The 144,179-nt window shown below is 41.4% G+C and overlaps 2 protein-coding genes across 2 annotated transcripts in view; one reads left to right on the top strand and one right to left on the bottom strand.

The window, feature by feature from the left end:
• Positions 1 to 31,079: 31,079 nt before the first annotated feature.
• Positions 31,080 to 128,537, top strand: LOC122815002 (nuclear factor 7, brain-like). Its single transcript, XM_044087258.1, has 3 exons — positions 31,080 to 31,344; positions 91,557 to 91,642; positions 127,395 to 128,537. Exons 1-3 carry the CDS (start codon positions 31,080 to 31,082, stop codon positions 128,394 to 128,396), a joined length of 1,353 nt encoding a protein of 450 aa, XP_043943193.1. The 3' UTR covers positions 128,397 to 128,537.
• Positions 128,538 to 135,974: 7,437 nt separating this feature from the next.
• The window catches only part of KIF24 (kinesin family member 24), a 2,255,161-nt gene continuing 2,246,956 nt past the window's right edge, over positions 135,975 to 144,179 (bottom strand). Inside the window, exons 11-12 of the mRNA XM_044087249.1 lie at positions 136,063 to 138,395; positions 135,975 to 135,979 (exon numbers count right to left, since the gene is read on the bottom strand). Coding sequence (XP_043943184.1) covers positions 135,975 to 135,979; positions 136,063 to 138,395 — 2,338 coding nt within the window. The remainder of the gene's footprint in view (positions 135,980 to 136,062; positions 138,396 to 144,179) is intronic.

The raw sequence follows: 144,179 nt of genomic DNA, 5'->3' as shown, positions 1-144,179 counted from the left end.
TGTAAAACTTCAGATAAACATACAGTTTTTGACCTATGGACATGTATTTTTTATTTTTGTGGTTTGTATTACTATTACTTTTAACCAAACTCAAGCAAGAGTTTTTAAGTTAGGGGTATTTCTTTTTTAAATGCATTGTCAATTAACTGTAATTAAATGGTATTTAATCAATTATGTAAATTAAAACAACCCATATAAAGGGTTTGGTTTCAACCAACATTTCACTGCAACTTGAAAAAGCCTGACACACAGTCAGGCGAAAGCGCTTGTTTTTAAATAAAGTTCTTTTTCGCTAATATTTTGGATCCTCGAGTTTCCTTATTTTGGAACATTTACTGTCTTGGTTCTGCCTGGGACTCCATTTGGAATTATTGGTTGGTTTACGAACATTCTTTGATTTTTTACAGCATAAAGGACCATTATTATGAAGACACAGTCTCATGTGTATGTCTGCGTGTGTATTTTTGCACCAATGACTCTCTTTGCCCATCATGCCTCCTTCCTGTTACTCAACTGTACCATTTGTCTCTCCTGAGATTCTCAAGAATATGAGAGTTGAGCCAGCTGGGAGTGGTGCAATCATCCATACAGTGACCACTTTTTTTCCCTTTGGACCCTAGTATTTCCCTACACATGCCCTAAAGCATTCAAGGGGTTGTTGTGCAATGGGCTATAGTGATGTATTACCCACCTCTGCACATACATAATCAAGGACCCAGCTCCCCTTGTGAACAGCACATCTTCTTCTTTATGATCCCATTTACATCACAGATTCCACAGTGCAAGTATGCAGAGGTACATGCTCCCTTCCCTGAAGAGAGACAGGACAGATCACTCACATCTTTCCCCTCCTCCACCAGCTCCAATACGTGCTCAATGAGCTAACCAAACTCATGATGGCTCAGTCTTTCATATTTAGATTTGCAGAATACAAAGAAAGAGGCCAAGCCAAAACCAATATCTGAGGGTCTGGGGGAACACTTTTTAAGTATGCTGCAAAAAGTCAAGATGAAATTACCAAACATAATTTCAGTTTCTGTGTGTTCTCAAAATGGATTTCAAGCATTTTGCCTTTCCTGCTCCAATCTCAAGAAAAATTTCTTGAGATGTACTTTTTGAACACACACAAATCTAGTTATGATCAGAGACCCAACCATAACTGTCCAATACTAAGTGAGTAACAGGCTTAAAATATACATGTTTTATACTTAGTAATATACTGGTTCTAGAAAAAGGGGTAATGTGTTTTTCTGTGTATTTTACTGTATATAAAAACATTCTAACAAAGAGGTAACAAGGCAACATTTTGAAATAGCTAGATAACAGACAGGTATTATTGCTCCATATTACTGCATAACAGGAAGCAGCATGAACGGCTAGGATCAGGAAGCTAGTTCCTCATTTGAAGGGGCATCAGTCTTCTGAAGAAAACCTTGGAAGCATGGAGCTAATCTATGCTATGTATCCTGCTGAAGTACATGTTTACAGAGCTGGAAGCTGGGCCTGAGAGGGGATTGCAGCCTTGGACTTTTCATTCTTGAAAAGACAGCCTACATCCACAGGCGCAGGAACCATAGGGCGAGGGTGAGGAAGCACCCCCCCACACACACACTTTTACAGCTGCAAGACCTGCAACAACACAGAAGACGCACGCATGGGTTGAATTTAAACACAAAATTGCACCTGATTGCTGCCAGACTTAAGGCAACATCCACAGGTAAGCTTGTATTTACTGAAGCTGCTGGTGCTGGCTTGTACTTTACTGAACCTAAGCTGCTCCGTTTGTATTTTACTGAAGCTAAGAAGTTATGCTGCTCCGTTTGCATTTTACTGAAGCTAAGTAGCTAAGCTGCTCCGTTCGTATTTTACTGAAGCTAAGAAGCTAGGCTGCTCTGTTTGTATTTTACTGAAGCTAAGCTGGTGTGTTACTGAAGCTCCATTTGAATTTTACTGAAGCTAAGCTGGTGTGTTACTGAAGCTCCATTTGAATTTTACTGAAGCTAAGCTTGCTGGTGAGTTACTGAAGCTCCATTTGTATTTTACTGAAGCTAAGCTTGCTGGTGCGTTACTGAAGCTCCGTTTGTATTTTACTAAAGCTAAGAAGCTAAGCTGCTCCGTTTGTATTTTACTGAATCTCTGTTTGTATTTTACTGAAGCAAAGAAGCTCTGTTTGTATTTTACTGAAGCTAAGCTGGTGTGCTACTGAATCTCCGTTTGTATTTTTACTGAAGCTAAGAAGTTCCGTTTGTATTTTACTGAAGCTAAGCTGGTGTGTTACTGAAGCTCCGTTTTAATGTTACTGAAGCTAAGAAGCTCTGTTTGCATTTTTACTGAAGTTAAGAAGCTCTGTTTGCATTTTTACTGAAGCTAAGATGCTTTGTTTGTATTTTACTGAAGAAACTTGTGTGTTTGTATGTTTACTGAATGTAAGAAACCTATGTGTTTGTATTTTTTACTTAAGCTAAGAAGCTTTTGTGTTTGTATTTTTTACTGAAGCTAAGAAGCGTGTGCGTCTGTATTTTTACTGAAGCTAAGAAGCTTGTGTGTTTGTATTTTTTTTACTGAAGGTGTGTGTGTGTGTGTGTGTGTGTGTGTGTGTGTGTGTGTGTGTGTGTGTGTGTGTGTGTGTGTGTAAAATGACCTAGTTACTTATAACTGGTGGTTAGGATTGCCTAGGCTGAGCTTTAGGTACAACTGCCTGCATTCTCTACCTACACCACCACTTGTGATTTAGGGAGTTAAGTCCATAGCTTTCAACTGTCTACATTTTCACAGAATATTTGGTCATAGTTTGGTCTGTTCCTCTTAAAATATGTGGTTTTGTGGCAAATCAGTGATAATGGAATTCACTAAATAATGATAGCCCTTTAAGTCTCAATCTTCCTATCTTTTTTGGAAACACATGGTAACACAAAACACTATTTCAGCAACTTTCTAAGATTATACAAGCAATATTTAAAATGTGTTACTGGTTTTGGGCCTTTGCCCCCCCCCCCAATAAATTTTGGCTTTTTCCAGATTTCTTCTGCTGTGAAATTGAGAGATTTACTTTTGTCAAGTGGATGGTGCAGTGGTAGTGTTGTTGTCTCAAAGCAAGATGTTCTCTGGTTTTATTCTTGGCTGGGGTGCCTGCTGTGCAGAGTCTGCATGTCCTCCCTGTGTCTGTGTGGGTTTCTAATCATCTGGGTGTTCTGATTTCCTCCCATGTTACAAAGACATGCACCTAGTGCATTTATCCATGGGTCTCTGCTGAAAATTGGCTTTGTTCCACGTCAGACTTTCCTGGTAAACAAATGTTAAGTAAAAAAAAATTTCAAGGAGCTGACAGCTTCAGGGGAAGAGAAGTTTAGTGCTGCTTATTCCAAGTCTGTTTGCGTTGTTAGTAGCCTTACTTTTGATGCAGAAGGCTATGGGTTCCACTCTGAGTATGTACATGGATTGCTGACACTATACTGTATTGTACTTTAAAGGGAGTGGATGCTGCAAGTCCTGTGAATGCCCTCCTTTGGAGGAGTTACCTAGTAACTGTGAATCTGTCATCAGTTTGCCATCCATTCCCTATTGCAATATTACTAGCTTCTCATTTTCAATGTAATATAGGCAATTTATTCGTCAAGGGCAACAGGCACTTTTATTTATAGATGAAACAATGAACTATAAAGTTGTTTCCTAGCAGCAACCTGTTAGTTAGAAATCCCTTTAATGTGGAATTATTTAGATGACTTACTTCTGCAGAGATTTTGTATATTTACTGATATTGGTGGATTGTAATGACAGAAGTTTGAGTGGCCTTTTATGGTTGAAATTTTCGGTACTTACGTATTATCGCAACCAGATTTTAGCGGTTGCGAATTTAGAATACTTCAGTACAAACGAAGCCACAAACCACTGTAAGGTGGTATTTAGGGTCTGTTTTTATTTGTTGTGGACTAGCTTTGCATTATAGGGTCTGTGAAGGGGAAGACAAACATTTGAGGAAACCCGCTTCCTGTTTTCAGAGTGCCTTACATGCCTGAATTAGAATGCCTGCTGTTGTTCTGATGAATGGATTCTTTTGACTGTGTGGAAGGAAGCCTTCAGAGAAGGCAAAGGCAGACAGACCCTGTAATGATGGTTTTGGTCAATTTTTTTTTTTTGGGGGGGGGGGGGGCACTATTTGTAAAGACATCTTCAGGTCAAAATTAAAAAAAAAAAACTGCTAACAGCCACAAAGTACAGGAAGAAGCGCATTGTCCAGCAATAAGATGTTTTGGGAAGTGTTCTTACTATGTGTGTAATCATGAAAGTGAGTTTGAGTTTATCTGTATTTGTAAAGTATGGCCATGGGGACACTTTGGTAGAACCTTAACTGAAATTATTGACTGGAGTTTGTGTAACTCAGCACTTTACCTAACCTAAGAAAAGCATCAATCCTTGCCCTTGACATATTTACAATCTCCCATTGTTGCAGGGTGTATTTGGTGACTCGCTTTTCCAGTAGCTCACATCGTCTTGACAAATGCAGGCACTACAAAGCGGAGCACCACTGTGTAGTTTCAGGAGCAAAGAGGTACAAACTCACACCCTTTCTCCTCTTCGTAGCTCATCCCCACATTGACAGAGTAATGTTTTCTTCTTCACAGTCCCCTTTATAGATTAAGCAACCTGTTTCCGCACACACATACCAAATTATGGCAGTGCAGAAATCTGGTTGCGATAATACGTAAGCACCAAATTTTCTGAAATGGGTAGCTTTGTCATTGGTTCATACATTTTGTTTCATTGCTTACTAGAAGAGTTAAAAACTAGAAATTTAAAACACATTCTAACAACTGGTGCTGTATTATACAAGTAATATAATTTAATACAATCTGAAGACAGCCCAGAGGAAAGTGTGAAAGGCTCAAAAATCATGGGCAAATTTTAAGCTTTACTCTTGTTACCACAGCAATGGATGAAGGTAAAAGAGTTCACACCACATTATCTTGACCTGGCCAAGCCTTTTGACACAACCCCCTACTCGGGTGTAGTACAAAAGATGAATAATGTAGGAGAAAACACTTGCATCACTAGCTGGATTGCCAGCTTGCTCACAGGATGCTGGAGATCAAAACAGGGGAAGAGACCAGTCACCAATGGAGTCCCCCAGGGTTCAGTGCTGAGACTTTTTATGTTTGGCATATACATCTAAGTCTGAGATGACTGCAAACTAGGAGCAGTTATTGAATCCCCAAATGACCTAACCATAAAACTGGAAGATTTGTCCCAAATAATAACTGGTGTCAAAATCATGACAATGGCCTCTGAGAACTAACCCAATTGTTTGGCATTTGGAAACTTGTGTGTACAGTGACCTAACTTTTGACCAACATGTGCCCAGAGTTATAAGAAAGCCTTTCTATATTGCACAGCTTATAAATAAATTGTGACTAGATCTAGAGATGTTGTTGTCCCCCTTTACAAAGCTCTGATTAGGTCAATCATTTTGTATAATGCCCACTTTGGCATTATCTGTCCAGCCCCATGAAACAACTGGAATACCTTCAGAGATACCTTACTAAAAGGATACAAGTCCTAAACAATAAGTCTTACATGGACCACCTCAAAGATTTATTACTATACTCAATATCCTACAGAGTGCTTAGAGGTGACATGTCTGGCTTACAAGGCATCCTCTGACCTAATACAGATGGACCTACTGAACATCAGCAAGTCAAATGGCATCAGAAATACTCAGTCCAGCTATCTAAACTGAATGTTGTGGAGAGATGGATATATATCATAGAGGCTACCACTGTTTCAGAACAGACTATCCATAAAAAATAAAACAAAGCTCATCCGTCCATATTCAAATGCAACTTGGATCTAAGGATGAGTAATTTATTGTGTTTAATTTAACTGTGGAGGCTGCCCACTAAAGTGTGCTAGCCTGTGTAACTAATTTATCACTGTTTCTGCATTTTCTGTGTGTTTCTTCCAAAAAACAAAAAAATAATCCTTGTTTTCCCGCCTTCCTCGACTAGTTTAGACCAGTTTACAGGCATTGCTGTATTCTGGGCTGTGGTGTAGTTCCTGTGTTGTCCATTACCTTACTTGGATAGAAGGAAGTTTCTTTGCTCACCAGTGGGAGTGGGGAGCCTTGAGCAGCCTACCTGTCCTTGGGGGAAGTGACCTCAGTACAAGAAGCTGTAGTAATTGGTTGTTTGGGACCATTTCCAGCTCTTTTGTAGTTCACTGTTTAAAATCCGCCTCTGGGCGTTTTTTTCTGGCTATACTGCTCAGACAAGCTCCACGTGGGTTTACAGAGTGGTCCTAGCAGCATGGAACTCAGAAAAGCGACTACCTTCTGGATTTAAGTATCTTTGTTTTTTTTTTTTCACTTGAAATAGCTACTGTAGCTTACCTTCAACTAGCCTGAACTGTTTTTTAACTGATTGCTGCATTATTTTAAAATCTGTACTTAAAGTTACATTTTAGTCGAATTTGATCGAAGGTTTGCTTGTTTGTTTGTTTAATTTAACTGTGGAGGCTGCCCACTAAAGTGTGCTAGCCTGTGTAACTAATTTATCACTGTTTCTGCATTTTCTGTGTGTTTCTACCAAAAAAACAAAAAAAATCCTTGTTTTCCTGCCTTCCTCGACTAGTTTAGACCAGTTTACAGGCATTCCTGTATTCTGGGCTGTGGTGTAGTTCCTGTGTTGTCCATTACCTTACTTGGATAGAAGGAAGTTTCTTTGCTCACCAGTGGGAGTGGGGAGCCTTGAGCAGCCTACCTGTCCTTGGGGGAAGTGACCTCAGCACAAGAAGCTGTAGTAATTGGTTGTTTGGGACCATTTTCAGCTCTTTTGTAGTTCACTGTTTAAAAGCCGCGTTTGCACGGCTTTGCGCGGTGGTACGCATAGTGCAGCGCCGGTTAAACTTTTTCTGGCTCCGCCAAGTCTGTTCTTCAAATTTTCCCTTAAGGAAGCTCTACTCTTAGTATAACCAGACTACTCACTGTATTATAAGCCTAGCACTTGTTCTCAATACTTCTCTACTAAGTAAGCACTCTCGTACTAAGTAAAGCACTACATCTACTTACCACCCCTGTGAATACCCACTTCCCTTAAAGGTATACCACTCCCATATACTGTTCTAGCATGTCGAGTGGTAGATTACTGGCGTCGTCTCTAGTTCAGCTGGTCAATCTGGGCATCTTGAGACAATGCTACAATTTTCTCATGTACACAGACAACCCTCTCCTCCTCCCAACAAACACAAATACATGTGAGAGATGCAACTATATAGCCAAAGTGGAGGCTGAACTCTCTCAACTCAGGGCTGGCATGACCAGACAGAAGGAGATGGCAACCACACACACAACAATCCCAGTCCCACATAGACCTACCACAACTGCAAACCAAACACATAAAAACACAAAGACATACTCTGAGGCTCTAATAAAAAACTTACCAAAACAACAGAGGCTCCCAAAGCAGACATCCAAAAATCCACCACCTCAAAACAAAACACATGCAACACATACTCCAATAAATCAGTGTGTCGACCAATCGCAGCCCTTAAGGCCAAACACCTTGCCTGATACACTAGTAATAGGTGACTCCATAGTCAGACACACTGATGTCCCACTGACCAGGCTGAACAAGGAGAAGGTGACTGTGAGCTGTCTATCGAGCTAGGATCCGCCACATAACACACGCACTCAGGTCACTCCAAAGCAAGTACAAATATGACTCCGTCATTGTCCATGCTGGTGTGAATGACCTGAGACGTACCTCCCTGGACTACATGAAAAGAGACATAGAGGAGCTCTCCGATTATGTAGCCCAGGCTGGTATTACCCTGACCCTGAGCAGCATCTTGCCCTCACCAAGAATGATACCACAATACAAAGACAAGATGATCAGCTTTAACAATTGGCTCAAGTACTGGTGTCATTCTAAGGGGATCCAATGTCTGTCTGCCTGGGATGATATGTTGGACAAGCCACGCTGCTTCGCAAGGGATGGCTTACACCTTTCATCACTGGGCTTCCGGATATTGGCTAAGGCTCTTGCCACCCCCATAGTGCCTTTTTTAGGCAAGGCTCAAAAGACAAACCCACCTCCTTAGAAAACAAAAATGGAAACAAACTAAGGGTAATGCTGCTCAACGCCAGAAATCTAAATCTCAAGATGCAGGCACTTGATGCACTCCTCAGCATGGAGAACATCGACTTCTGTGCAGTAACTGAAACCTGGTTCAAGGCTCCTGAGAGCACCCCAGTGCTACCAGGCTATACCTCGTATCATGCTTTTCGACCCCAAAACCTGGGCCGAACCACAAAGGGAGGGGGAGTGTCCATATTCATAAAGGACACCCCCACCTCCAGGTTAGTAGCAACACATGAAGCATCAGAGACCATACAGGTGCAATTAACCATAGGCAAAACTGCTATACAACTGGTAGCATGTTACAGACCACCCTCCCAATCTCAAGAACCCCACTCAGTCTTCCTGAAGACATTGGAGGATATGAATGTATCACAAAATACCATCATACTGGGAGACTTCAACTACCCAAACATAGATTGGGTACATTATTCTAGCCCTAATACCCTAGCCCAAAGGTTCCTGGAATTCATAAATTCAAATGCACTGGAACAACTAGTCACCTCTCCCACTATGGGAGATAATATACTAGACCTGATCATCACAAACATGGGGACAAAATGCTCCACACCAGAAGTATACCCCTCACTAGTGAGATCTGACCACAAACTAATCACCCTGGATATACATACCCCCACCTCCACCCCCAGCACAAAAGACCACAGTGAAAAACTTCTCAAAAGCAGACTTCACTCTTCTTAAGACTGAGATGGTATCCTTTAAGCCCACTGTGCCAGTGGATACCACATCCCACAATGCCAAATCCTTCACAAATGTTTTCTATGGACATCTCCAAGAATGCATGGATCATGCAATCCCAAACAAATCCAAGTCCCTCTCCACCAAATGTAAGCGTCTTGTCTGGTGGACCTCAGCCATAAACAAATTGTATAACAAAAGAAGGAAGCTACTGCACGTCAGAGCGAAATCCCATGAAGGGAAGACATCTCTGATCAACATTAGCAGAAAACTACGTTCTCTCATAAAAACATCCAAGGCAAACTTTGAGAGAAAAATCGCTAAGGACACTAAAGATAACCACAAAGCCTTCTTCAGCTATGTTAGAAACCTGGGCGGAAACCCTCAGATATGCTCAGAGTTGGTTCACAACAACAAAAAATACACTGAACCCACAGATATTGCTAACATTCTGGCTGACAGGTTCAGTGCAAATTCTCGCCTCCTTCACCCCAAAAGAAGAAATACTTATCCCAGCTGAATGTAATCTCCTGTCATCTCAGATGTCCAAGTGAGAACCGCCTAAACAAAGCAAAAACACAGCATCAATGGGACCTGACGGTATCCCGGGTGCGTGTTACGTGAACTCAAGAGGAGCTAAACCCACACATAAAAATGCTATTTAACCTTAGCCTTACTGGGATATGTACCTGAACACTGGCGTACAGCAACAGTGGTCCCACTCCACAAGGGGTGCCTCTACAGACCCTGGAAACTACCGCTCCATAAGCTTGACTAGCCTGGTCTGCAAAGCTATGGAAAGAATCATTATGGAACTCATAAACGGAGACATAGGGGACCTACAGACGCTTGACCCCACCCAGTTCGGCTTTGTAAAGGGCAGATCCTGCCTTTTAAACCTGGTTGACTTTTGAAACAGTCACTAGAGCCATTGATGAGGGCAAAGCAGTCCATACAGCATACCTGGACTTGGCTAAGGCCTTGACACAATACCCCACTCAGGCATCATAGATAAGCTAAACAGCTTAAAAGTAAACCCTTATGTCACTAGATGGGTTGCAAACTGGCTAAAGGACAGAACCCATAAAGTTAAAATCGCTGGAGCAATGTCAGACTCAAAGCCAGTCACAAGTGGTGTCCCACAGTGCCCTGTCCTGGGACCCCTCTTGTTCGGCATTTATTTCTCAGATGTTAAAGCAAACATGGGAGGGCTGTGGCTGACAAAGTTCGCAGATGACTGCAAACTAGGCGCCATAGTCGATACACCAGCAGATACACACATCCTACAAAAAGGCCTCACTGAAACGGACAACTGGTGCCGTAGTCACGGCCTTAAACTAAATGCCAAAAAATGTATAGTCATCCCTTTTGGAAAAAACAAAGTAACCACAAATTATCACATAGACAGCAACCCACTGAGTACGGAAAAAGTAAACAGAGACCTAGGGACCCAAGTAGACAGTGACCTCTCATTTGACACCCACGTTGCCAAAGTGGTTAGAAAAACATTCTACCTTGCACACCTCATCATGAAGGGTTTCACATCCAGATCCAAGGATGTCATTGTACCCCTATATTCCTCCCTCATCAGACCCATGATTGAGTACAATGCCCCATTTGGTATGTACCTCACCTGGCACTTGCAACAGCTGGAGAGACCACAAAAGTACCTCACCAAAAGGATCAAGGGTCTCCAACATATGTCTTATTCTGCCAGACTAAAGAAACTTCAGCTCTATTCAGTAGCATACCGCCTGCTCAGAGGTGATCTCTGCCTGACGTACAAGGCCATGTCCAATCAGGATCTGATGGACATGCTCCACCTCAAAAAATCCAAATCCATCAGGACCATGAGAGCTAAAGACTTAAACCTCGGCACAAGTATGAATAGGACATGCTGGAGGGATAGATTCATAACCCAGAGGCTTCCCATGCTTTGGAACAGGATCCCAGTTCGTATTAGGCAGAGCCCCTCACTGACTCTCTTCAAGAGAAATCTTGATGAGTGGATGGGAGATTGTAAGTTTACCCCGGGGGTCACATCTGTGCCACTGCTAGACAGGGGCACAGTAAACTAATTCTATTATATAAGGGGACCTTCACTGTGTCACTACTAGACAGAGGCACAGTATTCTAGATTTATTCTGTACATTTTTGTACCATTTCATGGGGTGGCAAAAGCCACATCACTATGGCTAGGCTTACAAATGCCCCAGGGCAGATAGCCTAGTACTATACTATGAAACTATGAATAGAAAATGTACTCCAGGATTGCCCCTCATGCCACTAATGGATAGAGGCAGTTCCTAAATGCTGCATCCCTTACATGGGTCCCTTCAAATTATCTATGGTATGATCACAGTTACTCACTTGGGCTAATATACAATTATCAGCCATGGGATAGATAAGAGCAATCAGAAAATGTTAATTCAAGCACCAAAAGGGAATTTGCTAAACTTAAAATGTTCTCCAAGTGAACATATGTCATGGTAGTAAATAGTTATAAAAAAATGCCCTTTTTAGATTACTAAGTGCCCCTCTCACCCCCCCCCCCCAGTCTTCAACAGCTTCCGGCACCTATGCCTACATCCTGGGAGGGGGGCTGTGTGGACTGAAAACTGCTGGTAAGAAATAATTAAAGGCACTGTGTTTGCTTTGTTTTGAAAGTGCTTCCTTCAACCTTAGAATGGTAGAGAATACAACAGTTGTCCAGAGAGTTGCTGATTTTTCCAATCATCACAGTACCTCTGCTGCCAGGTGCAAACATAATTTGAACTACTAAATTCCATACAGCACTAGAACAGTGTTCCTGATTGCCTCAACCGTGGAGGAATTACTACAAGGACTCTTGGAGTCATAGGGTGGGGACTCACTAAAAGCTGGTGCAACTACATCAAAAGCCATTTGTGCTGGCCAAAGCAGTTGTCAACTATAAGACTGTGCTTAACCAGGAAGGAGATTGTGTTGCCTATGAAAACACTAACCAAGGAAGATGACCTGGAGTATTATTGGCTGGTATATAAGCATAATATCACCACAAAGGTGGGAGGTTGGCATAATGGTTAAGGTGTTTACCTTACAAATATAAGGTGCAGGGTTTGATTCTTACATGGGGTAACTGGCTAGGCTGAAAATGGCCCACAATGGCAGTTAGCCTAGTACTAATCTATGAACCTATGAACTAACTGGAGCTGAACAGACTGTGCAGAAAACTTACCATCCTAGCTGACAGAAATGTTACTGAAAATGCACATGGACATAGAAAACACAGATTACATGAACAATGACAAACTTAAGAAAAAGCATTCATTTGGACAGTGCCAGTATGACTCCTGAAGTACAAGCAATAACATTTTTAACTGGACTTTTAATGTGGTAAGTATACAAATGCATGAATTAAAGTATACAAATGCATGAATTAAAGCATAGTTAAAGCTTTGGCTTGATCCTGATTGCAACAGTAGACTGACAACACCAGAATCTTTTAGCAACAGACATGTTTAAAACAGCTCTGCCTAGTGAAACCAGATAGCAGGTGTTACAAACTGATCCCAAGAATTTTGATAAGCTAATAATGTTAGTAGAATGCTTAACAATTGAAGACACAGACTTCCAAGATGGCTGCACATTGAGTAACAGCTTAACTCTGGCTCTCACAGTGTGAAAAAAGAAACTTAACAGAGAAGGCCAGTAAATTTTGTGTTTATGGGTAAAATTCAGTAACTGGCTAGTACGTGTATTGCCTGGATGCCAGGGAAAAAGAAATACAGAGCACCTGGAAAAAATCAGCTACAAAAAGTGAGTAAGAAACACTGAATGAGGAAAGTTCTGTAGCTGTTCAGTAAAAGCAATGCAACTTCCAGACCTGACTTTCAGTAATCTAAAAGGAAGATATGAGAACTGCACAACAGATCTGGTTAAAATGAACAAAACACTGATGGAGTATATTAACACAAACAACAAAAGGCTGGAAAATGGAAGAAGCTTTAAACAGATATTCAGATGAAGTGATAAAGCTGCAAAAACCAGAGGCTGAAATGAAGAAAAGGCTGGCTGAATATGAGACTGCTCAGGAAGAGATGGCTCGAAAAATAATACAATTAAGGATAGAGCATGTAGGGAATACCTGAGATTTTCTTCTGTACCAGAGAAGCTGGAAGGAACAGACTGCATTTTATGGAAGCACAAATAAGCAACTGGACTGGTATTCCTCAGCAGGAGTTGTTAGCTGAAAGGGCACATCATGTGTATGCTCCAAACCTGGTTATATAAGAAAGCAACTTAAACCTTTAATAGTAAAGATGCAATCCTACCAGTAGAAAGAGGTGTTTCTGACAAAACTGTGGCAGAAGGACAAAATAATAAATGTATGAGACAAAAGAGTGTTTGTGGAGAACGATTCCTCATTGTACACCAGGCAGAAGAGGAGTAGATTCATTCCACTACTTAGGGAATGTCAAGACACAGGTGTGAGATTCAAACTGCTGTACTCGGCTGTCTTCAAGGTATTCTTCCCTGGGGGACAACATCATTTTCTGATTAAATACATGCTAAGGAGGAAATACAAGTTTGTCCAACAAAAAGTGAGCTGTGCAACAGAAGGAGATTCTGTTTCTTGTTCTTCTGGTAATAAATACCACAGAGAGACTGTATCTATGAAATATTTTCCACTGTTTCAACAGAAAATGTTGGAGAGTAGGAAGGGAGCACGAGAGTTGACTAGAAGAATTGAGAGTACGTTGGAAATGAAGCAGAGACAGGATTTGGAAGATGGAGATGAACAGTCATAAAACCAGTAACTTCATGTGGGATTACAATGCAGTAATTACATTTGTGAAATAGAACAAGAAAATCTGGAAATATTGGACTTTTTCAGAATCTGTTATAGGGGAATTTAAAGTATATGCCCTACTTCATGTCATTAATGTCTGGAAAAATGCTTTGGGAAGGGGGGTTAACTGTAAGTAAAGAAAACATTTGTTTTCTTCATAGTACTATTTTGTGGTGTATGGTTTTCTTTGCATGCCATGAAGTAAAGTTTTATAAGATATTTTTAAGTGTAATGGGGATTGTAAATAGGTGGTGCTGCTGTTCCTTTCCCCCTTTTTTTCTTCCGTCTCTCTTTCTTTTCTTCTTGTTCAGTTTTAAGAAATATAGGCACTGCAATATAAAAACATCCTGCTTAAAACAGCATGACAAAAGAAAATTTGATGTGCTTTTGCTAATTCTTGCATGGGGGAATGACAGGACCTTCATCTTGATTTAGTAACAAGTTTTAAGAGAAAGCAAGTAAATGTAAAAAGAATACTGAATATTATGAGGCTTTTTTCTACCAAATGAATTAATGCTTAGTAGCAATTTTGTATCTGGCCCTCATGCCTCCATGGAAACAATCTGATAAAAAGAAATTGGCTGTCTGGTTCTCATGTCTCCATGGAGACAATCTGATAAATATTGGATAAAGTCTAGTGGAGGGTGATTGGCTGGGATAAAAAAGAGAAGAGAAACTGGCTAGGAGACAATGTTCTCTGAAAGCATTCAGGGGTTTTCCCAGCTGGGAGAGCTATAAAGATAAGACAAACCCAGTTAGCACTTGGTAGAAGCATAGGCTGCACCATGCATCTTGGCATGGATAGCCTTTTGTTTAGGTTAACATACATTTGTGAGTGTAGCTGTCAGCTTGGGACATTTGTTCCTATTAGGAGTGTAAAACTTCAATATTTGAAGATGTACATAGTTGTGTGTGTGTGTGTGTGTGTGTGTGTCTTTCGGCTTTTCCCGGTTAGGGGTCGCCACAGCGGAACTCCGGTCCGCTAATGATTGGCAGTAGAGTTTTACATGCTGGCTTGCCGGGCCTAACGCACAACCTTCAACGGCGAACGCCCATTCACGCATGTCGTCACACAGTAGACGCTTTAACTGAGAATCGAACGGGCAACGTCTAACTGTGAGGCGACAACGTACATAGTTGTGTGTATTAGTATTAAATGAATCAGTTTTAGGGGGATATTGGGGGATTGTTTATTTTTCTGTTTGAAGGCTTTCAATAAAACAAAAGGTTTTGTAAGGTGTGACATAGGCACAAATGGATATGACAAGAAGCAACTATATAAAGTACAAACTGCCAAACAGTGTGTGCATGTAACACAAAAGCTGGAAGTAGACATTTAACAAAAAAAGGTCTTATACATAAAAGTTGGGAATAATAATGTTTTAACACAATGATGCTTCCTGTAATGTCTTTAAATGTCAGTGGTCTCACAGATATATACAAAAAGAAAGAATAGTGAACTACATTAAAATAATGTAGAGTACAAATAGCTCTGTTACAGGAGACACACTTGGAAAGAACTGTACATAGTTGTGTGTGTGTGTGTGTGTGTGTGTCTTCGGCTTGCGGGCCTAACAACCAACCTTCAACGACGAGCTGTTTCGACAGCATCGCGTCACACACACAGCTTTAACTGAGAATCGAGCGGAACAACAGCGTAACTGTGGGGCTACAACGCATAGCTTTCAATAAAACAAAAGGTTTTGTAAGGTGTGACATAGGCACAAATGGATATGACAAGAAGCAACTATATAAAGTACAAACTGCCAAACAGTGTGTGCATGTAACACAAAAGCTGGAAGTAGACATTTAACAAAAAAAGGTCTTATACATAAAAGTTGGGAATAATAATGTTTTAACACAATGATGCTTCCTGTAATGTCTTTAAATGTCAGTGGTCTCACAGATATATACAAAAAGAAAGAATAGTGAACTACATTAAAATAATGTAGAGTACAAATAGCTCTGTTACAGGAGACACACTTGGAAAGAACTGAACATGTGAATTTGATAAATAAAGGTTTTCAGGGTGGTTATTCAGTGGAATATCTGGGACAATTGAAAAAAGGAGTACTTACATTAACTGGATGAGGAGCTTCAATAGTGATAGAAGAGGATCAAAAATATAATGGCATAGTTGTAGTATTAAGGGACTACTTGTAAGGGAGGAGGAGGATTACACTGGCATGTGTTTATATTCCACCTAAAACTACTACAATGGAGCTTAAGAAAATTCTAGGAGAAATAATCAGCTTTCAGCAAGGAATATTACCTGTAGGTGGGGACTGGAGTTTGATTTGCAGAAGTGAAGATGTGTCTGGGGTGCCCAGAAGAGAAAGAATAACAAAGGAGGGTAGAATTTTGAAGAAACGTATGAAAATATTTGGCATGGAATATGTGAATTCAGTAATAGGAGTTCAGAGTGAATTTACATATTATGCTCCAAGATGTAAAAAATGGGGTGGCCCTTGGGAGACCAGGTTAGAGTATGGAGAGGTATACTGGCAGCTGGTGTTGGAAGCAAATAGATGGCCAAGTCTAAATGAAATGGTCTCCCTGGCCCCAATATTAAAATTAAGATCAGCTAAATTATAATGTAGTGGCATTTGAATAATTATTACAGTATGTTGTGTTATTTTAATTCTTTTCACCATTTTTACCTCATTGCATGACAATTGTCTTATTTTAAACATTTTAAAACACTTTTTTAAAATATTTTTTATACCTATGAACCCTTCATTCTATGAGCCGTTTAGTTTTTACAGTGCAATATTTCTTTTGAACACTAGAGGTAAGCATTCTTAATACACATTTTAACTTGTATTAATTTTTTAACATTTTTATATACATTTTTTAGTATGGAATATTCTTATTGAACATATAATATTGTTTTAATATGTTTTGTATGTGTTTTAAAAAAATTATGGTCATAATGTTTAGGAATTTTAAATAAGAATGATTTTAGAACATGTTCAGTGTGAGTTTAAGCCAGCAGAATGTGTATTTTAACTATACATCTATTAGGTCAATCAACCAAGGTTTAATTGCACTAATTAGGTTATTGGTAAGGTTATATATGGGTAGCAGTGCAACATTAATAGTTATCTGATGAATTTTTTTGACGAAAACGTACTGGTTGTATGTCAGCATTAAATCTTACATTGTAGTTGCTGGTGCTGTGTCTATGTGAATAAGTTTGGGAAGATAACATGATGGAATTGGGACGGGTTTAAGACAGATTTTAAATACCTTACAGGAAAAACAAGTTGAGGTCAAGCACAAGTTTCATGTGTTGTGGAATGAAATGACAAGCCTTCAGAGCAAAACCAGCTTGGCACCTGAGGAGAATGAAAGGTTGATGGGAGCTGTAAGATAAGAAGTAGGAGCTGATGTGTGATGCCCATGGTCTATCCCAGCAATCAAGGAGCCTCAACCTCACCACTAACACCAGAGAGGCCATCTCATATGAGAGGAAAGGATAACAGGTACACACAGTAAAGTGCAATTTCCCTTAAGAGCACACAGTGATCACAGTCAGTCTGGGGCTGGTCGCTCCCTTGCTCCCCAGGTCCCCAATAAGACTACCCACTGGCACAGCTATAGGGTCCAGATCTGAGCCTAGATGGCAAACTAAAACCTCCAGTACCCTCTCTGTCCAACCAGTGCTTCATGTCCCTGCCCAAGTAGCTGACACACACACACACACACACACACACACACACACACACACACACACACACACACACACACACACACACACTTTGAGATAAGTATTTATACAACTTCACAGACATTCCTGGGAAAGGTTGACACAGATTCTCCAGCTGTGCCCCTATACCCAGACTATACGGTAGTAATTCCTGCCACCAACAGCTAATAATTATCAGCTACCCAAAGGCCTTTAAAAGGGTGTCCAATTATTACTGTGCAATATTATTATCCAATAGTAGTGTAACTTAAGCAATCAAGGCTTATTGGAAGGGCTTAGTACAAGATCACGTATAAGCATGCAATGTACTCTAGAGCTTAAATTATCTCTACATAAACAAGCCACAGTTGAAAAAGGTTTAAAAATATTTAATAATAAATACTAAAAACACAAGACAATACTAGTACACCACAGTGCTATTCAAGATTTCAGAGATCACACAGAAACTTAAAATAATTCCATAGTACAGTTCTGACATAACAGAAAAACACTTAGTCTAATGTTTTCTAATTTCCTAGCTATTGCTACAAGAAAACACACTTCTAAGATAACTTACATAAGAGCATAGGCAGTGCTGTAGGTTGGATATCAGGACAAGAATGCTCAATAATCTCTGGTTCTCACTGTTTTAAATTGAAACTGCAGTTCTGCTAAGCATTACATCATCTTTTACACCTTCCTGGTTCCCAGGCCACACAGCAACTGCATTTACATTCTTTTATACTTAGAGCAATAAAGGACATTCCACATGTAAATTCTGGTCATTAACTTTAGCCTTAAAACAATAGGCAGGAAGCCTTCATCTGGCTGGACTGGAGCCGACTTGTAAAACATCAAAGGCAGTGATGAAATAATTTTAATTTCAAAGGAAAAATATGAAATGCTTGACTTAGTTTTCCTTACAGCAGATGGTAATGTTGCCACATTGTTGAAACAGCATTTCTTTACATTTAAGACACAAGCCTGCATTTTACATTTATATTTACAAATGCCAGAATTATGTATCAAATTCTATTTGACTAGGCTGGCAGCCTTCACCCATCTCTACTAGTCTTCACCCCCCCCAGAGAACTCAAGCTAGTTTTTCAAGTGACCCTTGATAAATGCCGCTTCAAATGGTTAGGTCTATCTGAGTGTACCTCACCCCATTCCCTGTCTTGAGAGCCCATCTGCATTGGCATTGCTAATCCCACTGTGGTGCTGCACTGACATATCATATGCTTGCAACTCCAGGCTCCATCTTAGCAACTTGGCATTTTGCTGACTGGCTCTGTTTAACCATGTTAGAGGGTTGTGATCTATCATTACAGTGAATTTTCTTCCATACAGATAAGGTTGAAGTTTCTGCAGTGCCCACACTATGGCTAGACATTCCTTTTCTACAGCGGCATAGCATTCCTCCCTGGGTTAGAGCCTACGACTGAGATAAACCACTGGGTGCTCTTCCCCCTCTGAAGAAATCTGGCTAAGTACAGCCCCCACCCCATAGTTCAAAGCATCCACTTGTACAACAAATTATTTGCTGTAATCTGAACTGGCTAACACAGGGGGTCCTTCCAAAGCTTCTTTAAGCTTCTGGAATGCCTGCTCACATGCTGGGGTCCACACTACTTTATCCAGCCTGTTCTTCCTTGTCAGGTCTGTGAGGGGAGCAGCTATGGTACTGTAACTGGGGATGAACTTTCTATAGTACCCTGCTATCCCTAAAAATGCCATCACCTGCTTTTTAGTAACAGGTGCAGGCCATGCCTGAATAGCTTCCACCTTGGCAGGTTCTGGCCTTATCTTACCACTCCCCACTCTATGTCCTAGGTAGAAGACCTCCACCATACCCACCTGACACTTGCTCGGCTTAATGGTCAACCCTGCCCTCTGACATGCTGAAGGTGCTCTGGCCAGGAATGGCTGTAGATGGCAATATCATCTAGGTAACAAGGGCAAACCCTCCTGCTAGGATATTATCTACCAGCCTCTGGAAAGTCGCTGGGGCATTATTCATCCCAAAGGGCATCTTTGTGAACTCATACATGCCAAAAGGAGTTACAAAGGCTGACTTCTCTCTAGCACTGGGAGTCAAGGGCACCTGCCTGTAACCCTTGGTAAGATCAATGGTTGTAAGATACTTAGCCTCACCCAGCTGCTCGAGGGCCTCATCTGTCCTAGGCATGGGGTAAGCATCGGTCTTGGTGTGACTATTTAATTTCCTGTAATCCATACAGAACCTGGTGCTGCCATGCTTCTTTGGCACCAGCACCACTGGGGAAGCCCAGGGACTGTTGGACTCTTGAATCACCCCTAGTTCCAACATCTCCTGTGCCTCCTCCCTCAGAGTCTGTTTGACTCTCTCTGGCATCCTATAAGGGGCCTGCCTAATAGGCCTTTGGGGTCATGTATCCAACTGGTGCTGCACCAGGTGGGTGCACCCTGGTCTCCCAGTGAACATGTCCCCAAATTTCTGCACACTCTTGGAATTCTTGAACCAGGGTAGGAAATAGCTGCTGGGACATTGCTACCCCTTCCACTGAGGTGTCAGCCTGAGCCTCACTGAGGAGATCAGTCCCCAGATCTCCCTCAGACTCCTCCTGCAATCCACTGCAAATGCTCAGCCCAAAGGCCTCCCTATCATGGTAAGGTTTCATCATGTTAACATGGTACAATTTGTGTCCCTGCTGTCTGCCTACCACTTCCACCATGTAATTAACATCACTTACCTTTCTTACCATTTTGTAGGGTCCCTCCCAAGCTGCTTGCAGTTAGTTGTGTCTGACAGGAATGAGAACCATTACCTGCTGCCCCACAGCATACTCTCTAGCTCGAGCATTCCTGTCATACCACACCTTTTTCTGTTGTTGGGCTTCTGCCAGGTTCTCCTGGGTCAAGCCCATGATTTCCCTGAGCCTTGTCCCCAGGTTTATGATGTATGCCACAGCAGACTCCTTGTGAGACTCACACTCGCCATCCCACTCATCTCAAATTAAATCTAGAGGTCCCCTCACCCTATGCCCATACAGCAACTCAAAGGGTGAAAAACCTGTGGATTCCTGGGGAACCTCTCTGTAAGCAGACAACAGATGGGGCAAATATTTGTCCCACTCCCTCTTAAACTGATCTGCAAATGCCCATAGCATGGACTTGATTGTAGAGTTTAACCTCTCAACATGACCATTAGTCTGGGGATGGTAGGGGGTGGTCTTCATGTGCTTCACCCCACATGACTTCCACAGACAAGCCAGCAGGTCTGACATGAAAACTGCACCTATGTCAGACAGTATTTCTTTTGGGAAACCCACCCTGCTGAAAATCTCTAAAAAAGCATTTGCCACCTTCTCTGCCTCAGTGGAGGACAAAGCCACTGCCTCAGGGTATCGTGTAGCTTAATCCACTACCACTAGGATATATTTTTCCCTGTGGAACTTGGGGTACTCAGAGGACCCACAATATCCATAGCTACCCTCTGAAATGGCTCCTCAATCACAGGCAAAGGCATCAAAGGAGCTCTCACCTTGTCTCCTGCCTTGCCTACCTTTTGGCACTGCTCACAGGTCCTGCAGTACCCTGTTGCATCTCTAGAAATTCCAGACCAATAGAAGTTCTGCATAATATGCCTCTTTGTACATTTTATGCCCATAAGACCTGCAAAGAGAATATCATGGGCTATGGCTAGAAGCACCAGACGGTAGGCTCTAGGCACTACCAACTGCTGTACTCTCTCACCTTCTAGCCCTCCCTCAGGGGTCCACTCTCTGTATAGTAACCCTTTGTCCCAGTATACAGATTCCCCCTTCCCTTGAGAATCATGCGTCTCCCTAGCTACCTGCTTCAGGCCTTGCAGTGTAGGGTCTGAGAGCTGAGCCTGTCTCTACTATCTCCTTGTAACCCTTCCCAGCTCCCCTTCTGCAGGAAGTCTGGCATGCTCTAACAGCGGTGCCTCACTGTCAGCCTGGATACTACTACTCACCTCTACCTTTGCAGTTGCCCTGTTCAAGGGAACATCAGTACCCACAAGCAGCTGTGGCTCACCTTCAGTCTCACTGCTACATGTAGCTCACTCCCTGAAGTAACCACCTCACCAGTCCTGGCTGCAAGTATGCAGTCTGTCTGGGTCTCCCCCAGGCTACCAGACCCACATACTTGTCTCCTAGCCTGACTGCGTGTAACTGCATAAGCACATGATACTGCCTCATCCAAATACTTCCCTCTCAGGACATCTGCAGGATGGTAGTTTAGTACCCTTGTTGTCTCAAGACAACCTACTATTGGCATTTTGTCTTTCCCACATACTGGCTCCCTTACCTTTGGTTCCCCACCTTGCCTCCGTGGACACCTGTAATATCACACGGCCCCACTGGTTGCATTCAAAACATTTAACCCTAGCTCCTGGATGTGTATCTGGACTAGTGGCTTCCCCTGCTACTGGCAGATTCTGTTGTGGCATTCTGTGCTGCCCACCATGGGTTCTTTAGACCCATGAGCAGTACTGGGGTCCCCTTCTTGTGCAGGGTTGCCCTACTAGCCAGGTATAGGTCTCCTTTTCCCCAACTCATCTGAAGTAGCACATTTACTTTGGGAACTACCTATGGGCACTGATAGTGCTGTTAGGTAATGGCAACAAGTTGCAGAGAGAGAGATTTAAGTTAGGTAAATGACTGTAGAGCAGAGAGATTTTGGAGGAGTTTAGAGGATATGAATCTTTATAAGTCTAGGAGATGACTTTATGAGAATGGCAGAGGCAGATGGGTTCCTATATGAAACTGAACTCCCAAGACTACCACTGGGGAAGATGGGTGGGTTTAGTTAAACCAATATCTAGGGAAAAGTTTGAAAGTTGCTTTAAAGAACACAAAATTAGGAAAATCCCTAGACTCACACAGTTTCCCCATGGAAATATAGAAGCTAGGAGAAGAGCTGATAACTCATTCATTGCATACAATTAACTGGATCTTAGAGGGGGCAGATATAACCACAGTCATGTAGAGAGGCAGTGATTACAGTTGTTTAGAAAGAAGGGAAATATCCTTGTCAGCTGTCATTCTACAGGCCAGTTTTAGTCTTAAATCGTGATTATATAATTTTTATTATAATATTGGTCAAAAGGCTTGCTGCCCTTTTCTCAAAGTTAATTCATGGAGATCAATGTGAATTTTGGGAAGGGTAAAGGACAGCTGACATAATAGCACTGATGATTATGCAGGATGCTCAAAGAAAGGCCAGCAAGTACTAATAGTAAGTTTGGATGATGGAAAGGAAATTGACAGAGCTGCTTTTGGACACTCGTTAAAGTTACTTAGGTGGTGGTGTTTTCCAAAGAAGTTTGTAGGCCTGGTAAAATCTTTATGTACAGGGACAACTGTGAGAGTAAAAACTCAAGCCAGGCTTTCAGAAGTGTTTGGGCTGTTTAGATGGACTAGGCAAGATATAGAACAACTGGCGAGGTGATTGGCATAAAATGGTATGGCTTGTTGGGGGAGGGGGGTGCACTTGAAAATTAAGTTATTTGTGGACAATATTCTGATTACACTGGGGAACCCTGGCAGAGATTTATTGAGATTGTGGGAACTACTAACTACTAAAGAAATTTAAGAAATCTTCTAGGTATAAAATGAATGCAGAGTAGTCAAAAGGACTAGCGATAAATTTTCTGATTGCAATGGAACTGCAGAGTGAATATCCTGAGATGTCCAAGCAGGAGTTGATTAAATACTTGGGGTACGGCCAGAGGGAAGTGTACAGTCCTCATTGCATGTCACATCTGGGAATGCTTTGAAGGTGGTAAAGGGAATTTAAGAGGGAAATAGAAAGTATTAGGTTTAGAGTTGGACCAAAGAGTACAAGCTTCATAAACATTTTTGTTCTCACAGTTTTGTAAGTTGGTCAAGCCTTCTGGTAGCTGTCGGAGGACTATTTAAAAAGAGTTAAGCAGGAAACTAGTACATTTTTATGGATGTCTAACAAATCCCAAGTTGCATGGGAAGTCATAGTGATGCCTAAAGGGTGGGGGCGGGTTTGGGTTACAAGACCTTAAAAAATATTTAAGAGCAATGCATCCCTCATTGTTGATGAGTTGCTTAAATAACTACTCAGCTATATAGAAAGGCATCATTTGGTAAAGATCTGTGTTAAGAGAGAGGGACAAAACAATACAGATTTTAATAGGACAAGATGGAAGAAGATATATAGGACAAGATGGAAGGAGATATCAGCAGCAGATATTAGAGGGTACACAGAAGTTGCTGGGTCATTAGTTTATTCAGTAATGTTTACGAAGTTGGAAGACTGAGGTAATCCGGGGGTGGGGGGGTGGGCAAAAGATGATAAGACGTACACAATATATCTTGGACTGAGTTGTAAGAGGATGAAACTACGGCACTGGCATCAACTAACTGATAACAAGAAGATAGTTAAATGGGAAAGAGGAAAATGAAGGTGGAATCTTGAAGACTGTATGCAACAGCATATCTGTTGGTCAGATGGCTGAAGGTTTTGTGATGACACAAAGTTTTGGAAGAGGAGATTTCAGATTTACTCAAATGGGGTAGAATGCCAAGGGAAACAAGGGGAGGTAAATCAATAAATAAATGTAACTATATTGAAATAAAATGTAAAAAATAAGATGGAAAAGGGGTAAGATTCTTAGTAAGGTGTATAATGCTTGGCATACAGTAACAACACAGATGTCACACTGTAGTAAACAGCTGTCAGGCTGCAGTAAACAGCCATCTACTATGGAATGATTCCTTTACTGCATCTTCATCTTCACAGATGCCCACATTATCCCAAATTATTTCTTTTCAGTGCTAATACCTTGAGGTACAGCATACAAGCTTTCTGTACAGTAGGACTGTCATTGAGGTGATTCACACATTTGTAGTTTTCTCCTTAATTATCCATCGGCAGACAATGATTTATTAGTTTTACATCTGTTTTATTACATTGCACGCCAAGCACTATACACCTTAATAAGAATCTTATCCTGTTCCATCTCACTTTACTTGGGTTTCACTTGAAAATAGCTCTGTTCATTTGTTGATTTATTGTCTAAGTTACTGATTGTATTGTATTCTGGTTACTTTGTAATAAAATCTGCTACAGAATACAGAAAACATGCCAACCTACTACAAACTGTTTCTCCCCTCTTAAGACAACATTAGGCGTCAGGACTGGATGACATGGAATCAGGATATAACTGGAAAGTTGCTCATTATACAGTAAACAGAAACACCACTTTATTAAATTAATAAATATAGGTCCATTGAAATAACTAAAGTAAAAACTAAATAGTCTAGAATAAGAAAGGTCAATAAGAAAGATTTGAACTTGATCTTTAATGTTTGCTTAAATTTACCTCACTTAGATTTTATATCATGTTTAATTTATCTCTTGATCTCCCCTAAACAGAGAGCCAGTTGTGACACAACATTAAAATAATGTTAAATTGTACAATCAATTTATAAAAGTCATACCGACAAAATATAAACTGAAGGACTCAAACTATCAAGGGAGAAGGAGGGTAGGATTAAACACCCACTAAGCTGGCTACTGAAAAGATCATATGATATGACGAGTATTTATTTGCCAGTAAAATCTTACTTTGAGGGGCCCTTTCCAGATGATAACGTGGCACAATTTTGCTCTGCTGCCTGCCAATCATCAGCCCCCTCCCAGGCAACTGGATCATTTGTTCCTCATCACTGAGGTGAGGATACATTATTAAGGCGGACATCAGGGGTGATTCAGCTTCAATACCTTTAAACTCTACCCCCTTTGTACCCACCCAGCGACAGTCTGTAGATAAGATGTGAAATGCGCATCAGTGCTTCACGGTCCTCACATCTGAGGATACTGTGAACAAACACTGTGGGACTCACCACGAGCAAGTAGAATGTTCATTCAAAAATCATGAGGCATAATTTCCAACCAAAACGATTTATTGAGAATGAAATACAGGAGTGCAGGATAAGCGCTTTCGCGTACTGCAACGTACGCTTCTTCAGATCAATTTTAGAGTAAAGTCTGTTCATTTAAATACAACTATAATAAAGCCAATTATTCAATTAATCTATTAATCAATATAACTGGCGCTCTATCTATCTTAAACCTGCTTTAAAGATATATGCAAACTATAAAACAGCACTTAAAACATTTAATAACATATATATTGATATGTAGGTTAAAATACAGGCTAAAAAATATATATATAAAGCCCATAAAACATAGCTAATCCATGACTTAAAGCATAATCTAAATGATCCTGAAATAAAAAATAAAAAATAAAAATGACTTCTACTACCTATTGAATACTCTAACATCACTTAGTATTCATAATATAAACAATCATAAGTAATGATAAAGTAAAAGGAAACGTTAAAGCTGTTCCTATCTAATTTGCATTCATATTAAAATCAATAACTATCGGTCCCTGTATTTAATACACAAAGCATATTCTTATTTAATAGAATGTAATAAATATGAAATAAAATCTAATGTGTTAAATTTTAATAAAGCAGCAATATTCCAATATGCAATCTATTAAAATACATAGTATAATAATTAAATAAATAAATAAGCTATAAATAATTTTATATACACAAAAATCCATCAATATTTACAAATATTTAATTATATACTTGTATAAATTACAATTTGATCTTGACCATGGATCTAACCAAGATGTTCACTTTCTAGATTTTAGTACAGGTTTAAGTGAAACATATAAATTCAGACCTGGAGGCATATGTGCTCTTAGTTTGAAAATCCACTCCAGTTCGACCTTCTCTAAGGTATTCACATGGTCCCCTCCTCTCTCACTCTTTGTCACTAGCTGAAGGACTCTAAAACTAAAAGTATGATCTTGAAAGGCTATAATATGCTTAGCTAAAGCATTCTGTTCCTTCTTCTGTCGAATATCATATATATGGTTATACACCCTCTTCTTAAATGGTCTCTTAGTTAACCCTACATAGAACGCTGGACATAGATCACAAGTGGCAAGATATATCAAATTTTGTATCTCACAGGTGGCATAAAACCTCGGTGCAAATGTGAAATTGAGTGTGGGATGAATAAACTCTTGATCCTTACTTATGTACTTACATGTACTACAGTGTGTACATGGATAGGTACCTTGTAGGCCCACTCTACCTGAAGCCATCTCTTTTTCAGGTTTAAAACTATCACATAGCAGTCTTTTCAAATTCCTGTGGTTGTGATAGGCAAAACTTGGTTTGTTGCCTACTAATTGTAGGGTACTCTGGTCAACTATTAGTACTTTCTAATTGTTCTGTATGATATTCCTTACGGCTATATAGTCATTAGTATAAGTAATGGTTAGCCTAACTCTATCACTAGATAAATGGCTGGGATGAGCAGTCTTAGGTCTCTGCCCATTTAAAGGTAGACTTACTTTAAACTGATGGAATACATCTGATCTTATTTCCTTAACCATTTTTCTATCATAGCCCCTTTCCACAAATAATTCTTCCATGAGGTCAATCTGTTCTGATCTAGTGGCTTCATCTTTGCACATCCTACCAATTCGAATGAATTGACTCCTAACAATGCCAGGGAAGACATGCCTGGGATGCATGCTGTCAAAACTCAGGAGCGTGTTTTTCCAATAAGGTTTCCTGTATAACGTGGAAACTAGCTCACCTGCTCGAATACTCAAATTCACATCCAAGAAGTTGATCTCAGTATGGGAGGCTTCCATGGTGAAGCTCAGGAAGTTACTGGTGGTTTCTAAATAGTCAAGGAAACTTTCAAACTCAACCCTAGTTCCTTCCCACACAATCAGTATATCGTCTACAAACCTCTTGTAGGCGATGATCTTCTTATACATCTCATGGGGGAACAAATGTTCTTTCTCCCAGTGATAAACCATCAGGTTAGCATACGTGTTGGCACACGAAGTGCCCATGGCTACTCCCCACTTCTGATGGTATAACTGAGTCCCAAATGGGAACACATTGTACGATAGAACCAAATCCAGCAACTGACAGACAAGAATCTGTCTGTCATTGCTGAAATCAGTATCCGTCAACATGAGCTCCCTGATCGCCTGTACTCCCACTTCATTGGGGATAGATGTAAATAAATTTTTAACATCTAGGGTGATTAACACATGAATATCTCTCTCCAAACTGACCTCTAACTGCTCAAGTGAATCAAGCAAATGGTACGTGTCTTTCAAAATATGTGGTACCTTATCTACAATTGGGCGTAAAACTTTTTCTAAATAGACAGAGATGTTTTCTGTCGCCCAACCATCGCCTGAGACAATGGGCCTCATAGGTGGTGGGGTCAGGCCTTTGTGCATTTTGGGAAGCCCTTTTATCAAGGGAATCCATATAAAATCTTTATGGAAGAAGGTATATAGATCTTTAGTGATTTGTTGGCACATAAGCATGTCAAACAAGGATTCTTCAACAATATTATGAATATCATTTACCTTGTTCATAGTAATAGGTACATAGGTTTTAGTATCATTAAGCATAACATGCATAGTAGCAACATAGTCTTCAGTATCAAAAAGCACAATCCCTCCCCCTTTATCCACTGGTCTGACAGTCAAAGCACTGGTTCTGGATAAAAAGTCCAGATATTCTTTCTCTTTCTTAGTCATGTTGAAGTATTTACATTTCCTATTAGTATTGTTATAAAAATATTCGTATAAATCATCCTCACATAATTTGATAAAGCACTCAACATGCATAGGCAGTGGGGGGGAGAAAACACTTTTCAGTTTACATTCATCTAATATGCCAATATTACTAAGGTTAGAGCCATTCTTGTCCTTAAAGTGTAATTTCAAAGCTAAATTTCTCCCAAACATCCTGAGGTCTACCAAAAGTTCTTTTAAATTACTTCCCTGTGAGGGAATAAAGGTAAGCCCTCTATTTGACAAACTAACGACTGAATCAGATAAAACAGTGTTAGACAAATTAAAACATAAAGTCTTTACTGTTTTCTTCGGCGTCTCTGCTGTGGACTGTCTTCCGAAAACTTCCTTTTCTTCCTGTCCCAACTGTTGAATCGACCCCTCTGGTGATTCTGTGTTTTCACAGGGAGAGGAAAAAAAGGGCGACCGACATCTTTATCCAAATGTACTTCTTTGGGTTTAGCTCCCTTTAGTTGGTAACCCATCTGAATCAAGTTAGCCTCTTGATTAGGTAGAGGAGTCTGTATTAACAAGTCCGTTACCAAAGCTGGTAACTCATTAGGAGGGGTAACAAAAGCTCCGTCGGAGCTGCTGCTAAATGTATCCGTCTCCGTTGTCTGCTCTGAGGGTGTGCACACTTCTGTGGTAGTAAGTGTGCGTTCTGTAGACGTTGAGTGATGGTGCAACCGATCTTCTCCCTCATTTGGATTGGAGCGTCTCGGCCAGACGAAGACGTTGCCCAATAAGAAATCCTTATGGTCTCTAAGGAGTTTACGGTGCTTGGTTAATTGTAACCTATCACTGTATGACTGTATCTGCCCATACAAGTGATCCAGTTTGTTCAAACAAAGTTCAGTGTTAAAGCGATCACGTAGCTCACGATTTAACTGTTCAATTTTGACCAACAACTGTTCTTCTAGTGGGGAGAAATAATCAATGATCAATTTAATGTATTTGTAGCTTAAGTCCAGGTTTAATTCTTGCCATTGTTTGAGTAAGTCCGGATGACTGTCCCCATAGGTGGGCATACAAAGCACCCTCAGACCCCTGGGGACAATCTTAAAGTGGAGGCAGGCTTCCATGTGTTTACGCTGCCAAACTAATCTTTGGTATTTAAATAGATCATTCTCAAGTTCTTTCATCAAAGTAAAAAACTCTTCAATATGGTCAACAGTACCTCTGTCGCTCTCAGTGACTTGGAGCTGTAAATCCAGGGTCAATAAAGGATTGCTGGTGTGTCTGATGATATGGTTCCACTTATCACCAAGTGTCCTCGGCTCCGGATTAAAGGGTAATTCTATAGATGAATTCGCCATATCGTGGGGTGGTGCGGCAAATGATAAAAACAGTTACAGAACAGATACCGCAGCACACAAAGAGTCCCCAAGTGAAAAAACGTGGATACTGTGAACAAACACTGTGGGACTCACCACGAGCAAGTAGAATGTTCATTCAAAAATCATGAGGCATAATTTCCAACCAAAACGATTTATTGAGAATGAAATACAGGAGTGCAGGATAAGCGCTTTCGCGTACTGCAACGTACGCTTCTTCAGATCAATTTTAGAGTAAAATCTGTTCATTTAAATACAACTATAATAAAGCCAATTATTCAATTAATCTATTAATCAATATAACTGGCACTCTATCTATCTTAAACCTGCTTTAAAGATATATGCAAACTATAAAACAGCACTTAAAATATTTAATAACATATATATTGATATATAGGTTAAAATACAGGCTAAAAAATATATATAAAGCCCATAAAACATAGCTAATCCATGACTTAAAGCATAATCTAAATGATCCTGAAATAAAAAATAAAAAAATAAAAATGACTTCTACTACCTATTGAATACTCTAACATCACTTAGTATTCATAATATAAACAATCATAAGTAATGATAAAGTAAAAGGAAACGTTAAAGCTGTTCCTATCTAATTTGCATTCATATTAAAATCAATAACTATCGGTCCCTGTATTTAATACACAAAGCATATTCTTATTTAATAGAATGTAATAAATATGAAATAAAATCTAATGTGTTAAATTTTAATAAAGCAGCAATATTCTAATATGCAATCTATTAAAATACATAGTATAATAATTAAATAAATAAATAAGCTATAAATAATTTTATATACACAAAATCCATCAATATTTACAAATATTTAATTATATACTTGTATAAATTACAATTTGATCTTGACCATGGATCTAACCAAGAGGTTCACTTTCTTTTCTCTCCCCCACTGCCTATGCATGTTGAGTGTTTCATTAAACTATGTGAGGATGATTTATACGAATATTTCTATAACAATACTAATAGGAAATGTAAATACTTCAACATGACTAAGAAAGAGAAAGAATCTCTGGATTTTTTATCCAGAACCAGTGCTTTGACTGTCAGACCAGCGGATAAAGGGGGAGGGATTGTGCTTTTTGATACTGAAGACTATGTTGCTAGTATGCATGTTATGCTTAATGATACTAAAACCTATGTACCTATTACTATGAGCAAGGTAAATGATATTCATAATATTGTTGAAGAATCCTTGTTTGACATGCTTATGTGCCAACAAATCACTAAAGATCTATATACCTTCTTCCATAAATATTTTATATGGATTCCCTTGATAAAAGGGCTTCCCAAAATGCACAAAGGCCTGACCCCACCACCTATGAGGCCCATTGTCTCAGGCGATGGTTGGGCGACAGAAAACATCTCTGTCTATTTAGAAAAAGTTTTACGCCCAATTGTAGATAAGGTACCACATATTTTGAAAGACACGTACCATTTGCTTGATTCACTTGAGCAGTTAGAGGTCAGTTTGGAGAGAGATATTCATGTGTTAATCACCCTAGATGTTAAAAATGTATTTACATCTATCCCCAATGAAGTGTGAGTACAGGCGATCAGGGAGCTCATGTTGACGGATACTGATTTCAGCAATGACAGACAGATTCTTGTCTGTCAGTTGCTGGATTTGGTTCTATCGTACAATGTGTTCCCATTTGGGACTCAGTTATACCATCAGTAGTGGGGAGTAGCCATGGGCACTTCGTGTGCCAACACGTATGCTAACCTGATGGTTTATCACTGGGAGAAAGAACATTTGTTCCCCCATGAGATGTATAAGAAGATCATCGCCTACAAGAGGTTTGTAGACGATATACTGATTGTGTGGGAAGGAACTAGGGTTGAGTTTGAAAGTTTCCTTGACTATTTAGAAACCACCAGTAACTTCCTGAGCTTCACCATGGAAGCCTCCCATACTGAGATCAACTTCTTGGATGTGAATTTGAGTATTCGAGCAGGTGAGCTAGTTTCCACGTTATACAGGAAACCTTATTGGAAAAACACGCTCCTGAGTTTTGACAGCATGCATCCCAGGCATGTCTTCCCTGGCATTGTTAGGAGGCAATTCATTCAAATTGGTAGGATGTGCAAAGATGAAGCCACTAGATCAGAACAGATTTACCTCATGGAAGAATTATTTGTGGAAAGGGGCTATGATAGAAAAATGGTTAAGGAAATAAGATCAGATGTATTCCATCAGTTGAAAGTAAGTCTACCTTTAAATGGGCAGAGACCTAAGACTGCTCATCCCAGCCATTTATCTAGTGATAGAGTTAGGCTAACCATTACTTATACTAATGACTATATAGCCATAAGGAATATCATACAGAACAATTAGAAAGTACTAATAGTTGACCAGAGTACCCTACAATTAGTAGGCAACAAACCAAGTTTTGCCTATCACAACCACAGGAATTTGAAAAGACTGCTATATGATAGTTTTAAACCTGGAAAAGAGATGGCTTCAGGTAGAGTGGGCCTACAAGGTACCTATCCATGTACACACTGTAGTACATGTAAGTACATAAGTAAGGATCAAGAGTTTATTCATCCCACACTCAATTTCACATTTGCACCGAGGTTTTATGCCACCTGTGAGACACAAAATTTGATATATCTTGCCACTTGTGATCTATGTCCAGCGTTCTATGTAGGGTTAACTAAGAGACCATTTAAGAAGAGGGTGTATAACCATATATATGATATTCGACAGAAGAAGGAACAGAATGCTTTAGCTAAGCATATTATAGCCTTTCAAGATCATACTTTTAGTTTTAGAGTCCTTCAGCTACTGACAAAGAGTGAGAGAGGAGGGGACCATGTGAATACCTTAGAGAAGGTCGAACTGGAGTGGATTTTCAAACTAAGAGCACATATGCCTCCAGGTCTGAATTTATATGTTTCACTTAAACCTGTACTAAAATCTAGAAAGTGAACATCTTGGTTAGATCCATGGTCAAGATCAAATTGTAATTTATACAAGTATATAATTAAATATTTGTAAATATTGATGGATTTTTGTGTATATAAAATTATTTATAGCTTATTTATTTATTTAATTATTATACTATGTATTTTAATAGATTGCATATTAGAATATTGCTGCTTTATTAAAATTTAACACATTAGATTTTATTTCATATTTATTACATTCTATTAAATAAGAATATGCTTTGTGTATTAAATACAGGGACCGATAGTTATTGATTTTAATATGAATGCAAATTAGATAGGAACAGCTTTAACGTTTCCTTTTACTTTATCATTACTTATGATTGTTTATATTATGAATACTAAGTGATGTTAGAGTATTCAATAGGTAGTAGAAGTCATTTTTATTTTTTATTTTTTATTTCAGGAGCATTTAGATTATGCTTTAAGTCATGGATTAGCTATGTTTTATGGGCTTTATATATATTTTTTAGCCTGTATTTTAACCTATATATCAATATATATGTTATTAAATGTTTTAAGTGCTGTTTTATAGTTTGCATATATCTTTAAAGCAGGTTTAAGATAGATAGAGCGCCAGTTATATTGATTAATAGATTAATTGAATAATTGGCTTTATTATAGTTGTATTTAAATGAACAGATTTTACTCTAAAATTGATCTGAAGAAGCGTACGTTGCAGTACGCGAAAGCGCTTATCCTGCACTCCTGTATTTCATTCTCAATAAATCGTTTTGGTTGGAAATTATGCCTCATGATTTTTGAATGAACATTCTACTTGCTCGTGGTGAGTCCCACAGTGTTTGTTCACAGTATCCACGTTTTTTTCACTTGGGGACTCTTTGTGTGCTGCGGTATCTGTTCTGTAACATCTGAGGATACACATCCAAAGTGTGGAAAATACCTTCTATCCTGTTTGGATCCTTAATGAAGAAGACTGGTAGATGAACAGACTGTTTCAGGGTCACCTCTAAATCAGCTTTCAGATCCTCATGAAAAAAGAAAGTCTAAATGCACACAACAGCTGACAATTCCAACATTTTCTGAAAAAAATTGATAGCTACTATACACAGCATAATAAAACAAGTTTTGATGACAGATAAACAGCCTTGTTCTACCAAATCAACTTGTTGCACCAGCTACTGGATAAGCCGCAAACCCTATTAAACCAAAGGCCTATTCCTTCTGTCTTTTAGCGCACACACATGATGTCCAAAGTAATGGCTAGTTAAAAACTGTTTTTTTACTCATTACTGCATTTATTTTAAATTCTGCACTTAAAGTTACATTTAGTCGAATTTAGTCGAAAGTTTGCCTGTTTGTTTGTTTAATTGAACTGTGGAGGCTGCCCACTAAAGTGGGCTAGCCTGTGTAACTAAGTTATCACTGTCTCTGCATTTTCTGTGTATTTCTGCAAAAAAAAACCAAAAAAACAAAAAAATAATCCTTGTTTTCCCGCCTTTCTCGACTAGTTTAGACCAGTATACAGGCATTGCTGTATTCTGGGCTGTGGTGTAGTTCCTGTGTTGTCCATTACCTTACTTGGATAGAAGGAAGTTTCTTTGCTCACCAGTGGGATTGGGGAGCCTTGAGCAGCCTACCTGTCCTTGGGGGAAGTGACCTCAGCACAAGAAGCTGTTAGTAATTGGTTGTTTGGGACCATTCCTAGCTCTTTTGTAGTTCACTGCTTAAAATCCGCGTTTGCATGGCTTTAGCGCCGGTTAAACAAGGTTAAACTTTTTCTGGCTCCGCCAAGTCTGCTGTTCAATTTTCCCTTAGAACTGTTCTACTTGCAGTCTAAACAGCCTAAACTCTATCTGAAAAGCTCAGCACTTGCTCCTAAAGCATTTTGTATACAGGTAAAGCACTCAAACAAACGAAAGTACTTCATTCACCTAAATTCTGTTGAGTACCCATTTCCCTATAGGTCCTTTCTGACTCAGTTACACAGCAATCTTTTTCACTATTTATAGCATGTCGAAGGGTCAGTTGCTGGCGTCCTCTCCTGTTCAGCTGGTGAATCTGGGAATCTTGAGGCAATGTTACAATTGCCTCATGTACACAGACAACCCTCTCCTCCTCCCAACAAATACAAATATATGCGAGAGATGCAACTATATAGCCAAACTGGAGGCTGAGCTCTGTCAATTCAGTACTGGCAAGACCAGTCAGGAGGAGAAGGTAACCACGCACACCACAAACCCAGTCTCACATAGAACTATCACAACTGCAAACCAAACACATAAACACACAAAAACATACTTGGAGGCGCTGATTAAAAATCTACCAAAACAACAGAGGCCTCCAAAGCAGACACCCAAGCAACCACCGCCTCAAGACATAGCACATGCAACACATAGTTCACAAAGTCAGTGTGCTAAACAGTCACAGCCCTTAAGGCCAAACAACATGCCAGACACACTTGTAATAGGTGACTCCATAGTCAGGCACACTGACGTCCCGCTCAACAGACTGAACAAGGAGAGGGTCACAGTAAGCTGCCTGTCGGGAGCTAGAATCCGCCACATAACACAAGCACTCAGTTCACTCCACAGCAAGTACAAATATGACTCAGTCATTGTACATGCCGGTGTGAACGACCTGAGATGTACCTCCCTGGACTACATGAAAAGAGACATAGAGGAGCTCTCTGATTATGTAGCCCAGGCCGGTATGACCCTGACACTGAGCAACATCTTACCCTCACCAAGAATGATGCCACAGTACAAAGACAAAATGATCAGTTTTAACAACTGGCTTAATTACTGGTGTCATTCTAAGGGGATCCAGTGTCTGTCTGCTTGGGATGACATGCTTGACAAGCCACGCTGCTTCGCAAGGGATGGCTTGCACCTGTCACCCCTGGGCTTCCGGATTTTGGCCAAGGCTCTTGCCACCCCCATAGTGCCTTTTTTAGGCAAGGCTCAAATGACAAACCTACCTCCTAGAAAACACAAGTGGAAAAAACTAAGGGTAATGCTGCTCAATGCCAGAAGTCTAAACCTCAAGATGCACCTCGAAGCCCTCCTCAGTATGGAGAACATCGATGTCTGTGCAGTGACTGAAACCTGGTTCAAGGCTCCTGAGAGCACCCCAGCACTATCAGGTTTTACCTCATATCATGCTTTCCGGCCCCAAAACTTGGACCGAACCACAAAAGGAGGGAGTATCCATTTTCATCAAAGATACCCACACCTCCAGGTTAGTGGCAACGCACGAAGCATCGGAGACTATCCAGGTGCAACTAACCATAGGCAAAACTGCCTTACAGTTTGTAGCATGCTACAGACCACCCTCTCAAACTCAGGAACCCCACACAGCCTTCCTGAAGACACTGGAGAGTATGAATGTCTCTCCAAATACCATCATTTTGGGAGACTTCAACTACCCAAACATAGACTGGGAACATTACTCAAGCCCCAACACCCTAGCCCAAAGGTTCCTAGAATTCATAAACTCAAATGCAATGGAACAACTAGTCACCATTCCCACAAGAGGAGACAATATACTAGACCTGATCATTACAAACATGGGGACAAAATGCTCCACACCGAAAGTACATCCCTCTTTGGTAAGATCAGACCATAAATTAATCTCACTGGAAATCCACATCCCGCCCCCACCCCTGCACAAAGACCACAGTGAAGAACTTCTCAAAAGCAAACTTCACACTTCTTAAGACTGAAGTGGTATCTTTCAAGGCCCCTGGGCCAGTGGAAACCACAACCCACACTGCTGAATCTTTTGCAAATGCCTTCTATGGGCACCTTCAAGAATGCATGGATCATGCAATCCCAAATAAAACCAAGACCTATTCCCCAAAGGCAGGCCGGTCTGGTGGACCCCAGCCATAAACAAACTTTACAACAGGAGGAGGAAGCTACTACATGACAGAGCAAAATCCCTAAAAGGGAAGGCATCTCTGATCAGTACTAGCAAAAAACTACGATCACTCATAAAATCATCCAAGGCCAACTTTGAGAGAAAAATCGCAAAAGACAATCACAAGGCCTTCTTTAGCTATGTTAGAAACCTGGGTGGAAATTCCCAGATATGCTCAGAGTTAGTCCAAAATGACACAAAATACACTGAACCCACTGACATTGCCAACATTCTGGCAGACAGGTTCAGTGCAAATTTCTCCTCCCCTCCCCCAAAAGGAGAAATAACTATCCCAGCAGAGTGTAGCCTCCCTAACATCTCAGATGTCCAGGTGAGAGCCGCCCTCTCTAAAGCTAAAAATACAGCATCAATGGGACCGGATGGTGTCCCGGGCTGTGTGCTACATGAACTCCAAGAGGAACTAAACCCACACATACGGCTGCTGTTTAATCTTAGCCTTACTGCAGGATACATACCCAAAGAGTGGCGTATAGCAACAGTAGTCCCACTTCACAAAGGCGGTGCTTCTACGGACCCTGGAAATTACCGCCCCATAAGCTTGACGAGCCTGGTCTGCAAAGCTATGGACAGGATCATTATGGAACTCATAAACAAAGACATTGGGGACCTACAGACGTTGGATCCTACCCAATTTGGCTTTGTCAAGGGCAGAACCTGCCTTTTGAACTTGGTCGACTTTTTTGAAACAGTCACTAAGGCCATTGATGAGGGCAAGGCAGTTCACACAGCCTACCTTGACCTTGCAAAAGCCTTTGACACAATACCCCACTCGGGCATCATAGACAAACTCACCAGCTTAAATGTAAACCCATATGTCACAAGATGGGTTGCAAACTGGCTCAAGGACAGAACCCACAGGGTCAGAGTTGCTGGAGCTATGTCAGACTCTAAGCCAGTCACAAGCGGTGTCCCACAGGGCTCAGTCCTGGGACCCCTCTTGTTCGGCATTTATTTTTCTGAGGTACAGGCAAACATAGGAGGATTGTGGCTGACAAAGTTCGCAGATGACTGCAAACTGGGCCATAATTGATACTCCAGCGGACACAAACATCCTTCAGAGAGGCCTCATAGAAACGGATAATTGGTGCCAGAGCCATGGCCTTAAGCTGAACGCCAAGAAATGTATAGTCATACCCTTTGGGAAAAACAAGGTACAGACAAATTACCACATAGGCGGTAATCCATTAAGTACGGAAGAGGTAATCAGGGACCTAGGGACCCAGGTTGACAGTAACCTCTCATTTGACACTCACATTGCCAAAGTGGTTAGGAAGGCCTTCTATATTGCCCACCTTATCATGAAGGGTTTCACATCTAGATCAAGAGAGGTCATTGTGCCCCTGTACTCTTCTCTTATCAGGCCAATGATTGAGTACAATGCCCCATTTGGGATGTATCTCACCCGACACCTGCAGCAGTTGGAAAGACCCCAAAAGTTCCTCACCAAGAGGATAAAGGGTCTTAAACATATGTCATATGCTGCCCGACTGAAAAAACTCCAGGTCTATTCAGTCGCATACCGCCTACTCAGAGGTGATCTGTGCCTGACGTACAAGGCCATGTCCAATCCTGAATTAATGGACATGCTCCACCTCAGAAAATCCAAATCCATCAGAGCCACGAGAACAAGTGACTTAAACCTCAACACAGAAATAAATAGAACATGCTGGAGGGACAGATTCATAACCCAGAGGCTCCCTATACTCTGGAACAGAATCCCAGTCCATGTTAGGCAGAGCTCCTCACTGACTCTATTCAAGAGAAATCTCGACGAGTGGATGGGAGATCATAAGTTTACCCCGGGGGTCATCTCTGTGTCACTACTAGACAGAGGCATAGTAAACTAAACCCTAAAAGGGCATAGTATTCTCATCCTAAGGGGTGGTGTAAGCCACATACACTCTGGCTAGGCTTATAAATGCCCTAGGGCAGATAGCCTAGTACGAACCTATGAACCTATGAACCTAAAAGAAAAATAATGGTAAAGTCTACTAGTTATAGCATTTACTTTCCAGAGCAGTAAGAGATTTCTTACAGAGGTCTAAGAAGAATACTTTCTTTCAGGAAATGCATAACTGAGTGGTGCTGGCCTATAACATACCTTCTGCCAGGTCATGAAAAACTGAAAGGATTAAATGTATAGCTGTGGACCTTAATGGCACAGTAACAGAAAGCCATATCAAAGATGCACTTGAAATAAAGAAAGCATGACAGGATGAGATGAAGAATGTAGCTTCAGAGCTAAAAAATAACTCGCCTGTCTCTGTTCACAATTATGTGCAAAAACTTTCAGGGAACATAGAACATCTATAAAATACCAGATGTTTAATCCTGCAGCTTTTGAGATACAACAGCCTTCATTCTATGGTATTTTGCACATACTGTAATTAGGTTCTGCACAGAAAAGGAATTTTTATCACTGACAGAGTACTCTGTAGGGAATTTTTAGTCTGTTGGCTCATTATAATTCCAGAACATATGTTCCCAATTATGTCTTCCTTCCCCATCCCACATCCAACATTTGCCATCTACCTGAGGAAACATTATTTGGAGTCTGCTTGGGGTATAAAAATACCTATGCAAACAGTTCCAAACAAAAATCCTAAATCTTCTAGACTTTGTTGCATATTTGGGAGCCATACATATGTCGTCCCATTATTTCCTTGCGAATTGTTTATACAATCTCTCTTCCCAATCTTTTCTAACCTCCTCTGATTGCTTCCTATAGCTATCATGTAATATTTTATATGCCCTACTAATTATTCCTTTTTTTAAACAGTAGCTACTGTTCTAGATTCGCCTTAAAACTTTACCAGAGCAGGTATTTCACCCAGTACTCCTTTATCCCTTTCCCTTTGCCTATACTCTGATATCAAGCCCCGATAGTGAAGGCAGTGTCTAATCTGCAGTCCAAATGTGTTCTTAGCCTCTTCCCATTATATTACATTCCCTCTCCAGTTATGTTCTCCCAGTATCTTGGTTCCTTTGTCAGTCTTCTCCAGTAAATTCCAGCTCCCTCGTACCTATTCTCTGTACCTCTAATTACAGTCATCCCTACTGGCAGAATTTCCTTTCCAAAATTTTCTAACAAAAATAAATGACAAAAAAAAATACTAATACTAGGAGTAACAATCATACAGAACGTAAGTATATTCTTACATATGATCAAAATACAAACATAATTAAAGATATCATTAAGAAATGTTGGCCCCTTTTATCGCAAGTTCCCGAAATTATAAGAAGTTCATTTAAGTAGTCCTGTTTCTACTTGTAGAAGAAGCACTACCCTTAAAAATGGATCATGTCATAAAGAGTAAAAGAAACATAACTTACAAAACATAAGAAAAATAGGTACTTTTAAATGTCATCAATGTACTTGCTGTAAATATATCTTTACGGATACCAGTTTTATCGATCCTATTTCCTATTAGAAAAACTGTTTAATGTTCAAGCATATGAAAATTGTTATACTAAGAATTTAGTATACATGCAAGGTGCACAAAATGTGATTCATTTTATGTGGGAAAAACTAATCAATGGTTTAAGGATCGCATTAGCACCCAAATTTCAGAAAAAGAGAGAGGTTTTAACTAATTCTTTGTATAAATACATACATGACACTGCATTTCTTTAACTCTCTTCAATGGCTTGAACTTCCCCAATTTCTATCTTATCAATTTCATATGCTACACTCTATTCTTTATAAAACCTCCTTCTGTCCATCTCTATCTTCCTTAGTCTCCCTCTACATCCCATCCCGGACCCTCCGTACTTCTAACCAACAATTACTTGATGTCTACCACCCAAAAAGGTCAGTAGGCAAACTACTCTACAAACACTCCCTTGCCCATGCTTGGAACAAACTTCCCCTTGACTTACGTTCAATCTCCCACACCTCACACTTTAAAAATGAACTAAAAGCTTATTTTCTCAATTCCAAGACCTGACCTTGCCATAACCTCACCTAATCTTCCTTCCCTTTATGTACCCTCAAAAGGTCCATACTTTGTACCTCATTACACCTCTCTCTCCAATGTGTCTACTATGCATTTGCATAATTTTATACAAACAAAAAAAAATTATTGTTGACCTATTGAACTATATCAATGTAAAATTATGTTACTAAGCTTCTTTTTAATGCAACTTTAACTTTATGCATATGTGAATCTTTTTGCTATAACTGCTATTTTATCAATATTGTTTAAAATTGTACTTGATTAAAAATGTACTGCTGGAGCTTTTCTCCTCAGGTCTCCACTGAAAATGGGCCACAAGCCCAGTTGGACAAACTCAGTTAACAAATGTCAATAAATAAATAAATGACACTGATGATACACATAGTTTTAAGTTTTTAATTTTAGAAAACATTTATACTTCACTAAGAGGGGGTGATACAATAAATACCAACGAAAGAAGTGAAAATAGATGGATTTTATATTTTAGAGCATCTTACCCTCTGGGTCTCAATGAAGTTTTTTGTTTGAAACCCGAATTAAAGTTTCTACATAACTGTATTAAGTGATTTATATTGTGTTTTTTTATGACTATACATATTTCTTTAAATTTTAAATTGATTTTATCAGTCTTCTAATTAGACGTGTATTTAAAGCCTGGTATTAATATGTTTGAGTCTTTTGCCTCATGAAGCAGTGTTATCTGTGAAAAGTACTCAGTACTTGCAATAAACAGTGTTACAGTGGTACGTGATGCTTTGTGGTTCTGGTACAGTTCCTTTCTTTTTTGTTGAGCAACTGCAATTTGTTGTTGTAACAGTATGCTGGCCAGGTTTTCTTTCTTATTACTTATTTTACTGTCCGTCTGAACTGCAACAGTCCCACGAGGGAGAAGGTCCTGGAAAGCTTGCAATGATAGTAGGACCGCTCTTATCTCAAGGACAATGATGTGCAACCTGGTCTCCGAGGGGGACCATGTGCCTTGGACCATCCTTCCCTGAAAATGCCCCACCCCTACCCCAACAGGGAGGCATCCTTGGTCAATGTGGCTTGGGGTTGCGGTAGACAAAAAGGTCTCTCTAGCAAAAGATCCTCGGACCAGAGCCACCAATTCAAGTGACGCCGGCAGACTCGAGATATTCGGATTGGCATGGAAATAGGTGAGCTGACCACTGTACGGTCAGGGTCCATTGAAGCACTCACATGTGATACCTGATGAGAAGAACCAACTGAACAGCCGCTGCCATCGACCTGAGGGCTTGAAAAACTAGATGGGCAGGGACACTGTCCCGATCCAAGAGGAGGAGAACTTACTCCTGGATCATGTCTACCCTGGGCAGGGAAAGAGCTGTAGTCTCCAACACCATGTCCAGAAGAACACCTATGAATTCCAGTCTCTGATACGGAGGAAGATGAGACTTGGGAAGGTTGACAGTAATCCCCTGATTGTGAAATAAGATTTAGATGAAGTCTGTGGCTAGGAAGAGAAGATGCTTTCTGGGAGCCATGAGGAGCCCATCCTCTAGGTACGGGAAAACCTGAAACCCCTGCAGCCGGAGATGGGCTGCTACCACTGCCATACGTTTGGTGAACACCCGGGAGGCAGAGGTGAGACCGAAGGGCAGGGCTCTGAATTGATAATGACTGGCCCCCAGCTGGAAGTGCAGGAATCTCCTGGAGTGCATGTCTATTTTTATGTAATAGTATGCATCCTTGAGATCTATCGAGCACATCCAATCGTCCTTGTGCAGAAGCGGAAGGATGGACTGCACAGTGAACATCCAGAACTTTGACTTCTTGACCAATAAATTCAACTGTTGAGGTCCAGAATGGGACGCAGGTTCACTGTTTTTCTGGGCACTAAAAAGAAGCCAGAGTAAGTGCCGGATCCTTGCTGTCCTGTTCGGACCTTCTGGGTGGCCCTTTTTTGTAGGAGGTCTTGCACCTCTATGTGAGCCAACTCCCTTTGGCAGGGTGTGACATCCAGGAGTGACCTTTGCATTGGAGGGGGGTGACTGAAGGATATAATGTATTCATCGGACACAATGCTTAGCACCCACTGGTCTGAGGTAACAGCAGCCCAAGCCAGGTGGTGCAAGGCGATAAGACCCCTGACTGCTTCCAGGGCTGGACAGTCAGGCATCACTTCAGGAGCGCTGTGGCGGCTTTTACGAGAAGGGTTCTCAGAAGCCCTGATTTTGCAGACCTCCTCTGCCTCTAGGGTGCCGTCTGCCATCAAATCCCCTTACCTGGCCAGAAGAAGGGGATTCCTGAGGAGCACACTAGAAGGAAAACTGCGTCCTGTGGAACCAGACCTTTTTACTACCCCTCTGAGTCTTAGAGAAGGAATGTTGGGGAGTAGAAAACCTGATCCCCACTTCGGACGAAATCTTTCCCTCCTGATCATTGCAGGTCAATGTTTCCTTGACCAAAGGACCAAAGAGAGTTGATCCATCGAACGGGGCCTTGAGGTTGTCTGCAAATCTGCAAAGGTGAAGCCAAGCATGATGCCTAACAGCAATGCCTGTACCCGTCACTTGTGAGGGTGGCCTCGACTGCGTTCGAGATCAATCTCATTGAGGCATTAGCAAGGGAAGTGAGAGTGGAGAGCTTAGTGCCACTCAACCACAGCCAATAAGGCAATACAATGTACCCAACACACTAGTCATAGGTGATTCTATAGTCAGGCACACCGATGTCCCCACTCACCAGGCTAAACAAGGAGAAGGTTACTGTTAGCTGCCTGTTGGGTGCCAGTATCCGGCACATAACCCACGCACTCAGGTCACTCCACAACAATTATAAATATGACTCTGTCATTGTCCATGTTGGTGTGAATGACCTGAGACGTACCTCCCTGGACTACATGAAAAGAGACATGGAAGAGCCCTCCGATCTTGTAGTCCAGGCAGGTATGACCGTAGCCCTGAGTAGCATTCTGCCATCACCCAGGATGATACTGCAGTACAAGGACAAAATGATTGACCTCAACAATTGGCTAAGCTTAGTGTCATTCTAAGGGGATCCACTATCTATCTGCTTGGGATGACATGGTCAACAGACCACGATGCTTTGCCACAGATAGCCTGCATCTGTCGCCCCTGAGATTCCAGATACTGGCTAAGGCTCTTGCAGCCCCTATAGTGCCTTTTTTAGGCAAGGTTTAAATGACAAATTCACCACCGTAAAAGGAACAGGCAAGCAAAAACTGATGGTAATGCTACTCAATGCTAGAAGTATAAATCTCAAAATGCACTCACTCGAGGCACTCCTTAAAATGGAGAACATAAGATATCTGTGCAGTGACTGACACCTGGTTCAAGGCTCCAGAGAGCAGCCCTAACTACCAGGCTATAATTCATACCACACTTTTCGGCCATGTAACCTGGACCGAAACACCAAAGGTGGAGGTGTGTCCATATTCATTAAGGATATCCACACCTCCAGGCTAGTTGCTCAGCATAATGCATCCCAGGTTATCCAAGTGCAACTAACTCTGGGCAAAACTGCAATCCAAACTGTAGCTTGCTACAGATCCCCCACCATGCCCCAGGATTCCCACTCCTCTTTTCTTGATGTACTGGAAAATATTAGGGTTCAACCAAACACCCTAATAATGGGCGACTTTAACTACCCCACCATTAACTGGGAAAACTACTTGTGTACCAACTCCTTAGCTCAATGCTTTCTGGAATTCATAAACTCCAATGCCCTGGATCAACTTATCCACACCACCACCAGGGGCAACAATATCCTAGACCTAGTCATTACCAACATGAGTGACCAGTGTTCCACACCTGAAGTCAACTCCTCGTTGGTCCGATCCGACCATAAGCTAATCACCCTTGATATCCACATCTCACCCCACCCCACCCCCCATTAAGGAAACCACGGTAAAAAATTTCTCCAAAGCCAACTTCATGCTTCTTAAGACAGTGGTGAACTTCATGACACCCATGCAGATGGGCAATACAGTTACAACTGCTGAATCCTACACAGATGCACTCTATAACCACTTACATGAGTGCATGAATCGTGCTATCCCAAACAGAACCAAAAAGCTATTCTCCAAAAAAAGGAAGCCAATCTGGTGGTCCCCTGCCATAAACAAACTGTACAACAGAAGGAAGAAACTGTTGCAAAAGAGAGTAAAATCCCATGAGTGGAGGAGCTCCCTGGTCAGCCTCAGTAAGAAGCTGAGATCCCTTATATGATCCTCCAAAGCTAGCTATGAAAACAAAATCGCCACTAATTCTAAGGACAACCACAGAGCATTCTATAGCTATGTCAAGAATCTCGATGGCAACACTCAGATCTGCTCTGAGTTACAGCACAACGGCAAGAAAATTACAGAACCAACTGATATTGCCAACATCCTGGCAGATAGGTTCAGTGCTAACTTTACCCCCCACCCCCCACCCCCTAAAAGGCCCATATCTATACAGGAAGAATGCAGAGTCCCTGTAATCACAACTACGCAGGTAAAAGCTGCACTCTCTAAAGCCAAAAACACAGCATCCATGGGACCGGACAACATCCCAGGGTGTGTTTTACCTGAACTTCAGAACAAATTGTATCCCCACTTAAGCACCATGTTCAATAATAGCCTCGCATCAGGCTTTGTGCCCACTGAATGGCACACAGCAACAGTTATCCCACTCCACAAAGGGGGAGCCACCACTGATCCCAGGAACTATCGACCTATTATCCTGATGAGCCTGGTCTGCAAGGCCATCGAACGTATCATCATAGAACTCATAAACAAAGACATTGGTAACCTCCAAACTCTGGATCCCACCCATTTCGGGTTGGTGAAAGGCAGATCATGCCTCCTGAACCTGATCGACTTCTTTGAGGCAGTCACCAAAGCCGTAGATGAGGGTAAGGTGGTTTACACAGCCTATCTTGACCTCACCAAGGCTTTAGACACCATCCCCCATTCTGGAATTATAGCTAAACTCACTAAACTAGGTATAAATCCCTACGTCATAAGATGGGTAGCTAACTGGTTCACTGACAGAACTCACACTGTAAAAGTTGCAGACTCCAAATCTGACCTCAAAGCACTGACAAGTGCAGTACCACTGGGTTCCATCCTGAGACCTCTCCTGTTTGGTATCTACTTCTCTGAAGTACAGGCTAACACAGAAGGCCTCTGGCTAACGAAGTTCGCAGATGACTGCAAACGAGGAGCCATAGTCAAGTCCCCAAATGATGTGGACATCCTGCAGAAGGGCCTCGCTGAGACAGATGCCTGGTGTCAGAGCCATGGCCTCAAGCTCAATGCCAAAAAGTGTAGTGTCATCCCCTTTGGTAAAAACTCTGTACCCATGAACTACCACATAGGCAGCAATCTACTTGACACCGAATGTGTGATAAGAGACCTTGGGACCCACGTGGACAGTATCTCTCCTTTGATAGTCACATCACCACAGTAGTCAGGAAGTTCTTCTACATGGCACACCTCATCATAAAAGGGTTCTCATCCAGGAAAAAAGAGGTCATTGTTACCCTCTACTCGACACTAATTAGGCCCATTATAGAGTACAACGCCCCATTTGGAATGTACCTCACAAGACATCTGCAGCAGCTGGAAAGGCCACAGAAGTACCTCACAAAGAGGATTACTGGCCTCAAACAAATGCCTTACACTGACCGTCGCAAAAAACTCCAGCTTTACTCCGTTGCATATCGCCTACTCCGAGGTGATCTCTGCCTAACATATAAAGCTATGTCAAACCCAGAGCTGTTGGACATGCTACACCTAAAGAAATCCCAATCCCTCCGAGCTACATGCTCTTGGGACCTAAACCTTGTCACCACAATAAACAGGACATGCTAGAGGGATAGATTCCTGTCCCAGAGACTTCCCATACTCTGGAACAGGCTACCCATCTATGTCAATCAAAGTTCTTCATTAGCACTCTTCAAGAAAAATCTTGATGAGTGAATGGGAAATGGGAACTACACCCCGGGGATCACTTTTGTGTCTCTGTTTGACAGTGGCACAGGAAAATAACTTTCTTGGGTGGCGTAAACCAGGGAACCTTGTTGGCTAGGCTTATGTAGGCCCTTGGGCCAATAGCCTAGTACCTACCTATGAACCTACCTTTGGAGAAACCAGTTTAAGGTTCTCTGGAGGCAACAACTCCAAAAGGGAAGAAGAAAGTTCCAATACCAAATCCCTTTGCAGCCATGTGAAATGTGCCATAAAATTTGTAGTTATCAGTCCAAAAGCAGTTGAGTCGTACATGCACTTCCCAAAATGGTTAATTGCCCGTGACTCTCTATTAGGGGGATGGACTACAGAGCTCTGTTCCACAAGGTTTTTCTTGGTGGTTGCAGCAACCACAATAGCATCTACCGGGACACCCTTATTCCAGGACGGTTTGTCTTTGGGAGGACTAAGAAACTTATCTGCCCTCTTGGGGACTGGCTCGATTGTGTCTGGCTCATTCCATGCCCTGTTGGCAATGAGCTGGACTAACTTGTCTGCAGGAGGAGACACGCAGGAGGAAGATGGGCCCACCCTGAATGCCTTCAGGAACACTGATTCCTCAGAGGGTGGGGTGAGGGAAGACCAACCGCCCCTCTCTTTCAGGATCTGAAGTATGTCTCCAAAGGACACCTCCTCAGCCAGTAGTCTGGGGGACCCTTACTCTTCTTCGAAATCCGTGTCCTCTGTGAGGGACTCTCAAGGGGAGTATAGGTGCCTCCTCTTGCATGTCCTCTTCTGAGAAGGCTCTTCCACCATGAGCTCTGTGGAGGACTCAGAGAAGGAGGGTACCCCTATGGGGTAATGCCCTTCTGAAGTCGATCATGGGGGTGGGGGCTGACCCCAGACCGATGATGAAAGCTCACTACCCAAGACGGAAACAGGCAGGGGTGGGTCCAGAGCCAAGGAAGAGGCTGCCGAATAACCGGAGATGGTCCTCTCTATCACCTGGAAGGCAGAAAGACTGGACGAAGTCCCACCCTCCTCCTCGCCGGTATTGACCGACTGGGGAGGGAGGGGAGACCCCGGCACAGTACCAACATCAAAAACCAAGATTGACCAGCAAAAAGATACCAGGTTACACACAAAAGAACCATGTAGTAAAATCCTTCTCCTTTATTACTTGTTTTTTTTGTCTTGGATGCAAAGAGTTCATTTTGGCAAGTAATGCTTGATCGCAAACCTTCACTATTGACTAAATTCAGTATCCCATTTGGTAGGGGGTTCCTATTAGCAGAGCGAAAGACTGTAATCGCGAATACGGAAAGAGCGACATGTATTGCGCGAAATACGGAAACTCCGAACATCTGAAACAGCAAAAATGGAAATGTCGAAGTGCAATGGTTGGTCCGTCTGCGGTATAGCTGTGTAAGGTAAGTGTGTGATAGATAGGACTTTAGGGTTAGGATGTGGGTTAAGGTAAGTTAATAGATAGCTAATGTATGTAAGATTTAGTATAGTGTTAGAAGTAGGGTTTTATTTAGCTGTATGTATGTGTATTATTTATTTGTTTTGGGTGTATGCCTGTAGGGGAAATGTGCGGTAGCTACGGTCCTTAGGGTTAGGGAGGGGTTAAGGATAGTGCATAGATAGTTGTGTATGTGGGGTCTAGTGCAGTGTTGGAAGTAGGGTTTTGTTATATGTATGTGTATTTATTTTTTTGGGTGTATGTCTGTATGGGACTTGTGTGGTAGTTACGGACCTTAGGGTTAGGGAGGGGTTAAGGATAGTGCATAGTTAAGTTGTGTTTGTGGGTTTAGTGTAGGGTTAGAAGTAGGGTTTTGGTGCTTTACTTTAGATTAGAAGTAGGGTTTGGTTAGTGTATGTATGTGATTTATTTATTTTGTTTGGGTAGGTAGTATGTAGCGGGTGGTGGGGTTGGCCGACTATGACAGTTCGTTATTTTATTTTTCGCTGTTTAGTACGTTCGAGATTTTTGCGGTTCGTGTTACAGGTGTCGAAGTTTAGGTATTCGGTTAAAGGGTTTTTCGATTTGCTAATATAGACCCTTTGGTAGATACAGATTCCTCAGGATGCCTTCTGGAAAAAAATCTGCCAGTGAAGTCTTTCAGCGTGCAACGGAGCAAATTTTTTCAGGCTACCCGTGTTCTATAATTGTTGATGATTTACTGGTTGGAGGTAATGGTGAAGCAGAGCATGATGGAAACCTCAGGAAAGTTCTGGACAGAGTGCATGAAGTGAATTTAAAGCTCAGTTCTTTGAAATGTAAGTTCCGACTACCACAAGTTACTTATGTAGGTCATTTATTTACCAGCACAGGCTTATGACCAGACCCATCTAAACAAGCAGCCATTTTTGAGGTGCCAGCCCCAGACAATTTCCAAGCTCTACACCATTTTCTAGGTATGGTTAAATATATGGACAAATTTATTCCTGACTTTAGTGAGTTATCAGTGCCTTTGAGAGAGCTGACATGGAAAAAATGTTACCTGGTCATGATTAGAACACCAGAGAGCATTTGATAACCTCAAATAGCAAATTGCCAACCCACTTACACTGAGATACTATGATGTCAATAAAACAGTAGTTCTTTCCTGTGATGCTTCAAAGTTAGGTCTTGGTGCAGTTATTTTTCAAGAGGGCAGACCTGTTGCCTATGCGTCTAGAACTCTTACCCAAACTGAGATGCAGTATGCTCAAACTGAGAAGGAACTTTTTGGCAACTGTGTCTGTATGTTTGAAGCTCCATAATTGTATTTATGGCCGAGCTAGCCAAACTGAAACCGATCATCAACCTCTAGTCACCATTTTAAAGAAACCTATGTATTCAGCTCCATCCAGCAAGACTACAAAGAATGATGCTCAGATTACAAAAGTACAATTTCAAAATGGCCTATACAAAAGGTAAACTTTATCTGGCTGATACCTTATCCAGATCACCCAGAAATACCATGGAACAGCTTGATGAAGAGAATTCTGACTTTGAAGTCATGGAAGTGTGTAATTTTTATACCACAAGACTTGATGAGCTGAGAGATCATACAAAGACTGATCCATAGAGTTATTATCAAAAACAGTTGCTTAACAGCAATCATTCTAACCTCATGCATATTTATCTAGATGCTCCCTTTTTTTTCTCTTTAGCACTGTGCAGTTGGGGTTATCAAAAGCCAATAATGTTGAATGCAACAATGTCGAACACTATGCATCGAACACTAAAATTAGCGAAGCTGCAGAACATCGAATTCTTTCCTAGGGAAAGAATTCGGTTGTCCGTTTCTGTGGCTTCGCTATTTTTAGCACTGTGGTGGAAAGTTACGGGGGTTCAGGTAAGTGTGTAATTGTGTGGATGTTAGGTTTAGGGTGCAGGTTACGTGAGTTAGGGTTAGGGCGCTGGTGAGGTGAGTGTGTGATAGTGACAGAGTTTAGGGTTGGGGCGGGTTAAGCGAGTTAGGGTTAGGGCACGGGTAAGGTGAGTGTGCGATAGTGACAGACGTTAGGGTTAGGGTTGGGTTAAGGTAAGTGGATAGATAGTAGTGTTTGTATAGTTTAGTGTAGGGTTAGATGTATTATTTTAAGTGTAAGTGTGTGGATTGCTGTTTTTTTGGTGTGCCTATGTTGTGTGAATGTGTTTTGGAATAGCGAACTTTTTCCCTGGGAAAAAATTTGCTGTTCTGAATGTTCTATGTTGTGTTTTCGGCTTTCGATAACGTGATATAAATGCTGCAGTTGCACCCCTTCTTGTTCTGTGAGATCCCCTTATTCTGAAAAACTTTAACCACTGTCAACGCTCTAAATAATTCTTGTTACTTCTTAACCATATCTTTTTTCTTTTATTTCTATCCTAGTTTAAATTACACTTTCATTTCATCTCACTCACTAGTTATAGCTTCTGAGAAATTTCTGTCTTCCCTAATAATAATACCTCTCAAATAATTCCACTAGCCATGCCTTAAATTCCTCTCTTTTTAACAGGTACGTGGGGAAGTATCATTGTCTCATGCTTACTTTATTACCATGCATTTTTATCTTAGCTGTTATTGGCACATAATCTGAAATAGTTATTGGATGTGTGTCAAAGTTATCAATTAAGAGCATGTGTTCCTATGAAACATAATTTCTGTCTTGTCTAGCCCACTTATTATACCTTGGGGAATAATATGTAAATTCTCTCAGAATTCCTACTACTGGACTCATGTCTCCTACATCAAACATTTTCAGAAATGTCTTCAGAAATCTACCCTCTTTTGTTATATTTTCCCTTCTAGGTCTCCTGGATAAACCTTCACTGTTGCAAATCAAGTTCTAGTCTCCAACTATAAGTCATATTTCCTGCTAAAAGCAGATTATTTCTCCCCAAATTTTCTTGAATTTCATAATAGCAGTTTTAGGTGGAATACAAATACCTGTGAGTACAATTCTCTTTCCTTGCCAGTAGCCCCTTACTACCACACATCTACCATTATTATTGTTTCCCCTCTTTTATCACTACTGGAGCTCCTCTAGTAATTAGTATAGGCACACCCTTTTCCTTTGTCCCTGATATAGTTCTGGATATCCATACTGAAATGCTTTCTTTATCAAATTCACACGCTGAGTTCTTTCCAAGTGTGTCTCCTCTCCTACAGCATTGCTAAATGCACTCTGCATTTCTTAATATAATTCAATACTCTTACATTTTTGTCCATACCTGTGAGGCCATTCCCATTCCAAAATATGTTTAGTTTAGCCAACATAATAAGAAGGTATTATTCCTAACTATTAAATATGACAGTTATTTAAATGTCTATTTACATTTTCCATGTTGCATGCACCCATTAATGTTTGGTAGGCTGATCTTTTATATCATTGTTTCTTGTTACCTCCCTTTCAACATATGTCACATTTTACAAGATTTTTGTTTTAATGAAACCCTCAAAACAAAAAAAAAAAACAAAAAACAAAAAAAAAAACAAACAAAAAAAAACAAAAAAAACAAACAAAAAAAAAGCAAATGCACCCCCAAAACACTCTCATAACCTATTAACTTAAATAAGCACACACAAAACTATGTACATCTTCAAATAATGAAGTTCAACTCTACTGATAGGTACAATTGTTCCAAATCAACAGCTGCATCTACAGGCATTAACTAACCTAAAATTACGGTTATCCACGTTAAGCACATGATACAGCCTAAGCTCCTACTTACACTAATTGCTGTCTGTTCTTGTCTTATCTTTATTCCTCTCCAAGATGTGAAAATTATTAGCCTTAAAAAGTGCACTGGCGATCTTTAAATAGGACTAAATTATACACTGTTCTAGTAAATGAATTAAAGTATTTAGTTACCAGAAAAGCTGTTATCTCTTATTCACTTCCAATAGTTTCAAACTTTATCTTTGACTGAGCTTCTTAACCTTGTACCTTTTAATTTTACATTTCTCAGCTACAAAGTTCTCAACTAACACTAAAAATTTATTTGCTTAAAGAAAACTATTTATTACATTGTGGTCTGTTATCTTTAAAACCCACTCATTCACATAAATAACTTGTCATTAGAGTAAGTCAAAAGCATTAATCCAGACATTTAGTTTTGCAAAAGTAAAAGAAAACATTTCAGTTCTACACATGTTATAATCAATGCACTTTTACATCTCATTCACCACCTCAAAAGCCCAAGATTACAACCTGTTAACGTAAACATCCTTTTAACCAGCCTTTTTTCTTTGTTTACACTGTAATGTCTACATTTCGTATAACTAAAAAAGAAGAAAAAAAGTGCTTGTTTATTTTGGTATCGCTATCACATACATGAATTATTGAAGGTGTGTTACTATTTACATGCAATTTATATCATATTTTATATAAATACTGTTTAGAACAAAAATTGTTTTACTTACAGTTACTTCCCCACTTTTCTTTCCTTTTATTGTCCTTCCAAAAGTGAATGACATGACATGGGATATATGTCTTTTAGGGCCCAACAAGTTTAACAAAAAATGTTCTTGTAAATCCATGTTTCACAAATGTGACCAACACCTTATAGACTCACATTTACTCATTAATTTTAGTGTTCTCTGGTACAGCAGAAAACCTCAGGTACTCTCTGCTTGCTTTGTCCTCTAACTCTACCATTCTTTGAAATGGCTCTTATTGAGCAGTCTCATATTCAGCCAGCCTTTTCTTCATTTTGACCTCTGATTTTTGCAGTTTTATCGGTTCATCTGAATAGCTGTTTAAAACTTCTTCCATTTTCCAGCCTTTTGTTATTTGCGTTGATATAATCCTTCAGTGTTTTATTTAATTTAATAAATTCTGTGAACATTTGACTTATTTTTTGCCGATAAATTACTGGAAAGCATCCCTTGTACCAAATATAGAGCATGAACAGTTTTTTGCTGAACAGCTGGAGGATTCTTCCAAATCAGTGTTTTCTCTTCATCTTTTCTAGTTCATTTTCTTTCATGTTCTCTAAGTTCCTTCTTTGCTGGCATCCAGGCAGTGTACATTCTAACCAGTAACTGACTTATCTATATGTTTCTTTTTTCACAATGGAAGAGATGAAATCAAACTATTAATCAGTATGCAGCCATCTTGGAAAGCTCCTCACCGATGTCAGTATTAAACTTTGGGAAGCTGTACATATGAATAATTAAAAACTGAGACCAAAGAGTGTACACACTGTGCAAGTTTTAGAACTCTGGTTTACAAACTTAAACACCAAAAATGCATTTGCTGTGTACAGAATGCATTGATACTACACTAAACGGTTTTACTGTTATATGTAATAACATCATACTCCAGAGAAGCAAAACCAACTTGTAAGTTTCCTTCTTTCTGGTTATATACTAAATATAACATATCACATAAAACCTTAAATAATAACACACCCAACATAATTCATAGTTAGATATGATTGCCTCCCATCTCACCAACTAGTTTGAAAGCTTTTTCATGTTAAACATTTACAGAGCTCAGCAACTGCTTCATGTCATATTAATTCTGCTGCTGCAAACCATACTAGGTTACCGATACCCAAATGTTTTTCAGTAACAGGTGCAATATAAATGGGTGCTATAAAGAAAACTTTGTGGGTGCTCATTGAAGAAGTGCTGCATTTATCTATACATGGAGTAACTGCACTTTGTTCTTTCCAGTTTGATAGTTATTCTTGACTGAGGTTTCTTCTGTGTGGTTCTGTGACCTCTAAATGAGAACTACTGACTATATAGCAGTCAGTAAGCTACAGCAACTGCACCATACAAGAGAAGAAATGGTATTAAGAAACAAGTCAGCTAATAAATATATTTGTTGACTGTAATTCAAAAAGGTCAATACCAGAGGTAAGCTCTTTTTACCACTGGTGGTAACCATTTCCAATTCAGAGAAAGGCCTACCAAAGTGGTTTACCTCAAAGAGGTGCAGCACTATAGTGTGCTGTCTTTATGGCACGCTGCAAATACTAATAAGGCATTCCAGGGGAGTGGCCTTTGTCAATTAGCCATGTGCTCCCCCTGAAAATGCCTGCAGTAAAGCATTTATGTAACCCAGCGATTTAGCTTGGCTGGCAAAGTAAATTAATCACCATCAACGAGATCCCCAAGTAGTTTACAGCCCACAAGCAAAGATTTCATGACAAATGCTCACTGCAAACCATAAAATTTATTTTCCATACCACAACATGCATAATTCATTTGAGCACAATTTGAAATTAATTAATGAGTGTTCATCCTAAACAAAGAACAGGACCTTATCAGAACTAAAACATCCCTTGCCATTAGAACCTTTTACAATGTTTACTTTTCTGCCTTCTTCGGGTGTTATCAGCCATATTGCAAGTCATTGTGCTGTTTGCTCCATTCACTGCAATGACAATCCAGGATCACTACATTACTCAGTCCCTCCCACATCCTCAAGTAATCAATAGCATCACAGCAGTGTTTAAATAAGCAAGTCACATTCGTTGAGCAATAACTTTCAGTCATACAATACAAGTGGATTTCATCAGAAGCTTGAGGATGTGTGAGGAACTGACTAATACACTGATCCTGGATGGAAAATGCACAGCTATAGCTTTACAGAATGCTGATACAATGGCCCACCAGATAATCATGCCACCTCAGTCTGCAGCACTGATGCCATATGAGAGCCTTGTCACTGCAGCAAATGAAGCAAACAGTACAAATACTTGCCATATGGCCGATACAAGAGAAGAAGCAGAAGAAGGTAGGAAAGTAAGCACTGTAAAAGGTTCTAATGGCAAGGATGTTTTAGTTCTGATGAGGTCCTGTTCTTTGTTTACGACGAAAGCACATTAATTGATTTTAAATTGTGCTCAACTGAATTGTACATGTTGTAGTGGGAAAATAAACTTTGTGGTTTGCAGAGGACATTTGTCATGAAGTTATTACTTCTGTGGGCTGTACACTTTTTGGGGATGTTCTTCGTGTTTCACTGTTGCAGTCATTACATTTGGGTAATCTGCTGGCAGGTTGCCCTCAGTCGGCCTGAATAACAAAGTCTTGGCTCCTGCGTCGGTTACTGTCTCTTCTTCCATGACGTCAGGTCATCAGGGGTATAAAACATGCAGCTGATGCCATTTTAATCAGTCTTTCTTGCTGCGCGGTGCCCAAAGCAGAAGCAGTTCGCAAGTGCCTGTCGGCCGACTCCTGAAATTTTCGTTTTCGAGTTTCAGAACCGAAGTCTTCAACTTAAAGCTAAGTACCCCGTTGGGGAAACTTTTTCTTGCTCCTTACCGATGTCAGTAAAAGTTAATAATTGTATTACTTTTGGGAAGCAAAAACCTCATAAGGATTTTCATTTGTACTGTATTCCATGCCTAGGCCCTGACCACAACGTGCCTTGCTGTTGGTTTTGTGCTAAATTTAACCAACACACTATTAAGCATCAGTATATTTTTGCTTCTAAATATTTTGGCTCAAGATTTAACTATCTAGAAATGTCGTCGGTTAGCAATCAGACTACCGGAATCCAGAAAAAACGCAAAGAAAAAGGCAGAGACAGACTGTAGAGGTCCAAAACCGACGACGAAGCTTCTCCTAAGCCAGTCGCCAGTTCGCCTGTACTCAGTGAGGTGCTTTTGCAGCCCCTGATGCCCGCTACTTTTGATTCGCAGGCCTCTACCGAGACCCATTCGGAGTCCGGTATGCCGCGAGACACTTCAAGTATTGAACCCACGGATGTCTCTGCCTTAGATGGGTCCGGAGCCGCTGAGCAGGCACTAGCTTCTGAGGGTGTTTTTAGGCCTAAAGATTTGTATATTAAACTGACGCCATCATCAAAAACAAGGCCAAAACAAAAATGTCTAAAAAATGACGCATGGGCCACATGTTCAGGCCCCTATGCCTAAAAAACAAATTATCAAAATGGCTGAGGATTTAATTACCTTGATCAGGGGTTCCCAACTCCCTCCTGCTAAGAGGCCTAGGCAAGGCACTGATTATGAATCTTCAGATCAGGTTTTCATTTCTTCTGATTCCTCTTCTGATCAGGAATTTTCTATTCCACCTTATGAGGACTCTGATGCAGAAGAATCCTTCCCTTCTGCTTCTCCTCCTGAGGATTTTTCTTTTGGAGAAACTTTGCAAATATTAAGGGAACATTTTCATTGGGAGAGTCAGGATTTCTCAGAATCCAAAAAGAGGCTTAGGGATTTCCTTCTTCTTCCTCAGCATAGGCCTTTGGCTATACCTCCTGTTTTAGACATTGTTGATGTTTTCTCAGAATTCAGCATGGCTCCTGATTCCCTGCCTATGGCTCCTAGTAAGCCAGACAGATATTACAGGGTTCCTGACTCCCACAAGTTTCTTTTTAAAAACCCTACTGCTGACCCTGAAACAATTTTTCGGGGTCCCAAGGGTGTTAAAGCTTCTACCGCTAAAAATCCTAGCCCTTCTGATAGAGACTCCAGGGCGCTGGATAGATGGGGTAAGAAGGTTTACACGTCTGTAACCCTGGCAATCAGGGCTTTAAACTGTCAATTTCATATGCTTAAATATCAACAGCATGTCATGGGCTTACTGAAACAGAAAATGATGCTGATTTCTGACTGTTTGGAAAATAAAGAATTACAGGATTTATTGCATTCAGCTGAACAAGTTGGAAAGCATACTTTGCAATGTGGTTTTGATTCCTTGGAGGCCTCTTGCAGGGCTGCCGTAACTGGAACTGTGATAAAAAGGCATGCTTGGCTCAAGGAGCAAAATCTGCCTGATCATGTTAAAGCAAAATTGTTGGATGCTCCTTTACAACAAGACAGTTTATTTGGTAATAAGGCAGAAGAAGTTTTGAAAAAGATGGAAGACAAAGTTAAATCTATGCAAACTGTAAAAGATTTCCTACAAGTGCAGCCACCCAGGTTCAGTAGGCAATGGCCTAAGAATTGGTCCTTTCCATTACCAACAGAGCCGCTCAGGTCAAACCCAGACACTCCAAAGGCTCCAGATTTCAGTCACAAGGAACTTACAGAACAAAACAATGGGGTGCCTCTACCTCCAAATCTGGAAGTAGCAAGGCACCCCCCTACGGTAAACAGTCTCAATGACTTTCCTCTGCCATTTCCAAGCACTTATCATTTGGCAGCCCCTTTGGGGGAAAACTAGCACTTCATGCACAAAATTGGCATCTAATTATCCAGGACAAGTGGGTTTTAAATATAGTATCCCTGGGATACACATTCAATTTCCACACATTGCCAATTCCAAAAGGATGGCCAGATCTGCCTCCAAATCAGTGGGCAGAGGCCCAGAAACAAGTAATGTCCCTCATGGATATGGGGACTATTCAACCAGTACCAGAAAAGGAAAAAGGACAAGGTTTTTATTCAAGACTTTTCCTGGTACCCAGAAAAGACAAATCATGATGTCCAATTCTGGACTTATCCATTCCAAATACTTTCCTGGACATTCCAAAATTCAAGATGCTGACTCTACAACAGTTACTGCCTATGCTGGGCAAGGATGCCTGGTTGGTAACTCTAGACTTAAAAGAGGCTTACCTGCATATCCCAATCAGGGAATCTTGCAGAAGATACCTCCACTTCAAAGCAGACTATATGCATTACCAGTTCTCTGCACTGCCCTTTGGCTTATCTACTGCGCCCAGGGTCTTCACAAAGTGCCTGGCACCAGTAATTGCATTTTGCAGACACAGAAACATTCAAATTTATCCTTATCTGGACGATTGTCTAATTCAGGCAGAAAACAAGGACACTCTTCTACAGCATCTGGCGTTTGTAAAAACACTTCTAACATGCCTAGGGTACACCATAAACAAAAAGAAATCACAACTGGTACCCTCTCAAATAATTACATTCCTGGGTGCAAGCTTGAATACAACTGCCCAGATGGTTTACCTCATGTCAGACAAACAAATTCAGTTGATGACATACTTCAAACAAGTGGCCACAAAAACTCAGCTATCTACAAGACAAATTCTGCAGGCCTTGGGGTTCATGGCTTCCTGCATTCTACTAATTCCATATGCAAGACTGCATATGAAGAAACTTCAATGGTACCTAAAAAACTTATGGAGTCAACATTGTCACAGCCTGGAAACAATGATTCCTATCATTCCTTGCCTGCAACAGGAGTTCCTATGGTGGGCATAGGCCTATCACCAAAACAAGGGACTGTCATTCATTCCACGTCCTGCCACCAAAAACCCTGACTACAGACGCATCAGATGATGCTTGGGGGCCCATCTGGAAGGGAGATACATTCAGGGCAAATGGAGCCCAAATCAAATGCACCTACATATCAAACAGAAAGAAATGCTAGCTGTACAGAATGCTCTGACAGCATTCAAGGACTTTCTTCATCCAGGACAACTACTGATAAAGACAGACAACACCACAGTTATGTGGTACATAAACAAGCAGGGGGGTACCCACTCCTACCCCCTTTGCAGACTAGCCATGGCCTTGTGGAACACAGCCTTGACATACCAAATACATCTTCAAGCTCAATTCCTGCCAGGAAAGCAAAATACTCTAGCAGACGAACTAAGCAGAAATCTTATGGACCCATACGAATGGAAACTGGATCCACAAATCTTCAGCATGTTGACACAAAAATGGGGGAGCCCAGACATAGATCTTTTTGCCTCTCTCCAAAACTATCAGTTGGACAAATTCTGCACAAGAATTCATCACAAAAGAGCTTGGAAAGTGGATGCTCTATCCTTCAGCTGGAAAAATGTATGCCTTTCCCCCTCTGCCTCTGCTCTCCAAGGTTTTACTAAAAGTCAGACAGGAAAAACCGAAAATTATTCTGATTGCTCCAGACTGGCCTCGCCAACACTGGTACCCGCTCCTATCTTTTTCTTCTAAAAAATCCATGCCTCTGCCATTTCGGCTAATTACAACACAGAGCCTCCCCTCTTTTCTCATCCCCTGCTAAAGCAGTACCTCAGAGGGGCCAAAAATTTGAGACCTCCCAGGAGAGCACAAACTCCTGCATGGGACCTCAACTTTGCGCTGGAAAAACTCACCCTACCGCCTTTTGAACCAGCTGCTACTGCAGACATAAAATTTCTCTCTTGGAAGACAGCTTTTCTTTTAGCAGTCACTTCAGCTAGAAGGATTTCAGAACTACAGGCCCTCATGGCAGTGGAACCTTTCATTATCTTTTATCCGGACAGGGTGGCCCTCAGGACCAAACCATCCTTTATGCCTACGGTGGTATCCAGTGTGGCTCTTAATCAGACCATTCATCTGCCAACTTTTTTCACAAATCCACAGAACAAGGGGGAGCGGATTCTGCATTCATTGGATGTACATAGACAACTAAGAGTCTACTTAAACAGGACAACATCTCTAAGAAAATCTGAGCAATTACTGGTGACATTTGCTGCAGGAGCAGAGGGAAAGGCTATTTCAAAGCAGACTATTTCAAAATGGATAAGCTATTATATTCGTTTCTGCTGCATGCACCATGGTAAACCTGTCCCCAAGGGGATCAGATCCCATTCCACCAGGGCTGCATCTACTTCTGCAGCCTTTCTCAGAGGAGTTCCTACCAGAGACATTCTAGAAGCTGCTACTTGGAGCTCAGTTCATACGTTCACCAAACATTACCATTTACCTCTCTTCTCTAAAGCCAGAGCAGGCTTTGCCACTGCTGTCCTGCAGGGCCTTATAGATGCTCCTAATGCTGTATAATTCCATCCTCCCAACCATAGTTTTGGGATTCTATCCAAATGTAATGACTGCAACAATGAAACATGAAGAACATAGTACAGTTGTGTACACTTACCATAAATGTAGATGTTCGAGTTTATTCACTGTTGCAGTCCGGGTTACCTACCCGCCAGCCCCCTATTTCTCTTATTATACCTCTTCTTTCTTTTACTATGCCCAAAAGCCTTTTTGGTGTATTTGCTTTTAGTTGGAGGTATATATATATATATATATTTTGCTCCCCATTTGTGGGGCCACCTGACATCTGGGCAAGAAAACCTGATTAAAATGGCGTCTGCTGCATATTTTATACCCCTGATGACCTGACGTCATGGAAGAAGAGACAGCAACCGATGCAGGACCCAAGACTTTGTTATTCAGGCCAACTGAGGGCAACCTGCTAGCAGATTACCCAAATGTAATGACTGCAACAGTGAATAACACTCTAACATCTACATTTATGTTAAGTGTACACAACTGTACTTTCTCGTTAGCAGCTATTGGTGTTCCTGGAATCCCTCAGGCCATTTTTTTGTTCTTTGGCCAAGTAAATTAACTTGACCGAAAGTTTGCATTCAGCCATTACTGTCAATGGGTGAGACTGTGTTAGAGGTAAGAGCTGCTGAAATTAGCAGACATGTAGTGGTGCAGTGTGAATGTGTGTGAGTGTATGCAAAAGGATGAGTGGTCATGTGTGAAAGTGTGTGTGTCTGGCTCTTTGTGTGGCTGTGTTGTCCTCGATGGTCGCAGTACAGGTGTTAGTTAGGGGATAGGTAGGGTAGGTGTGTGTGCATGGGTGAATGGGTGAGTGAGTCCATGAGTTCGATCAGGTGGGGAAAGAGGGCCGTCCTACTGCTAAACATCTATAAAGTGAATACCAGAAAAAACTTAAATAAAAACCTCCTCCCTGAAGTCCACCAACCACAAGGTCAGTCCATGTAGAAATGAATAAATGCTTTCGTTCTTTAACTTTACGGAAATTCATCAGATTCACAAACATTAAAAATTTATATCCTTTTAACTGTTATTACAGCTAATCAGAAAACCAATACATATTTGTAATTAAAGGAACAAGTAATTTAAATTCATCTTAATCCAGAAATTGTTTGCATGCATTTAAAACTATAACAATAATAATATCAAAATGTCAAAGTACATAAATAAATAAAATATTCAATTATAATTTTAACTTAAATCAATAGTTAAAATAAAATTGTAAATAAAGCTCATCTGCTTTAAGAGGGAGAACACTGGACAAGGAGATTCTATAGTTTAAACCAGGGACTTGTGCTGGATTTAATACTTGCCAATGTACTTCCCTGGTCTCTAAAAAAGCAGACCAGCTGTCTCCTCCTGAATTTTGACAGACCTTTTCTAAAACACAAAAAATAAATGTATTAAAATGTTTACATTCCTTAGAATATTTTGCCAACCTGTTAGTAATACTGTTAGTTTTAATAGAATAATTATGCTGGTACATCCTCACTCCTAAACATTTTTCAGTTTTGCTGATGTAAAATGCCAGACAACCCTGCTAAACACCCCTAAACTAATGAGAAAATCCTGCAGTACCAGAAGGACAGTAGGCACAAGGGAAATAAATATTACACTAATGTCACTTAAAAAGTTAATAAATCAGCAGTTTTTCAGCCTGAAGGGCATACAGGTGGGGAGATCACTGGACACCAGGGGAGTTGGGGGGTTGCATAATGGTTAAGGTGTTTTTTTTTTAGGGATCTAACTGCAGTGAAGTGCCTTTTTTTGCTCTTCACTTGAAGAGCTGAGGGTTTGAGGTGCTGGCTCATAGCACAGGCCCCATAAAATAAAGAAAGGGGAAACAGCTTTGGGCACTGCATCTCTTGAATAAGAAGCAACACATTATTATGTATTTTATTTACATTTGTTTACTGGGATAGTCCGACTAAGTGGATAGCCCATTTTCAGCAGAGGCCCAGAGGAAAAGCCCCACAAGTTACAGAGAATACATAGTATGAGAAACCCAAATATATATTAAAACAAACATTCTTAGCTATTATAGTTAATAATAACATTTTTACCTATGATAGTTAATAACTGCAGTTGTGATAAAAAAAATCATAATATTAGAGAAACATGGTTAAATGTAGGATTAAGACATATAAAGTTAACTTAGTCTAGATATGTTGTAGGAATTGCACTAGAAAGTATTGAGCAGTGACAGTGGTCAGCCAGGATTTAGACAAGAGCAGAGCGGGGACTTAGCTAGGTGGGACTTGAGAAGTGTTTTAAATTGTTGGGGGTTAGCAGTGGTTAGTTTAGGTTGGCGGGGGTCAGATGCCATGTCCTGGAGATACAACTGGAACAGAGTGAATCTCCATAGAAGTTGTTAGCCTTTATGACTTGTAGCAGAATATTGTCAGAAGATCTGAATTGCCTTATATTGGATTGAGGTTTAAGTAGCTTTTGAAGTGGACATTTTTCATGTTGATATACTATGCTGTGGGCTATTGTAAGATGGGTGAATGTAAGGAGTTTGGGTAATTCCAGCTAGTTTAGTTGTTGTACGGCAATACAGTGATGTGATCTATATGGGGAGTTGTTAGCAAATCTAGCGATCTTGTTATAGCATGCATCTAGTTTAGCTAGATCGGCTTTCTTCAGGTTAGTAAAGATGGCAGAGGCATAAAGGAGGGGACACAGTAAATGAGTCCTGGCAATGGATTGTCTAGTGAAGTCAGTCAGATATGGTTTAGATCTGTAGAGAGAACCTATTTTTATGTGGGCTTTATAGCAGTTGACAGATGCTTGTCAAATTTCATTATAATCAATTGCGATGCCAAGTAGCTTGCTATGTGGTACTGGTTCAATCTTGGTGTTATTACATGAATTAATTAGGAAGACAGAGTAGTGTTCAGAGGGCTTATTATTTGAGAGGATCATACTAGGATTCAGGATTAATTGAGAGGTCCCAAGCCAGGGCTCTACTGCAGAGAATGAAAGCTGTTTTTTTTTTTCTTGAAGTTTAGAGGGGGAGGGGGCTGCACAGATGTGTGGGGAGTCATCAGCATATTGTATGACTGTAGCTAGGGCAGTAGCAGAGTGGTGCTTGTTAGTAAAGATATTGAATAAGAGCTGACCTAAGATTGAGCCCTGTAGTACACCTAGTATAACAGGTAATGTAGGGGAGAATTCATTTTGCCATTTTATGGTTTGATATTGGTATGATAAGTAGTCATGAAACCACTGAAGGGTGGAATGGCTTAGTTTAAGAGACAGGAGTTAATGTAGAAGTTTTTGGTGGGAGAGTGTATCAAAGGCTTTGGACATGTCTAGGAATACTGAAGAGACTAGTTGTCCATTATTTCTGAGATGGGTAATGGTGTTTGTAAAGTTTAGTAGAGCTGTAGTAGTGTTAAGGTTGGATTGGAAGCCATGATGGGTATTAGAAGATTATGGGAGAGTATGTGATTCATGAGTTGGGAATGAATGCATTTTACTAAAATTTTGGATAGGGGTGACAAATTTGCAAGTGGTCTGAAGTTAGAAAGGTCTGTACAGGTTTCCCCTTTGTGGAGGGGAATTATGTAGGAAGTTTTCCAGATTTTGAGAATTTGGAGCTCAGTTATATCAATGAGAATGGGTAGGCTATAATGTCAGCAGCTAACTTAAGATATTCCGTGGGTACTTTGCTGGCAGCAAGGGTGGTAGGTTTAAATTTGTGAAGCATTCTTTTTACAGTACTAGTTTGAAAGGGCTTAAAAGAAAGGTTGTTGGATGTATCATTAGATTCAATTGGGATTTTTAGTGGTGTAGTGCTATTTGTTTAGGTTAAGTTTAGTATGGAGTTTGTGAAGTAAGTATGAATTAAGTGGCTATACTGTCCAGTGTATCTGTGGTGGAGAGAGAGTTGGGGTTGCAGATTGGCCTGGCTGTAAGAGCTGATTTATAGTTGCCCAGAATTTTTTTGGGCTATTTAGCTATTTTTGTTGTGTTGCTTTACAGTAGGATTTTATTTGTCATGTTTTGCCTGTTTTTCAATTTGTTTCTTAGTTGCCATTGATTAGGTTCATGCGTGAGTAACAGGCAAACAGTATGCAAACCACTGCAAGCTTAGGCAAAAAAAAAAAAAAAAAAAAAAAAAATTCAAAAGTTCCCCAAAGCCTCGTGGAGTGTAAGACAAGACAGGCCAGGGGAGAATTTAAGGCTGCCCATCCAGTGGCGAGGGTGCTATTCTGTTTGACATGTAGTGGAAGTTTGTTCTAATGGTAAGGGATACATTGTGTTATGAAATTATCATATGAACATAACTTCTTTTTCATCAACAGATAAATAAGTTATGTACTTATATAGTGTTCCATCTGTGTTGTCAATCTTCATTTATCCTTGACATGTGGGTTTGGTTCCTAGCATCGGAACTAACTCAGCCATTACTACAGCCCGCGAGAACCAAAAACTCTCAAGCTTAAGTCCTACCAAGAATTCTCCTCTCCAATTTACTTTAGATAGTTTTGCAGATAATTTATTTATTCATTTAAATTTGTTGACCGGGCTAGTCTAGCTGGACACATGTCCATTTTCAGTAGAGACCCGGGGAGAAAAGCTCCACTACAGTTAAAGTCATAGTACATAATTACAAGTAGAAAAACAAGATTGTTACATAATATAATAGTACTAATATGGTTTACAATTGTGTACAAGCAATAATTCTAAAAAGAAGCTAGGATAGAGTTTGCTAAGCAAGTTTACGCTCTTTGGCAGATTAAAACTAAGGAATAGTTCTGTTTCTAAAGAAGAGCACATGCTAATTGAGTTTAAGCTCAATAGCAGATTAAGGAAAGGCAGTGTTAGTAGTAACTTTAGTAGGCTGAAAAATCACATCTTCACAGCAGTTAGTAGGAGACAGGATGAGAGTATTAAAAAAAACTAGGCATAAAAAAGAAATGGAGGAGAATTTTAGTCAGGATTTGTGCAAGGGCATAGCCAGTGAGTTGGAAGATATTCTTTAAGTTGCTTTTTGAATAGAGATGTAGAGGAGAGAGATGAGAGTTCCCTGGGGAGCAGGTTCCAAGATTTCCCTACAGTGTTTGAGAACAGTGTGCCTCCAGCCTTAATTTTGGATTTATGTATAGTTACTAGTAACCTATTGGCTGAGTGAAGGGTAGAGAGATTTTTGTAGGGGGTGATAAGACTATTTGTATTGGAGTATTAGTAGGATGATATAAAATCTTGTGTGTGATAGTAAGTTGTTGAAATAATAGTTAATTTTGGAGTTCTAGCCATCCAAGTTGTTTTAGATTCTGACAATGGTAGGCTCTAAATGGGGAGTTTGTGGCAAATCTAGCTATGTTGTTATAGGTGAGTGCAAGTTTGTTGAGATTGCTTTTTGAAAGATTTGTATAAATGGGAGAGGCACAGAGTAGTGTGGACATGAGATGGGTGTGGGCAACAGTAGTTCTGCCAGTGGGGATAAGGTAGGGTTTAATTCTGTAAAGGGTGCCTAGCTTTCTATTAACTGATTTTATGGTAGTATTGATGTCTATGGCGAAGGTCCGATTATGGTCAATTATCACTCCCAAGAGTTTGGTGGCTGGTTCTGGAGATATTATAGTACCATTTTTGGATGTCACTGTAAGGTCTAATTGAGAGGACTTTACTGAAGGATTGAAGAGCAATAATTTTGTTTTTTTGGCGTTCATGAGAAGGCAGCATTTTAGGAACCAATTTTCAACTTTATTGAATACATTCTGGGTAAGCGATTGGAGTTCGGTAAGGAAGTAGCAGAGCAAATTAGCATAGAGTCATCTGCATATTGTATGCAGGTGGCTTGAGGAATTGTAAGATTTAGATCGTTAATGAAAACGGAGAATAGGAGAGGGCCTAAGATAGAGCCCTGAGGTACACACCAAGGGGAACAGGGAGGTGTGTAGAGAGTTCCTTGTCCCAGATCACAGTTAGTTGTCTGTTTTCTAGGTAGGACTTAAACCAGTGTAGTGCCTGTGTATCAAGTGAGAGAGATTTAAGTATATCCAAAAGACGATGATGGTTAACTATATCAAAGGCTTTTGAGAGGTCAATAAAGAGTAGAGATGTCAGGGAGTTGTTATTACGATTTTTGCTGATACAATCAGAAAAGGATAGAAGGGCAGAAGTTGTGCTGTGAAATTTTTATTTTATTTTTATTTTACATTTGTTAACTGGGGGTGTATGACTGAGCCGAAAAGGCCCTTTTTCAGCAGAGGCCCGGAGAGAATTACAGATACATTTAGTTATTTAGACATGATCAGTATACACACAAATTACAAAAGACATGTTTTTACAGTGGTATGCAGCACATCAAAAGTTACAGTGGAGAGAACAAACAAAAAAATATTAATTTAAAAATAAAGGTATTTAATAGATTTGTGGTGTACAGCTGAAATTTGGAACGTAGGTAGAATACATACATAGTAAACAGGTCTAAAGCCATGTTGACAGGTGACAAGTAAATTGTTATGGAGAAGGTGGTCAAGTTGTTGTTCTGTTTATAAGTATGGAGATGGGACAAGGCTATGACTTTAGCTGATTTCTGTAGATATTCAGCTGGTAGGAGGTCAGCTGAAGGGGTTCCTGGTTTAAGTCTTTGGAGAAGGGTGCAGATAAGAGATGTAGGCACAGGTTGTAAATGAAATGAGGGAGACAAGTTAGTTAAAGTGGGTGACAGGTTAGTAGTAACAGGGGGTAAAGAATTGCCTAGGGATTGGATTGCATCAGTAAAGAAGGTATTGAATGCATTGGTAATAAGTTTAGGATTGTCATGAGTGGAGCCTGTTGGGGTTGGTGTTTTGGAGTGGCCTGGATGTAAGAGCTTATTTATGCCTGACCAGAACTTTTGTGGTTTGTGCTGGTGGGTTTGTTAAGAGTTGAAAGTAGAAGTTTTTCTTGTCAAGGAGTACAGAAGTTTTAGTAGAGTTCCTCAGTTGCTTAAAGTGTAGGTGGTCTATTGGATTTTTAGTAGTTCTCCATTTGGCCCAAATTTTATTTCGTAATATGATTTTTTTGTCTGGTTTCATTTGTAAGCCATGGAGCAGTTTTTCTGTCGTTTCTGATGGATCGAACAGGGGCATGATAGTCTAAGATTTGTAGGAATTTAGTGTTGAAATATAACACTGCCTCCTCTAGTGGTAGGTATTTTAGAGGTGACCAGTCCCATGCCTTAAGTTCGGTTTGGAAGCTTTCTTGGTTAAAATTGTTGTTAAACCGAGTAGTTCTAAATAAGTTAGAGTTAGGAATGCTGATCTTTTCTCTACATACAAAGGTTAGAGAGTGGTCACTAATGTCATCTGGAAGGGTGCCTGCTTTGTAAGACAAGGGATGGTTGTTAACAAGGATCCAATCTAAGGTGCTTTCTTTGTTATTAGATTTATGGATTCTAGTAGGGGAGGTAATTATTTGGGAAAAGCCATATAGGTTTATATGGGTTGTTGGGTTAGGTGAGATACAGGTAGTCCAGTCAATGTTAGTCACCCCAGTACTATGGTTTCTTGGGGTAAGTAGGTAGGGAGCCAGCTAAAGATGTTTTCTAGGGTACTGATATTATTTTTCCAGGAGGAAGGTAGGAGCATATTAAATAAATGGCTTTGAAGGTATTGATTTGTAGTTTTGTTGTAAGGGTTTCAGCATTACTACTAATAGGAAGCATAAAAATAGGAATAAACATGTCAGGATGTAAACCTAGTATCACATTAGTGGAGACCATACCTAATGTCATATATGAAAAAACGTATAACTAGGAACAGATTTCGTTCCACCACGAGATCAGAATGGAAGGAGGATGGAGGGTTGGAAGTTAAGGATAAATGAAGATCGACAACACAGATGGAACGTTATGCTAAGTGCATATCTTCTTTATCTGATGTCAATTTTTATTTATTCCTTGACATATGGGACAGAGTCCCCAGCTACCTTACATCTTGGGAGGACTCATGGAAGGATATTCCTGAGCAGCATAGAGCCAAAAGATGCTCCTCCCCTAGAGACTAAATCCAATTTGTAATGAGTAATAAAGGTATGTCGGGGAGCCCATGTTGCAGCTGCACAAATATCATCCAAGGAAGCCTTAGAATGAAAAACTGCTGAAGTAGCTATGGCTCTAACAGAGTGAGCCCTGACAGGCCTAGGAAATTCAACTTTCCTCTTGTATTTGAAAGATATATACAATCTTTTAGCCACCAAGATGAGGTAACTTTGGGTACTGGTTTATCCATTCTGGTATTGGAAAAGGAAACAAACAGTTGGTCATATTTCGCAATGTTGTTCGTTTTGTGGAGATAAAAATGCAATTGACTATGGACATCCAATAAATGGAAAGAGTATTCACCTTTGAGAAATTAGGAAAAAAGATTGGCAAATTGTCTGATTGATATTTGTTTCTGACACTACTTTTGGAAGAAAGGTAGAGTTTGTTCTCAAGGAAACTCTGTCTTTGTGAAATATCAAGTATGGTGGTTTACAAGATAGAACTTGAAACTCTGAAATTCTTCTGGCAGAAGTAATTGCTACCAGAAAAAATAGTTTTCCAAGATAGAAATTTTAGGTGCAGTTGGCAGCAGGCTCGAACAGGGAATGTACTATTGTCTGTAACACTACGGAAAGATCCCAAGGTACAATTGGATCTTTATAAAGAGGTTTTAACAACAATGTTCCTCTTAAGAATCCTTTGCAAAGTTTATGAAAAATTAATTAATACCTCTTGAACCCATTATGAAAGTCTGAAATAGCTGCTAGCTGAACCCTAATAGTAGAGGAAGAGGCTTCTTCTTCAAACAGTAAAGCTAAAAATTCTAAGACTTTGTCAATAGGAGCGGAGAAAGGATCAATGTTATTATCACAAGCCCAGTAGGAAAATCTCTGCCATTTACTCTTGTAGAGCTTCCTAGTGGAGGGTTTGTGTGAAGCCAAAATAACCTTACAAACTGGGGAAGATAAAGAATTACACCTGGCAATTAGTTGAACTGGAGAACCCAAGCTGGAACTGATCCATCTGGATGGGATAGGAGATCTGGATCCAAAGTCTATGGTTGCTGAATCAGATAAAGCCAAAGAAGGGGGAACCAAATCTGTTGATCCCAGAAAGGAGCAATGACAATTACTTTACTCTTCAACCTGACTGCTTTCTTTAGGAATTGAGGGATTAAAGGAAAGGGAGGAAAGGCACACATAAGTCCGGAGGGCCAATCATGCAGGACAGCATCTCTCAGGGACTTCCCTGGAGGGGGGAACAAGGGCTGGTGCACTTGTTGTTCAGGGGTGATGCAAATAGGTCACAGCAAGGCTGGCCTAAGGGAAGAACATTTTTCCTCGCCACTTTGGGATTCAGAGACCAGTTCTGAGGCAGGAGAATGCATCTGCTCAGTTTGCCTGCTACCACACTAGAACTTCCCACAATGTTCGTTGCTATCAGAAAGCGGTTGGAAGAGATTGCTCACTGCCAGACTCTGAGAGCTTCATAACAAAGGGGGTACAACATGGTTCCTCCCTGCATGCTGATGTACCAAACTACTGACATATTGTCTGTTTAAATCACAATCGTTCCCAAGGGGAGAGCAGTTTAAAAGGCCTGCAACACTAAAAGCCCTACCAAAAGATCTAGAACACTGACATGCAAGTTAGCCTTCATGGGGAACCAAGTACCTTGGACAGTCTCACCCAGATAATGCCCCTCTCACCCCATCTGGGAGGTGTCCGTGGTCACTATGGCTTGGGGTTGAGATGGAACAAAGGGACAGCCCAAGAGAATTTCATCTGACTGGATCCACCAAGCTAGGTCTTTCTTGCAATGATTTGTAATCAAAATTTGATCTGACATTGGCTGATACAGAATGGACCACTGAAAAGCTAGAAACCACTGAAAAATTCTCATGTCAAATCTTGCTAGAAGAACTAACATAATGGTTGTCACCATTGAGCCTAAGGCCTGTAAGACTAATTGTGCAGCTACTCTCTCATTCCTGACAATCTTTTTTACTTCAGCCTTGATCTTTTGCAGTTTTGAAAAGGGAAGGGAAGCTATGCAAGTATTGGTATTCAGCACTGCTCCTATGAACTCTAAAGTCTGTGTTGGAGTCAGTTGCAACTTTTCATAATTTATGGTAATGCCCAGGTTGGCACAAATCTGGAGAATGTAGTCTCTTGCTTGTTCTTGTAGATGCCTGGTGGCAGCAGTAATGAGCCAGTCATCCAAGTAAGGAAATACCTGGAATCCTTGAAGTCTCAAATGAGCTGCCTGCTATTGCTGCCATGCATTTGGTGAACACCCTGGGGGCTGTGTCAAGACCAAAGAGCAGCACTCTGAACTGATAATGACTGGCCCCCAGCCAGAAGCGGAGAAATCTCCTGGAGTGCTTTTCCATTTGTATGTGGTAATATGCATCCTGGAGATCTAGAAAGAACATCCAGTTGTCTTTCCTTAAAAACAAGAGAATAGACTGAACTGTGACCATCCAGAATTTTGTTTGTCAAATGGACTTGTTCAAAACACTGTTTGTGTCTTTCGGCTTTTCCCGGTTAGTCGCCACAGCGGAACTCCGGTCCGCTAATGATTGGCAGTTGATTTTTACGTACCGGCTTGCCAAGCCTAACGCACAACCTTCAATGAAGGTACGCCCATTCACGCATGTCTCCACGTAGAAGACGCTCTAGCTGGGAATCGAACCGGACAGTGTCTTACTGTGAGGCGACAACGCTACCGCAGCACCAGCACCACGGGATGGGGACTTGTTCAAAACACTAAGATCCGAAATTGGTCTCCAGTCCCCTGTCTTTTTTGGCATTAAAAAGAATCCTGAGTAAATACTGGATCCTATCTGGGCTGGTGGGACATCTTGGATGACTCTTTTTTGAAGCAGTTTTTGAATTTCTAGTACTGCTGGTTCCCTCTGACTGGGTGGAACATTGGAGAATTTGTTAGAACTGTTTGGAAAAGGGAGAAAGAGTATGTTGTATCCTCTGGTTATAATCCTCTGCACCCAAACATCTGAATTTATTTGAAGCCAGGCATGATGATGCAAGGATAGATACCCCCCTACTGCTTCCAAAGGAAAGCAATCAGGACTCCTTTCAGAAGTGCTGGTAGGGTTTGCCAGGAAAGGAGTCCCTGAAACCCTGCTTTTTTGGCCCATCTCTGTTGCATGGATGGCATCTTCTGTTAAAGCTCCCCCTTCTGCCCCTGGGAGAGCCTCTGCCACATGTGTCCTGAAAAGGCCCTTGGGACTTTCTGAACCACATTTTCCCACTCCTCTGGTTCCTGGAGGACCATTGAGGAGTAGAAAAATGTACGCCCACTGCAGAAAGGGTCTTTCCATCTTTCCCGCACCTGGACAAAGTTTCTTGAACTTTAGGGTCAAAAAGGGATGATCTGTCAAAAGGCATATTGATGAATGAAGACTTGAATGGCTCCACAAATTTGCATAAGCGCATCCAGGCATGTCTGTTAATGGCTACTCCTGATCCTGTTGCTCTAGTCGTCCCTTTGGCTGCATGTGCTATGAGCTTCATGGAAAAATTTGAAATGGACTCTAGGGAGGGCAACTGAGAAGTAACCTTATCTTGGACCTCTTCAGATATGGCTCCTGCTAGGGTATCTGACAGCTCTTTAATCAGATCTCTCTGAAGTCCGGTGAAATGTGCCATAAAGTTCAAAGACAGCAATGCAAAGATCTATGAAGTGTAAAGCTGCTTTCCAAACCTATCCATCATCTGAGACTCTATTGTGAGGATGGATAGTGGAGCTTTCCTCTGCCAGATCCTTTTTTGTGGCCGCTGCTACCACCATGGCATCTACTGGTAATCCCTTTGCCCAAAATTGATGGTCCTCAGGTGCAGAAAGGATTCTGTCTGACCTCTTGGGAATAGGTTCTATGGTGTCAGGAGTCTTCCACACCTGCTGAAATCAACTTAATGAGCTCATCAGCAGGCAGAGTAATCCAAGAGGTAGATGGTTGAGTGCCAAAGCCTGCAGGTATACTGATTCCTCTTAAGAGGGCTTTTGGGATGTCCAGCCACTCCTCTAAGAATCTCAAGGATGTCTTCAAAGGAGATGTCTTCTGGGGTGACCATGGGGAACCCTCCCTCATCAAAAGTAGTATCTTCTGTGATGGATTCCTCTGGGGATTCTCAGTGTTTCATCTTACACTTCCTATTCTGAGGAACCTCCTCAGTGGGATGATCTGGGGAGGTATCAGAAGAGGACAATACCTGAATAGGTGTCTCCTGTGGCTTTAGCTGTCCCTGTCCAGGCGTTGAGATTGGAGGAAGCTCTGGTCAACAGGGAGGATCTGGAATCTGCTCCAGCAAGGAAGAAACTGACTGTCCACAGTAGACAAGGCCCTCTCCACAGGCTGGGAGGCTGGCACCCCCAAAGAGAGAAGGGAGGCTGGAAGTGAGAAGGACTGCCTCGGAACTGTGGTCACTCAAAGCTCCAAAAAAGCCGCTCCCGAAGATGAAGCTGGGGTAGGACTAACACATGCCGAATCCCCGAGGTGCAGAGACTGTTCTGAAAAAAACAGAGTGGAGTCCTGCCCCTTGGAGCTGGCAACATAGCCATGACCCTCAGAGTTCTCTGGATCCGACAGAGCAGGGGACCTCAGGGTAGAAATTGGTACTGGAGATGCAGATCTCGTCAGAACCGAAAGTCAGTGATGGAAAACTCGAAGCCAGAATCTCCAAGGCCTTAGAGGAGGTTAGAGGAGAAAGAGGATGAGGGGTCACAGAAGGAGAGAAGAATTCTGGGTAGGACTTAAGCTTGAAAGTTTTTGTTTCTTGTGGGCTGTAGTAATGGCCGGGTCATTTCTGATGCTCAGAACTGAACCCATATGTCAAGGAATAAATGAAGATTGACAACATCAGATGGTTTATTTCCTTTAATCAGGTACTTGAGGTACCATTTGTTCTGTGAAGGAATAAGTCAAAGAGAGCTGGGTCTCTCATGACTCAAAAGGCTACACACAGATCCCCAAGCTTGAGTCCATACAAAACTAAGTAAAGAGAGAGGGCTTGCCACTGTATCCTGATAAAGTACAGTTGAGTAATTAAACTTTCCATAACAGCAGATGTTCAAATGATGACTGTTACGATAGTCTAAGCTGTATGGATTATATTCTGCCAAGGATATAACAGCCAGTCAGCTTCTAAAGCTTCAAGGCACCTTCTGTGAGCCCATATCATTAGGCAATTTGAGCTAAGCTGTCTAAAACGACAGGTTTAAGCTCCAAGTCCTTCAGAGCAGCTTTCATGCCAACCGAGATGGGGAAGCTGAGCCCTGAAAGGACATAGCTAGGAATAAAAATAAATATGCAAATAAATAATATATATATATATATATATATATATATATATATATATATATATATACACACACACACACACACATATATATATATATATATATATATATATATATGTATGTGTATATATATATATATATATATATATATATATATATATATATATGTATGTATGTATGTATGTATATCTCCACACCTTGGTAAAACTAAGGGGGATGGAGGGAAGGAGCGGCTACTGCAGCAGTGATAACTCAAACATCTACTCCTATGGTAAGTTTACTTACACAACTGTACCATGTCATCATACTGATCACTGTTGCAGTAGCCTAAGCTATATGGGTAGATTATCCTAGCTTATAACATTTGGGAGGTGTAAGGGGAAGGGTCCAAGAATCTGGAGAAAGATACCAGCAAAGCCTGATCTAGACCTACAGAAAGAATCAGGTTTGTAGTGCTTTGTAAAAGTATGTACAGAGGGTCAAATTATTGCTTATACAATACAAACCTTTCTAAAAAGTCAAAGATGAAGCCAAGGCCCTAGGAGAGTGAGCCTTGACCCTGCCTGGAATAGTTTTGTTATGGTGTAAATAATAAAAGGCATTAGCCTGAGACAATCATTTGGAAATAGTCTGTTTTGACACAGGTTGTCCCTTCTTCTAACCTTCATCAGAAGTGAACAACTGATCTGAATGTCTGAAAGATTTTGTTCTGTCGGGATAGTAACTGAACTGCAGAGATCCATTATATGGAGTATCCTTTTCCCTTCATTTTTGTGTTCAGAAAAGAAAACTGGGAGACAGCTTGGCTTAAAGGAAATTGGATATCACTTTTTGCATATAAAGAAGGATTAGCTATCAATGAAACTATTCCTCTGCATAAAATCTGATACACGTCTTGCAGGGGTTAAAGCAATCAGTAAAACAGTTTTCCATTTTAAGAACATCAAGTCAGTCAGATGAGATGGTTCATGTGGAGCAAGTGTTAGCTCCTCTAACACAAAATTAAGATCCTAAGGAGGATCCACTAATTTTCTTGGAAGTCTCTTTGCAAAACCCATTTCAAAAGCATATTCTCATAAGAATGCGTTGAAAGAAGGGGATCCATGGGCAGACATGCTGAAAAGCCAAGCCCAAGGATAGTAATTCACACAAATATTGTAAAACCAGAGAAATACTAGCTCTGAATGGATTCTGGTTATGTTGTTGGTACCAACAAGGAAACCTTTTCCATTTGCTAATGTATGAGTTTCTAGTAACATGCCTTCTTGTCTCCATTAGTACTTGCTGCAGGTCCTCAGTAAACAAGTGCCTATAAAGAATTAAGACCCTATAATCCAGGCAGTCAGTTGAAATTACTTGCAGCTGGGATGTATCAAACATTCCTGTTTGAGTACATCCACTTAGTGAGGGAGCTTGTGGTAATTGCCCCTGGCCATTTCCAAAAGAAGGCAGAACCACTGTTGCCTAGGCCAGAAGGGAGTCACCACAATGATTCTGGGGGATTCCTTCTGAATCTTGATAAGTACCTTGGATATTTAGTGGAAAGGGTGGAAAAGCACACAGGAGCATGTTGATGTACCACATGGCTGGTATTATCTGTAACAACTTGAAGAGGTCCAGGGAGCTAAAGTTGATTCAGAGAGTTGAAGGTCTTGATTAGAGCAAGCATCTCTTTTTACAATTATGTGCATGTGACTGTCCTTGGTTTCACAGATACCATGCACTTTTATCCCTCAGCACTACTCCCCAAGCAAAAACTGAAGCATCTGTGGCAAATGACTGCACTGGAGTCCAGGAGATGAGAGGGTGCAGGGGAGATCTGGATTTGAGGATATTTGCTGTCTCCACCAAGGGATTTCTCTTCTAACAACTAGAACTGGAATTTAAAAAGATAAAGGATGTTAGACTGGGAACAAACAGACGTCAGATATCACTGTATCTTACTCATACGGAGTCTTGCCAGGGGTATCATGAGAATCATGGATGACATGAGAACCAAAATCCTGAGGTATTCCCTTACAGAAACCAAAGTATGAGCAAAAAAACATTAAAATAGCTCTAGATACAGGTCTATTTTTTTCCTGTGAAAGAAAAGCTCTTTGAACTGAGGTAAGAGCCTAAGAACACAATCCTATGAGCCAGAGCAAAAAAGACTTTTGAATGTTCTCTTGGAATTCTAGCTTGTGTAAGAAATCTCTCACCCAAGAGACTCCTGACACTTTGAAAAAGACTCTGCAAAGATAAGCAAGTCATCTAAATATGGAAAAATGTGGATACCCTATAGCATGCAATGAGCTATAACTGGAGATAGACACTTTGTGAACACTCTTGGTGTAGTGGATAGTCCAAAGGGTAAGGCATAGAACTGATACAGCTGTACCTTACAAGGCAAACAACAGAAACAAACCCACATGGTAGAAGGAAGAGGATTTTGACCAAAAGTAAGAAGTTTAATTCCCAGAATGATATAGCCATCATCACTGAAATAAACAAAAAAAAATTTCAAGAGCTTAATAAAATCCATCCAATCCAAGTTTAAGGTTAAAATAGCTACCCAACCCAAAGACAATCCTGTTTGGCATCTACTTCTCTGAAGTCCAGGCCAACACGAAGGAACTCTGGCTGACAAAGTTCACAAACGATTGCAATTTGGGAGCCATAATTAACTCCCCAAGTGATGTTGACATCCTACAGAAAGGCCTCAGTGAGACCAATGACTGATGTCAGAACCATGGCCTTAACCTCAATGCCAAAAAATGTGTTGTCATCCCCTTTGGAAAAACCCAGTTTTCATGAACTGCCACATCGATGGTAGTCCACTGAACACAGAAGGCATCATAAGAGATCTGGGAACACAGGTTGACAGCAACCTATCTTTTGACCACCACATTGCCACTGTGGTCAGAAAGTCCTTCTATGTGGCACATCTCATTACTAAGGGTTTTGCATTCGTAAAGAAAGAGGTCATTGTCTCCCTCTACTCTTCCCTCATTAGGCCAATCATTGAGTACAAAGCCCCATTTGGCATGTACTTCACTAGACACCTACAACAACTGGAGAGGCCGTAAAAATACCTCACAAAGAGGATCTTAGGCCTTAAACACTTGTCCTATATGGACAGACTCAAAACACTCCAACTATTCTCTGTCTCATATCGCCTACTTAGAGGTGATCTCTGCTTGACTTACAAAGCCATGTCTGACCCAGCTCTGTTAGAAATGCTACATCTAAAGAAATCCCAATCCCTCCACACTACACGCTCCAGAGACCTCAACCTCATTACCACAAACAGAACAAGCTGGAGGGACAGGTTCATAACCCACAGACTGCCAATGCTATGGGACAGACTTCCCATACATGTCAAGCGGAGTGCCTCACTGGCTCTCTTCAAGAGAAATCTTGATGAGTGGATGGGAAATAGAAAATTCACCCCGGGGATCACTCCAGTGGCTCTACTTGACAGAGGCACTGGGAACTAAGGTTAGGTGGCACGATGCCAGGGTAATCCTATGGGCTAGGCTTGTAAAGGCTCCAGGGCCATTAGCCTAGTACACACCTATAAACAAGGCCATTTTTAGCTATGCTTGTAATTGCAACAGCACAACACAGCAATTCATTGAGCTGATTGTGAATGATGGTACCTCCACTGAGGCAAAAGATACAGTCAGCCTACTGGCTGATAAATTCACCTCTAACTTTACACCCTCCTCCCCTCCATCTGTCCCTCAAAATATACCTGAAAATAGTTTGGCTGCAAATATCATATGAGACCAAGTCATAAAAGCACTATCAAAAGCTAAAAACATTACATCAATGGGTCCTGACAATATCCTTGGATGAATCTTAAATAGTATGAAGCATGATTTAGCCACCCCCACCCCCCAACAACACGTTCAACCTCAGCATCCAAACAAGATTCGTACCAAGCAAATGGAGAACAGCTACAGTCATTCCCCTGCAAAACTAAGGACCTTCCATAGACCCAAGCAATTAGAGACCTTAAGTCTGACCAGCCTCATATGCAAAGTGATGGAAAGACTTATCATGGAGCTAATCAATAGGGATCTAGGAAACCTCCAAACACTGGGCGTGCCTCAGTTTGGACTCAAGGCCAGGTCAAGCTTACTCAACACAGTGGACTTTTTTGAAAAGTTCACCAAAGCAATGGATGAAGGTAAAATGGTATACACCACATACCTTGACCTGGCCAAAGCTTTTGACATAATCTCCCAACTTAGGCATAGTAGAAAAGCTAAATAAACTGGGAATAAAACTTTGTGTCACCAATTGGATTGTGAACTGGTTCACAGATAGGATGCAGGAAATTAAAATGGGGGAAGTTACCACCACAAAGAAACCAATAATCAGTACAGCATCCAGGATTCTGTACTGGGACCTCTCCTGTTTGGCATCTACGTCTCTGAAGTAAAAGCCAATACCAAACACCTGTGGCTGACTAAGTTTGCAGATGACTGCAAGCTAGGAGTAATCATTGAATACTCACATGATTTAGCCATCCTGCAGGGAAGGTTTGTCCCAAATAAATAACTGGTGCGAAAATCATAGACTGAAACTAAATGCCAAAAAAAATGCATTGAAACTAAATGCCAAAAAATGCATTATCATATCCTTTGGAAAGTCATCTACCCCAACTACAACACTGACATACACCTGTAAGAGTTGCCTCTGTTGCTTAGGATTTGGGAACTTATCTGGACAGTGACTTAATGTGTGAGCTGCATATATCCATTTTCATAATAATGCCCTCCTATATTTCACAGCTTATAAGCAAATGGATTGTGTATAGATCTAGGAATATCAAAGCCCCTCTTTACTTAGCCCTCATTAGGCCAGTCATTGAGTATAATGCCCTCTTTGGCATGTATCTTTCCAGATATAAGCAACAACAGGTAAAGGATACAAAGCCTAAAATTTATGTCCTACATGGACCGACTCAAATCCCTGTCACTATACTCGGTATCCTACAGACTGCTAAGAGATGACCTGTGTCTGGTATAAAAGGCATTTTCTGACCAATACTGATGGATTTACTGTATATTAGCAAGCCAAATGGCATCAGAAATTCTCAGTTGAGGTATATAAATCTCTTCCGTAACATCAAAATAACTTTTGGAGGGATAGGTTTATCTCACATAGGATACTGCTTCTCTGGAACAGACTCCTCATCTATGTAAAATAAAGCTCATCCTTATCCATACTCAAATGCATTTTTGTATCCATGGATGGGAAACAGATATTTTACCCCAGGACTACCCCCTGTACTACTAATGGACACAGGCAGCTCCTAAATACTTTACCAATGCATGGGTCATCTCAAATTATCTATGGTATGATCCTATTTATCACTAGCAGTAATATACAATTACTGACCATGGGAATGGTAAGGCCATTCTGACACCAAATGGGATAGGTTAATTCAAGTACCAAAAGGTAAATTGGCTAAGCTTAAAATGTTCCACAAGAGCTTCTACGCTAGAACTTATCTATAAACCTATAATGTGACCCAGACACAAAATCTTGAAAAAACGCCTGAAACTGGATGAATAGGGATGTGATGACAAGCATCTTTTAAGCCTAGTGTTACTAGAAAACTTCGCTGAGGAAGAAGGGGTAACATTTTGTGTAGTGACAACATTTTGAACTCATGCAGTATCACAAATTGGTTTAGGAAAGAAAGATCCAGAACTGGTCTCCAGGCATTTTCTTTCCTTTGCACCAAAAAATATCCTTGAATAAAATATTTTCCAAACTGGGAAGGAGGAAGTGCTTATTTTACTTCTGCATACAACATAAATTGAAGTACGGGGGGGGGGGATGCAGATGATCTTAGTCTGGTGGATGAAGAATTACTCACCGAAAGGGAGGAATTTCCTCACACTGTCATCTGAAACCTTGGTGAATAATTTTCAGAACTCACTATCTGAAACTATATGTTGCCAGAGTCAGACTTTCTGGAAGGGATACAGGACTACCAGGGTGGGAGAGGAAGACATAGTCCTTTAAATGGTCATTCTGACTTGTTTTACTGACCTTTCTTTTTAGGGATTATTGCCTTTTTTTGGAACTCCTTTAGCATTGCTTCTGTTTACCAGCATTTTGGTTTCTTGCCACAACAGGATGAGGGGGGTAGAAAATCTCTTGGAAAGTTTAGAAAAGAAGGAGTGAAAAATTTGAGAGATTCCCTGAATCAGTTTACCCTCTCATTACATTTTTGATAATCTTTGCATCAGAAGGTCCAAAAAGTAATTCTCTATCCAAAGGACAATTTAAAATCTCATTTTTTACATCTCCTGGGAGGTACTGAGAATGATGCCAGGCAAACCTCCTCAATATAGTACCTACAGCCATAGCCTGGGAGAAGTATGTAAGGAATCATAAAATCCAAAGCACACTTTAAACAATGAGTTGTGACCTATAAAATGGAAGAAACTAAATCCTTCAAAGCTGATTTCTCCTCAAAGGAAGGAACTGCAGACAAAAAACATTCCTCATACTTTCACAATTTGTCAGTAGCATATGAGCCTGACAATTCAAAATTTTGAAAATCAAAGTTGCAGAAGTATACACTTCCCCCAATACTTACCATTTATTTTAACATATTTGTCAGAAAGGGAAGGATTGGAATTAACTAAGTGTTTAGCAGCAGTAGGAATAACTATTACTAGGTGATGTTTAGGATGAGTGTATAAAAACGTGAAAGAATGAGAAACCTTATTCAATCCATGTGCTTTTTTAGGAGCAGCAGGCTGACTATCAGGAAAATTTCAGGCAGTAACACACACACACAGACAAACACATGTTGACAGCACAGGAAGGATGGGGAAGTTCTGAAAAACATTTTCAGAGGGAGTAAGAAACCTCAGTGTTCTACCACTAAAAACACACATTCTGGAAACAGTTTCAGAGAAAGAGAATCCCTCACATGAAGAATCAGATACCATGCAGTTCTCTGAGTTTGAATCAAAAATATGGGAAGAAAACTCTGTATCTGTCCCTTCATCCTCCTGCCCAGACTCAGAATATTGAATCTCTTCAGGAAAAGAGGAATCCATTTTTTTCTTCTTTCAGAAACCATGTATTAAGTGGGATCAATAGCCTGAATTAGACACTGAGGAGACCTAATAAAAAAGAAGTTATGTACTTAACATAGCGTTCCATGTGTGTTGTCCATCTCCACTTTTATTCTCACTTATGGGTCAGATCCGACCTCCCGGATCCATCTTGGACTTATACAGAAGCCTGTGGCCTCCAACTAAGCTCTTGAGCATTTTACCCTTCCCAACATGCACCTCTCCATTACCTCAGAGCTTGCTTTCCCGATAAAGTAGCTAGAGATTACACAGAAAAAAGACAATGCTATTCCTAGTATTCAAGAAAACATTTCAAAATAGCAAGGAGTCATGTAAGGCCCCACTTTGTATCACACGATATTCCAGGAGTCTATGAAGGGGACCAGTGGGAGGGTTGTGAGAATAAAGGTGGAGATAGACAACACACATCGAATGTTATGGTAAGTACATAACTTCTTTGTGTTGTCAATCTCGCCTTTATTCTCTGATATGGGGCAGCATTCCTAGCAACTTGAATCTTGGGTGGCTCATAGGAGAATATTCCTCAGAACCATTGATCCAATAGAAGCTCTACCCATGGAGGCCAAATCCACTTTGTAATGAGTAATAAAAGTATGAGGATTTGACCATGTGGCTGCTGCACAGATGTTTTCTAAGGATTCTCTGGGCAAAAAAACTGAAGAAGAAGCCACTCCTCTAGTAGTTTGGTATACACATATACACAATTGTATATTTTGGGTTTTATAAATAAAGGTGATGCAATCAGAAAGTCATTTTTGACAAGATAACTTTGGAAACTGGCAAGCTTTTTCTTGTTTCGGAAAAGGAAACAAACTGATCTGTTTTTTTCTGAAATCCTTTGTTCTGTGTAGGTAAAATCGCAGCTGAATGTGAACATCTAATAAGTGTAACAGATATTCTCCTTTATTCTGGAAATTCGGGAAAAAGACTGGCAATTCAATGGATTGACTGAATTAGTTTCAGAGACTACTATGGGCAAGAAAAAAGGGTTAGTTCGTAATGAAACTCTATCTTTATGAAAAAGTAAATAGGGTGGCTTTATAGATGATGCTTGTAATTCAGAAACCCTTCTTGCTGAAATAATAGCCACCATAAAAATTGTTTTCCAAGCCAAGAACTTTAAATCACAATTTGCTGAAGGCTCAAACGGAGAGCGAGTCAAAGGAGATAATACAAAATTCAAATCTCAAGGGCCAGGACATCTGTAAGGTGGTTTCAGCAACAAGACTCCTTTTTAAAAGGTTTTACAAAGCCTATGGGACATGACAGGGAAACCATTCTCTCGTAGATGATAATTAGAAATTGCAGCCAACTGAACTCTGACAGTAGCTGCAGCAGCTCCTTCATTAAAAAGCGTCATTAGAAATTCCAAAATGAAGTACAGTGGAGCAGTAAATGACTCAACGTTCCTTTCCATGGCCCACACAACAAACCTTTTCTACTTGCTTTTGTAGAGTCTTTGTGTGGAAGATTTATGCGAAGAAAGCAAAATGTGTCTTACTGGGGAAGATAAAAGAGGATACCTAGCTATCATTGGAATCAGTGCAGCCATGCTGTCAATTTCAGATTTTTCAAATCCGGAAGAACCATTCCTTGCAAATGTGAAAGTAGATCTGGCACTGGGTCTAGAATCCATGGATCTTCCTGAAGATGAGGCCAAAGAAAGGGAAACCAAATCTGTCTGGGCTAGTAAGGGGAAATGAGGATGATTGCTCTATTCAATAAACTTGCTTTCTGTAACACTTTGGGAATCAAGGGAGTTGGAAGATAAGCATAGAGAAGTCCCGGGGGCCAATCATGCACCAGTGCATCCCTTTGTAACTCTCCCTGAGGGGGGATTAGGGCAAAGTAACTGCTGCATTTGCTGTTCATGGGTGATGCAAAGAGATTGAAGCAAAACTGACCCTATTTCTGGAAAATCTTTTCCTCCAACTTCTTGTTTGAGAGACCACTCATGAGGCATCAGAATTGCCCTGCTGAGCCTGTTCACTATCACGTTGGATTTCTTTGGAATGTGCATTGCAATCAGAAAGCTGTTGGAAAACGTCACCCACTGCCAAACTCGAAGGGCTTCCTGATAAAGGGGATAAGATCGGGTTCCTCCCTCTTTTTGATGTATCAGAGTACTGACAAGTTGTCCGACTGGACTGCTATTTGTCCCCGAGGAAGAGAGTCTTGAAAGGTGTGCAATGCTAGAAGCACTGCTCTCATCTCTAGGACATTTATATGGGCCTCATGGGGGGACCAGATGCCATGCACTGTCCTTCCCAGATAATGTCGCCCTCACCCTATCTGGGAGGCATCTGTGGTCACCGTGACCTGGGGTTCATTGGGTACAAATGGACAACCTTGACTGACTTCATCAGCATAAATCCACCAATGAAATCCTTCCTGCATACATCAGTTATCAAGATCTTGTGAGACATTGGAAGATCTAGAAAGGACCATTGGGCGACAACAACCATTGCAGAATTCGCATAGGAAGTCGGGCTAGAGGTACCAGAACTATTGCAGGTGACATCATTCCCAAAATTTTAAGTATTAATTTCATGGATGCTCTTTTCCTGTGAATAAGAACCTTGATCTGATTTCTTAATGAATAAGAACCTTGATCTGATTTCTTAATGAAGTAATTCTGTCAGCTAGAAGTCTTGTTATCATTTTTCTTGTATCTAAGTGTGCTCCTATGAAAATCAAATTTTGACGGGGTTCTAGAGCAGATTTCTCTGAATTTATGGTGATTCCTAGATTCATAGGTAGGTACTAGGCTATTGGCCCTTGGGCCTATTTAAGCCTAGCCAAAAAATGCACCCTGGTTTTAGCCACCCAAGAAAATTATTTTCCTGTGCCCCTGTAGAGCAGAGCAACAGAAGTGATTCCTGGGGTGAATTTCCCATTTCCCATCCAATCATCAAGATTTTTCTTGAAGAGTGCTAATGAGGAGCTCTGCTTGACATAGATAGGTAGTCTGTTCCAGAGTATGGGAAGTCTCTGGGACAAGAATCTATCCCTCCAGCATGTTCTGTTTATTGTGGTGACAAGGTTTAGTTCCCTAGAGCGTGTAGCTCGGAGGGATTGGGATTTCTTTAAGTGGAGCATGTCCAACAGCTCTGGGTTTGACATAGCTTTGTATGTTAGGCAGAGATTGCCCCTGAGTAGGCGATATGCGATGGAGTAAAGCTGTAGTTTTTTGAGACGGTCTGCGTAGGACATCTGTTTGAGGCCAGTAATCCTCTTTGAGAGGTATTTCTGTGGTCTTTCCATTTGTTGTAGATGTGTTGTGAGGTACATACCAAAAGGGGCGTTGTACTCTATAATGGGTCTAATGGGTGATGAGTAGAGGGGAACAATGACTTCTTTTTTTCTGGATGAGAATCCTTTTGTGATGAGATGAGCCACGTAGAAGGATTTCCTGACCACTGTGGTGATGTGATTATCAAAGGAGAGACTACTGTCCACCAGTGTCCCAAGGTCTCATCACATTTTCGGCATTAAGTAGACTACCAGCTATGTGGTAGTTCACGGGTACAGAGTTTTTACCAAAGGGGATGACAATACACTTTTTGGAATTGAGCTTCAGGCCATGGGAGCAAGTCATTTCTCTTGCCTCTAAGAGTCCATGCCTGGTTGTGGTGGTCAGGAGCCAGTTGTCCAGGTATAGAAACACTTTCGGAATCATTGATGTCTCAAGTGAGCTGCAACCACTGCTATGCATTTGGTGAACATTCTGGGAGGTGTAGTGAGGCCAGAGGGCAGGGCCTGAAACTGGTCATGACTGGCTGCCAGTTGGAAGTGCAGATGTCCTCTGGAGCACCTGTCCATTTTTATATGATAGTACGAATCCTGAAGGTCTATCGAGCACATCCAATCATCTTTTCGTAGAAAATGGAGAGTAGAGTGACCATTTGGAACGTGCTCTTTTTGATCGACTTGTTTAGTTTGCTGAGATTCAGAATAGGTCTCCAGTCCCGGTTTTCTTTGGCATCAAAAGTAATCTTGAGCAAGTTTCAAATCCTCACTGGTCTGAGGTGACTTCTTGGATGACTCTTTTGTCTAGCAACTTTTGAACTTCTGTAGTTGCTTGATCCCTTTAACTGGGTGGCACAGCTGGAATTTTTTTGTTTTGAGAAAGGGTGACATCATTCCCAAAATTTTAAGTATTAATTTCATGGATGCTCTTTTCCTGTGAATAAGAACCTTGATCTGATTTCTTAATGAATAAGAACCTTGATCTGATTTCTTAATGAAGTAATTCTGTCAGCTAGAAGTCTTGTTATCATTTTTCTTGTATCTAAGTGTGCTCCTATGAAAATCAAATTTTGACGGGGTTCTAGAGCAGATTTCTCTGAATTTATGGTGATTCCTAGATTCATAGGTAGGTACTAGGCTATTGGCCCTTGGGCCTATTTAAGCCTAGCCAAAAAATGCACCCTGGTTTTAGCCACCCAAGAAAATTATTTTCCTGTGCCCTGTAGAGCAGAGCAACAGAAGTGATTCCTGGGGTGAATTTCCCATTTCCCATCCAATCATCAAGATTTTTCTTGAAGAGTGCTAATGAGGAGCTCTGCTTGACATAGATAGGTAGTCTGTTCCAGAGTATGGGAAGTCTCTGGGACAAGAATCTATCCCTCCAGCATGTTCTGTTTATTGTGGTGACAAGGTTTAGTTCCCTAGAGCGTGTAGCTCGGAGGGATTGGGATTTCTTTAAGTGGAGCATGTCCAACAGCTCTGGGTTTGACATAGCTTTGTATGTTAGGCAGAGATTGCCCCTGAGTAGGCGATATGCGATGGAGTAAAGCTGTAGTTTTTTGAGACGGTCTGCGTAGGACATCTGTTTGAGGCCAGTAATCCTCTTTGAGAGGTATTTCTGTGGTCTTTCCATTTGTTGTAGATGTGTTGTGAGGTACATACCAAAAGGGGCGTTGTACTCTATAATGGGTCTAATGGGTGATGAGTAGAGGGGAACAATGACCTCTTTTTTTCTGGATGAGAATCCTTTTGTGATGAGATGAGCCACGTAGAAGGATTTCCTGACCACTGTGGTGATGTGATTATCAAAGGAGAGACTACTGTCCACCAGTGTCCCAAGGTCTCATCACATTTTCGGCATTAAGTAGACTACCAGCTATGTGGTAGTTCACGGGTACAGAGTTTTTACCAAAGGGGATGACAATACACTTTTTGGAATTGAGCTTCAGGCCATGGGAGCAAGTCATTTCTCTTGCCTCTAAGAGTCCATGCCTGGTTGTGGTGGTCAGGAGCCAGTTGTCCAGGTATAGAAACACTCGGAATCATTGATGTCTCAAGTGAGCTGCAACCACTGCTATGCATTTGGTGAACATTCTGGGAGGTGTAGTGAGGCCAGAGGGCAGGGCCTGAAACTGGTCATGACTGGCTGCCAGTTGGAAGTGCAGATGTCCTCTGGAGCACCTGTCCATTTTTATATGATAGTACGAATCCTGAAGGTCTATCGAGCACATCCAATCATCTTTTCGTAGAAAATGGAGAGTAGAGTGACCATTTGGAACGTGCTCTTTTTGATCGACTTGTTTAGTTTGCTGAGATTCAGAATAGGTCTCCAGTCCCGGTTTTCTTTGGCATCAAAAGTAATCTTGAGCAAGTTTCAAATCCTCACTGGTCTGAGGTGACTTCTTGGATGACTCTTTTGTCTAGCAACTTTTGAACTTCTGTAGTTGCTTGATCCCTTTAACTGGGTGGCACAGCTGGAATTTTTTTGTTTTGAGAAAGGGGATGGACAAAGGGAATGAAATAACCTCTGGATATTATTTGATAAACCCATTTGTCTTTTGTAATGCAAAGCCAGGCCTGTGGGTGCAGAATCAGCTGACACCCTATTGCCTCCAGAGGTAAACAATTGGGCCTCCCTTCAGGAGTGCTGAAAGGTCTTGCCAAAGAAAGAATCTGTAGAGCCCTGATTTTGTGGGCCTCCCCTGCAGTGAGGTCGGCGTCTTCCATTATTGTTCCCTCCTCTGCCTCTGGGGAACTATCACCCTGTGTGTCCTGGGAAGACTGTTGAGACTTTTGGAACCACATCTTTCCACTACCTTTTTGACCTTTGGGGTAAGGTCTGGTCGGCGTGGAAAAACATACTCCTACGGCACACAAGATCTTGCCTTCTTGTTCACACCTGGTGAGCGTTTCTTTCACTTTGGGCCCAAAAACATATGAGCCATCGAAGGGGGCATTTACAAAGGAAGACACGAAATGGCAAAGTCGCATCTAGGTCTGCCTCTTAATACAGATACCTGAAACTGTGGCTCTACTCGCTCCATCTCCTACATAAGAAATCAGTCTCATGGAGGAGTTAACTACTGAATTTAGGGTGGCGAGCTGAAAGGCTACCTATCTGACACCTCGTCAGCCACAGCTCCTTGTAGAGTATCTGATAGTTCTTTCAGGAGATCCCTCTGCAGCCTAGTAAAATCCATCAAGTAATTCAGCGAGCACAAAGTAAAGCCCGCTAAAGAAAATATGTGCTTCCCATATCTATCCATCATCCTAGAATCCTTATTAGGAAGATGAATAGTGGAACTGGTCTCAGAAAGTTCCTTTTTAGTAGCTGCCACCACGACCATTGCATCTACCTCAGCTCCCTTAGTAAGAAACGGTTTAGCAGGGGGAGAAATGAAATACTTATATGGCCTCCTTGGGGTCGGATCAATGGAGTCTGGTGTCTCCCATGCCTTCCGAGAGATTAACTCAATAAGCTCACTGGAAGGTGTGGTCACCCAAGTGGTGGAAGGGCAGGATCCGAAAGCCTTCAGGTATAGTGACTCCTCCTCTGAAGGGGTATTGGGCTCCCAGTCCCCTCTCTGTTTCAACATTTCTAGAATGTCTCCAAAAGAGACATCTTCAGGAGGAGAACGTGGGGACCCCTCAACCTCATCAAGGTCAGTATCTGTAGTAATGGACTACTCCACAGAGTCTAAATGTTTCCTCTTGCAGGTTCTCTTCTGAGGGACTTCTTCAGTTGGATAATCTGGGGAAGTTTTGGAAGAGATGGGGATCTCCCTAGGGCAGTGATGGTGAACCTGTAACACGTGTCAAAGGTGACACACACAACGTTTTGGGTGACACATCAGTGATCACCAATATCCAAGTTACCAAAGACACTGCTTTTGCATTCATTGCTCATGTTAAGTGCACTGAATTATTTTGTGCCAGGAGCTTTTGACATACCAAACCCAAAAGGTTCACCATCACTACCCTAGGGACATCCTGAGGCTAAGGATCTTGCTGTCCCCGTGGAATGGGTGGATGAGAGGCAGAAGACACTGGTAAGGGAGTGGAAGGAAAATCCTGGGAAGACTGGACCCTTGACTGAGAAGTAGTCAAAGCTCTCCTCATAGCCTCAAATGCCCCCTGCCCCTGATCCAATGAACCCTCTGGAGCAGACGAAAAAAACATCGGAACCAAGGGTCCTTCGCGATCTGAGGAAAGAAGATCTGAGACCAAGGTAGGAGCCAAGCTCATCTGCGCCGAAGCTCCAAGAGGCCAGGTCTGATCCGAAGAAAGGGAAGTTGGATCCCTGCCCCCCGGGTCTGGGCAGAGAGCTATGGCTCCCAGATTCCTCCTGCTCCAACAGAGCAGAGGATCTCAGAGCTGAAGTCGAAGCAGAAGAAGTGGTCACTGATCCAACAAGGTCTCACCCTGGACTTTCGTATCTCCCTGCTCGAGCTTGAGACATGGGTCGGAGGAGGAGGAAGAGAAGGGGCAGAAGAAGGGAGTGACTTTTATTGGAGCCGAAGCTCCTGGGCTCTGATCCAGCAGTAACTTGGCTACAGCCGGTGTCTTCCACAGCCTTTTAACCACCCTATCCTTCTTTATATCTTCATCAGAAAGACTCTTGGTCGAACAAATGGAAAGGGTAGTTGATTTCTGTAAAACTGAAGATGGGAGCCAAGAGGATACTCTTTCTAGGGATGGTGATTGGCTCCGTACAGTACCAATTATTGGAGCTGAGGGAATCAGAGCCGATAACTTAGAATGCTCCAAAGTTCCCTCAGATCCATAAGCTGACTGCTCGGAAAGAACTGTCGGAACAGGCAACTTTGCCATATTTTCTGTTGGCTCCAAAGTTTCTATTGGCACCAGAGGTCTTTTCTTTGGTTTGTCAGATTTCGGAGTGGAAGACGATGATGCAGAACCAGATTTGGAGGACTCCTTGCCACCAGAAACAGCTTCAGCAAAGGGGCTTTGGATCATACCTTTAAGCATAAGCTTGTTAGCTTTTCTAAGAGAGCTCTCTGGTTGAAGGTGTGACATATACTGCATGATTCCTGCAGATGAAGTGGCCCCAAAAAATAAACACTTAACATGTGAGAATCACTATGAGGCATTTTCTTTCTACACAGAGTACATTTCTTGAAACCTAATTGTTTGCCTCCCTTGTCCTTCTGAGACATATTGAATAAACAACAAATACAAAATCAACAACCACAAACTTTAACTATATAATGCAAATTAGAAATCTAAAGAAGTCCTAATAAAAACAAAAAAACTCTCTAAAACAACAGGAAGAAAGAAGGTAGACTGAAACTAGCAACAACTCTGTGTGTGTGTGTGTGTGTGTGTGTGTGTGTGTGTGTGTGTGTGTGTGTGTGTGTGTGTGTGTGTGTATATATATATATATATATATATATATATTTATTACTTTTTTTCCTTTTTTTGAATATAAAGGATAGAGGGGGAAGAAAGACAATGTAAACAACACATGGACGTTAGGAGGATAGGAAGGGTATAAATCTACTAAATAATGCAAGATTAAGTACTACTAACAAACAAGAGTTAAACGCTATAAGAGTTTAAGAAATATAAAGAAATATACTTTAAAAACTTCCAAATTAGTCCAGCACTGGTGAAAGGGCCACATTTCCAGCAAAGTGGCAAATGAGATCTGAGGTACTGGGAAGGTGCATGTTGGGAAGGGTAGAATGCCCAAGAGCATAGCTGGATGCCACAAGCTTCTGTACAAGGTCGAGATGGATCAGAGGAATCAGATCCGACCCATGTGTGAGAATAAAGGGGAGAAAGACAACAACACATCTACTCATTTACAGTGAAATTTGAACAGGAGCAGGCACATTTAATTTTCTGTTACTTTTTGACAGGAAAGCTGAGGCCAACTGATTTTTTAATGGCAACAGCAGCTTCCCCAGGGATGAGCAAAACATTCTGACTAAACAGGGAAGACTTCCCTGCCCTGTTCCCATGGCCAAATAAGAGTGGCTCTCCCTTACCCACTGAGTGGATCCCAAATGCCGCAGAGGATGTGGTTATCCCTGGGTCCATAGTGGTTGTAGATGCTACACCAGACGGATCCAGGAGAAAAGATAAGTAGTCTGATTAACCAGCTTTGGCTACAGCAGGTTTGCCCACCTGTGGCTGAAGCAAACTGCTAGCCTGTTGCGGTGGCAAAGACTGTTTAACTTTTACTTTTTGTGAATGGAAGAAGGATGGACTGTGGTACCAATAGTTTGTTTCATGGTCAAGCCAAAAATGGTGCCTCTTTCCCATTGTAGCTAAGTAGAACAAGCCAGTAAAATTCAAAGTTCCAAAAAGTCACTTTTTCAAGTTAAAACACAGTAAAATGCACCTTAATACACTTTGCCAGACCCAAACAGTAAAAATAATCATTTTTTTTCCCGGGAAAATGGTTTTAAAATGTTTTTAACAACGTTCAAACTGACAAGAAAAAAGCATGCTCCCATTTAAAATTACAGTTAAGTCTTGTGACATTATGTTAAAACACAAACTCCTACATAAAAACAACTTTCCTAACCAGGAAAGTAAATTTAAACAATAATATCAAATGTGGAAGGCTTTTCCCTAAAGGGAATTTATCTGGCCAGCAGTGGAACAGCACAAGCTGACAGTCAATCCTCAAAAGCATGCAAAGGAGTGCTCTCTTTAGTGTCAGAAAAGCGCAGAAGGGCTCGGCACCCAAACCTGTCTTTTTAAACAGCTTAGTTTGAGCTGCCTAATGGTTTTGGCTTGTGGAAGTTGCCCTGAAGCTTTGGAAGCTGACCGGCTGTTATATCCTTGACATGATATAACTCATAAAGCTTAGGCTACAGCTATAGTGATCAATATGATGAATATTTTAAGATTTTTGAAGCAATTGATTTTTTTATTTATAAATTGCTAAATCTCTCAATTAGGCAGAGCTTTAGTCCTCTGCACCAGCATAAGATATCAGGGGTACTCTAAGTATTAACCAAGCCACTTAAAAATAGAAGAACAACAGGGGAAAAGGATTTGAACTCTGTACCCTTGGCCTCAAGAAGTACCTCATTAAAAAAACTTTAATCCTTTGTATTACAATACAGCTCTGGGTTACAGTATATTTTCTAAATAGTAAGTATGAAACTCTAATGTCTGGTATTACTGACTGACTGTAATGGTCCATGAGTTATGAGGACAGGGCAGGAATAAGGCAAAGTCGGGAGGGTCACTAGATGACACCAGGGAGATATTTTAAACATTACTAAAGTTAATAGAGCTGTAGGCTCAACATTATGATGCACTTTCTGAATAATAAATATAAATGCAACTCTAATGTCTGGCCTTACTGACTGAATATATTCATCAGAGATTTAAAAGTGACGGAGGAAGAAATAAGAAGATACATCAGGGATGTTGTGTAAACTTAGGGGCAGGTAAGAGGTGTGAGGATGTGTCAACGTGTTCATTTGAATGTGCGTGCACATGTGCACGAGAGAATAACTGAGGGAACTGTCTGTGTCAATGTGATGCATGGGCTGCCAGAGGTGCTTGCTGCAGAAAAGTACTAATTAGCACTAGCAGTTACAGAATAATGAGGTATTTCCTCATTGTGGCTAATAAGTCTCTGATCACATTTTCTGCAGTCATAGAAACATTCCCTTATGGTCGCAGCTCTTAGTACCAGTAGTGGGATTCTTTCTGAAACCCAGGGACAATATCCTACAAAATAATGAATAGCAGAATATATGGCTTTTGGAGCACACACACACACACACACACACACTTGTGCCCATACACAAAAATGAGGCAGTTTATTCACTTTCTTACCAGAAGTTGCATGGAATTCCAACTTCCAGCATTCCCTTTTGAAGTTCATTTCCTGTGGCTCAAACTGTACAAGGGACTGCTTCTCAAAGTTCTCAGTAATACTGCACTATTCACACAAATAAAACACTGGAAGAGCTTAGTGTTGCTAATTACGGTACTGACATACTAATACAAAAAAGGTCATGTAATCATTTCTAAACTATTGAGCTAACTTTTGTCTGCGGCTGCCTCTAGTGCAAGTCTTCAGTGTATGGATAGGCAAGGTGCAGAATCAGAACTGTCAGCATGCAAACTGGGATTGCTGGGATATTGAGCTGATTTCACATTTAAAATCAAAATGCCCTGCCAAATTGGAATATTTGAGAGCCATGACGTCATATAGGGATTATCCACCATGATGGTTACATAACACAGAGGGTTATAGTTATGACGGATCTTTGTATTCTGTATTTTGTGGCAAAATAGTAATTTCTCTGTTTGTTGGCTTTTCTAGTCTGTGTGCTTCCAAATTTCTTTGCAGCTAGGCGAATTAGCCAGGGATGTAGTCGTTTGGTAGTTGTTTATTGTTTAATCTGCACTTGAGAGTTGCTTTTGTTGTGCTTTTACATTAACAGATTCCAGGGTCAGGCACCTTGTGGCAGAAGTTGATTACCTGGGCTCTCAGAGTTGGGAAGCAGTAGAGGAAGCTCAAAGTGTGGGTATAGGAATCATTTTATAAAACGTTTTTTCTCTACTTTAAATTAGGAAAGTTGCAAGGCTCTTTGTTCACTGACAGAACTCTGCAAAACTTTTCCAGTGTTTCAACTGCATCAAGAGCCATTCATGAGAAGGTAAGAATATTTTTTATTAACTGCACTTGCTTTCTACAGTGATTGCTAGTTTTCTGAAATTTTTTAAAGCATTTATTTAACTTTGAGGCAAAAATTGTAATTTCTCTGTCTGTTGGCTTTTCTAGTCTGTGTGCTTCCAAATCTCTGTGCAGAAGGGTGAATGAGCCAGGGATGTGTATTTGAGAGTTGCTTTTTGCTATGTTTTTATATTAAGAAATTCCAGGATTAGACATCTTGTGGCAGAAGGTGTTTACCTGGTCTCTCTGAGTTGGGAAGAACTGCAGGATGCTCAAAGCATGGTTATTTATTGGGTAAAGGGTATAGGAGTCAGTTGTCAAGCTTTTTTCTCTGCACCAAGTTGCCCACCAGGCTGCTGCAGTTAGCAGTGGCTTGTATAGCAGTAAACGCCTATAGACAGTAAAATTTACCTATAAAGATAGTAATGGAATCGAAACCTGTTAAACACTGTGGCACTGGGCAGAACTAAGCTTACAGCAGCTAGCTTGTGCATTAAATAGTACTACCATGTTCTAGTATTACATAACATACTGTTCTTGACCCCTGAAACTACCGTAGGAGACCACTATTAAAATCCAATCCTTGATCCTAAACAGCCAACCCTATTACAACATCAGACAACATGGATATGCAATTTTTAAATGTCTCTGTGGCCAGCTTGGTAGATTTGGGTATCCTAAAACAATGTAGCAATTGTCTCATTCTCAGACAACCAGTTAATCATTAAAGAAAATAACACTGCATGCAAGAGATGTAAGTACACAACTTCTTTGGTGGCACAAATCTCGCGTACAAATGAGGTTGTCAGAAATACACACACTACATCCCTCACACCTACAGTTCACCATACACACAGATTGTCTTATGCTAAACAGCTTAAAAGAAACCTTCCCAAATCTCAAAGACTGCCAAAGACACCTAATGGTAGCACTGCTCCTTAGCAATCATTAAAGCACTTACAAAAAGCAAGACCAAACATCTTACATAAGCCTACACCTAATCACCTGCCATAAGGCAAGCATACACTTTACCTAATACTCTTGTTATTGGGGACACCACTGTGCAACACATGGATGCTTCACTCACCGGGCTGGACAAGGAGAAGATAATAGTTGGTGACAGCCGTGGTGGTGCAGCGGTAGCGTTGTCGCCTCACAGCAAGAGGTTCTCCCGTTTGATTCTTGGCTGGAGCACCTTCTGTGTGGAGTCTGCATGTCCTCCCCGCAGTCGAGTGGTGTTTGAAAGACATGCGTGAATGGGCGTGCCTTCGTTGAAGGTTGGGTGTCGAGCTGGCACCTCGGCATCGTGAAAATCTACTGCCAATCATTAGTGGACCGGAGTTCCGCTGTGGCGACCCCTAACCGGGAAAAGCCAAAGGAACAACAACCTTTCTGGAGCCAGGATCTACAATATCATGCACCACTCATGTAACGGAACCCCAGCTATCAGTATGATTCTATCATAGTCCACATGGTTGTAAATGCCCCGAGACATATCTCACTGGACTATATGAAAAGTGATATAATTACTCTCTAGGAATATGTGGCACAAATAGGTACCAGCCTTGCATTAAGTAGCATTCTGCCTTCACCAAGGATGATGCAACTGGATGAACATGAAATGATTGATTTTAATAACTGGCTTAGTTTCTGGAGTAACTCCAGGGGGGACCAATATTTGTCAGCATGGGAGAACATGGTCAAAAGACCATGTTGCTTTGCCAAGGATGGCTTGCACCTGTCCCCTAAGCTTTTGAATATTAGCTAAAACTTTATCCACTCGCTTAAAGCCTATTTTAGGTAAAGGCAAAAAGACAAAAATACCAACATAGTGAAAAAGTCATGCTAAGAGCCTAAACAAAACACTCCACACCCTTCAAGCCCTCCTCACTCTGGCGGCAACTAGCATCTGTGCCTTGACCAAGACTTAGTTTAAAGCCATAGAAAGTACTCTGGTAGTGCAAGGCTACAGTGCCTTCCACTCACTGAAACTAGTAACAGCACATACTGGGGCCAAAGGTGGAGGTGTTTCAATCATTGCTAACAACAAACATACCTCCAAGTTGGTTAAACAGGATGATACCATGGAGTTCATCCATGTACAAGTCACCATCCGTAAGGTCCCTCACCATATCATGGCTAGCTTCAGATCACCATCAGTGCCCCCAGAGTCTCGTGACTCTTACCTAAACTTACTACAGACACTCACTATCTAACCTAACACCCTACTCATGGGTAACTTTAAGTATCCCTCTATAGACTGGGAAACATACACTGCCTCAAACTGACAGACACAATGCTTACTGGACTTTATTAACACAATCACCCTGGTACAGATAATGCACGCTCCAACCAGATGATCAAACATGCTAGGTCTGGTATTCACCAGCATGGAAGAACATTGCACTCCCCCTCCCCCCACATGCTCATGAGTGAGGTCAGATCATAAAGCTGCCTCATTTGAAATAAAAGCAACCCAGAAAATCCCGCTAAACCAGTAAGAGGAACTATTCAAAGGCAAACTACATCTTATTAAGTGACAAATTGTCAAAATTCAAGGCTACCCCCAAACCTGAGACCATAGCTGCCTACGAAGAATTATTCAGAGTCACTCTACAAAATTATTAATGGCTAAATAGAAACTGCTGTACCTACCAGAAATAAACCCAAAACAAATACTAAAAACAAACCTCACTGGTGGAATCCTCAATTAAACAGAGTATATAATAAAAGAAAACTCATGGCCAAAATCAGGAAAAGCAACTCCCTTAAAGGCAAGTGTTCTCTTATACAACTAAACAAGAAATCAAGAGGTCTAATTAAGTCCAACAAGGCCAATTATGAGGTCATGATAGCCTAAGGACAATCAGAAAGCCTTCTTCTCATACATCCGGAACCTTAAAGGTAACACATAACAGTGTGCTGAACTGGAAGTGAACGGTACCACCTATACCAGTCATGGTGATGCAGCAAATCTATAGGCTGATACATTTAGCTCTAACTTCACACCAACTCCCCCCAGCTCCACCAGGTGAAATCTCCTGCAACATACTTCTCCCAGCTATCAGCAAGTACCAGGTGCTGGCAGCATTCACTAAAGCCAAGAACACCGCCTCCATGGGTTCCAACAACATCATCAGTTATCTCCTGAACAGTCTAAAACATCACTTGAGGCACTCTTCAACTATAGCCTTCAAACAAGCTACGTTGCAAGTGAATTAAGGATGACAACAATCATTTCTCTCCACAAGGCTGGACCATCAACTGATCCAGGGAACTACAAACCCATAAGTGTAACAAGTCTAATATGCAAAGCCATGTAGTGAATTATTATGGAAATGATAAACAAGGACATTGGCAACCTACAGACACTGGACCCATGCCTACTTAACCTGGTAGACATTTTTGAAAGGTCACCAAGGCAATGCACAAGGGTAAAAAGTACAGTTTTGTACCTACCATAAATGTAGATGTTCGAGGATCCACATTGCTGCAGTCATAACCTGTGGGTAGTCCGCTGTCCTCGGTCGGCCCGAATACCAAAGTGTTAGGCTGGCATCGGTCATGGTCGCTCAGATCTGACGTCAGTACGCAGTAGTACTTAAGCGCATAACCGACGCCATATCCTCAGTCTTTCTTGCCCCAGATGTCAGAAGGCCTAAAAAGGAAAGGCCATAGCCAAAATAGAAAATACCCAACAACCAACATAGAGAAAATAATAATTATCCCAAAAGAAACACAGCAACCCCAAACTATAGAGGGGAAGGAGGGAGGGAAAATTGGACTGCAGCAATGTGGATCCTCGAACATCTACATTTATGGTAGGTACAAAACTGTACTATGTTCTTCGTCTCACATTGCTGCAGTCATAACCTGTGGGTAGAATCCCAAAGCAGAGGTAAAGGGAGGCTGGCAAAACTAAAAAGCATTAGGAGCTGCTAACATGCCCTGTAAAACTGCACTGGCAAACCCAGCCCTAGACTTGGAATAAAGAGGGAGATGGTAATGTTTAGTAAAAGTGTGCACTGAACTCCAAGTAGCTGCCTCCAAAATATCCTTAGTAGCTACCCCCCTTAAAAAGGCAGTAGATGTGGCAGTAGCCCTAGTGGAATGAGGTCTGATCCCAGCCGGAACATCCTTTCCATGATGAGAATAACAAAAAGCAATACAATGGCCAATCCACTTAGAAATGGTTTGCTTTGAAACAGCTTTCCCTTGTGAACCCAAAGCAAAAGAAAGAAATAACTGTTGAGTTTTCCTGAACTCTTTAGTTCTGCTCAAATAATAGCGTAACTGCCTGTGAATATCCAAAGAATGCAAGACTTTTTCTCCTTTATTTTGGGGATCAGCATAAAAAGTAGGCAAATGAATAGACTGGTTTAAGGCCACATTAGAAATAACTTTAGGCATAAAAGTAGGGTTAGTACGCAAGGACACCCTATCCTTATGGAATATCAGGAAGGGTTCAATTGCCATGAGAGCCTGTAATTCAGATACCCTCCTAGCAGACGTAATGGCCAACAAAAAAGCAGTCTTCCAAGACAAAAACTTCAACTCAGATGTAGCTGCAGGTTCAAAAGGAGGTAAAGTAAGCTTTTCCAACACAAAATTGAGATCCCAGGAAGGAGTAGGAGCTCTACGTGGGGGTCTTATGTTCTTTGTCCCTCTAAGAAATTGATTAAACAAAGGGTGAGAAAATAATGGAGGGTCACAATCATAGTGAGCAGAAATGGCTGCAGCATGAACTTTCACAGAGGAGAAAGACAAACCCTTGTCTAATAATTCAGTAAGGTACTGTAGTGTAAAACTCAAATTAGGCACTGAAACATCAAAGCTCTTTGCTGTGCTCCAAAGAAAAAATCTCCTCCATTTATCAGCATAAACTTTTCTAGTACTAGGCCGTCTGGCTTCCAAAATGACATTCAAAACTTGTTGAGGAAGCTGAGACCCCCCAGGATCTAAAATAGAATACGCCAGGCTGTCAGATGCAGGGACTGTAACCTGACATTGAGAAAATGATTGCTTGCCTGGGACAACAGGTGTGGAATTGGTGGCAAAGGCCAAGGAGGCTCCTGTATTAAACTCCTCAGCAGAGGATACCAGTGCTGTCATGGCCAATCTGGTGCTATTAGAATCATGCAAGGCTTGTCCTGTCTGACTTTCAAGAGTACCTTGGGAAGGAGAGGCAGAGGAGGAAAAGCATAGACGTGAAGGTTGTTCCAACTGAAAGATAGAGCATCCACTTTCCAAGCTTTTGGGTGAAACATCTTTGTGCAAAATTTTGGCAGTTGGAAATTTAGTGGAGAAGCGAACAGATCTATGTCTGGAGTTCCCAAGCCACTGTCAACTGTTGGAATACATGAGGATCCAATTTCCACTCGTGGGGATCCACAATTTGTCTGCTCAAAACATCTGCTAAGGAGTTCTGTGCTCCTGGCAGAAACCGTGCTTGAAGAGTGATGTGCAAACTCAGAGCAGTCTCCCACAAAATCATAGTTTGTCTGCAAAGAGGGTAAGAATGGGTTCCCCCCTGCTTGTTGATGTACCACATAACAGTTGTGTTGTCTGTTTGAACCAACACCTGTCCTGGTTGAAGTAGATCCTTGAAGGCCATCAGGGCAAATTGGACTGCTAACATCTCCTTCATGTTGATATGCAAATGCTGTAGTTTGGGAGGCCACGTGTCTTGAATCCATTTCCCATTGAAGTGTGCTCCCCAAGCCAGGTCTGAGGCATCCGTCGTTAAGATCTGACTCGCCTCTGGTCGGGTCACAGAGAGTCCCTTGTTTAGGTGACATTCCTGAGCCCACCATAAGAATTCCTTCTGGATGCAAGGTATTATCTGAATGACAGTGTCCAAATCGTGGCAGTGTTGAGTCCATACATTTTTGAGATACCATTGTAGCTTCCTCATATGCAGTTTGGCATTGGGAAGTACCAGAATGCAAGATGCCATGAACCCCAAGGCTTGAAGGACTGTCCTTGCAGTCAGCCTGGACATTAGGGATAATTGCTGGAAGTATAGGCGAAGATTTCTTTGTTTGTCCGGGGTCAAAAAGACCATCTGAGAGGCTGTATTCAGTCTCACACCCAGAAAGCACATGTCCTGAGAGGGTACTAGACTGGACTTTGTTTCGTTCACAGAATACCCTAGGCACCTTAAAACTGCCATTACATACTGTAGATGTTGAAGTAACTTGACTTTGTCTTGAGCAAGAATCAGGCAATCGTCCAGATAAGGATAAATTTGTATTCCTCTTAGTCTTAAGAAGGCTATCACAGGAGCCAGGACCTTTGTGAACACCCTGGGTGCAGTAGATAAGCCAAAGGGCAATGCAGAGAACTGATAATGAAAAGTACCAGCCCGAAAACGCAGGAATCTCCTGCAGCTGGGCCTGATAGGAATGTGAAGATAAGCCTCTTTGAGATCCAAAGTTACCATCCAGTGATCTTTGCCTAGCAGAGGCAGAAGTTGCTGTAAAGTTAACATCTTGAACTTTGGAATGTCTAGGTATGTATTGAGAATGGACAAATCCAGAATTGGCCTCCAAGTGTTTCCTTTCTTTGGCACAAGGAATAGGCGAGAATAAAACCCTAGGCCTACTTCTGACGGAGGTACCACCTGGATAGCCCCCATCTGTAAAAGTAAAGAAATCTGTTTGTGAGCCTCCAGCCTTTGCTGAGGAGGTACATCTGGCATGCCTTTGAAAGGAGGTAAGGTGTGAAAATAAAACTTGTAGCCTTGATTTATAATGTCCAACACCCATTTGTCCTGGGTGACCAAAAGCCAATTTTGTTTGAAAAGTGCCAACTTTCCTCCTAGAGGAGCTGCCAGACAGGAAGAATCAGGCAGCTGGAGATACAGGTCATTGGGTCTGTTTACGAAAAGGCTGACCTCTGCCCTCACCAGAAGATTGTGCAGGAGAACTCCAAGTCCTAGGTCTGAAAGAACCCTGAGCATGAGCTCTGCCCCTACCACGTCTAGACCTGCCCTTAGACTGAAAATCGGAAGAAGGGTAAGCCCATCCTTTTGCAGGCCAATTTCTGCTAAACTTAGGGGGCTGCACTTGTAAAAATTCCTTAACCGTCTGCATGGACTTAGCTTTGTCTTCCATTTTTTTCAAAACTGACTCCACAGGAGAACCAAAAAAACTTCAGATTGAAGAGGAGCATCCAAAATTCGAGCTTTAACATGCTCTGACAAATTTTGATCCTTAAGCCAGGCATGCCTACGAATAACTGAACCAGTGGCAGCCACCCTGGAAGAAGCCTGAAGAGCATCAAAGCCACACTGCAAGGAATGCTTACCAACCTGATCAGAGGCATGAACTAAGTCCTGCAATTCCTTACACTCTATACCCTCAGCTAAAGCATCTACCTTAGATTTCAACTGACTTAACAGAAAGTTCTGATACTTCAGCATATGAAACTGGCAATTTAAAGCCCTCATAGCTAGCGTGGAGGAGGTATACAATTTTTTACCCCACCTATCCAAAGCCCTAGAATCTTTATCCAGAGGTACTGGATTCTTAACTACAGAAGCCCTGACACCCTTAGGTCCTTGACTAATAGTTTCCGGATCAGCTCTAGGACTCTTATACAAATATTTATGAGCCTCTGGAACTCTGTAATACCTGTCTGGCTTGACAGGGGCAGGGGGTAAAGAATCAGGATTAAGGGAAGCTTCAGAAAAAACATCCTGAACAACATCTAAAACTGGGGGAATAGCCAAAGGTCTATGTTGTGGCAAAAACAAAAATTCCCTAAGCCTCTTACGAGAATCTGAAAAATCCTGACCTTCCCACTTAAAATGCTCCCTCATGGAGTGCAGGGTTTCAGAAAAGGAAAAATCCTCTGGAGGAGAAGCAGAAGGACAGGAATCCTCTGCATCCGAATCAGAATAGGGAGGAAAATCCTGAATGTCCTCAGCTGAAGACTCAGAGTTATCTGAGGAATGCTCCAATCCCTCCACATCTGTCTCCACCCTAGGCCTCTTGTCTGGAGGGGGCATAGAACCCCTGATTAAAGTAATCAAATCCTCTGCCATTTTCAGCATATGTTTTTAGGAACAGAGCCCGAAGAACTAGGGCTGATGCCTGTGCCAGAAAGACCAGGTCTAGCTTTAGTAGGGCCTTTAGTGACAGAAGTAGAAGGCCTAATAACCTTTTGTAATGATGGAACTACAGAAACTTGAGAAGCCCCCTCGGCCTGACCTAACTCCTGAGAGGCCAATTCCTGTAAAATTAAAGGTTCCCCCTGTGATTCAGCCGAAACCTCGGCTGGATCCACAGATTCAACCGTAGTTTCCATAGAACCGGCGTCCGCAACGGACGACTCATCCTGCTTAGACTTTAACGATTTATCTTTTCGCTTCTTTGCGGTAGCGGGCGTCGGAGGATCCGACGGCATGTTGTAGTTACACCGCTTACCGAAAACAAGCCTAGCACAATCTAATCTGCGTTTAATGGTGCGCTTATTAAATCTAGCGCAAAAGCGACACCCGACTACGTCGTGCTCAGGCCCCAAGCAAGGAATACAGAGAGAGTGGTAGTCCCTATGAGGTATCTGTTTCCCACAAGAAATACAATTATTAACTTTTTCTGACATCCGGATTAACTGAGGCAAGAAAAGACAAAAATATTCCCCAACGGGGTACTTAGCCCAACTTGGTCTTCGGTCTGAAACTCGAAATACGAAAATTTCACGACGCCGAACGGCACTTGCAAACACTGCTTCTGCTTCGGACCATGCGGCAAGAAAGACTGAGGATATGGCGTCGGTCATGCGCTTAAGTACTACTGCGTACTGACGTCAGATCTGAGCGACCATGACCGACGCCAGCCTAACACTTTGGTATTCGGGCCGACCGAGGACAGCGGACTACCCACAGGTTATGACTGCAGCAATGTGAGACAAAGAACATCAGTGCATTCTGTGTATCTTGACATGGCTAAGACATTTGATACAAAACCTCACTCAGGCACTGTTGACAGGTTCTCTGAGTTAGAAAGAAACCCTTACATAACTCGCTGGATTACCTGCTGGCTCACAGACAGGACTCAAGATGTCAAGATTAGTGAGATGTCCTCCACCAAGACACCAGTGGAGTACCCCGGGGCTCCTTGCTGGGCCTACTCCTGTTTTACATCTATTTCTCAGAAGTCAAGGTTAATGTTAAAGGTCTCTGGCTCACCGAGTTCATAGATGACTGTAAATTGGGAGCTATTACAGAATCCCCCCCCCCCCCCACCCAAGACACAAACATCTTGCAAGTGGGTTTAACATAGACAAATGACTGGTGCCAAATCCATAGCCTAAAACTCAATGCCAAAAAATGTATTATAATACCCTTTGGGAAACTGTCAATGCAAGTTAATTACTCCATGGATGAGAGTTGACTTGGTAGTGAGGGATCTAGGAACATACATAAAAAGCAATCTACTGTAGCCTTTGACCAACACATAGCTAAGATAATAAGAAAATTGTTCTATTTTACCCAGCTTATAGGCAAGGATATGGTATCCAGGTCCAAGGAAGTTACAGTGCCACTCTACTCAGCCCTCATCAGACCTGTCATTGAATACAATGTCCCCTTTTGCATGTATCTAACCAAACACTTGTAACAGTTGGACCACCCACAAGGGATCTTCACCAGGAGAACTTGGGGTGTGAATACCCTGTCCTACACTGATCACCTGAAGGCTCTGTCTCCGTATTCAGTCTCCTACAGGCTGCTGAGAGGGGATTTTTGCCTGACTTGTACAGCTTCCTCAGATCCAGCCCTGATGGACGTTGCACATGCAGAAAACAAACAACATTAGAAACACCACAAGCCAGGGATTTGATCTTTGCTTGTGGCAAAAACAGACTGCATTGGAGAGACATATATGTGTCTCAAAGGATCCCCACACTACAGAATAGGCTCTCCATCAGTGTATAACAGAAGTTCATCCTTGACCCTCTTGAAACAAATCTTTGACAACTGGATGGGAGATTGTAAATTTACCTCTGGTCTGGCCTCCATGTCCCTTATGGATAGAGGCCGTCAATAAGAAAATTATTATCCTAACATCTGTTCCCACAAATCCTTATCAACCTACATAGTAACATGCCCCAACCCTATATGATACTTGAGACATAAATGGTTTGGGATGTGTGGCTAGGCTTGCAAGGGCCTTAATTGTAATTATCCTAATAACAACCTATGCAGTCCTATAGTTGATTTTCTCAATCTCCACTGATATTGTATAACTTCTCTGAGCAAGTCACTTAACCAAGCATTGCTTCTTTGAAAAGAAGCAATTGTGTCTAGTGGGTCTAAACTTGTTAAAAATTAATAAAATAAATAAAATCACCCTGGATGTCCACACCCCACCACCACCCCCAACCAAGGAAACCACAGTGAAAAACGTTTCTAAAGCAAACTTCACCTTACTTAAATCAGAGGTGGTAAGTTTCACAGCCCCCATGCTAAAGGATAACACTGCCTAAGATGCAGAATCCTTTACAATTGCACTCTATGAGCACCTACAAGGATGCATGGATCGTGCCATCTCTAGCAAAACCAAGACTCACTCCCCTAAGAGAAGGAAACCAGTCTGGTGGACCCCTGTCATAAACAGGTTATACAACAAAAGGAGGAAACTAGTTCAGAAAAAAAGCAAATCCCAAGAAGGAAAGACATCCCTGATCAGTATCAGTAAGAAACTAAGGTCCCTCATAAAATCATCCAAGGCTAACTTTGAAAGAAAAATAGCCAAGGACTCGAAAGATAACCACAAAGCCTTCTTTAGCTATGTCAAATATCTAAGTGGCAACTCGCAGATATGCTCTGAGATAGTGCAAAATAGCACAAAATATACTGAACCTACTGATATTGCCAACATACTGGCAGACAGATTCAGTGCAAACTTCACCTCCCTCTCACCTTCAAAAGGGCCCACAACAATACCGGAAAAGTGTAGTGTCCCGGAAATCACAGAAGCACAGGTGAAAACAGCCCTTTCAAAAGCCAAAAACACAGCATCAATGGGGCCAGATGGTGTCCCAGGCTGCGTCTTGCACGAACTACAGAACGAACTAACCTCCCACCTAAACACGCTGTTCAACCTCAGCCTCTCCACAGGCTACGTGCCCATAGAATGGCACACAGCAATGGTTATTCCGCTCCACAAAGGAGGAGCCACAACTGACTCTGGTAACTATCGCCCCATAAGCCTGACTAGCCTGGTCTGCAAGGCTATGGAGTGCATCATCATGAAACTTATTAACAAAGACATTAGGAACATCCAAATACTTGACCCAACCCAGTTTGGCTTTGTTAAGGGCAGATCATGCCTACTAAACCTGGTTGACTTCTTCAAGACAGTTACCAAGGCTATAGACGAGGGAAAGGTGGTTCACACAGCCTACCTTGATCTCACCAAGGCGTTCAACACCATTCCTCACTCGGTTATTATAGAAAAACTCACCAGCCTGAACATAAACCCCTACATCACAAGATGGGTTGCCAACTGGCTTACAGACAGAACTCACACGGAAAGAATAGAGGGCTCCAGGTCTGACTCTAAACCAGTCACAAGTGGTGTCCCGCAAGGCTCAGTTCTGGGACCCCTACTGTTCGGCATATATTCCTCAGAAGTACAGGCAAACACAGGAGGACTATGGCTAACTAAGTTCGCCAATGACTGCAAACTGGGAGCCGTAATTGACTCTCTGGCTGACACGGACATCCTCCAAAAAGGCCTTACTGAGACAGACACCTGGTGTCAAAGTCATGGCCTGCCAAAAAATGCATAGTCATCCCGTTTTGGAAAAACAAAACACCCACAAATTACCACATAGGTGGCAGCCCCCTTAATACAGAAGAGGTAATAAGAGATCTGGGGACCTAGGTAGATAGTAATCTCTCCTTTGACAATCATATTGCCAAAGTAATTAGGAAATCCTTCTATGTGGCCCATGTAATTACTAAGGGGTTCACATCTAGAAATAAAGAGGTTATAGTGCCCCTCTACTCATCACTCATCAGACCCATCATAGAGTACAGTGCCCCATTTGGGATGTACCTCACAAGACACTTCCAACAGCTTGAAAGACAACAAAAGCACCGCACCAAGAGGATTACTGGCCTCAAACATATGTCCTATGCAGCCCAACTGAAAAAAACACGGGCTGTACACAGTGGCTTACTCAGAGGTGATCTCTGCCTGACTTACAAAGCCATGTCCAATTCAGAATTGATGGAGATGCTCCACCTAAAGAAATCCAAGTCACTGCAAGCCATGCGCTCTAGTGAGCTAAACCTCACCACAACAATAAATAAGACATTCTGGAGGGATAGATTCCTGTCACAGAGACTCCCCATGCTTTGGAACAAAATTCCTAACTACATTACGCAGAGCCCCTCACTAACACTCTTCAAGAGAAGCCTTGACGAGTGGATGGGTAACAAAGTACACCCCTGGGATCTCTTCATTGGCTCTGCTTGACAGAGGCTCAGTTAATTAATCAATGGGGCGGCAAAAGCCGACACACTCTGGCTAGGCTTATAAATGCACTCGGGCAGACAACCTAGTACCTACCTATGAACCTAAAATGATAGTACATGCTCTCAGACCTAGCACATTGAGAACAACTGCCGCCATATTTTTATATTCTAAAGAAATAAAAAACAAAAAACAAAACAGTATCCTTGAGTTCCCAAGTTCTACCCATGGAGGAAAACATATGGAACAGGGTACAGGACAAGCAATGTGAAGGTAATGGTGAGCAACAGTGAAAGAGAGTCTTTTCCCATCTGACTGAAATAACAAAATCTCAAGTCTGGGCTACGCCAAAAAGAGATCTGGAATCGGATTTCTGAGATCACTAAAGCATGGGAAGAGGGCCATCAGTAGCCATTTGTTTAGGAACAAAATATCAGGAGATTCTGGAACAGCACTGATTCTGCAACTTGGCAAAGACCTTAGAGGAAGATGAAAAATGAATCCTGTACTGAAATTGCTAATCATGAAGTGCAAACCAATGGAATCTCCTATGTTTCCACATCTTAATTAACCAATGGGTATTCATCACATCTTACGACACAATCTAGTGAACTGCCCTGGCAATACAGGTATTAGTAACTGGAAGCTGTTCATTCAGAACATCATATATTTTAGGTAGTGACTGAAGTTACAACAGGTATGTACCCTCCAGACAGCAGGCAGAATAATCACTTGCATTCTCTGTTCAAACGTTAGGTTGCTATCAACCTAGGTACCCAAATCCCTCACAAGTGAATGAGTGCTTAGGATGTTATTATTAATGTGATACTTTGTGTGGACATCACTCTCCCCAAAGGGGATGATGATGCATATTTTGGTATTCAGTTTGAGGCCATGTTTCTGGTACCAGTCATTTGTCTGAGTGAGACCCTCTTGGAGGATGTCCACGTCACTAGGAGAATTGATGACAGCACCCTGCACCTCAGAAACGTATATCCCAAATAACAGAGACCTGAAGACCAAACCCTGGGGTATGTCGCTTGTTACAGTTCGACTGCTTGAGGTGGCTTCGCCTAGCTTGGCTACGTGAGTTCTATCAATGAGCAAGTTTGCTACCCATCTGGTAACATATGGATTGATGCCTAGTTGAAAGAGTTTATCTATTATGCCCGAATGGGGAATAGTATTGTACAGGTCAAGGTAGGCAGTGTGTACCATCTTCCCCTCATCCATGGCTTTGGTGAACGTGTCAATGAAGTCACCCAAATTTAGCAGACATGACTTCCCTTTGACAAAGCCAAACTGTGTAGGATCAAGGGTTTGAAGGTTGCCAATGTCCTTGTTAATGAGGTCCATTTTTTAATTAATGTTGTCAAATGTTTGCCTCCCCTCCACAAAACCACACTGATCCATATCTATCTATTTTGGCAACACCTTTGCCATTCATGTAGCTGTTATAGACATGATCATGGTTTAAGATTGAAATGGGCCTACATGAAGCTGAGTCTGATGGATCTTTACCATGTTTCGGTATTACAGCCACCACTGCTTTCATCTAACACATTGGTGCTTCCTCTCCTTTTAAAATGCTGTTAAACAAAACCTTCCAGATTTTTATCACTTTTTTCCCGCTTAAGTTCCATACTTGCACAAGAATACTATCTGCTCCTGTAGACTTTCTTGAAGACTGATTATACATCACAGTTTTTATATCATCTCATCCTGTCTTAACTGTTAATTGTTGAGCCTCATCTACCTTTAACCTTTGCATAATTGCATCTTCCATAAATATTTCCATTTGTGCTCTTTCTAGATTTTAACATTTCCCTTCTTTATACAAATTTTCATAAAATTTCTGAAATATCTGCAGTGCATCTACAGGATCTGTGGTTATTAGTCTACCTAAGTTTGGTGACAACCATTTCTACTTTCTGTTGCCTAAGTTGTTGTGCTGAAAGTTTTTTTTTTTTTGTTCTGGACTTACTATTAAAAATAGTTGCTTAACAGCAATCTTTCTAAACTTAGGCATATTATCGAAATATTCCCTTATTTTGCCTTTAGCATACTGCGTTTGAGCCTCTTGTTCTGTGAGATTCTCGATTTTATAGTACAGTAAGCTTTGTCACCTCATCTAAGTAATTCCTATGATTTCTTAACCATATGTTTTTTCTCTTATTTCTACCCTGCTTTAAACTCCATTTTCATTTAATCCCACTCACTATAATTTTTTTCCCTCAAAAGTTTAATTTTTTTTTAATTTTAATTTTAACAAGATAATAATTATTACATACTTAAAAGATGGTAATTAATATAAAAATTGAACAAGCTTAACCATATACATTATGTACAATGGCCTGAAATAAAATAAAAAAAAACCTTGACATTTTTCAGTTTCTCAATAAATGTATAATAATGTAAAGATGACTTCCAGTTATTTCATTGAGGATAAGTAGAATCCATTTGTAAAGTATCAATAAGAGTTATGACTTTTTTCCAGGGATTATTGATAAAAGGTTTAGGATGAATTCTGTATTCTTTGTTTTTTTCATCGCAGTTTCTTTCAAAAAGGATAAGAAGTCTTCAATGAGTAGAGGAAATTTTGAATTCCATTTCCTTGTAATGCATTTTCTGGCAATCACAAGTATTGTCCATAGTAAAAAAAGATTGTCTTTATTCAAAGGAGAGCCTTCATTGACATTAAATAAAATTAATGCTTTGGTGAGTGAGAAGGAATCAAAAAATAAAGCTTTTAGAAAATCGTCATTCCAAAATTGTTTTAACTTAAGATAATCTTTAACTGCATGTAACCAATCTGCTTTGCATACTTGTGAACACTTCCAACAAGAAATGTTTGTAGATTTACTAAATTTAGCTATCCTATTAGGAGTTACAAAAGCTCTATGTAAAAATTTCCAAGTGAATATGCTCCAATACTGTGTCCAGGAAGTATGTTTTATAGATGTTAAAATATTCGATTTTTTCTTGAGATAAACAAGGAAGATAACCCTTAGCAATATAATTCACTGGCTAAATACAGCAGCGCTTTTCCACTTCCTATTTCTAGTGACATGCATCTGATTAGAGACAAACTCAGAGACAAGTGGAAGATCATTTTAGAGAATGGTGAATTAGCCAAAACTGCTGGTGACAGCCCTACATTTACTTACAAAATAATTCACCATGTGAAATCCATGTTACAACACCATCCAACTACACCATTAGAAACAAACACATTTGATACCTACAAATGTGGCAGGTATAACCAGTGCCGATTTATTACCAACACTTCTAACGTCCACATTAAGGCACTGAATTTAAACCTTTGGGCCAGAAGCAGATATAATTGTGATTCACAAGGAGTGGTTTATTTGGCATCCTGTGATTCCTGTCCAGGGTTTTATGTTGCAAAAACTGAGGAAGCTATCAAGAAGAATTTATGAACAAACTTTGGCTATAAAGAAAAAAAAAGACAATAGTTATTCTTTAACCAAACATTTCCTAATGTGTACTAATTCAAAAAAATTCAATTTTTGGTATTAGATGTTATCAGTATGAAATAATTTGTTGGCAATTACAATGTCCTACTTGAATGCCATGAATCCTGGTGGCAAATAAAACAGTAACATGAAATGTTTTCTGATGGTACAAAGACTTTAAATGCAAAATACTGTTTAAAGTTGTTAAAAGTAATCACATTTTCTCATTTTACAGAAATATGTTTTCATTCTAGAACAATTATATTCGGAGTTGTGTCAGCAACACTAGACCATTTCAGATAGAGAGTAATACTTCTGAGTGGTTAGTGCCTGGAACATTTTTGAACATGGTTTTATATACACTGTAACTTTAAGATGAACAAAGGGAACAGAGAGAAGGATTTTATTGGTTAAGGATGATCATGTGATTCATTTGGAACTTCTTTTAAACTTGGTTTTTGTACTTGGTTTTACCTCTTTTGAAGTTTTGTTGAATAAAAAGAACAAAAGCGCACATAGTTAAAACTTGTGTCTTGGAGTCCTTCCACACTTGCTTTTCTAGGACTGTTCGAGGTTTACTACATCTCTCACATACCATATCAGTGTGTTTGAGAATTAACTGGTTGTCAGTAAACATGAGGCAATTTGTATATTCCCTCACGATGCCTATATCCACCAAGCTGGTAACAGAGATAGTGGCAAATTTCATACCCATATTATACAGGAAAAATGTCACTCAAAGTGTCTGCGTCTGTCCAGAGCACTGCCAAACACTTGAGGGGAAACTAATATGTAGACCCTGAAAATTTAAGGATGAAGTATTTAGGCAGATATTCTAAAGGTAGGAAGAAATTAAGCAGTACTTACTGAAAACAAAGAATTAGTTTGTCAAGAATGATGAAAAGATGGGAGTCGTATGAATGACTACTGCCTAGCTACTCACCACAGCTTCACTCTGGTGGGATACAATGATCTTTTGCTTCTTCTCTCCCTACTATTGCTGGTTTCACTACAGCTTCATTCTGCTGGAATAAAATGCTCCTTTGCTTCTTCTCTGACCATTAGCACCAATCTCAAGATGAGAAGCAGGCCACAGCCTGTTTGATGATCCACAGTCTTGTCCCAGATGATGCAAGGGTCTGTAGGCTTGTTGTAGACTTTTCCTGGTAGATGCCTTGAATAACAACCAGACCAGTCAGGAAAATCAAGCACAGACACTCACTGCTCAACTAGAGACAGTCAGGAATCAATGCACTCTGCTCCTTCTCTCATCTAGAGCAGAATATAAGCACAAGTTCCAAGCTGTCATCTATGAAGTAGTTATCAGGCTTTCCAGTGATCAGCAGTCTCCGGGAAATAATGTCCCTGAGCCCTTTCTCTCACCAGAAGAAAACAGAAGCACTAATCCCAAGATGACTACTGAGAGGCAGAATGTAGGCTCTCCAATAACTGATGGTCTTGCAATAGATGATGCAGATTTTAAAGGTAAGATTGAAAAAAAATGGGTTAATATCGTAAGCACTGCAGTGTGCACTAAGCAGTTAGATATGAAAGAGGGTGTAACTTGAGCTTTAGCTGTCTAAGTGGAACGCCACTAATTTTAAAAGAGCAACACAGATTGAAAGGGAATGAACACTTTGTATCCTGGTTCTATGGACTACAGTGGGATGACAAATAAATTTAAATAGTTAAAGGGGAGTGTTTTCACAATATGATAATTTTGTGCTTACACATAATAGCCAATGAAAGGGGAGAGGGAAGGAGATATGTGTTCAAATTAATATAAGGTGCAGACAACTAGAAAGACAGTTGACTTTAAGAACACAACAGCACCAGGGTGGGTTCCTGTCTCTAGTTGAACAGTGAGTGTCTGTGCTTGATGTTCCTGACTGGTCTGGTTGTTATTCAAGGCATCTACCAGGAAAAGGCTACAACAAGCCTACAGACCCTTTAAGACCCTGGCAGCTGACAACCTACTCTCAACATACTTAAAAATGCAGCTGAAGCCATCTCCTAGCCAGTTTCCCTACTAATTAACCATTCCATATCTGAGCAATTAATCCCCACTCTCTAGAAAATTGCTCACATCATACCCCTACACAAAGGAGGTCCCTCCACTGACTTCTTTAACTATCGGCCCATAGCAATCCTATCCCCACTATCATAAATCCTTGAAAGGTGTGTTCACTCCCAAATACTTAACCATCTCCTAGATAATAAATTACTTACAAATACTCAGCACAGCTTTCGCCCCTACCATACTACTACCAGAGCCCTTATTAGCTTCACTAACACCATCAGTCAACTCAGCAATCTTTTTAGACTTATCAAAAGCCTTCGATACAGTGTCTCATAACAAACTGCTAACTGCCTTGTCCAAACTGAACCTAAGCTACTCCACTCTAGCCTGGTTTCAGAACTACTTCATAGATTGGCAACAACTGGTACGGTGGAACAAAGCTCTTTCTCCCTTACTACCAGTGACTATGGGCATGCCTCAATGGTCTATTCTTGGCCCTCTCCTTTTTAACCTGTTTACAAATAATCTCCATAATGCTACAACTCTAGACACCCTTATATAGTATGCAGATGATTCCACTGTCATATGTTCTGCCCCAACTCTACCTGAACTACAGAACTTAACCCAAACATCCTTCAATGCTATTGAATCATGGTTGGCAGATGCCCAATTAATCTTGAACCTAAATAAAACTAAACTCATGCTCTTCCACTTCACTAAATTCAAATTCCAATCCACTTACTTCAACATCACATCCAGTAATGAGACTTTGATTGAACCAGTACCATCCACCCAACTTCTCGGTGTTATTATTGATCAAAATTTGAAGTTCAACTTACACATTGCCCAGAATGTGAAAAAAGTACTCAAGAAAATAGGTACCTTATGCAGATGCAAAAACTACCTAACCACAAACAAACTCCAGAATAACCACAGCCAGAACTCATCTTCTGTCAACTTTATTATATGCCTCACCAATCCTTACCAACCTCTCCAAATCAGACCTAATCAAGCTAGATGCCTGCTATAATAAGATAGCTAACTTTGTCACTAGCTGTCCTCCTAGAACTCATCATTGTAAGGCCCTTGGTTAGAACTACCCCACCAACTCATTCTCACGCAACTCTCTACTGCCCACCAAATGTACTATAAACCCGATAAAACACCAGCTCTACAAGGCCTCCACAATCCCCATATAAGTACCCTTCCATTAAGATCCACTAATAAAGCTCTAATTGAAGTAACCAGGAGTAAAAATAGCTCAGGTGACTCTCTCTACTCCTTCTACATTGCTAAACTGTGGAATGCCTTACCACTTGAAATTAGAACTATCAGTAGCTTAAAAACTTCAAGCATCACATTAAAGCCCACCTCACCAATTCCTTGACTTGTACATGTACTGGGCATGGGTAGCCCAAACCATGGAACTAGCTGATTTTAAAATTTTAATTGCATATGTAATGAGCATTGCATTTATGCAATATGACTACCTTATGTTGTTTTTTTTTCTTTCACACTGTTAATATCACATTTTAAGTCTTTAGTTTGCTATGCTACCTGTATATAAGGCTAAGTATCATACTTGCACTTTTATTGTATACAATGTCACTACCTGCTACTACTGTAAGAACTGTCTTCTAGAAGCGTGGTTATACAAGAATATTGGTCTTGTCTTCCACTTGACCAATTTATTCTGTTCTAGTCTTTTTACCATTATGAATGTCTGTTACTATTTTTTTCTTTATTGTACTATACAATTTTCTTTCTACTAACAAAATAGTTTACTAACAATGGAGTTTTTCTCCCTGGGCCTCTGCTGAAAAAGGGTTTTATGCCCAGTTGGACTCTCCCAGTAAACAAATGTAAAACAAGTCAGTAAATACATTTGTGTGACTCACAAAAGAGACAGCTGTGGTCACTTTTCTAGTTTTAATATGCAATTAAAAGTAGAATACAAGTAAAACACAGTGTAAAGAAAACAAAATCACAATATACAAAATAGAAGGCAATAAAGTAAAACAAAATACAAGAAAGGAAAAACAAGCTAACCTTTCCCTCACAACAAGTTATGGCAGAGTCTAGGTGAGCTTTTCCAGTAAAGCTTTGAAATGTTTTATAAACAGGGAGGAACCAGATCTTACTCCCTTTGCTGGTCAGCTATCGTAGCCTGGGAACTAGCAACTCACCATAATCTTTCCCTTCAATCTATGTACAGTCTGTCACAACCATATACTATTGCAGACAAGCTGAGCAGGACAAGTACTGACCTTTATGAATGGAAATGGAACCCGACTGTCTTCCACTAACTGATCCAGTTGTAGGGAACTCCTGAAATAGAACTGTTTGTCTCTATTCACAACAGGCAGTTAGAGAAATTCTGTTCTAGGACTCTCTGCAACATAGATGCCATCACATTTCCATGTATGGGATGTTCCTGGATGCCTTTCCACTCTTTCTAGTGATATCTAGGGTCATTCCAAAGATTCAGAAGGATTCTCTAAAGATAATTGTGGTAACCCCCTTTGGCCAGGTAATAGTTGTTCTCTATTCTTTTCAAGATGGCTAAAGGCAATTACCACAAGCTTCCTTACATACCGGACTTCCTCACACAAGAGCTGGGTTATTTAAAATACTCCAGCCTGAAACTTTTTCAACTGTCTGGATGACATAGTTTTACTTCCCAGAAGATATGCATCAGGTGCTAAATTAGGTTAAGAAAACTGATTTTCTAGTTGGTGTTAAACTAAGAACCAGGAACCTTTTTAGGCCCAGATGCCCCTGGTTCTTCAATGTTTGTGTGAGTTATTATCTTCCGGACGTTTGTACTCTTCAATCAAGATTCGCCTCTCATGGTTCCAAGATGGCTTTGCACTGATCAGCAGCTTAATTTCAGTCTTCCAGTGTAAAAAAAGAAACTGAGTGATAAGGGCTAGTAATGCTGCCATCTATAGTAAAATTCAGTTACTAGGTAGTAAGTACACTGTCAGGATGCCAGCAAAGAAACTTATAGAGAGCCTGAATGAAAATAAAAAAACATGTGCAGAAAAAACTTACTGGGAAGAATCCTGCAGCTGTTCAGTAAAAATGATTTCATGCTCCAGGTTTGATACAAGAAATGGCTTCCAGTAATTTATATGAAAAAAAAATAAATCAAGTTATTTAGAGCTGATTAAAATAAATGACACATTGAAGGAGTGTAACAACTCAAATAACCAAAGGCTGGAAAAATAAAAGAAGCTTTAAGCAGCTATTCATATGAACTGATAAAACTGCAAAAATCATAGAATGAAATGAAGAAAAGGCTGCCTTTGTATGAGACTTCTCAAGAAGAGCCGTTTAAAAAAATGGTACAATTATATGACAGAACATGCAGAGAAAACCTGAGATTTTCTGCAGTACCAAACGAACTGGAATAAACAGACTGTATTAATTTTATGAAAACAGAAATAAGCAACTAGACTGATATTTCACAGCAGGATTTCTTAAATGAAAGGGCACAGCTAGGCAGAAGAGAAGCAAATTTATCCCAGCAATCAGGGAATGTCGAGAAGCAGTTGTGAAATTCAAGCTGCTGTATCTACCTGTCTTCAGAATATTTTTTTCCTGGAGGATCAGTCATTTTTTGATGCGGAACCGGCTAAGGAGGAAATACGTTTGTCCAACAAAAAGTGAGCCATCAAACAGAAGGGGACTCTGCTTCTCATTTTTCTGATAATAAAACTTATAAAGAGATTCTGCCAGTGAAACTTCTTCCAATGTTCCACACGAAAATACTTAAGAGACAGAAAAAGGTACAGGAGTTGACCAGAAGAAACGGCAGTATGTTGAACTTGAACCAGAGTCTGGTGTTGGGAGATGGAAATAAACAGGAAGAAGATCAGCAACACTGAAATTAGTGAATAAATGTGAGACCAAAAAACATAAATCACATTTGTGAAACATGGCTTTACAAGAAAAAGTGGCTGAGAAATATTGGACTTTTGTTGACTTTGTTAAACTTGTGGGTGGACTGAACAAGAATATACCACATTTCATGTCTTTAATGGTTGGAAGGAAGCTAAAAAGGGGAAAAAAGTAACTAAGTAAAATAATTTTTGTTCCCAACTATATTTGCATAAACAATTTTGTGATATAACCTGTACGTTGTATAGTAGAGCTGATTTGCATAGTATGTAGTCAGTGGTAACTAAAATGAGGGGGTGAGGGTGAATCTTTTCAGTGATTGTTTCATAGTTTCATAGTTTAGTACTACGCTATCTGCCCTGGGGCATTTGTAAGCCTAGCCATTGTGATGTGGCTTTCGCCACCCCATGAAATGGTACAAAAATGCACAGAATAGATTTAGAATACTGTGACTCTGTCTAGTAGTGACACAGTGAAGGTCCTCTTATATAATAGAATTAGTTTACTGTGCCCCTGTCTAGTAGTGACACAGATGTGACCCCTGGGGTAAACTTACGATCTCCCATCCACTCATCAAGATTTCTCTTGAAGAGAGTTAGTGAGGGGCTCTGCCTAACATGTACTGGGATTCTGTTCCAGAGCATGGTAAGCCTGTCTGTAAAGCTCAGCACTTGTTCCTAAAGCATTTTTAGTCAGGTAAAGCACTTCTATATTATACAAAGTACTTCACTAGCTTAAAACCCCCTTGAGTACCCACTTCCCTATAGGTCCTTTCTGACTCAGTTACACAGCAAACTTTTTCATTTCTTCTAGCATGTCAAAGGGTCATTTGCTAGCGTCCTCTCCTGCTCAGCTGGTGAATCTGGGAATATTGAGGCAATGTTACAATTGCCTCATGTACACAGACAACCCTCTCCTCCTCCCACAAAACACAAATACATGCGAGAGATGCAACTATATAGCCAAACTGGAGGCTGAGCTCTCTGAACTCAGGACTGGCAAAACCAGACAGGAGGAGAAGGTAACCACACACACACCATAAACCCAGTCTCACATAGAACTATCACAACTACAAATCAAACACATAAACACACAAAGACATACTCTGAGGCACTGATCAAAAATCTACCAAAACAGCAGAGGCCTCCAAAGCAGACACGCAAACAACTGCCACCTCATGACATAACACAAGCAACACATAGATCACAAAGTCAGTGTGCAAATCAGTCACAGCCCTTAAGGCCAAACACAATGCCAGACACACTTGTCAGAGGTGACTCCATAGTCAGACACACTGACGTCCCACTCACCAGACTGAACAAGGAGAGGGTCACAGTAAGCTGCCTGTCGGGCGCTAGAATCCGCCACATAACACAAGCACTCAGGTCACTCCACAGCAAGTACAAGTATGACTCAGTCATTGTCCATGCCGGTGTGAATGACCTGAGACGTACCTCCTTGGACTACATGAAAAGAGACATAAAGGAGCTCTCAGATTATGTAGCCCAGCCTGGTATGACCCTGACCCTGAGCAGTATCCTACCTTCACCAAGAATGATGCCACAATACAGAGACAAAATGATCAGTTTTAATAATTGGCTTAATTTCTGGTGTCATTCTAAGGGGATCCAATGTCTGCCTGCCTGGAATGACATGCTTGACAAGCCACGCTGCTTCGCAAGGGACGGCTTGCACCTGTCACCCCTGTGTTTCCGGATATTGGCAAAGGCTCTTGCCACCCCCATAGTGCCTTTTTTAGACAAGGCTCAAATTCTAAACCCACCACCCTAGAAAACAATAATGGAAAAAAACTAAGGGTAATGCTGCTCAATGCCAGAAGTCTAAATCTCAAGATGCACGCCCTCGAAGCCCTCCTCAGTATGGAGAACATTGATGTCTGTGCTGTGACTGAAACCTGGTTCAAGGCTCCTGAGAGCACCCCGGCACTATCAGGTTTTACCTCATATCATGCTTTCCGGCCCCAAAACCCAGACCGTACCACAAAAGGAGGGGGTGTATCCATATTCATCAAGGATACCCACACCTCCAGGCTGGTGGCAACTCACGAAGCATCAGATACCATTCAGGTGCAATTAACCATAGGCAAAACTGCTCTACAGTTTGTAGCATGTTACAGCCCACCCTCTCAAACTCAGGAACCCCACACAGCCTTCCTGAAGACACTGGAGAGTATAAATGTCTCTCCAAACACCATCATACTGGGTGACTTCAACTACGCAAACATAGACTGGGAACATTACTCAAGCCCCAATACCCTAGCCCAAGGGTTCCTGGAGTTCATAAACTCAAATGCTATGGAAAAACTTGTCACCATTCCCACAAGAGGTGAAAATATACTAGACCTGATCATCACAAACATGGGGACAAAATGCTCCACACCGGAAGTATATCCCTCATTGGTGAGATCAGACCATAAACTAATCTCACTGGAGATCCACATCCCGCCCCCACCCCCAACAAAAAAGACCACAGTGAAGAACTTCTCAAAAGCCAACTTCACACTTCTTAAGACTGGTGTGTTATCCTTCAAGGCCCCTAAGCCATTGGAAACCACAACCCACGCTGCTGAATCCCTTACAAATGCTTTCTACGAGCACCTTCAGGATTGCATGGATCAAGCAATCCCAAATAAAATCAAGACCCTTTCCACCAAAGGCAAGCGCCCGATCTGGTGGACCCCAGCCATAAACAAACTTTACAACAAGAGGAGAAAGCTACTACAAGATAGAGCAAAATCCCTAAAAGGGAAGACATCTCTGATCAATACTAGTAAAAAACTACGATCACTCATAAAATCATCCAAGGCCAACTTTGAAAGAAAAATCACCAAGGACTCAAAAGACAATCATAAGGCCTTCTTTAGCTATGTTAGAAATCTGGGTGGAAACTCCCAGATATGCTCAGAATTAGTCCAAAATGATACAAAATCACTGAACCCACAGACATTGCAAACATACTGGCAGACAGGTTCAGTGAAAATTTCTCCCCCAAAAGGAGAAATATCTATCCCAGCAGAGTGTAGCCTCCCAATCATCTCAAATGCCCAGGTGAGAGCTGCTCTCTCTAAAGCTAAAAACACAGCATCAATGGGACCGGATGGTGTCCCCGGCTGTGTGCTACACAAACTCAATGAGGAACTAAACCCACACATAAGGCTGCTGTTTAATCTTAGCCTTACCACAGGATACTTACCCAAACAGTGGCGTACGGCAACTGTGGTCCCACTCCACAAAGGCGGTGCTTCTACGGACCCTGGTAATTACCGCCCCATAAGCTTAACAAGCCTGGTCTGCAAAGCTATGGAGAGGATCATAATGGAACTCATAAATAAAGACATAGGGGACCTACAGACATTGGATCCTACCCAATTCGGCTTTGTCAAGGGCAGATCATGCCTCTTGAACTTGGTCGACTTTTTTGAAACAGTCACCAAGGCCATTGATGAGGGTAAGGCAGTTCACACAGCCTACCTTGACCTTGCAAAAGCTTTCGACACAATACCCCACTCGGGTATCATAGAAAAGCTCACCAGCTTAAATGTAAACCCATATGTCACAAGATGGGTTGCAAACTGGCTCAAGGACAGAACCCACAGGGTTAGAGTTGCTGGTGCCATGTCAGACTCCAAGCGGTCATAGCGGTGTCCCACAGGGCTCAGTCCTGGGCCCCCTCTTGTTCAGCATCTACTTTTCAGAAGTGCAGGCAAACATAGGAGGATTGTGGCTGACAAAGTTTGCAGATGACTGCAAACTGGGTGCCATAGTTGAAAATCCATCAGACACAGATATCCTTCAGAGAGGTCTCATAGAAATGGATAACTGGTGCCAGAGCCATGGCCTTAAGCTAACGCCAAAATGTATAGTCATACCCTTTGGTAAAAACAAGGTAACCCCAAGTTACCACATAGGTGGCAATCCATTAAGCACAGAAGAGGTTATCAGGGACCTGGGGACCCAAGTTGACAGTAACCTTTCTTTGACACTCACATTGCCAAAGTGGTAAGGAGGACCTTCTAAATTGCCCACCTGATTATGAAGGATTCACATCCAGATCAAGGGAGGTCATTATTCCCTGTACTCTTCACTTATCAGACCAATGATCGAGTACAATGCCCCATTCGAATGTATCTTACCCGACACCTGCAGCAAATGGAAAGACCCCAAAGTTCCTCACCAAAAGGATAAAGGGGCTCAAAAATATGCCATATGCTGCCCGACTGAAGAAACTCCAGCTCTATTCAGTCGCATACCGTCTGCTCAGAGGTGACCTGTGCCTGACATACAAGGCCATGTCCAACCCGGAATTAATGGACATGCTCCACCTCAAAAAATCCAAATCCACCAGAGCCACAAGAGCAAGAGACTTAAACCTCAACACGGATATAAATAGGACGTGCTGGAGGGACAGATTCATCACCCAGAGACTCCCTATGCTGTGGAACAGAATTCTGGTCCATGTGAGACAGAGCACCTCGCTGGCTCTGTTCAAGAGGAATCTTGACCAGTGGATGGGAGATCGTAGGTTTACCCCGGGGATCATCTCTGTATCACTGCTGGACAGAGGCACGGCAAACTAATGGGTATAGTATTCTTCAACCTAAGGGGTGGTGAAAGCCACACAACTCTGGCTAGGCTTATAAATGCCCTAGGGCAAATAGCCTAGTATGAACCTATGAACCTATCCCTCCAGCATGTCCTATTCATACTTGTGCCGAGGTTTAAGTCTTTAGCTCTCGTGGTTCTGATGAATTTGGATTTTTTGAGGTGGAGCATGTCCATCAGTTCCTGATTGGACATGGCCTTGTATGTCAGGCACAGATCACCGCTGAGCAGGTGGTATGCTACTACTGAATAGAGCTGGAGTTTCTTTAGTCTGGCAGAATAAGACATATGTTGGAGACCCTTGATCCTCTTGGTGAGGTACTTTTGTGGTCTCTCCAGCTGTTGCAAATGCTGGGTGAGGTACATACCAAATGGGGCATTGTACTCAATCATGGGTCTGATGAGGGAGGAGTATAGGGGTACAATGACATCCTTGGATCTGGATGTGAATCCCTTCATGATAAGGTGTGCAAGGTAGAATGTCTAATCACTCTGGCAACGTGGGTGTCAAATGAGAGGTCGCTGTCAACTTGGGTCCCTAGGTCTCTGATTACTTTTTCTGTACTCAGTGGGTTGCTGTCTATGTGATAATTTGTGGGTACTTTGTTTTTCCCAAAGGGGATGACTATACATTTTTTGGCATTTAGTTTAAGGCCATGACTCCGGCACCAGTTGTCCGTTTCTGTGAGGCCTTTTTGTAGGATGTATGTGTCTGCTGGTGTATCGACTATGGCGCCTAGTTTGCAGTCATCTGCGAACTTTGTCAGCCACAACCCTCCCATGTTTGCTTTAACATCTGAGAAATAAATGCCGAACAAGAGGGGTCCCAGGACAGATCCCTGTGGGACACCACTTGTGACTGGCTTTGAGTATGACACTGCTCCAGTGATTTTAACTTTATGGGTTCTGTCCTTTAGCCAGTTTGCAACCCATCTAGTGACATAAGGGTTTACATTTAAGCTGTTGAGCTTATCTGTGATGCCTGAGTGGGGTATTGTGTTGAAGGCCTTAGCCAAGTCCAGGTAGGCCGTATGGACTGCTTTGCCCTCATCAATGGCTCTAGTGACTGTTTCGAAAAAGTCAACCAGGTTCAAAAGGCAGGATCTGCCCTTTACAAAGCCGAACTGGGTGGGATCAAGTGACTGTAGGTCCCCAATGTCTCTGTTTATGAGTTCCATAATGATTCTTTCCATAGCTTTGCAGACCAGGCTGGTTAAGCTTATAGGGCAGTAGTTCCCAGGGTCTGTAGAGGTACCCCCTTTGTGGAGTGGGACCACTGTTGCTGTACGCCAGTGTTCAGGTACATATCCTGTAGTAAGGCAAAGGTTAAATAGCATTTTTATGTGCGGGTTTAGCTCCTCTTGGAGTTCACGTAGTACGCAACCCGGGATACCGTCAGGTCCCATTGATGCTGTGTTTTTAGCTTTGATGAGGGCGGCTCTCACCTGGACATCTGAGATGACAGGGAGATTACATTCAGCTGGGATAAGTATTTCTTCTTTTGGGGGTGAGGGAGGGGAGAAATTTGCACTGAACCTGTCAGCCAGAATGTTGGCAATATCTGTGGGTTGAGTGTATTTTTTGTTGTTGTGAACTAACTCTGAGCATATCTGAGGGTTTCTGCCCAGGTTTCTAACATAGCTGAAGAAGGCTTTGTGGTTATCTTTAGTGTCCTTAGCGATTTTTCTCTCAAAGTTGGCCTTGGATGTTTTATGAGAGAACGTAGTTTTCTGCTAGTGTTGATCAGAGATGTCTCCCCTTTATGGGATTTTGCTCTGTCATGCAGTAGCTTCCTTCTTTTGTTATACAATTTGTTAATGGCTGAGGTCCACCAGACAGGATGCTTGCCTTTGGTGGAGAGGGACTTGGATTTATTTGGGATTGCATGATCCATGCATTCTTGGAGATGTCCATAGAAAGCATTTGTGAAGGATTCAGCATTAGGGATGTGGTATCCACTGGCCCAGTGGGCTTAAAGGATACCATCTCAGTCTTAAGAAGAGTGAAGTCTGCTTTTGAAGTTTTTCACTGTGGTCTTTTGTGCTGGGGGTGGAGGTGGGATATGTATATCCAGGGTGATTAGTTTGTGGTCAGATCTCATTAGTGAGGGGTATACCTCCGGTGTGGAGCATTTTGTCCCCATGTTTGTGATGATCAGGTCTAGTATATTATCTCCCCTAGTGGGAGAGGTGACTAGTTGTTCCAGTGCATTTGAATTTATGAATTCCAGGAACCTTTGGGCTAGGGTGTTAGGGCTAGAATAATGTACCCAATCTATGTTAGGGTAGTTGAAGTCTCCCATTATGATGGTATTTTGTGATACATTCATGTTGTATGTAATAAAGATACCAAAGTAAACAAGTACTTGTAAGTTTTAAGAAATGTAGGTACTACAATGTAAAAAGAGAAGAAAGGCTGGACAAAAGTGTGTTTAAGTTAATATGCTGTAATTTTGGGCTCTTGGGGGCAGGATGGGGTGTAAAAGCACACTGATTATAACACTTGTTCATAGGTAGGTACTAGGCTATCTGACCGAGGGCATTTATAAGCCTAGCCAGAGTGTGTCGGCTTTCGCCACCCCATTGAGTAATTAACTGATCCTCTGTCAAGCAGAGCCACTGAAGTGATCCCAGGGGTGTATTTTCTGTTACCCATCCACTCGTCAAGGTTTCTTTTGAAGAGTGTTAGAGAAGGGCTCTGCCTAATGTAGTTTGGAATTTTGTTCAAAGGCATGGGGAGTCTCTGTGACAGGAATCTATCCCTCCAGCATGTTCTATTTATTGTTGTGGCGAGGTTTAGCTCACTAGAACGCGTGGCTCGCAGTGACTTGGATTTCTTTAGGTGGAGCATGTCCATCAATTCTGAGTTGGACATGGCTTTGTAAGTCAGGCAGAGATCACCTCTGAGTAAGCGATATGCTACTGAGTACAGACGGAGTTTTTTCAGTTGGGCTGCATAGGACTTATGTTTGAGGCCAGTAATCCTCTTGGTGAGGTACTTTTGTGGTCTCTCCAGCTGTTGGAAGTGTCTTGTGAGGTACATCCCAAATGGGGCATTGTACTCTATGATGGGTCTGACAAGTGACGAGTAGAGGGGCACTATAACCTCTTTATTTCTAGATGTGAACCCTTTAGTAATTAGATGGGCCACATAGAAGGATTTCCTAACTACTTTGGCAATATGATTGTCAAAGGAGAGATTACTATCTACCTAGGTCCCCAGATCTCTTATTACCTCTTCTGTATTAAGGGGGCTGCCACCTATGTGGTAATTTGTGGGGGTTTTGTTTTTCCCAAATGGGATGATTATGCATTTTTTTGGCATTTAGCTTGAGGCCATGACTTTGACACCAGGTGTCCATCTCAGTAAGGCCCTTTTGGAAGATGTCCGTGTCAGCCAGAGAGTCAATTATAGCTCCTAGTTTGCAGTCATCGGCGAACTTGGTTAGCCATAGTCCTCCTGTGTTTGCCTGTATTTCTGAGAAGTATATACCGAACAGCAGGGGTCCCAGAAATGAGCCTTGTGGGACACCACTTGTGACTGGTTTAGAGTCGGACCTGGAGCCCGCTATTCTTACAGTGTGAGTTCTGTCTGTAAGCCAGATGGCAATCCATCTCGTGATGTAGGGGTTTATGTTCAGGCTGGTGAGTTTTTCTGTAATACCTGAGTGGGGAATGGTATCGAAAGCCTTGTAGAGGTCAAGGTAGGCTGTATGAACAACCTTTCCCTCATCTATGGCCTTGGTGACTGTCTCAAAGAAGTCAGCCAGGTTTAGTAGGCATGATCTGCCCTTAACAAAGCCGAACTGGGTCGGGTCAAGTGTTTGGAGGTTCCCAATGTCTTTGTTAATGGGTTCCATGATGACGCGCTCCATAGCCTTGCAGACCAGGCTAGTCAGGCTTATGGGGCGATAGTTATCAGGGTCAGTTGTGGCCCCTCCTTTGTGGAATGGAATAACCATTGCTGTGCGCCATTCTATGGGCACATAGCCTGTGGAGAGGCTGAGGTTGAACAGCGTGTTTAGGTAGAGGGGTTAGTTCGTTCTGTAGTTCGTGCAAAATGCAGCCTGGGACACCCTCTGGCCCCATTGACGCTGTGTTTTTGGCTTTTGAAAGGGCTATTTTTCACCTGTGCATCTGTGATTTCTGGGACACTACACTTTTCCGGTATTGTTGTGGGCCCTTCTGGGGGTGAAGTTTGCATTGAATCTATCTGCCAGGATGTTGGTAATCTCAGTAGGTTCAGTATATTTTGTGCTATTTTGCACTAGTTCAGTGCATATCTGCGAGTTGCCACTTACATTCTTAACATAGCTAAAGAAGGCTTTGTGGTTATCTTTTGAATCCTTGGCTATTTTTCTTTTGAAGTTAGCCTTGGATGATTTCATGAGGGACCTTAGTTCCTTACTGATACTGATCAGGGATGTCTTTCCTTCTTGGGATTTGCTTTTTTTCTGAACACGTTTCCTCCTTCTATTGTATAGCCTGTTTATGGCAGGGGTCCACCAGACTAGTTTCTTTCTCTTAGAGGAGTGAGTCTTGGTTTTGCTAGGGATAGCACGATCCATGCATCCTTGTAGGTGCTCATAGAGTGCATTTGTAAAGGTTTCTGAATCTTGGGCAGTGTTATCCTTTAGCGTGGGAGCTGGGAAACTTACAGCCTCTGTCTTAAGTAAGGCGAAGTTTGCTTTAGAAAAGTTTTTTACTGTGGTTTCCTTAGTTGGGGTGGTGGTGGGGTGTGGACATCCAGAGTGAATAGTTTATGGTCTGATCTAACCAGTGACGGGTTGACCTCCAGTGTGGAACACCTGTCGCCCATGTTTGTGATGATCAGGTCCAACATGTTTTCATCTCTGGTAGGGGAGCTTACTAGCTGATCCAGGGTATTTGAGTTGATGAATTCCAGGAAGCACTGGGCCTGGGAGTTTGGACTAGAGTAGTTTCCCCAGTTAATGGTAGGGTAATTGAAATCGCCCAATATCACAGTGTTCAGTAGGACCTTCATGTTTTCTAGTGTCTCCAGAAAGGTGGAGTGGTGGTCCTGGGTCATGGAGGGTGATCTGTAGCAGGCCACAATTTGCACTGCAGATTTGCCCGATGTTAGTTGCACACGGATGATCTCAGAGGTATCAGGCTACGCCACTACACTGGAGGTGTAGGTATCCTTGATGAATATGGATACACCCCCTACTTTTGTGTTTCGGTCCGTGTTCTGTGGCCAAAATGAGTGGTATGAGTTGTAGCCCAGTAGTGCTGGGGTGCTCTCTGGAGCCTTGAACCAGGTTTCAGTTACTGCACAGATGTCGATGTTCTCCATACTGAGGAGTGCTTCGAGTGCGTGCATTTTGAGATTTAAACTCCTGGCGTTGAATAGCATAACCCTCAGTTTTTTGTTATTTGTGCTGTTTATGGAGGTGGGTTTGACTTTTGAGCCTTGCCTAAAAAAGGCACTATGGGGGCAGCAAGAGCCTTGGCCAGTATTCAAAAGCCTAGGAGTGACAGGTGTAAGCTGTTTCTTGCAGAGCAATACGGCTTGTCGAGCATGTCGTCCCAGGCTGACAGACACTGGATCCCCTTTGAATGACACCAGAAGCTTAGCCAGTTGTGAAAGTGATCATTTTTCTTTATACTGAGGTATCATTCTTGGTGAGGGCAGGATGCTACTAGGGGTCAGGGTCATACCAGCCTGGGCTACATGATCAGAGAGCTCTTCCATGTCTCTCTTCATGTAGTCCAGGGAGGTACATCTCAGGTCATTCACAACAACATGAACAATGACAGAGTCATATTTGTACTTGTTCTGGAGTGACCTGAGTGCTTGTGTTATGTGGCAGATTCTGGATCCCGACAGGCAGCTAACAGTAACCTTCTGCTTGTCCAGCCTAGTGAGTGGGACGTCAGTGTGCCTGACTATAGAATCACCTATTACTAGTGTGTTAGGTATGTTATTTCGCCTTAAGGGCTGTGATTGTGTGGCACACTGATTTTGTGTTTTATATGTTGTCTGGTTTGTGACGGGAGGTGCAGGTTGTTTGGGTGTCTGCTTTGGAGGTCTCTGATGCTTTTGCAGGTTTTTATTTAGAGCATCCGAGTATGATTTTGTGTATTTATGTGTAATTTTTGCCAGTGCTGGTTTAGTAGGTCTATATGTGGCTGGAGGTGTGGTGCAAGTGTTAACCTTGTCCTCTTGACTGACTGTTTCAGTCTTGGGTGGAGACAGCTTAGCCTCCAGCTTGTCCGTATAATTGCATCTCTCGCACATGTTAGTGTTTTGTGGTAGGAGGAGAGGGTTGTCTGTGTACATGAGGCAGTTGTAACATTGCCTCAGGATACCCAAATTCACCAGCTGGACTGGAGTGTACACCTGAAATTACCCTTTGGTCATGCCTGAATAGTAGGGTGAGCTGCTTGGTTGGTGAGGGGTGAATAAAGAGCCTTTCCCTGCTGGGCGATCAAGTGTCAGGGTATATTAGTGCTTGCTATTAGGTCTGAGCAAGTGCTGGACTGTAGGATGCTTTTTGAGTGCTTAGGTTGAGAGTTAGACTAGTTTCAAGGGAAAAACTAAAGAGGAGACTTAGTGGAGCCGGGAATAATTTAACCCTAGCTAACCGGCACTGCCCGGCGCACAAAACCATGCAAACGCGTTTTTTATAGCAGGGAAATTTAAGAGAAATTAGCCCAAAATGGCCAATAAACTACTAACTTCTTGGCTGGAACCACTCCTCCAGGGACAGATAGGCTGCTCAAAGCTCCCCTCTCTCACAGGTGATCACTGAAACTTCCTTCTATCCAAGTAAGGTATGGGCAACTCAGAAACTTGTAACACAGCCCTGAATTCAGCACTAGCCTGAAAACTGGACTATACTAGCTTAGAAAGGAATTTTTTTTTTTTTAAGATAAGGCAAAAACAGTAAAAAATACACTTAAAACAGCTTTAAACGACTACAAACGATCAGAAAAGGGTATCACACTTTAGTGTGTAGCCTACAGCAGTTAAACAAATTATTTAAACAAAAAATAACTTTTTAAAAGTGCAGGCAGTCAAATAAGTACAATATGTGAAAAAAAACAAGCTTTTGAATCACAATAAATGCTGGAAAATCAGTGTTTAGGCGGAAAACAGTTAAGTACAGCAGGAAAGTACAGAAAACTGATACTTAATCACTCCAAAGTCTCTCTTGTAAGCTAGAAGGCTTGTATCAGTTTAAGGCTTTCTAGTGCTTCTCAGTAGGTTAGTTACAGGAAAGATGGGAAACAAGCGCAGATGTGGTCTTTTAAACCAGAAAGTGGAAATAGATGGACAAACTGTCCAAATGGTCAATAAACTACAATTTCTGAGCCAAGAACTACTCCTCTTGTGGTAGACAGGCTACCTAGTGCTTACCACTCCCACTGATAAGCTAGAAGGCTTTCCTCCAACACAAAGGCTTGCGGGGCTCAGAAGCTTACCAACAGTCCTGGATACAGCAACTCTGTATCTGGACTAGGTTAGTTACATGAAAGGTGGGAAATAAGCACGGCTTTTAAACCAGAAAGTTGAAAGAGTTGGAAAAAAACTGCCCAAACAACAGCTACAATTTCTGGGCCAGGAACCACTCCTCTTGTGGTAGATCCCTCCGAGCTACACGCTCTAGGGACCTAAACCTTGTCACCACAATAAACAGGACATGCTGGAGGGATAGATTCCTGTCCCAGAGACTTCCCATACTCTGGAACAGGCTACCCATCTATGTCAAGCAAAGTTCTTCATTAGCACTCTTCAAGAAAAATCTTGAGTGGATGGGAAATAGGAAATACACCTCGGGGATCACTTCTGTGTCTCTGCTCGACAGTGGCACAGGAAAATAACTTTCTTGGGTGGCGTAAGCCAGGGAACCTTGTTGGCTAGGCTTATGTAGGCCTTTGGGCCGACAGCCTAGTACCTTCCCTCCAACACAGAAAGGCTTAGCGGGGCTCAGACGCTTACCAACAGTCCTGGATACAGCAAGTCTGTATCTGGACTAGACTAGTTACAGGAAAGGCAGGAAACAAGCTTAGAATTTTTATTTATTTATTTAACAGAAAAGCAGCGAAACAGCAGTAAATACAATTCAAATTGCAGTGCAGGCTAGCACACTTGAGTATGTAGCAACATTATGGCAAATACAGTTTAAATAAATGCAATTAAATTAACAAATGACTAAAAACAAGTGCAGAAGGCAGTAAATTAGGCAACTAACAAGCAGTAATAAGTGCAGAGTAAGAGCAACTGAACAGATAACGGCATGCAGAACAGCAATTAAGACAGTTACAGTAAGAGCAGCTGAGTAAAATATGTATATATTGTATTTATTTATTTATTTTTTTTTTTTGAGGGAGGGAACAGAGCAGGATTAAGAGGCTACAGGGGTTGTCCTTCCCAAATGCTTTCTTTGTACACAGTAGGAGTGCCTGAAATCAGAATATGATCTCACTGCATTCAGTTAAGTGAGCAGATGAGATGGGCCCAGAAGTTGTATCCAAATACAAATTTACAAGAGGGGCGGGCAATTTCAAAGCCACCATTATTAACACCGGAACAAGAACGGGGGGGGTGGATGAGGAACTAACTGTAGAGACACAGCCACAACTCTCAGTTAATATTCATTGAGAAACACAAATAAATAAATTAAATGCAGAACTATATGAAAAAGAACAGATAAAAGTGTACTTAAATTCACTTATACGTCCAGTTGATTTCAGGTAGATCTTAGCCGGAGCAAAGCTCAGATAATAAGCAGAAATAACCCAAAATATACCACTTATATAAGGCAGGACAGGATATCAGTGACGAAGTGAAACTACCCCCCACTGCTATCAATGGCTACACAGAAATTTTAACAAGTACTCTGTAGAGACACAGCCACAACTTTCAGTTGAGATAAAATTCAGTGAGAAACACAAATAAATAAATTAAATGCAGAACTATATGAAAAAGAACAGATAAAAGTGTACTTAAATTCACTTATATGTCCAGTTGATTTCAGGTAGATCTTAGCTGGAGCAAAGCTCAGATAATAAGCAGAAATAATCCAAAATGTACCACTTATATAAGGCAGGACAGGATATCAGTGATGAGGTGAAACTACCCCCCACTGCTATCAAGTCTCTTCCTCGTCAGATTCGCTGTTCAAGCAGCTTTTATGCCCTTTGTGCTCCCAGCTGTATACTGATCCAGTAGAGTTACCTTGCCAACACTTTTTCTGCAGGAGCAGCTAAAGAAATCCCTGAAGAATCTGTCCCACAAGAGAGACCAGCAGAACTCGATTATAGAAAACTTTGAAGCTCAGCTCAATGCGATTCCAGAGAAGACCAGGGCAGTGGAAGAGCAAATCAAGAAGAGCTTTGGCAAGTTGCATGTCTTCCTGTATGAAGAAGAGAATTCCCTGCTACGGAAACTTCATGAAGATGAGGAGCAACTAAGACAGATCCTGGAGCAGCGCATCCAGATTATCAAGAATGACCTACAGTTGCTGACCACTGGAGTAGATGAAATAGAAAAGAACATTGAAGAGGAAGATGAAATCTCTTTTCTGATGAAACTGAAAGAAATGCAGGAAAGGACCAATATCCCAAGTAAAGATGTGGACCTGTCCCCTGTGGCATTAAGTGATGACCCGTATGCTGGACCACTGCAGTACTGGATCTGGAGGAAGATGCTTAATATTCTCAAATTAACTCCAGAACCAGTTAAATTAAACCCTGAGACTGCCTGCCCCTTCTTGATCCTTGATGGACAGACAAGAGTGCGTTGTGGTGACAAGAAACGATCAGTGCCTGACCTTCCTGAGAGGTTTGATCCTGCTGCATGTGTTCTGGGCAACACTGGATTTGACTCTGGAAGATACTATTGGGAAGTGGATGTTGGTATAAAGACTGAGTGGGGGTTGGGTGTGGCAAAGGATTCTGTGACTCGAAAGGGGGAAGTAAAACTATCACCTTCCAATGGGTTCTGGGCCATTGTTCGAGATGGAGAGGTGTATGGGGCCTATACTGTGCCTCCTACCCCTCTTAAGCTGACCAAGCAGCCTAGGAGGATTGGAGTATACCTTGATTGTGAGAAAGGGTTGCTGTCATTCTATGACCCTTATGAGTTCTGCTGTATTTACACCTACAAAGACACCTTTGTGGAAAAGGTGTACCCTTTCTTCTTTACTGGTGTGAAGATGGGCAAGGGGCTACCATTGCAGATTGTGACACCTAGGCTGTGACACCAGGGATGGCAGAGCAAATAAGTACCATCATCAAAGAAGCAGTAGGCACTCTTTGTTACCTATAGGGGTGGGAGGTTGGCATAATGGTTAAGGTGTTTGCCTTATAAACCAATGGTGCAGGGTTTGATTCTCAAATGGGGTAATTGGCTAGGCTTAAAATGGCGCACAAAGGCAGTTAGCCTAGTACTAATCTATGAATCTATGAATCAATGGCTACACAGAAATATAGAATTGACATGTTTTCTCTTACTGTACCTTTGCATATGTAAATGTCTTGATTAGTGTCCTTGGCTTAATCTAAAAACAAGTTTTTTGTGTAGGCATGTGGGTTTGAAAAAAAAAAGAAAACATTGTAACTTCAATGAGAAGCTTTCCTTTAGGAAATAAATGTTCAGTATGAGTTGAGAGGTCTGCAGTTTAGGATAGTTGTATATTTTGTTCTTATATTTCCATGGAGACAAGCTGATTACAGGCACATACAATAAATCTTGAGAGTTCCAGGCATTGCTTATGAAGGAAATGTAAAACTAAAAGGTACAAGAGCGAGCACCTCAGCAAAAAATAGTCTGAAATTACTGGAAGTGAATAAGAGATAACAGCCTTCCAGTGACCTAAACACTTCAAAGCATTTATTAGAACACTGTATAATTTAGTCTTATTTAAAGATAGCCAGTTCACTTTTTCTTAATACTAAAAGTTAATGTTTTCAGAAAGCATACAAACTGTGTTTCACAACTAGGAGGGGGATAGAGATAAGAAAATAACAAACCGAAATTAGTGTAAGCACAGGCTGTAACATGTACTTTAGCATAGATAATCTTAATTTTAGATTAGGTAATGCCTGTGGCTGCACACATTGATGTGTGACAATTATTCCTATCAGGAGGGTTAAACTTCATCATTTTAAGATATACATAATTTGTTTATTTATTTTAAGTTAATATGTTAGGGGGTGTGTAGGAGTGTGTTTGTTTCTTGGTTTGAAGGTTTTCATTAAAACAAAAATTAATGAAAAGTGTGACATAGGTTCAACTGGAGATGACAAGAAAAGAATCATCTTGCCAAATATTAGTGGGTGAGTGTAACACAAAAGCTGAAAATAGACACTTTAAAAAGCTGCCTGGTATGGTAGGTGGGAATAATAATGTATTATCATAATGGCTACACTATTCATATTATTTTGGAATGTAAATGGCCTCACAGGTATAGACCAAAAGGTAAGAGAACTGATGAATAATAAGAAATGCAGAGTGCAAATAGTAACAATGCTACATGAGATGCATTTGGATAGAAATGAACATGTGAATCTGATGAAGAAAGGATTTCAGTATGGATATTCAGCAGAATATCAGGGACAAAGGAAAAAAGGGAGTACTTAAACTAATTGCTAGAGGAGCTCGAAAAGTGATAGAAGAGGAAAAAAAGATAATAATGATAGATTAATGGTAGTAAGGGACTATTGGCAATGGAGGAGGATTATGCTGACACATATTTATATTCCACCTAAAACTGCTATTATGGAGGGTAGATGTCTGTAGAAATTTATGAAAATATTTGGTGTGGAAGACGCAAATTCGTAGTAGAAATTTGGAGAGAATTTGCATATTATTCCCCATGGTACAATAACTGTGGAAACAGAATCTAAGCTGCCTGTGAACATCCCACAGATGCAGGATGCAGCATGTATTCTCCTTTGTTGGAAAATTTTGGAAAAAGAATTATGAATGTTAATGGACTAGTTTATAGCTGTTTTAGAATCCACCTTAGGTAAAAAAAAAAAAAAAAAAAATAGTACACAGGGACACCCTGTCCTTGAGAAAGATCAGATAAAGTGGTTGGGAAGAGAGAGCCCAGAGTTCTGATAACCATTTGGCCGATGTGATTACAAGAAAAATGGTTTTCCAAGACAGAAAACTTTAAGTCCACCTTAGCATATGGCTCAAAGGGGACTGTCAGAGACTGACAAAGTACTCTTAAGCCCCATGGAAGAGTAGGATCCTTAATAGGTGGTCACAGTAAGAAGGCACCTTTGAGAAAGGCTTTACATAGTCTTGATGATGCCAATGATGAATGGTTTTCTTCTATGTGAAAATTAGAGTTAGATGCATATTGGATCTTTATCATAGAGTAGCTCAGCTACTGAAATAGAGGCAAGAAAATCAAGGATAGCTGGAATAGATGTTGAAAAGGGGTCTGGTTTTATTTGGAGAGCCTAAAGGGAAAATCTTTTCCATTTGCTCTTATAAATCTTTCTAGTAGAATCATTCTAAGAGGATGTGAGGATGCATCAAACCAGGGAAAAAGCCTGAACTGTCTAGCCATCATTAGAAATGGAGAAACCATGCAGTTAACTCGAGGGTCTGAATGTCTGGATGAGTTATCCCTTATGGATGAGACAGAAAGATATGGACACAGATCCAACACCTATGGGGGGTGAACTAGATGAGGCCAGAACAAAGGAATCCATACTTGTTGAGGCTACAATGGGGCAATGAGGATTACTTTGATCTTCCACTGAGATGCTTTCTGAAGAAACCTGAGAATGAGAGGAGTGGGAGGTAAAGCATAAAGAGTACCAGGGAGCCAGGTCATAAATCAGAAAGTCTTTTGGTGACTCCCCCTTTGGGGAGATCAGGGCACAGTACCTGCTGCACTTGGAGTTGAGAGGGGAAGTGAAGAGGTCTCAACACAGTTGGCCCATTGACAAAAAATCATTTCCATCACTACAGGGTTGAGAGATCATTCGAGAGGGAATAAGATGGACCTGTTCAGTTTGTCTGCTAGCATGTTGGACTTCCCTGGGATGTGCATTGCCAAATGAAAATGACCAGAAGAGATTGCCTATTGCCTACCGCCATACTCTCAATGCTTCCCAACACAAGGGCTAGGAACTGGATACCCCTGTTTGTTGATGTACCAGACTACTGTCATGTTGTCTGTCTGAATAGCAACTATTCCTGGAGGGACAGCATCTTGAAATGCCTGCAGTACTAAAAGGACTGCTCTCATTTCTAGGATATGGATGTAAAGATTGACCTCCAAATGAGACCAAGTGCCTTGGACTGTCCTTCCCAAGTAATGACCCCCCACCCTTGTTGGATCCATACAAAGTCAATGTAGCTTTGGGTACCACAAGGATAAAAGGTCTGTCCTGAAAAACTTTTTTTGCGGTGATCCACCAGGCTATGTGCTCTCTACAAATCCTTGTAATCTGTATCGGTGTGGTCAGAGCGTGTCGTCTTATTGATCACTGCACTGCAAGTGTCCACTGCAGTACCCACTCATGTGATACCTTGCTAAAGGTACTAGAGTTATGGAAGCTGCCTTCGATCCAAGAAGTTGCAATACTAACCTTGCTGAAGGAGAAGGAAGAGAGAGAATGTGTGATGCTTAGCTCTGAAAAGTGTGTAACCTCTGAAAAGTGTGTAACCTTGTCTGGGGTAAGCTTGCGATGTGTGCCACCACATCCAGACAAGCACCAATGAATTCCAGGACTTGAGTGTGGGAGAGCTGAGACTTGGTGTAGTTCACTGTGATGCCCAGTTGAAGCAAGTATTCCCTGGCTTGAATCAGTAGGGGCTTGGTGGGAGCAGAGAGGAGCCAGTCGTCAAGATATTGAAACATCCAAAATTTTAGAAGTCTAAAGTGAGTTGCGACCACTGCCATGCACTTGGTGATCACCCTGGCGGCTGTGGTGAAGCCAAAGGGCAGGGCCCTGAACTGGTGGTGACTGTCTTCACTGGTAGTGACCGTCTCCAAGCCGGAAGTGTAGGTACCTCCTGGATTGCCTGTCTATTCTGATGTGATAGTATGCATCCTGGAGCATCTACTGAGAACATCCAATCTTCCATGTGCAACAGCACAGAATGGAGTGAACCGTGATCATTTGGAACTTCGAGTGTTTGATGAACTGATTCAAGGTGCTGATCTTGGACCTCAGCACCTTGAACTGATTCAAGGTGCTGAGGTCCAAGATCAGTCTTGGGTCCCCATTTTTCTTTGCGGCCAAAAAAAACCTAGAACTTCTGAATCTTTGCTGGTCTAGGAGGAACCAACTGCATGACTCTTTTTGCCAGCAGTTTTTCTGTTTCTGTAACTGCTATTTTTCTCTGACTGGGTGAAATGTCAGGAATTTTTCTGGGCTGACTGGGAGGCCGAAGGTACATAATAACCTCTGGATATTATCCTCTGCACCCAATTATCTTTGGTGATGGCTGTCCAGACATCCTGGTGCAAGGATAAGCCCCCCCCCCAACTATCTCTAGAGTGCATCAGTTGGACAACCTTTCAGGAGTGCTGAAAGGGCTTCTCAGAGAAAAGACCTCTGAAGCCATGGTGTTGCAGGCTTCCTCTGCTGCATGGGTGATGTTTACCATTAGAGATCCTCCCCCCTGCCATGGGGGATCTGTCTCCATAGGAGTCCTAGAAAGACCCTTGCAATTTCCAGAACCGCATCTTCCCATCCCTGCTCTGGTTCCATGAAAAAGTCCTTTGAGGGCTAGAAAAGCATATCCCTGCAGCAGATAATGCCTTTCCACCCTGTTCACTTCTTGGGAGAGTTTCTTTCACCTTAGAGCCAAATAAGGTAGATCCATAAAGAGAGCATTGATGAATACCTACTTGAAGGGAACCACAAAACCACAAAGGCACATCCAGGCATGTCTTCTCATGGCAATTCCTGAACCTGCGGCTCTTGAAGCTCCCTCCAAGGCATGAGATATCAGCCTCCAAGAGGCATTTGAATGGGGCTGAGGGTGCCAGTTGCAAAGAAATGGTCTTCTTGCCCTCTACAGATTTGGACTCTGACAAGGCATTGGAAAACTCCTTGAAATCTAGTTACTTATGCCAAATAGTTCAGCAAACTGAGGGTGAAGGTCACTGCTGAAGCATAAACATGTTTCCCAAATCTGTTCAACACCCTGGACTCTCTGTTCAGAGGATGTACAGAAGAATTCCGTTAGGCAAATTCCTACTTGGTGGCTGCTGCTATGACCACTGCATCTACCGGGGGACCCTGGCTACAACTGGCACAATCCTGTGGGGGCACCAGTTACTTGTCAGGTTATTTTGGGATTGCCTTTGTGACATCCGGATCTTTCTAAGCCCAGCAGTTGATGACGTGCACCATCTCATCTGCCGGGAGGACTACCCAGGATGTAGCTGAGTCAGCTCCAAAAGCCTCAAGAAACACTGACCAGGGAGGGGGGGGGGTTGGAACACTAGACACCTTTCTGTCTCAAAAGTTCAAGTATTTCATGAAACATTCTCAAGGGGTGATCTGGGGAACCCACCCACTTCATCGAAGTTGGTGTCTTCTGTCAATGATCCCTGTAGGGAAAACAGGTACCTCCTTTTGCATGTACACGTCCGAGGGAGCTCACTGGTAGAATGCTCCAGAAAAGACTAAGACTTGTGAGCAGAATCCTGGATGAAGGCCGTCTCCAGGATTGACCATGTTGACTGCCCTCATGGGACAGGATGAGGAGACTCAGCACCAAGAGTAGACAGTTGAGCAGGGAGAGGACCCAAAGGGGTACAAGGGTGTCTTGTCCATGGAGGGCAAAAAACTTAACTCCCCTACTTTGAAGGCAGAAGCCATGGGAGAACCAAGAGCCGGCCTGGTATGACCTGAAGCCACCCACCCATGACGGATCACAGCATCCCCATGATCCTGCCTTGGCTCAGAGGTTGAAACCGAACTGCTTAGTGCTGAGTTCCCAAGAGGTAGGGATGGCTCAAAGAGCATCTGAGTTGAACCCACCCCCCTGGATCCAATACCAATGCTATGGCTCAGAGATCCCTTTGGCTCCGACAGGGTCAGTGTTGATTGGATCAGAGATGTAGCCAAAGTTGACAAAGGTCATATCTTTGCATTTGACACAGACATAATTAGAAGTCTTGGGTCTGAGTGCTCCAAAAAACAGGATGGATCGAAGTAGGAGTGAAGAGTTGGTTTTGGGCTAGAGGTTGGCTCACAGGTCCAATGGAAACCTTAGCCAGAATAACCCCTGACTGAATCTGGGTTCTGAGAAATTTCCTCATCATCCTGTCCAGATCTGCTTTAGACAAGACTCCTAGTTGGCCTGAGGGACGGGGAAGCTGAAAGTGGTCTGGATACCCTTTGAGGAGTGTCTTGCATAAAGGGTGAAAAAAGCCTCAAGGGGATGGGCTCTGGAGTGGACCGAAAACTTGGACTTGGATCTTGTCAGAGCCAAACAGCCAAACGGATCTGAAGATTTTTGTAATTTTTTGAGAAGCTAACCCAAAACGGACAAAGGAGAATGATCGGGGGATTGCTTCCTCGAGTCCTTGGACTTAACCGAAGAATTCCCTTTAGTTTTCTCTGAAGATTTTTTTTTTAAAAAGGGGGTAGCTCTAACAGGAGAAGAAGAAGCAGTAGTAGAAGAGAGAAGGCCTTCTAACACCAGTTTGTTACGGCGCTCAACGAGTGAGCAGTGGTTGAACCCTGAGCAAATTTCACACTCTACATTAAGATGGGCAATCCCCTAAGCAATAAACATACTCAGGGTGGGCATATCAGTCGGGTATTTTGTGCCCACATGAAATACACTTCTTGAAGCCATTTGGTTTATCAGCCACCTTTAACAGGTAGAAACAACAATAAAATAGAAGATGCACAAAGGGGAAAGACAGACCATATACCAGCTATGGTACACACAGGAACACTACCAACAATGGTAGAACAGAAGTACCCAAAAAGGGGTAACAAGAAAGAGTATAGACTAAAAGGAAAGAGAAAAAAAAACACAGGGCACGAAGCCTGTAAAGCACAATGACAGCAAGCCAAAAACTTTTTTTTTACAGAATAAAGGGGAGGATAAACAGGGAAAAATATATAGCTAACAGTTATCTGTCAAGATCAAAAAATATCACTTATCTGTACATGCCCAAGCTACAGGTGACCATGTGTGTATTGCCGAAGTGGCAAATGAGATCTAAGGTAATAAAGGCTAAAGAGGGGATTGTGGGTAAGGGAAGGAGCTCAAGCTATGGAGCCAAAGTCTTTAGAAGTGTCTGAAGCCTCATCCGAAACCCATTGGTTGAGGATAGATGAAAAAGACAATGTCAGATCTGAATTTAATCTTTGTTAAAAATTACACCCTGCTCTGCGCACTATACTCACATTATGCCCTGTAACTATGTAATGTATCTGTCCAATTTGTACTAATTCTTTCTTTGTTGATCAGTTTCTGCATATTATTACATTATTTGCTTTAAAGGGCTTGTGCCATGGCTGAAGTGCCAGTCCATCCCCTGCCACAACAGCAAATAAACAAAATGGTTGCACTGCTTAGCAAAAGGTGAGTAATAAAAATGATCAGGCAACACTTTCTCTAGTCAAATTATCAAATAATTTCTTACTGTGCTTTTCCAAAGGTTTCAGTCTGACAGACTGATCGATCATTTGAATGTCTTTTGTCAAAGTCATTTGAAGTATCCGTGAGAGCATTTTGTGTAACAGTAATGTGAGTACTAGCTTTGCAGTCAAATGATTGAATGTAGTGTTTTGACGACAGGTTCTTCTCTGAAATAACACTGCTAAACTGTTCTCTGTTATTCTTTAGGAACATTTCTGAATATTGTAGGTCACTTTTAAGCAGAGATTTTGAATATTTATGTTGGTGAGAAGGTGACCCTCTACTGCTGAAGTTTGGTTTTGATTGAAGTGCAGAATTTTGTCCTAATAGCTGTACTATTTCTAAATGGCCTGAATCACTGACAGTTTGTGTATCAGCTGAATTTACACAAATGTTTGGTTTATTCATGGAAGCATTCTTTTCAATCATTTCTGAGTTAGGATAGTAGGTATCTGCATCATTCTTCTCAACTTTTTCTTCAGTGCTATATGCATTTGCTAGATGAACTTCAGAATGGGTTTCTACAGGGGCTGAAAGGAGAGAGTTCAAATGATTGTCTTCAGTATCTGGATCATATAATTTGTCCTTGTAAGACATTTCTCTGTATTTAGAATCACTGAGGAAAACAGAATTACTGGAATCTTTAGAGGAAATTTCACTTGTATGTACTGTCAGACTTACTAATAGCTTATCGCGTTCAAGCAAAGGATTAGATAATTCTTGATTAAAAGAGGAAGGTGACCCACTCACAGACCAGTCAACATCATTAACAGGCTTATCAATGACTGCTGAATTCTTGTAAAAATCTGATGTCCTCTCACTTGGAACTTGAAGATAAATCTTATTTTGCTCTTGGTTACCGATTTCAGATTCTTCAAAACTTGGCTTATAGTCCAGTGCAGAAATATTACTATTAAGACTGTTTGTGACTTGTTTAGTAAACTGACTGTCAAAATTAGTGATTCTTGAATCCAAAGTCTGCTCATCTCTACACATTTGATGAGACTGATCTAAAAGAACATCATCTGAAACAGCTGTTTTATCACTAGTAAGCAGGGACACTGTCAGGGGTTCCATCTGCCCAGATACAGATTCACCTGAAAGGTCTGTTGTTCCCCAGTTAAGGCCTCCACTGTGCTGTGCATCCTTCTTAAGCTCATTTTGTAACAAAAAATATTGGTCCTTCTTTGTTTTTGGAATAGATGCAGAAGGAGTACGCACATCTTGCTTCAATTCAGTACTATCAAGATTAACCTCATGAAAAAAGGACACACCATATTCATTTTGCAGAAAACGCTGATTAATACCATGGTTGTTTTGTTCATCGCTAGCAAAGTTATTCTGTTTCTGAACCAGAGATATATCATTAATCTGAACTTCACTGAAGTTGAAAGATTTAGGAAAATCTTGTTTATTTGATAAACTATTGCTGTTTAAAGAGCTAGAAACTGTGCATCTTTCCTCTGTGGTCCAGCAGTTCTCATGTAGAGTGTTATCTTCTTTTTTTTTGCAAAGCTCATTGCACTTTGGGTAGTCGTTCCAGCTTAAGGAGTGCTCTTGTTTTTTGCTACTTCCTATGCTGTGTTCAGTAACTCTATTATGAGCTTCTCCTGTACCTACTTCACTGTTATGGAGGAAAAATGAAGCTTTGCTAAAGACACCTTGGTTGTTCTCTTGTACTTTTCTTTGATTTTGGAAGCATGAAATTGAATCAATGCTATAAGCATCACTATTATCTGTGTCTTCGGCTTCTCTGTCATTTTTACAAGGCATATTACAAACATAAGGACATTGGTCATCATTTTTGACAGAGCACTCTTTTGTTTTGTATTTTCTGAACAAATTCTGAAGTGGTTGGTATGTTAGCTTTTGCTGTAGTACAGCAGGATGCACAATCTGTTGAAGCTGTTGATGATATAGATGCAAATGTCTCTCCTTTTCTTTCTGCTGTGATAATACATCAGTACTAGACTTAACATTTCCACAAGGTAGTTTATTTACATGACTCTGAATGGTTTCAGTTCTCTCATAGGGATAATACTGCACAACTGCTGTACTATTGCAACAAACATCTTTCAAAGCCAATTCCTTCTGCAGTGGCAGTACTGCTTGTACCTTCTGATTTCTACTAGTCTGTTCTTGCCTATTTTCATACTCTCCTTGTCTAGACTTTGCTGACTTTGAACATTGTTTACTTTTGGTAGCCTCTGACTTAAGAATAACAGTATTTTCATCTTCCCAATTGAAAGACTGATGTTCTGTAGTACTATTCTGCAGTTTTTCAGACAGACCCACTTTCATAAATCCTTTAACTGGTGTGGTATGCTTAGACCATGTATAGCAGGGACTCTCAAGGGCAATATCAGACTTTGCAGATGCTTTTGGAGTAGAGGAAAGAGGAACGTTGGATGGGTGGAACACTGCTGCTGTTGATTTGTGTCTTACTGAACTTGGAGCAGTCAAAGGAGGATGTAAGGTAAGTTTTACTTTTTTCGGCACACTTTTTTCTCTTTGTACAAAACTTGCAACACTTTTGTTACGTTTTGGAGAGGGGCTCCTAACACACTGACCTTTTGCTGTGGAAGAACATTTAATTCCCATCTTCAGCTCTTTCACCCTAAAAGACAGAATTATGCATATTAGTATTTATATATACATAAACTAAATTAATCAGCAATTCACCCACACTAGATAGATGCTCATTTCCTTCTTTCACAGTCAACAGGAGGAGCAAGTGTGCACAAACTGCCTACACAGAACTGATGAGCTGTGCCTTTTACTCTGTCCATACAAATCTAGTTAGATCTAATTTGAATAGCTAATAGTTGTTTCTTCTGTTATTATGTCACTCATATTTTCTCAACATATTATCAGTATGGTTGCCTCATCTTCCCAATGTATTTTTTAAACCTCTTGTGTCCTCTAGGACAAGACTCAGTGCACCCCCTGCATCCCCCATGATGACCCAGCACTCTTTGAACTCCTTCACCTAAAGAGGACCAGATGTAGAGCAAACTAAACACTCAACTCCAGAGACCTAAACCTATCCTACCACATCATCAACACCAGGTGGCATGACAGGTACCTAACTCAATGAAGCTACCGCTTCTAGAATAGTTAGCCCTTATTTATTAAGTACTAATCACCTTTAAAACCACTCTGAATGACTGAATGGGTCATCACAAATTTTCACCCTGGATACGTGTGGAAACTCTTCTTAATGGTGGACATTGTTAGTCTCCCACTAGTACTAGGTGATGTGGCAAAGTATACTGATAAGCTCCTTGGCTGTAAACTTAGCAAGAACCTACGAACTTACTAACTTCAACTTCTGAGAGACTTGCTTAGCTATAAAAACCTGCATTTGAAGCTGAAATTAAGTACAAACTTGCAGTTTTAAAAGTACTGTTTTTCATTTTTTTTCTTTACCTAATGTGCTGTGTGTGTCTCTGCTATAACAGGGGGTGGTAGTCTTCTCACTTCTTGTTATCTGATATTTAGCTGTTAGCCTAGAGGGATTCCTCTGTACTTTAAATGCTAGCCACAAAGTTTGAGAAATCATTTTATGCTCAACTTCTGAGAGACTTGCTTGGCTATAGTCACCTGCATTAGAAGCTGAAGTTAAGTACAAACTTGCAGTTTTAAAAGTACTGTTTTTCATTTTTTTCTGTACCTAACTGTGTGTTTCACTGAATAGTGTGTGCTGTGTGTCTCTCTGCTGTTTGTCCCCACCCACCGTCCCTGTTCTTGTTTTGGTGTTGGCTCTGGAATTGCCTGCCCCTCCAGTAAGTCTGTATTTGAAACACTCCTCCTGAGTTCATCTCATTTGCTCACTTGACTCAGAATATGATCTCACTGTACTCGGTTTAGTGTTCACTCTAACCGAATACAGTGAGATCATATTCTGAGTCTAGTGTGTTCACTCTACTTAATACAGAGAGAAGATTTGAGAAGGCCAACTCACTAAGGTTCCCTGATTAAATTGTAACTGTTATTCTAAGTCTTTTGGTTCAAGCACTTGGGCTTCATATGGTTGTTTTACATTAAGAAGGTCTGTGGTCTGCACTGTTGTGGCAGGACAGGTAGCTTACATCCTTCTAAGCTGGGAATTGCTGATTGAAGGCTCAGTGGCTGCTATTCTAAAAGTGTATTAGTTCTGGTTTAAACACTTGGGCTTCAGGCCCATTATTCTAAATTAAGAAGGTTTGTGGTCTGCACTCTTGTGGGAGGAGAGGCTGGATTCTGCCCTTCTGAGCTGGGAATTTCTGATCACAGGCTTATTGTGCCTGCTTATTTTAACTGTTTCTTTCTGAAATTGATGCACCTTGTTGCTGTAGCATAGGAACAGATTCAGGTCTGCTGAATCTAGCTTTGTTTGTATAACTTGAGCACTGATCCAGGCCATCTTTTTTTGGGGAAGGTTCCACTGTACCCTAGTAGCGGGAGTGTGCAGTTAGAACTTGTCTGATTGAAGACTGCTGGAACAGGGCTCAGTCTTGAGCTTTTTTCTGGTTAATTGGGTAACTTGTTTAAATCAGTTTGTTTGTATTGTATTGTTTATATATATATATATATATATATATATATATATATATATATATATATATATATATATATATTATATATATATGTATACATATAAAAATTGCACTTTTTTCATCTGCTTTCACCGTATTTGTGTTTCTTCCTACTTTATTACTAGGGGCATTGACTACAACTCTGAACTGAGATATATAACAATAAGCATCTTTTTCTGTGCATTTAAAGTGTTATTTTTTGATTGTATCTGCTTTATCTTCTGAAAAAATTAATACACTTGTTTCCCACCTTTCTAAGCTAGTATAGTCCAGTTTTCAGGTTAGTGCTGAATTCAGGGCTGTGTTACAAATCTCTGTTTACCCATACCTTACTTGGACAGCAGTAAGTTTCTCTGCTCACTTGTGAGAGAGGGAAGCTTTGGGCAACTTATCTGTCCCTGGAGGAGTGGTCTCAGCCCAGAAATTAATAGTTTATTGGCCATTTTGGGCTAATTTCTCTCTCTTTCATTTCCCTGCTATAAAAACCACATTTGCACGGTTTTGTGCGATGTGCAGCGCCAGTTAGCTAGGGTATAACTATTCCAGGCTCCACAAAGTCTCCCCTTCAGTTTTTCCCTTGGAACTAGACAAACTTTCAACTTAAGCACTCAAGCCATTAATTTCTCAGATCGGCACTTGCTCAAAACTCAAAGCAATCACTTATAAACCCTAGCACTAGACCCCCCTATACTTACAGAAGGACAAGGATCTCTATTCGACCTTACCAGCCATTCAGTATTCACTGTACCTATCCAGACATGTCCAAAGGGCAGTTTCAGGTGAACTCTCCAGTCCAACTGGTGAATCTGGGCATTTTGAGGCAATGTTACAACTGCCTCATGTACACAGACAACCCTCTCCTCCTACCACCAAACACTAATACATGCGAGAGATGCAATTATACAACCAAACTGGAGGCTAAGCCCTCTTAACCCAAGACTGGATCAGACAGTCAAGAGGAGAAGGGAAATACTGGCATCACACCACCAGTCTCGCACAGACCCATTAAACCAGCACCGGCAAAAATACACACATAAATACACAAAAACATACTCTGAGGTTCTAAATAAAAATATGCAAAAGCAACAGAAACCTCCAAAGCAGACATCCAAGCAACCTCCACCCCCCCCCAACACAAACCATGAAACACATACTTCACAAAACCAGTGTGCCACACAATCACAGCCCTTAAGGCAAAATAACATACTCAACATACTAGTAATAGGTGACTCTATAGGCAGCACACTGACGTCTCACTCACTAGGCTGAATAAGGAGAAGGTTACTGTTAGCTGCCTGTCGGGTGCCAGGCTCCGCCACATAACACAAGCACTCAGGTCACTCCAGAACAAGTACAAATACGACTATGTCATTGTCCATGTTGGTGTAAATGACCTGAGCCATACCTCCCTGGACTACATGAAAAGAGACATGGAACAGCTCTCTGATCACGTAGCCCAGGCTGGTATGACCCTGAGTAGCATCCTGCCCTCACCAAGAATGATACCACGGTATAAAGAAAAAATTATCAATTTCAACAACTGGCTAAGTTTCTGGTGTCCTTCAAAGGGGATCCAGTGTAAGTCCACCTGGGATGACATGCTCGACGAGCCTCGCTGCTTCACTAGAGACGGCTTGCACCTGTTACCTTTAGGCTTTCAAACATTGGCCAAGGCTCTTGCCACCCCCATAGTGCATTTTTTAGGCAAGGCTCAAAAGACAAACCCACTGCCGTAAATAGCACAAGTAAAAAAAAATCTGAGGGTAATGCTACTCGGTGCCAGAAGTCTAAACCTCAAAATGCACGTACTCGAGGCATTCCTCAGTATGGAGAAAATCAATATATGTGCAGTAACAGAAACCTGGTTTAAGGCTCCAGGCAGCACCCCAGCACTACCAGGCTACAACTCATACCATACATTTTGGCCACAGAACCTGGACCGAAATACAAAGGGCAGGGGAGTATCCATATTCATCAAGGATACCCACACCTCCAGGTTAGTGGTACAGCACGATGCTTCAGAGATCATCCACGTGCAGCTAACAACAGGCAAAACTGCAATTCAAATTGTAGCTTGCTACAGATCATCCACCATGTACCAGGACCCCCGTTCCGCATTTCTGGAAACACTGGGAAACATAAAGGTCCTACCAAACACCCTGATATTGGGTGATTTCAGCGACCCAAATATTAACTGGGAGAACTACTCAAGTACTAACTCCTTTGCCCAACATTTCCTAGAATTTATAAACTCAAACGTCTTGGATCAACTGGTCAACACTCCCACCAGAGGTGACAGCATATTGGACCTGGTCATCACCAACATGGGCGACTGGTGTTCCACACCGGAGGTCAACCCCTCACTGGTTAGATCTGACCATAAACAAATCACTTTGGATATCTACATTCCTCCCCCACCCCGGACAAGGAAACCACTGTGAAAAACTTTTCAAAAGCAAACTTCACATTACTTAACACCGAGGTGAAAAATTTCAAAGCCCCCATGCTAAAGGATAACGCTGCCCAAGCTGCAAAATCCTTTACTAATGCATTCTACAGGCACCTAGAAGAATGCATGGATCGTGCTATCCCAAGCAAAACCAAGACTCACTCCTCCAAGAAAAGGAAACCAGTCTGGTGGACCCCTGCCATAAACAAGCTATACAATAGAAGGAGGAAACTAGTACAGAAAAGAGTAAAATCCCAAGAAGGGAAGACATCCCTGATCAGTATCAGCAAGAAACTACGATCCCTCATAAAATCATCCAAGGCGAGCTTCGAAAGAAAAGTTGCCAAGGACTCCAAAGATAACCACAAGGCATTCTTTAACTATGTCAAGAATCTAAGCGGCAATGCTCAGATCTGCTCGGAGTTGGTGCAGAATGGCACAAAATACACTGAACCAACCGATATTGCCAACATCCTGGCAGCCATGTCCAGTGCAAACGTCACCCCCTCTTGTCCCCAAAAGGGCCCATAACCATACCAGAAGAATGTACAGCCCCTGAAATCAGACACTCGGGTTAAAACAGCCCTCTCCAAAGCCAAAAACACAGCATCAATGGGACCGGACAGTGTCCCAGGCTGTGTCCTACACAAGCTCAAAGATTAACTAACCCCTCACCTAAACACACTGTTCAAACTCAGCCTCTCCACAGGCTACGTACCCATAGAGTGGTGCACAGCAACGGTTATTCCGCTCCACAAAGGCGGAGCCACAACAGATGCCGGGAACTATTGCTTTATAAGCCTGACTAGCTTGGTCTGCAAGGCTATGGAGCACATCATCATGGAATTCATTAATAGAGACATTGGGAACCTCCAAACACTGAACCCTACCCAGTTCGGCTTTGTTAAGGGCAAATAATGCCTCCTAAACCTGGTGGACTTCTTTGAGACAGTTACCAAGGCTATAGACGAGGGAAAGGTGGTACACACAGCCTACCTAAACCTCGCAAAGGCCTTCGACACCATTCCCTATTCTGGTATTATAGACAAGCTCACCAGCCTGAACATAAACCCCTATGTCACAAGACGGGTTGTCAATTGGCTCACGGACAGATCCCACATGGTGAGAGTTGCAGGAGCTAGGTCTGACTCTAAACCGGTTACAAGTGGCGTTCCCCAGGGCTCAGTCCTAGGACCCCTCCTGTTCGGCATATACTTCTCAGAGGTACAGGCAAGCACAGGAGGAATCTGGCTGACCAAGTTCGCAGACGACTGCAAACTAGGGGCTATAACTTACTCTCTGGCTGACACAGACATCCTCCAAAAGGGTCTCACTGAGACGGATACCTGGTGTCAAAATCATGGCCTCAAGCTAA

This window comes from Protopterus annectens, chromosome 1.part1, assembly GCF_019279795.1.
Source record: "Protopterus annectens isolate FY-2018-M chromosome 1.part1, PAN1.0, whole genome shotgun sequence".
Taxonomy (NCBI): Eukaryota; Metazoa; Chordata; order Ceratodontiformes; family Protopteridae; genus Protopterus; species Protopterus annectens.
Note: the sequence above shows the minus strand (reverse complement) of the source record. Positions and strands in the feature narration are given on the sequence as shown.

Bases quoted from the DNA above. Each gene is read 5' to 3' on its own strand.
- LOC122815002 (XM_044087258.1), top strand. From the start codon at position 31,080: ATGGGCACTTCGTGTGCCAACACGTATGCTAACCTGATGGTTTATCAC. The intron at 31,345-91,556 runs GTGAGCTAGTTT...ACTTTAAATTAG, and splicing joins GAATTTGAGTATTCGAGCAG to GAAAGTTGCAAGGCTCTTTG. The intron at 91,643-127,394 runs GTAAGAATATTT...CTTTTTCTGCAG, and splicing joins CAAGAGCCATTCATGAGAAG to GAGCAGCTAAAGAAATCCCT.